The sequence below is a fragment of the Marmota flaviventris genome, chromosome 15, assembly GCF_047511675.1.
Source record: "Marmota flaviventris isolate mMarFla1 chromosome 15, mMarFla1.hap1, whole genome shotgun sequence".
NCBI classification, from domain to species: Eukaryota; Metazoa; Chordata; class Mammalia; order Rodentia; family Sciuridae; genus Marmota; species Marmota flaviventris.
The window spans coordinates 16,554,414-16,675,895 of record NC_092512.1 but is presented as its reverse complement, the minus strand read 5'-3'; the positions used below and the strand labels follow the sequence as shown (position 1 = coordinate 16,675,895).

General features: G+C 39.6%; 1 protein-coding gene across 2 annotated transcripts; it reads left to right on the top strand.

Annotated features, from left to right (window-relative positions):
• Window positions 1-33,639: 33,639 nt before the first annotated feature.
• Fam91a1 (family with sequence similarity 91 member A1) lies at window positions 33,640-73,371 on the top strand. Of its 2 annotated transcripts, none has more exons than XM_027952317.2 (24): window positions 33,640-33,936; window positions 38,852-38,936; window positions 40,055-40,206; window positions 40,810-40,867; window positions 41,535-41,602; window positions 42,134-42,247; window positions 43,497-43,587; window positions 43,980-44,042; window positions 48,019-48,125; window positions 49,187-49,225; window positions 49,752-49,864; window positions 50,292-50,407; window positions 51,221-51,333; window positions 51,671-51,757; window positions 53,721-53,853; window positions 55,866-56,014; window positions 56,899-57,033; window positions 57,162-57,275; window positions 61,515-61,587; window positions 63,916-64,065; window positions 66,374-66,478; window positions 66,972-67,095; window positions 68,188-68,257; window positions 70,409-73,371. In XM_027952317.2, exons 1-24 carry the CDS (start codon window positions 33,865-33,867, stop codon window positions 70,592-70,594), a joined length of 2,517 nt encoding a protein of 838 aa, XP_027808118.1. In that variant the 5' UTR covers window positions 33,640-33,864; the 3' UTR covers window positions 70,595-73,371. The 2 variants fall into 2 exon arrangements, with proteins under 2 accessions (XP_027808118.1, XP_071458242.1); XM_071602141.1 differs by lacking the exon at window positions 33,640-33,936 and adding an exon at window positions 34,104-34,297.
• Window positions 73,372-121,482: the final 48,111 nt, after the last annotated feature.

Genomic DNA, 121,482 nt, shown 5'->3' with positions numbered 1-121,482 from the left:
ACTACACTAAGGGAATAATCAATCAAAGGAGAAACTAATTCAAATTAAAAACCAGAAATAAATAAAATGACCAGGACTTCATAATATATATCAATAATAACCTTGAACATTAATGGCCTAAACTCATCAATCAAAAGATACAGACTGGCAGAATGGATTAAAAAACAAGACCCAATAATATGCTATTTCCAAGAGGCTCACCTAATAGGCAAAGACATCCACAGACCCAAGGGGAAAGGATGGGAAAAAAACCATATCACTCACATGGACATTGTAAATAAGCAGGGGTTTCCATCCTCATGTCAAAAAAAGTGGACTTCAATCCAAAGTTAATCAGAAGGGACAAAGAAGGACATTTCATACTGCTCAATACAACAACAAGACATAGCAATCATAAATATTTATGCCCCAAATAATGGAGCATCTATGTACATCAAACAAACCCTTCTCAATTTCAAGAACCAAATAGACCACAACACAATAATACTGGGTGACTTTAGCATACCTCTCTCACTACTCTATAGATATGTGAACAAAAATTAAACAAAGAAACTATAGAACTAAAAATCAATCAATAATTTAGACTTAACAGACATATACAGAATATATTACCCATCAATAAGCAAATACACTTTCTTCTCAGCAGCATACGGATCCTTCTCTAAAATGGACCATATTTTATGCTACAGAGCAACTCTTAGCAAATACAAAAAATAGATATAATACCCTGCATTCTATTAGATCATAATGGAATTAAATTTGAAAAAAAGAAGCTAATTTAACACCTGGAAACTAAATAATATTGAAAGACGAATGGATAGCAGAAGAAATAAGAGATGAAATAAAAAATAGAGGTGAACGAGAATAGAGATGGAACATATCAAAACCTCTGGGACACTAGGAAGGCAGTGCTAAGAGGATTGTGCATTGCACTGAGCTCTTTCATTAAAAGACTAGAAAGTAAATGAATAAATGACCTAACATTACATCTCAAAGCCCTAGACAAAGAACAAATCAACACTAAAAGCAGAAGACAGGAAATAATTAAAATGAGAGCTGAAATCAATGAAATTGAAACAATTGACAAAAGAATAAATTGGTTCTTTGAAAAAATAAAATTGATAAACCCCTAGCCACATGAATGAAGAGAAAGAGCGAGAAAACTCAAATTACTAAATTTCATAATGCAAAAGGAAATATTTGAAGTTTTCTTCCCTTGATGTGTCTTATCTGGTTTTGGTATCAGGGTATCAGGGTGATACTAGCTTCATAGAATGAGTTTGGAAGGGTTCCCTCTTTGTCTATTTCATGGAATAATTTGGGGCATATTGATGTTAATTCTTCTTTGTCTTGAAGACATCAACAAATTTCTAGAGACATATGACCTACGCAAACTGAATCAGGACATACACAATTTAAACAGATCAGTTTCAAGCAGTGAAATAGAAGACAACCTCAAAAACCTACTGATTAAGAAAAATCCAGGACCAGAGGGATTCTCAGCTGAGTTCTACAAGACCTTCAAAGAAGAATGATGTACCTGGGGCTCCTTCAGCTTCTGGAGAGAGTAAAGAATGTCACTCAATCAGCTGGCTTCCAACTGTAAAAGGCAGAGTCACCTCAACACTCAGGATACTGATTAGTGAGAATAAAATTAAACAACAAACAAACATAAATGCACTCATTCACACACATTCATATTTCCTGGAAATGTTTTGCAGTGCTAACATGATCATCTTTACTGATAGGCCATGGATATTTTTTCTTCTTTGCATTTCTCTTATTTATAGTTTCCTTTAATTTTTTTAAAATCATGTGTTGCTTTTAAAATTGGAAAATAAATAAAACTTCAAGAAAAAAATTACTGATAAATAAAATATAGGCTTTCTAAGTTGTATAATTATTCACAACTAAAAGGCTAAAATTGACTCACTTCTGAATTGTTAGAATGATTCATTCAAGTTCTTTTAAAAATTTAGACCTTTTAATAATAAAAACATTAACCAAGTAGAATGAAAAATCTTACTATTTTACTATTTACTACTTTATCACTGTCATTGTTAGAGAATTTTATGATGGCTATACTAGGTTCTGCTAGGTCATCATTTTTACAGCCTAGCTAGTTTTTAAATTTAAAGAATAATATGTGAAGATGGTAATTTTTTTCTAATCGTATAAGAAGTGCAGTGAAAATGAAGCCCACTGACCTCCCAGAGTCTTTCCCAGGGAGATTCCTGCAAATCCTTCCAGAATTGAACTATCCACAAATAGCCATGTCTGTCTGTTTACCTCTCTTCCTCTTTCTCTATTTATCTCTGGTCTCTTCTTTTTCTCAATAAATAGGTTTGTACCATACATTTGACTGGTTTCAGGCCTTGTATGTTCCTATATCAGGAAATGCATGACATTGGCACATTTCTGTTTTGGTGGCAGGATGGAAATCCATTATGGTTGTGAACCAAGCCTGAGTCCATCATTACAGTTCACTTAGGTTGTTTTTGGTTTTTTGCATGAATATTTTTCATATATACTTCAAATTCTGATTGATGTTTCCAAGTTGCTCCCCACATGAAAGTATAGATGCTGGGCTGCTGTCAGAGATCAGCTGGCCCAGGAGGCTTACTTCCCAAAGACAAAATGTACACCCCCTAAAATAATTTGCCAGAGCTCATTTCCCCACTTACTGGCTAACACTAATATTAAACTTTCCATTTCTGTCAATTTCAAAGATGAAAACTCATTATTTTATTGTTTAATTTTTATGTCCTTTATTTAATAGCGTTAGACTTCTACATTCCATTCCTTTGGAGCTATTTTTATGGATATTTCTGTGGTTTACTTGTTTCTGTCCTCAGTTTTCCTTCTTAGTTATTAGTCTTTTCATTTATATTTATGAAACGTTTTATTTATAGTGGAACCTAGGCCTTTGTCAAGTGTGACGATTATTTCTCCCCAGTTTCTTTGTTTGCCTTTTGTCTCTGTTTATGTTTTGAGTGTGTATATGTGTTTGTGTGAAACGTTAGTTTTTTTTTCTTTCTTTCTTTCTTTTTTTTTGCGGGGATAGATACCCAGAGCCCTTGACCACTTGACCACTGAGCTACATTCCTAGCCCTTTTTATATTTTATCTAGAGATATCTCACTGAGTTGCTTAGTGCCTCACTTTTGCTGAGGCTGGCTTTGAACTCCTGCCTCACCCTCCTGAGTCACTAGGATTACGGGTGTGCACCACTGCGCCCCCCTGAAAGTGTTAGTTTTTATGTAGTCAAATATCAGTCTTTTCTTTCAATTGCTTAGAAAAACCTTTTCTACATGATGATACTTAAATCTTCTTATACACTGTCTTCAAGTTATTTTATTGTTTTAAGACTTACATCTTTGATCCATTAGGAATTGATTTTGATATAGATTAAGAAAGAAAAGGATTTGACTTAGTATTGGTTAGACAGTCAATCCTAGAGTTATTAAATAATTCATTTTTCTTCTATTGGTTTACCTTTATTTTATGATAAATTCCCTTATAAAACAGAATTAGAATTCTATATAGGTTTATTAAGTCCTTATTGTATATAGTCACTTTTGTTCTTTCAATTTCCGTCAGTTGAGAACTTTGGATGTACTAATTGCTGCAACTACCAAAGCAAACAAGACTGATATGGATTTTCTGTTCCTAGAATTTATATTTGAATTTCTATATAAAACACAAGCAAATAACAAGAAATGGTTATGTGTGCTCTAAAGAAGATAAACAGGATGCAATAACAGAGACTATGTGTGTCTGTGTCCATGTGATTTCCCTGAATTGGGGACGAGGAGCTAACATTTAAACCATGAATTAAAGGATAAGAAGCAGGAGTTATCATTTGAAGACAGAGTGTTCCAGTGTGGATGTTATTATCTTGTGCAAAGGCTCAAAATAGGAAAGAGCTTTACAAATTGGAGGAAAGAAGGAACCGCCAAAAGAGACTGAAGACTATGAGATGCCAGGCAAGTGCTGAGTACTGAGGATACATGATGAACAGGAGCTTTTCTATCTTTCTATCTTGTCCAGGAGCTCACAGTGGAATGTGGTAGAAAATGAGAGGATGTAAGTTAGCAATCAATGCTTTGGCCATTTGCTATTATTATTTTTTTCTTTAGGATCTGATTTCTGCTTTATAGTTACTAGCCCCAGATTTCTTCTCAGGGCACGTCCTCCCTGTCCCATCCCTATGCTGGCTTTAGAATCCCAGTCTATGCCATTAACCCTCCTAGGAACACTCCCCCTCCCACATCAGTGATTCCCCCTTCCTCCCTCCCCCACCCCTGGCTTTTGAAGCTCAAAGGTCAGGAGGAGGAGCAGGGCACTGCTTACTGGTGCTGGCTGTGGAGATAAGATCCTTCAGGGTGCTGACTTATTGAGCACAGGAAATGCCTCCTTAAAAGAAGAGAAAGAGTTTATGGCTCCAGGGAGGTGAGAGATAGGAAGCTGCAAGGCCAACTAGGAAGCCCACGGGGTTCTGACTGAGTTGATCTCCAACACTAGGACACCCCTAGGTGGTTAGATGAGCCCATAGTTAGGACTGTTCTGAAAGGGAGCTATCCCAGGGGTCATCTCCTCCTCTCTCCTTCCCCAGCTGAATGGGTTCTTAGCAAGGAGACTGGGATAGCTCCCAGCAAGGGCAGCCTCGGGGAAGGAAGGGGCATTCCTTCAACCTTCCTGGTAGGATGTGGTAATTGAAAGTTCAATGGGGAGAAGGAGAAGAACTGTCCTGGGAAGAAAGACTGGGGTGGGGGTGTGATCTGGGGGAATAGAGAGGGCACAAGAAGAGTGATGGGAAAATGGGCTTTCTTTCTTTCTTTCTGCCTGGGCACGTTTATCTGCATCTCCTTGATTTTGCTGGTTCTCAAAGTGGTGAAGCTGCCCACCAAGAGGGTTGTTGGCAGTTTGTATGGGAGTGTTTGGGTTCCTGTAATGACTGGCAGAGTGGGGATTGGGACCCAGCCCAGGGATAGTAAATATCCTGCACTGCCTGGGACAGTTCCACATAATGAAGAATTGTCCAACCCAAAGTCAACAGTGCTCCCCTTCCAGTAAGAAACACCTGTTGGAGGCTCTGGTCTCCCCCCGTTCCTTGTCTGCAGGGCTCTTTCTGCAGCCTGAGATATGTACTTCTGCAGGGCCCCTGGGCTTTTGCAATCTGTAGAATCTGACAGGTGCAATGTTATGAGCTTATTTCTGACCCAGGAAAGGTATGGGATATGGGTGACATGTAAAAGAGCAGGTAGGATTGGAAGGGACAAATCACTTAGGCCAACTCCCTCATTCCACAGATTAGAAAACTCACGTCCTGAGAAGCTTTATGGGCTTTCGCAACTTCAGTCAGCTAAGTAGTAGAAAAACCAGTGAGATGAGAATATATAGGATATATAGTATAATTCTCAATTTTTTTCCTTCCAGGTACCTTCTGAAGTACACCAAGTTGACCTGAGGTAATAAAAACATATGAGTAACTGCTTCAAATTATTTTCACATTTTGGCTTATCAAAAATGTACTGCAGGCTTTTCTTAATTGGGATTCAGCAGAAAACGTGTTAGGTGCTGCTCATGTAACAATAATGAGGTATGTTTATGCTGTCAGGGAGATCCTGGCTAGCGGTGGTGCTTGGACCACTAGGTCATTTCCATGCACCATGTCCTTTCCCACAGTGTCCCCTCTCAGCCACACGAGCTTGTCTTCTGTTCCCCCAACATGCCAAGGTCTTTCTTCCTGAGGGTCTTTCTCAAGCTCTCCTACCTGCCTGGAAGAGTCCTACCTCCTCACCCCCATGGGCCTTCTTCCTTTTAGGAAACTCAGCCTCTCTCACTCTTCATGTCTCAATCTTGCCCTTCCTACTTCAGGGCCATTCTATGGACAGTCTAAGAAAGACTTACTCTCCAAGGGAGTCCTACCCAGTGTCCCTCCCTCAGGGCAGCATGCCAATTTCTTCATACGGATGCATAATACTTCATTATGTTTGTATCATGCCTACATCCTCTATTCCAGGACTGTTCAACAGAAATATAAATCGGGCCATGTATGGAATTTACCAATTTATAGCAACCACATAAAATAGAAATAGGTAAAATGAACAATGTAATTGATATGTTAATAACATGTCACATAACCCAATATCTAAACACAGAACTCCAAACATTGTCTTTGCAACACACAGCCCAGCCCACATAGGAAGACACGTTACATTCTTATTCTTTGGCACCAAGTCTTCAGAATGTGGAATATGTTTCCACTTTTAGCACATCTCTTGCCATGTTTCAAGTGCTCAATGTCTACCTGGGGCTAGTGGCTGCCAGCCGGAGCACGGCTCTCGATTATAAATGTCACATCTGAAGGGACAGTTTGCTGATTTCTCAGTAAGCTAAGTTCTTTGCACAGGGTTAGGCTGATATTTGCTGAATGAATGAATGAAAGAGATGGGTGCGATGGTAGCTGTGATGGAGCACGGAGCTGGGCACTTGGGGAGACTTTGGGTTTGAGGAAAAATGTACAGTTCAACTTATTCATACTATTTATTCCTTTATAAAAGGCAAGATTTCAGGTATAAGCTTCTAGATGCATGCATAATGTAGAGGCTAATATTTTCTGGCAGTCCTTGGTTCCTGAAAGTTAAACTTCATCAGACATATTTTAAACTTTGTCAAAATAGGCATGAAGGATATGTTATTTTTGCATAATGAGGTAATATCTCAAGGGTGGGCACTCATCATCATAAGACAGTATAAATCCACTTGTCTCAACTTGCATGAGGCTGTGTGCATTGTAAAATGCCACAAAGAGTTTTGGGTCAGTGAACATTTGCTGAAGGAGTAACATATTTAACTGAGCACTTGTCTGTAATAAATACCAAAGTAGGTTTTTGTAGCTGTAAACTGTGTACACAGATAACTACAGGCTGGTCTGTCATGGAGCTAACTAGAAGTTTCACCTGGAGAACAGAACCCACCTCTTTGCTAATGCTGCATTTTCAGTAACAAGGTTGAGAATACTGCACTGTAAGGAGCAGAGTCGACTCTAGGCCCTTCAATGGCTGCTGAACAGAAACCACTCTACTTTTAAAGCCAGCAATTCCTACACTCCTGGTTTTTTGTTGTAGTTGGTTTAATTTTAATTTTAATTTTTTTATTTTTGCTTGCTTGTAAAACAGCACAGATAGAGAGAGATGTAAGTGCTAGGTGCCAAGGATGGCTTTGGCAAACCAGCAAGGCGCACCGGGCCCCGAGGCTACCCTCATACTGGCAAAGGCAGAAGACCACAGGATATTTACAATACATACTCTGTTCCCCTCCCGAGGTGGCCCTCGAGGAGTTTCCTATTCTGTAACAGCAGCTATACACACACTGTGCACAGGGTGGCATGGAAGCAGAAGTCTGGCATGGAGGATGGAGACAACCATAAGGTTCTGCTTTCTGCTAGTCGGACAGGATGTGAACAAAGGACACTGGAAAGACCCCCTTCCTTTCAGGCTGGTGGGAACATTGGGGAAAGTTGCCTGGAGTTGATCCCTGAGCTGAGGCTGAGGTGAATGGGGTCACCCTGGCAGGACAGGTGTGACAAAGGGCATTTCAGTCCCAGGCAACAACGGCATAAAACAGCGACCTTGTGAGTGGCAACCGCCTTTGACTGGAGACTCAGAATGAAACGTGGGAGTCATCCTTGACTCTGCCCCACACCCAGTTGGTCAACAAATTCTGTCATCTTTATTTAAAAACTGTAAAAACCTGACCACTTTTCTCCACCCCTGCAATCCAAGCACCATGACGGTTTGCATGGGTCACTGCACCCCGGGATCTGCCTGCTTCTGTCTTCATACCTTGTCGTCTCTTTTTAATGCAGCAGCACAAAAAATCCTGTTGACACTCTAGGTTATATCATTCCTCTGTCATTTACCCCAGTGGCTTCCCATTGCACCCAGTGAAAGCAGTCTTTGCCATGACCGTGTATAAAGTCCATAAGGTCTATGTCTCTTCCGTTCCCCCTCCCTCTCTAACCTCTTCCTCTTCTTCTCCTCTTATGCCCTGTGCTCCAGGCACACTGGCCTCCTTTATGTTCCACAAACAGAGTAGTCATGCTCTGACCACAGGGCCTTTGCAGCTTTGGGTTATCTGCATGGCTTTCTCCTCATTTCCTCCAGCCTTCTCAGATTTGCCTTCACTGAATAACCCTTTTCAAACTTGCAAGCTCCCTGCCTCTCTCCACCCTCCTCTCTGAACCTCCTAGTCCTTCCTTGATGAATTTGTCTTCCTTGCACATGGCACCACTTGACTCAGTACTTGTTGTTGAGATGCTGTTTTTCTTCTTTGTGCATCTCTATTCACCTCACTGGTGTAGAATCCTCCAGCAAGGATTTTCGTTTTGTCCCCTGTGCTTGGGTGAATGAGTGGACTGAGTTTTAGGGACCTGCTAACAGATTCATTAGATGCTGGGGATGAGCGAGAAGAGGAAGGGCAAGATGACTTCTGGGTGACTAACCATAGGTGTCTGTATAGTAAGTTTGTTTCAGACCAAAAGTCGATTTTCACTTCATCCTTTTCAACCTTGGGTAAGGTGGGTCAGCCAAAGCCTCACTCTTCTGATCACCCTGGGTGTCTCAAAACCAGCGATAGATCAGTCTGGCCCAGGAGAGTCTGTCCTTCTGCATCATCTGCCAAGGTTAAGTTTCTAACACTTTTTTTTAATAAAAAGATGGTTCATGTATTTGGTATGGGTTAAATTGTATCCCCTAAAATGATATGTTGAGGCCTTGCACCTGAGAATACCACTTAATTTGGAAATAGGATCTTTGTAGATATAACCAAGTAAAGCTGAGGTTTTTCATGTAGGCCTGAATCCCATATGGCTGGTGACCTTAGAAGATGGGGAACTGCTCTGTGGAGACAGACTCTCAGGGACAGGGATGACAGAGGCAGAGACTGGAGTGACTTGTCTATAAGCCAGGGAGCTCCAGGTCTGACGGCCTCCATCAGAAAACAGGATGGAGTGATTCAGGATGTTCTTTCAGGTTTCAGAGGGAGCACGGCCCAGCAGACACCTGGATGTTGGGCTTCCAGCCGTCAGCAGTCAGAGACGATAGGTTTCTGTCCTTTAAAATTTGTGTTGCTTTATATGGCAGCCCTAAGAAACAAATAAACAACAAAAAAGAATCCATCAGTGGTTTTAATTCTCACAGCAAATACATTATGTTGTACGATTTGTATTCATTTAGAAAATCTTTGGGGAAATGTAATTGATGTGGTGTGAATATGGTTTGTCCCCTCCCAAACTCCTTGGGATTTGGTGCCATTGTGACCGTCATTGGGTGGCAGGGCCTTTCAGGGGTGATCTGGTTGGTAAAAGAGATGGATGTCTCTCATGGGAGTGGGCTCGTCTCTGTAAGATCAGTTCCTTATGAAACAAAGCTGCCCCTAGTGTTTGCACTTCCCCTTCTGTTTTTCTGCCATGAGTTGAGTGCATGTGCCCCTCACAGCCACCCAACCTTGAACCTCCAGCCTCCGGAACCATGAGTTAAAATTTATATTTCTTTATAAATTACCCAGACCTAGGTATTCTGTCATAGCAACAAATAATGACCTGAGACAATCATATTCATATGATATTAAGATCATAAATATTTCAGGTTCTTTTATAGCCACATAATATTGATTAAAATAACAAAAGTGCATAAATACTAATTTCGAAGCCTGAACACTTGCCTCATCTTCTGTTGTGCAGACAGAATTAACAGTGTTTCTTTATGTAGTGTAACTTAGATAGAATCCCCAAATTCTAGTTTAACTTTGTACCAATACTTTCCTCCACATAAACAAAAGCAAAAATGTTAGTATTTCTGTCATGTTTGCTTATAGTTATTTTCCTGGGTGTCTAACCATAGGTGTCTGTATAGTAAGTTTGTTTCAGACCAAAAGTCGATTTCCACTTCATCCTCTTCAACCTTGGGTAAGGTGGGTCAGCCAAAGCCTCACTCTTCTGATCACCCTGGGTGTCTCAAAACCAGCCATAGATCAGTCTGGCCCAGGAGAGTCTGTCCTTCTGCATCATCTGCCAAGGTTAGTTGATAAATTCCTAAGAGCAAAGACAGGCCTGTTACTTGCCATCCCCACAGCATCTTCATACAATGGCTACTTCCTAAAGTTGTTGCTTCACTAGGACAAAAATTCCTAACTTTACAGGATAGGATTATAATTGGTGAAAGCAGCTACATTTCTATACTTCTATACTTTTCCAGTAACAAAAAACACTGAAAGTGACACATTCATCTTGAGGTTTAAAAGCAAAAATCTCACAGAACAAAATGCCTTCTTCAACTCGTGGATGTGTGAACAAGTACTTCTTGTCTCTTTGTCACATGCAAGACCGTGCTGAGCTACAGGGCATATGGCACTCCAGCCCTCTCTGCCACTTATGCTCCAGAAGAGGAAATAAAACATCTACATCAGGAAACACACCTTCATTTAATTTGCCTTTTGTGGTAGAAAAATCACTGAGAGAGCAAAGCCCTGGGAGTTAGGCTGGTTTCTGCTACAAGTTAGGGGTATATCAGAGTCATTTACTCTCTCCACTTCTTTGTCTCTACTTTACTCCCAGACCTCAAATACTACGAACAATTTGACTTTAGGAAGGTATGTCAGGTATATCTCTTCTGAACACAAGTAACTTAGAACCTGACTCACAAATTGGGGGAACTAGGGATTTTTTTTTTTGGGGGGGGGGGACGCTCAAAAAATTTGAAAAGGTAGCTAGCTTCAGGCATGGCTGGATTCAGCTACTTAACATACATCCCTCAAGATGCACTGTCTCTCTCCAGTTCTCAGGGCTTGTGTCTCTCTTCTTTAAGGGATTTTCTGATCCACCTGTGGGTCACTGCAAGGGCACATTCAACAGCACCCATGTGACACCTGGCATCCACTTCTGGTTTGCTCCACCCTGAGCTTTGCTTCATCTCTGGCTGGTGATCTGTGCTGTGCCGCCACCACTTCCGGCCTGCACTGCAGAATTTCATCGCTAATACAAAAGCATTGATGAGTAGAAGTGAGACACTAAAGCACTGTGTTAGGCACTATGGGTCAGAAGAAAAGGAGGTTAAAATGGAGTGCTTGCCCCCCAGGACCTCCAGACTCGTTTGCAGAGTAGAGCATATTGAAATGTGCAATTGGAAGCCAGGATATGATTGAAGGACCAAATAGCTACTGTTGATAAGGTGTGTCACAGAGGTTGGGGAGGGAGAGGTCGTTGCCATAAGGAATGAGGCAGAATTCACAGCAGTTCTGGCTCTTGCTGGGGTGTGGGTGTGTGTGGGGGGGAGTTTCTCTGTTGAGTGGCAGGGATTTGAGAGGGGAGTGAGAAGGACATCGAGGGGTCAGCACTGGGAGTGGTGAGTGCCCTTGAGATGATGGGAGGTGGTCAGGAGGGTGGTGCTTAGGGGAGAGGAAAGTTGAGGAGACTCAAGACTGCAAAGTTAATCTACGTGAGATACCTTGACTTGGATGGCAGCAAAGGGGCAACCGTCAAGAGAAGCCAAGGGAAATCAAGGTGTCTCCCCCAGATTTGGGCTCAGCCACCTGAGTGGAAGGTGGTGCCATTTATGGAGGGGAGGAAGGCTTGTTGCGGGGGAGAGATTGTGGAGCAGGGGCATGAAGATGTGGGCTTTGATCCTGTTAAGTTTAGGACTTTTTTAGACCTTGGGGGAGATGTCCAAGTGACAGCTGGGTAGGGACAATGCCTGGTTGCAGGTACATTTGGGATTCATTGGCATTTCCATGAGTCAGAAGTCAGGTTAATATTACTGCTGGAAAGTGTGGAGCAAGCAGAGAGGAGAGGAGGGAAGCAGAAGGGAGGGGACGCAAGAAGAGAGAAGGTAGGGGAGGAAGCAGGGAAGAGGGCCCTGCAGCAAGCCTCAGGTGGGCCTGAGAAGCTGGCGGAGAGAGGAAGGGGGGTAGAGAAGGCAGTGTCTGGAGGGCGAGATCAGAGCCCTTCAAGAGGGAAAGAGGGAGCTATGTTGGATATTCCCAGGAGTCATATAAAGAGAGTAAAGCATCCAAAATACATTTAATTTTTAAAAACCAACCTCACAGGTTTTCAGGAGCATATGTTTCATGTGAACAGAAACATCTTTTCTCAGATAATTAACTTATTTGATTTAATAGAAAATCAATTTATTTTGATTTGTGCAAAGAGGTTTGGAGAGAATCAGCGTCGGTCTGATGGGATGAGCAAGAGCAGGTAGCTGCTCATGAGGTCACTGGGGACCTTGGGTCTGGCTGGCTGCCTTGTCACATGGTGCTGCTTTTCTGTAACTAGCTGCGCTGTTGTGAGTCAGCTCCTCCTTCTTTGCAGCTTCCATGTTCATAATCCTAAAGTGAGGAGGTAGACCAGATGGCCTGCAAATCCTCATCTATCTCAAGAATACTTGATTCCACAACCCCTTTGGAGCATCAATCTAGCCCTTATTAAAATGCACCCATGTCAATAAAAATCTCTTTGTTTTTGGTTCCAAAATTTGCCAAACGTAAGCATTGCCTGCGGGGATGGGCAAAGGAATATTTTTACTGCCAACTTTTCATTTCATAATCTTAGGAAAGCAGTTCCAATTGCAAGATGTGAGATCCCCATATTCAGACTTCCATCGTTTTTATGGCAGCTTAAAGCCTGTTCTAAGTTAGAAATTAAAATTTTACTTTACTAGGGGATACTGTGACTAAGTTGCCTATGATAAGAGTTCCTTGTCTTTTGAAATTTACCATATTTTGGCTTTGTGTTACTGGCTGAGTCTGAGCTCTGAATTTCTAAAGAAAGCCCATGTTGAAGGCTATTTGTAGTGAGGCCAGTTGCTGTCCCCAGGACCACACCAATTATGGGCTCCACTCAGGAGCCTGACCAGGTTTTCATTGTCTACACCTGGGAAAAGGTAAAGCCCAAGCAATACAGCTCCATAAAAATATTTTTACAGCCTGCTAGCTCTCATGAGTACTCCCAAGTGATTTTTAAATGAAGGCTGTAGAAATTTGTAATATTAGTCATGTAGAGTGACAGTGGATTAATGATTACTAGAATAGGAACTAATACATTACCTGCTGACTAATGTTCCCATGGAAAATGTAGCTGCCAGGGTTACACATCATTTGTTAACAGAGACCCAAGTCTTCCCAACCTTTCCTAATAGTCCAGTCTACTTTTAGAGACAGAGTTCTTCAAGTAACAAATGGAATACACCATTACTGGGCATTTAATTAATCTAGATACAGTGACTTCTTTTGGTTCCCAGAATTAATTTTTAACACCCCCTTTTTTTGGTACCAAAGATTGAACTCAGGGGTGCTTAATCACTGAGCCACATCCCCAGCCCTTTTTCATTTTTTATTTTGAGACAGAGTCTCAGTATGTTGCTTTGAGTCTTGCTGAGTTGCTGAGGCTGGTTTTGAACTTGGGATCTTTTTGCCTCACCTCCAGAGACACTGGGATGATAGGCATGCACCATCACATCTGGCAGGAACATTCTTGCTTGGTTGAAAAGATACACAAAACCCTTCTTGTAGAAAATTCAATGGCATTGTGTAGGCAGGTGAACATTTGTCAATATCAACAATATCAAAAACCTAGATGACAATTATAGGTATTATATACACAGCTAGATTTTTAATTTGGTGAAATTTTGTTTAGAGCAACCACCTAGGGTAAGGTTTTCCTCTGATACCGAAAGAGGATCCAGGTACTTGAGATGCCAGAGGGAAATTGGAACAGAGATCAAGGCCAGAAGCAATGGACTTTGGGTTGCAAAGGTTCGTTAAAGGTGTGGCATTGATTTGAAAGATAGGCTTGATATTTTAAAGTTATTATAACCCAACTTTGCGTTTCATTCCATTAAGCATTTGTTGCTTAACCCAACTAAGTGCTGGGGTTTAAAAATTATATAAATGCTAAAGATGGAAGTGATGCAGATGTTGCTGGCGTCACTGATTGAATAATTATCATTGAAAGCATCGTCTCATACCATGTGGCAGGTGCTATGGTGGAGGCAGCCCTGCTGGTAGGCCTGTGGGCACCTCGATACTCATTCTGGTAAAAGGCAGTTGCTATTCCATGGCTCAAATTTTGACCAATGGAAGGCTGAAGACAGGAAGGAGCCAACAGATAGAGCCAACAGGAGGAGCCCCACTCCTCCTTCCTCCCAGGGACCATCTTGGGGTATAGTGGTCTTACACACCCTCTTGAGAGGGGCCGCACAGCACTGAGCAGCTACTTTAGTAGAGAGGTCATGGCCTCCCTGGTAACACACCATCTTGTATTTGCTTCTTGCCTTTCCTGCCTCATGTTGCTTCTCCCCACCGTCTGCCCAGGCTTTGTACCCCTTGACAATGTGCTAACATCTAGGGGTACCCATCTATCTCCTAGAGGATTGAGGCCGCCAGCTGCTCTTTAAATACTTGGAATATTATTCCTCAGTGCTGAGGTGGTACCCTACCTAAGGGGGAGTGTGTTGAGGGCTGGGGAAGGGAGATGAAGTCAGGAATGGCTTCCAGAAGGAGGTGACTCTTCTAGAAGGAAACATATGCTAGCCAGGCAAAGGGGGGCTGATGAAAGGTGAAATAAAGTAAGCCAAAAAACAGGGCCAGTAAATCGTGCTGCGTTCAGAGAGCAAACTTCCATTTGGAAAGCCGGAGGAGATGGGAGTTTTGAGGTCTTCCTAACACTACCACTGGGGTGGATAGAAGGCTGCTTCATCTTCTCTCAAATGAACCTTCCAGTGAGAAGGAGGTGAGTAAAGAGAGGGTTTAACAGTATCCTGGAATTGGTTCATATGTGGCCTGAGGACTGACTGGCTCACAGGCATGTGCCCATAAGTATTGGCCCACTCAGTGGATTTTTTGTTTATTTTTCTTGGTTTTCCATCAGTTTTATATGAAAATCAGAACTCTAGTTTCCCTTGTGCAGTCAGATCTGGATTTTTTATTTCCATCTGGAAACAGACAGAGTGGGGCTGAGCGGCAGCTGCCCAATGCACAAAGCAGAGGGGCTCAAGTGTGTGCAGACCCCGCCACTCCGTCATCTTGCCCCTATCACCCTTTGGCTTTACCTTGTCCCTCTGGCATTTCGGTTTGTCATTCTGGGAATTATCCTGAGGTTATCCTGAGCTGTAAGAAAACTGTCTACACATGTTACCACATTTAGTTTACTTGGCCAATAAAGCAATCTACAAATATTTTTGAAGAGCCACCTTATTTTATTCCCCCCCAAACCAACATCAGCAAAGTTTGTCTAGCATCTAGAAATACACTATGCTATGGTTGGGAAGCCCTAGCCTGGCTCCTAATCTTGACTTTGCCACAGCTGTGCAGTGCAGAACACAACTTCTGCAGGTCTCGGTTTCCTCATCTGAAACTGAGAAGGTATCACTCAGGGCTTTATTTGCACACAACGAGAACTGAGAACCGACACCAGTGAGCCTAAGGATTTGTTTTAAAGGTCCTGTCAAACAATATTGGATAATTCATAGACGTTCTGAGAAGGTTGTTGAACTAGGTTGGAAAACAAGATCACCAAAAAAATCATGCAGCAAAATCGAATCAGTGAAAAACCATTGCTCCCCTTGGACGTCTCTCTCTGCAGCCCCAGGAGATCACTCTTGTGACCTCAAGATTCACACTGTCTGCTTCTTTTGGTCACCAGCTCCTGATTCGGTTTTTTTCTTAGTTTTCCATCAATTTTATATGAAAATCAGAACTCTAGTGGGCAGGGACCAGAGCAGAAACCTAAATTCTGAGACCAAATGCAAAAGTCAGATTTGGTGGTTCTCAGTGACAATGGGGAACTTCCAAGGGGTGGGACTGGGAGGAGTGGGGTGGTCAGAGACGGTTTCTCTTCGGGTGCCAGCCCATTTGATGAGTGAAGCCTAGACAGAAAGGAAAGTAGGAAAGAGGACATTTGCATTTACAGGTTTCTTTTCGTTTCTTTTTAAATTTGGGTTTGTTTTATATAAGTTTAATGTTGATTACATGCTGTGTTTCAGTAAGAACAATACAGATTCTGTATCTGTGGCTCCAGTCAGATATCCAGTAGTACAAAATAGCTTCAAGTTACACATACTGAACAAAAGAGGTTGAGCAAGCAAAGGAGAGTAGGGGAGGCAGGGGAAAAGAGAAGGAGAAGAATTGAACACGCATGCAGGCTTCTCATACCACCTTCAATGCTTCAGAGGGAGGGTAAAAGTAGGCAAGAATGAGTGGCCCCGGATTGTTGAACTGTTACCGGCACCACGCTTTTCAGCAACATTTCAGCACAATTAGAAACACTTTTTACAGCAAAACCATAGCAAAAAACCTCCCCACAAAGGACCTTTAACCACCTCAAGCTAACATCCAATTAAGTTTAAACATTGGTATAAAATTCAAACGATTAGAAAAAGGAAAAAAATGATACCATATATTCCTCTAAAGTGTGATCAATCTCTCTCTCAGGTGCATCACCTAGAAGTCTAATGGCTTTCAAATATAATTTCCATTTCTAATGGTGATATTCTGGCACGGAGACCATACAGTAATGCTGAAAAAGCCTCTATGCAGTCCTGTTAGTGTCTTAAAGAACCTAAAAGCTGGGACTAGTAAATCCACAGAAATTCACTCTTGCCTTTAAGAACTTTTGGAAATGGTTAAAAAAAAAAAACCCAAAACAAACAAACAACAACAACAACAACAACAAACAATGAGAGGGTGGGAAGGGACCAGGGCAGAAACCTAAATTCTGAGACCAAATATAAAAGTCAGATTTGGTGGTTCTCAGTGACAATGGGGAACTTCCAAGGGGTGGGACAGGGAGGAGTGGGGTGGTCAGAGACGGTTTCTTTTGTTGGCTTTTATGTCTCATTGATTTCATCTTCACATCCTGCAGCTCTTCTTTATTCTGCTCTTCACCATTGCCTTTACACCAATCTTAATAAACAGACTGCAACAATTTAAAGAAGGATCTTAAGTAAGTGGCAGTGAGATTTTGGAAATTGGTCTTGATAATGCAAATCTCTGAGTTTATTTTTGTGCTAAGTAATATTATAGATAAAAATAAACTTACCCTTTTTGTTGCTGGAGGCCAGACTCTCTGGTAAGCACTTTGGACGAGTCTGTTTACTTAAACATGGCATAGCCCAAAGGAAAGAGATAGGAACTGTTATCAATTTACAGATTAGGACCCTGAGGCACAAAGTGGTTAAATGCCCAGGGTTTAGGGTAAATAGCCAAATGAGGGCTTGATGTCAGGCCACTACCCTGTTCTGAGAGCTACAGGATGAGCCGGGAAGTGGATGACTCTGCAGTGATGGCACCTGCTACCTTCATGACTGATTTGGGATTAGGCATCAGATATGGGGGTGAATGCTTTTGGATACTTATTGTCATGCCAAGCAGTCATGCTGTGTAGTTCAGAGCAGGGTTCTTCCTCGGCACTGTTGGCATTTGGAGCTGTCCCATGTATTGTAGGATGGCATCTCTGGCCTCCACCTACTAGATGCCAGTAGCATCTTCTCTGGTGGTAACAACTGAAAGTGTCTCCAGACATTGCCAAACGTCCCCTGGTCACACACCACTGCCCATGTGTAGAGCAACTGGTATAGAGAATTACAAAGTAGCTCAGTGAAAGGCCCATTAATAATTGCCAGTGTGATGAAATGATGTGACTCATCAGCTCTGGCTTGTTTCTGTGGGTATTCTCTCGCAGTATGGAGTCATTGATTGTTAATAGCGGGTGTGCCTTGCTTCTCATATCAGCAATAAATACACAGTACCATCTGGTACCAGCTACAGGATTTGAATTCAATATGTGGTAAATCTTTAACTTTGTGGCTTACTTATAAACTGAACAACCAGCCCCTTATTTTCTAGAATTCAGTGGCCACCCTAGGAACAAGAATATTTGGCATTTTAGCTCAGCAGGAAATTATAATCATTTTGAATTTCTGTAAGTATTTAAGCCAGTCCACATTTCTTTCTTGACTTGGTGTTTGATCATAATGGGAATTTTTCTTGGTTCTATGTAAAACTAGAACAGATTATAAACTAGGTTCTTTCTCTACATTTAAATATGTTTTGAGGACTTTACAGACAAAAATTAATAATTATGACTATGATATATTAATACACCATAAAACATTGAAGAACAAAAATTGGACAAGTTCTCTTTCAGGAGGGGCTTCTGGTCCTTATATCACTGACCTCAGAGTCTAGCAGGAGTATCATTCTAATTTAGTGCACCCTTGTCCTCTGTGACATCTCCCAAATAATTCTGTAGCAGCCAAAATATCCTACACTTACTTAGGATATATCACAATATTCAAACTTAGTAGAAAATTCTTTTCTTCTCATTGTTTCCAGAATCTTTTTTTTTTTTTTTAAATTTTTTATTGTTGGCTGTTCAAAACATTACATAGTTCTTGATATATCATATTTCACAATTTGATTCAAGTGGGTTATGAGCTCCCATTTTTACCCCATATACAGATTGCAGAATCACGTCAGTTACACATCCATTGATTTACATATTGCCATACTAGTGTCTGTTGTATTCTGCTGCCTTTCCTATCCTCTAGTATCACCCCTCCCCTCCCCTCCCCTCCCCTCTTCTCTCTCTGCCCCCTCTACTGACATTCGTTTGTCCCCCTTGTATTATTTTTCCCCTTCCCCTCACTTCCTCTTGTATGTACTTTTGTATAACTCTGAGGGTCTCCTTCCGTTTCCATGCTTTTTCCCTTCTCTCTCCCTTTCCCTCCCACCTCTCATCCCTGTTTAATGTTAATCTTCTTCTCATGCTCTTCGACCCTACTCTGTTCTTAGTTACTCTCCTTATATCAAAGAAGACATTTGGCATTTGTTTTTTAGGGATTGGCTAGCTTCACTTAGCATAATCTGCTCTAATGCCATCCATTTCCCTGTAAATTCTATGATTTTGTCATTTTTTAATGCAGAGTAATACTCCATTGTGTATAAATGCCACATTTTTTTTATCCATTCATCCATTGAAGGGCATCTAGGTTGGTTCCACAGTCTAGCTATTGTGAATTGTGCTGCTATGAACATCGATGTAGCAGTGTCCCTGTAGCATGCTCTTTTTAGGTCTTTAGGGAATAGACCGAGAAGGGGAATAGCTGGGTCAAATGGTGGCTCCATTCCCAGCTTTCCAAGAAATCTCCATACTGCTTTCCAAATTGGCTGCACCAATTTGCAGTCCCACCAGCAATGTACAAGTGTACCCTTTTCCCCACATCCTCGCCAGCACTTGTTGTTGTTTGACTTCATAATGGCTGCCAATCTAACTGGAGTGAGATGGTATCTTAGGGTGGTTTTGATTTGCATTTCTCTGACTGCTAAAGATGGTGAGCATTTTTTCATGTACTTGTTGATTGATTGTATGTCCTCCTCTGAGAAGTGTCTGTTCAGGTCCTTGGCCCATTTGTTGATTGGGTTGTTTGTTCTCTTATTGTCTAATTTTTTGAGTTCTTTGTATACTCTGGATATTAGGGCTCTATCTGAAGTGTGAGGAGTAAAGATTTGTTCCCAGGATGTAGGCTCTCTATTTACCTCTCTTATTGTATCTTTTGCTGAGAAAAAACTTTTTAGTTTGAGTAAGTCCCATTTGTTGATTCTAGTTATTAACTTTTGTGCTATGGGTGTCCTATTGAGGAATTTGGAGCCCGACCCCACCGTATGTAGATCGTAGCCAACTTTTTCTTCTATCAGACGGCGTGTCTCTGATTTGATATCAAGCTCCTTGATCCATTTTGAATTAACTTTTGTGCATGGCGAGAGAAAGGGATTCAGTTTCATTTTGTTGCATATGGATTTCCAGTTTTCCCAGCACCATTTGTTGAAGATGCTATCCTTCCTCCATTGCATGCTTTTAGACCCTTTATCAAATATAAGATAGTTGTAGTTTTGTGGATTGGTTTCTGTGTCCTCTATTCTGTACCATTGGTCCACCCGCCTGTTTTGGTACCAGTACCATGCTGTTTTTGTTACTATTGCTCTGTAATATAGTTTGAAGTCTGGTATCGCTATACCGCCTGATTCACATTTCCTGCTTAGCATTGTTTTTGCTATTCTGGGTCTTTTATTTTTCCATATGAATTTCATGATTGCTTTCTCTATTTCTACAAGAAATGCCGTTGGGATTTTGATTGGCATTGCATTAAACCTATAGAGAACTTTTGGTAATATCGCCATTTTGATGATGTTAGTTCTGCCTATCCATGAACAGGGTATATTTTTCCATCTTCTAAGATCTTCTTCTATTTCTCTCTTTAGGGTTCTGTAGTTTTCATTGTATAAGTCTTTCACCTCTTTTGTTAGGTTGATTCCCAAGTATTTTATTTTTTTTGAAGATATTGTGAATGGAGTGGTTGTCCTCATTTCCATTTCAGAGGATTTGTCGCTGATATACAGGAATGCCTTTGATTTATGCGTGTTGATTTTATATCCTGCCACTTTGCTGAATTCATTTATTAGCTCTAATAGTTTCTTTGTAGAGCCTTTTGGGTCTGCTAGGTATAGAATCATATCATCTGCAAATAGTGATAATTTAAGTTCTTCTTTTCCTATTTTGATGCCTTTAATTTCTTTCGTCTGTCTAATTGCTCTGGCCAGTGTTTCGAGAACTATGTTGAACAGAAGTGGTGAGAGAGGGCATCCCTGTCTTGTTCCAGATTTTAGAGGGAATGCCTTCGATTTTTCTCCATTCAGAATGATGCTAGCCTGAGGCTTAGCATAGATTGCTTTTACAATATTGAGGTATGTTCCTGTTATCCCTAGTTTTTCTAGAGTTTTGAACATAAAGGGATGCTGTACTTTGTCGAATGCTTTTTCCGCATCTATCGAGATGATCATATGGTTCTTATTTTTAAGTCTATTGATGTGGTGAATAACATTTATTGATTTCCGTATATTGAACCAGCCTTGCATCCCAGGGATGAATCCTACTTGATCATGGTGCACAATTTTTTTGATATGTTTTTGTATCCGATTCGCCAGAATTTTATTGAGGATTTTTGCATCTAGGTTCATTAGAGATATTGGTCTGTAGTTTTCTTTCTTTGAAGTGTCTTTGTCTGGTTTAGGTATCAGGGTGATGTTGGCCTCGTAGAATGAATTTGGAAGTTCTCCCTCTTTTTCTATTTCCCGAAGTAGCTTGAAAAGTATTGGTATTAGTTCCTCTTTAAAGGTTTTGTAAAACTCTGCTGTATACCCATCCGGTCCTGGGCTTTTCTTAGTTGGTAGTCTTTTGATGGTTTCTTCTATTTCCTCAATTGATATTGGTCTGTTTAGGTTGTCTATATCCTCCTGACTCAATCTGGGCAGATCATATGACTTAAGAAATTTATCTATGCCTTCACTATCTTCTAATTTATTGGAGTATAAGGATTCAAAATAATTTTTGATTATCTTCTGTATTTCTGAAGTGTCTGTTGTGATATTGCCTCTTTCATCCCGTATGTTAGTGATTTGAGTTCTCTCTCTTCTTCTCTTCGCTAGCATGGCTAAGGGTCTGTCGATTTTGTTTATTTTTTCAAAGAACCAACTTTTAGTTTTGTCAATTTTTTCAATTGTTTCTTTTGTTTCGATTTCATTAATTTCAGCTCTGATTTTAATTATTTCTTGCCTTCTACTTCTTTTGCTGTTGTTTTGCTCTTCTTTTTCTAGGATTTTGAGATGAAGTATGAGATCATTTATTTGTTGGTTTTTTCTTTTTTTAAGGAATGAACTCCAAGCAATGAATTTTCCTCTTAGAACTGCTTTCAATGTGTCCCATAGATTCCGATATGTTGTGTCTGTGTTTTCATTAATCTCTAAGAATTTTTTAATTTCCTCCTTGATGTCTTCTATAACCCATTGATCATTCAGTAACCTATTGTTCATTCTCCAAGTGATGTATTCTTTTTCCTTCCTGCTTTTATTGTTGATTTTCAGTTCCATTCCATTATGATCAGATAGGATGCATGGTATTATCTCTACTCCTTTGTATTGTCTAAGAGTTTCCCTGTGACATAATATATGATCTATTTTTGAGAAGGATCCATGTGCTGCTGAGAAAAAAGTGTAACTGCTTGATGTTGGGTGGTATATTCTATATATGTCAATTAAGTCTAGGTTATTAATTGTGTTATTGAGTTCTATAGTTTCCTTATTCAACTTTTGTTTGGAAGATCTGTCCAGTGGTGATAGAGGTGTGTTGAAGTCTCCCATGATTATTGTATGGTGGTCTATTAGACTCTTGAACTTGAGAAGAGTTTGTTTGATGAACATAGCTGCACCATTGTTTGGGGCATATATATTTATGATTGTTATGTCTTGTTGGTGTATGGTTCCCTTGAGCAGTATGTAGTGTCCCTCTTTATCCCTTTTGATTAACTTTGGCTTAAAATCTATTTTATTTGATATGAGTATGGATACTCCTGCTTGTTTCCGAAGTCCATATGAGTGATATGATTTTTCCCAACCTTTCACCTTCAGCCTATGTATGTCTTTTCCTATCAAATGCGTCTCCTGTAGGCAGCATATTGTTGGGTCTTGTTTTGTGATCCATTCTACTAGCCTGTGTCTCTTGATTGGTGAGTTTAAGCCATTAACATTTAGGGTTATTATTGAGATATGGGTTGTTCTTCCAGCCATATTTGTTTATTTATGTTACTAAACATGGTTTGTTTTCCACTTTGATTATTTTCCCCCCTTTAGTGTCCTACCTCCCACTGTTGGTTTTCATTGTTATTTTCCATTTCCTCTTCCTGTAATGTTTTGCCAAGGATGTTTTGAAGAGATGGGTTTCTAGCTGCAAATTCTTTTAACTTTTGTTTATCGTGGAAGGTTTTAATTTCATCTTCCATCCTGAAGCTTAATTTCGCTGGAAACACAATTCTTGGTTGGAACCCATTTTCTTTCAGTGTTTGAAATATGTTATTCCAGGATCTTCTAGCTTTCAGAGTCTGTGTTGAAAGGTCAGCTGTTATCCTGATTGGCTTACCCCTAAATGTGATCTGCTTCCTTTCTCTTGTAGCTTTTAAAATTCTCTCCTTATTCTGTATGTTGGGCATCTTCATTATAATGTGTCTAGGTGTGGGTCTCTTATGATTTTGCACATTCGGCGTCCTGTAGGCTTCTAGGATTTGGGGTTCTGTCTCATTCTTCAAGTCTGGGAAGTTTTCTCGAATTATTTCATTGAATAGATTGCTCATTCCTTTGGTTTGAAACTCTGTTCCTTCCTGTATCCCAATGACTCTTAAATTTGGTCTCTTGATGTTATCCCATATTTCTTGGATGTTCTGCTCATGGTTTCTTAACAGTCTTGCTGAGGTGTCTATGTTCTTTTCAAGTTGAAATACTTTATCTTCATTGTCTGATGTTCTGTCTTCTAAGTGTTCTACTCTGCTGGTAGTATTCTCAATTGAGTTTTTAAGTTGGCTTATTGCTTCCTGCATTTCTAGGATTTCTGTTTGTTTGTTTTTTATAACCTCTATTTCCCTGTATAGTTGATCTTTTGCTTCTTGGATTTGTTTATGTAATTCATTGTTGAAGTGATCTTTCATTGTCTGATTTTGCTGTCTGATGTCTTCCTTGAGACTCCAGATCATCTGAAGCATGTATATCCTGAATTCTTTATCTGACATTCCATCAGCTGCAGCTATTACCTCTTCTAACGTTGAGTTGACCTGCAATGCTTGTGGTCCTTTCTTTCCTTGTCTCTTCATACTGTTCGCGTTCCTTTCTTCTTGGTGAAACTGTTGTGCTATTGAATTTTCCCCCTATATATTTATATTGGTCTTGTATAGTTGCAAAGTCTCCCTCGCAGGCGCGGGCGGCGGCTCTGCCCCTCCTCCAATTGGGGCAATGTGCCTACCACGCCGGCAGGCCGCTGGGCCTGCTCTGCCAGTCGGTAGCAGGTCCGCCGACCTTGCAGGCGCGGGCGGCGGCTCTGTCCCTCTGCGGGCCGCTAGGCTTGTTCTGTCGGTGGTCGCAGTTCTGCCTACTTTGCAGGCGCAGGCAGCGGCACTGCTCCTCTGCAGGCCTCTGGGGCTGGAGTGCCAGTGGGTCGCAGGTCCGCCTACTTTGCAGGCGTGGGGGGGGGGCGGCTCTACCCTTCCTCAGGCCACTGGGCCTGTTCTGTCTCTCGGTTGCAGGTCTGACCTGTTCTGATGGTGGTCTCAGTTCCGACTACTTTGCAGGCGCGGGGGGGAGTGGGCGGCTCTGCCTCTCAGCAGGCCGCTGCTCCTCTTCTGCCGGTGGGTCGCAGGCCCGCCTACCTTGCAGGCGTGATTGGAAGCTCTGTCCCACCGCGGGCCACTGGGCCTTTTCTGTCGGTGGTCACAGTTCCCCTACCTGGCAGGCGCGGGGGGTGGGGGGCAGCTCTGCTCCTCAGCAGGCCGCTGGGCCTGCTCTGTGTTTGGTCCCAGTTCCCTCTACTATGCCGGCGCAGGGGGAGGGGGCGGCTCAGCCTCTCAGCAGGCGGCTGCTCCTCTTCTGCCGGTGGGTCGCAGGCCCGCCTACCTTGCAGGAGTGATTGGAAGCTCTGTCCCACCGCGGGCCACTGGGCCTTTTCTGTCGGTGGTCACCCTTCCCCTACCTGGCAGGCGAGGGGGGTGGGGGGCGGCTCTGCCCCTCAGCAGGCCGCTGGGCCTGCTCTGTGTTTGGTCCCAGTTCCCTCTACTATGCCGGCGCAGGGGGAGGGGGCGGCTCAGCCTCTCAGCAGGCGGCTGCTCCTCTTCTGCCGGTGGGTCGCAGGCCCGCCTACCTTGCAGGAGTGTGTTTCCAGAATCTTCACTGAGAAGATCCATTTCCTCTCCTAGCATCTTATACCGTCTCTGCATTCTACTTTACATTCCATTGAACTATCTCAACCCTACCAGTCTGTAAATCACTGAAAAGTAGGATCATGCTTATTCAACAGTGTGTTCCCAAATACTTAGCATGGTGCCTTGCACATAGCAACCCTTAGTCTATGTTTTCCTTAAATCAGTTCTTCCCAGATTAATTTCAGACTTCTAGACTCAATAATTCAGTCATTTACTAACACTATTTTTGCTGCTGGGCCCTGAGGATCAACTTTGGTGGTGGGATCTTAGTATGGAATGTTTCCATTCTCTTCCACTATTTATAGAGTGAGAGATTTTCCTCTGCAATTTTCGTTAGCACACTTAGGAATCAATCGTGATCTCTCATGTATTTGACTGGTGGAGTCCAGGAAGCTATCTTGATTCCTAGGCTGTAGGTAGGCTGGGTCAGGATTATGTCCCTTTCACACACAAAGAAAATCCAGCTGTTTGATTTCCAGGTGCTTGAATTCCACAGAAGTTTTTGGCCTTCAAAAGCTTTGCAGTTTCACATCAGATATGGGCTCTTTGGGTTTTCCTCCTGAGTGGTCTGGAAAATGTGCCTTGACAACCTGCCTCATGCCCACTCCTGACAAGCCCTGCTGCTAGCTCCTGAGGATCCCAGTGTGGACACTGATGCTGTCTCAGCAGGCAGATAGTGAGGGACTGTTACTGCAGTTCAGTTTCACTCCCTATCTCCTGTGTGTCGAAAATAGGTCTTAGTTCAGATTAAAGCTGGTGGCTGTTTGGGGGGTTGAATATATTCATATGTGAATATTCACACACACACAAAAATCCAGCTGCTTGATTTCCTTAGGTAGGCATAAGCCTTGTGTGCGCGCCGGTGCACGTGCGCCTTGTTAAGCCTCCCACCTCCCAAGTAAAAGACTCTGCATTTGGCCGTTTTCTGTTTAGAGGCAGTCATCTGGGGGCAGTGGCTTCTCCTGGGAAATGTTCCCTCCTGAAGGTTTCATCCTCCCCTGTTTCACATCAAGATCTGCGAGTGGGAGCTACAAGGACTCCAAAAACTCTTTCTTCACATAGCCTGGCTTTCAAAACTTGCTTGCTAGGACTTGAAAATCCAATTTTGTATTCAATCTTGACTTTCTTCTTGCCTTTCTTTGTAATAATTCTTATTTTTTTCAAAGGTAAATAGATGTCTTTGGTTTCTTGATTTTTTTCACCTGGCTTTTGCTTCCTGGGCCCTAACTTTTCTAGGTATATGATTCAATTAGCTATATATGGATGAAAGTATGCATGTACGGTATGTACATGAAGGAAGGGAAAATGAATAAAAAATTACTATATAATTTCTTAAAAGGTGTAGTCATTAATTAAATCTAAAAGGAACAGAATTCCAGTTTCTGTACATGAAGGAACACATGCTTCCATGGACGTGAGTTGCCCAAGTAGCCAATTGACATTTTCCTGGAATCAGTTATGGTTGTAGCCAAGAAAGTAACCTATCTCTCACTTATATCTTGTTTATAGACGTCACAAAACATTCCTACTATACTTGAACCTAATCCATGATCATAGTTAATACTAGTAGACAAACTTGTATTTCTTGTTAGACACTTGAGAAATTACGTGTTGCTAAAGGTGTTATGTTTGAATGACATAATGTAGAAGGAAATAAAAAGCAATTTCATTTCAGCCAAGTTCTAAGCCACTGTAACAATATACCTAAATAAGCTAAAAGGATCTGAGGTGGACCAATGCCATATGAATTACATAAGCTCAGATAATTTCCACATTGGCCCAATAGTGTGTAATTCTTTGTATCACGACTGTCTTGATTGTAAACACGAGATGGAGAAATTAATTTTCTTGGTCTATATGCATGTTTAAGAGCTGCCGTTTATTTCTTGTACTAAAGGGCCTAAGTTGGGGAAGTTATTCAGCATCTGCAAGAGAATTATTATATTTTGTCAGAAATTATTCACTTATAGAGATAGAATTAGACACTAGAAATTATCTTTGTTCAAACTCCTAAGTTTTCAAATGCATCTCAACATATGTTTATTGAGTCCCTGAGGCTCCAAGATGCCTGATAGAATTACCTGGAGATATTTCATAAATATGCAGACCTGGGTTCCAACACCAGGAACTTTGATAGAGCTGATCTGCTATGAGGCTTGGACATGGTGATTTAATGCTGTTTTTTTTTTTTTTTTTTTTTAACAGTGGCACTGGAAATTTTTATTCTGTTTTATCCCTTGAAGATTACCTATGTATTTAAATTAATTTCATGAAGAAATGAAAAGAAAAAATGAGAGGAACTCTCCAGGGGACTCTTCACTTTCATGGACTTTTTTTCTGTTCATTTTTTTGCCTCTGTTTTTTCTACTGGTCCAACCTCTTGAAAAATAAAACTGAATTCCAACATGGACCATTCTCATTCAGTCACAATGTGATTTTACTCCTCCTCATGGATACTGTGAAAATATTTTCAATTAAGGATAAAGACAACTTTGTAGCTACACAACTTAAGCAGTGGCCTGGACCTATCAAGAGGCACAAATGATGACCTTGAGATTGTACAAACCTCAGCTGGACCACTGCCCAGAACGCCTAAGTGAAACAATTTCAAAGAAGAAGCAACAGTGTTTGGTCCACTAGCTGCTGAGATAAATGAGAGAAAGAATTTCAAGGACTGTAAAGCCTGAGAAAATGGTTTGGATGAAAGTCAACAGTTAGAAACAGAACAACTTAAAGGTTTTAAATATAGAAATGTTGTGTGAGATCAGCCCCTGGTGGTCACCTTGACTACTACAGTTGCCAGAGTTTGCAGGGGAGGTGGCTTGATAGTGGAGTGTTCATGACACATCAGACTCACGAATGTTCCAAACGTAAGCTGACTCCAGATGGCAGACATACACCATTCTCTCTATGCAGGTCATATGATATTAATCTTTGTCTTCAGTTGCTTTCCTCCTTTGAAGAAAAAAAATACCAGAAACTTCTTAAAAGGAAAATAATCCCACGTTATCTTGCCTTTTCCCTCACTCTATCCTCACCTTGGGATTCTTCAGAACCCCTCCCACAGTGTCAGGATGCAAAGCTTTCCAGGTAGAGAAGCAGGGATGAGCACTGCAGAAATGGGTGTTCTGTTTGCAAAGATCCGAAGGGATTCAACGGGAGGCAAGTGGAAGGATTTGCAAGTGTGAATTTATGAAGTGTGAGAGGCAGGGCAAGATGGACAGGGCTTTTCTGTCTAGCTCACATTTCCTTCATATTCAGCATAGACTAGGGTATAGACATGTTTCTCCACTTCAAAATAAACACATTGCAAGTGTGACAATGTTCACAATGCACCTCCGAAGCAGGAAGGCAGCAGGGAGGAGTGGGGACTATGGCCTGTGGGAAGGTCTGTGTCCTGACTCAGTGAGGCAGGCTCTCCCCAGCTCCATTGACTAGTGTGGGAAACGAGGGCCAAGAGGGCAGGACTTTCCAGAGTTTCCAGAGAATCCCCATATCTGGATTTTAATGAGAATTCTGCTCTTTATATCTCGTTTGTTCATCCACTCTGTTTACTGAACGCCTATTATGTGCCGACCTAAACTTGAGAACAAAACAAAAACACCTGCTTTATGGGAGCCTTTAATCTAATGGGGGATTAATTAAAATGACTAGATCACTTATTAAATATTTTAGATGGCAATATGTGCCATCTCCATTTTATGGAGAAAAACAATGCAGGGAAGGGGGAGGCAGAAGGTTGTAGATGTACTACAACTTTGTTGTTTTTTTTTTTTTTAATTTTTTATTGTTGGCTGTTCAAAACATTACATAGTTCTTGATATATCATATTTCACAATTTGATTCAAGTGGGTTATGAGCTCCCATTTTTACCCCATATACAGATTGCAGAATCACATCAGTTACACATCCATTGATTTACATATTGCCATACTAGTGTCTGTTGTATTCTGCTGCCTTTCCTATCCTCTACTATCACCCCTCCCCTCCCCTCCCCTCCCCTCTTCTCTCTCTGCCCCCTCTACTGACATTCGTTTGTCCCCCTTGTATTATTTTTCCCCTTCCCCTCACTTCCTCTTGTATGTACTTTTGTATAACTCTGAGGGTCTCCTTCCGTTTCCATGCATTTTCCCTTCTCTCTCCCTTTCCCTCCCACCTCTCATCCCTGTTTAATGTTAATCTTCTTCTCATGCTCTTCGACCCTACTCTGTTCTTAGTTACTCTCCTTATATCAAAGAAGACATTTGGCATTTGTTTTTTAGGGATTGGCTAGCTTCACTTAGCATAATCTGCTCTAATGCCATCCATTTCCCTGTAAATTCTATGATTTTGTCATTTTTTAATGCAGAGTAATACTCCATTGTGTATAAATGCCACATTTTTTTTATCCATTCATCCATTGAAGGGCATCTAGGTTGGTTCCACAGTCTAGCTATTGTGAATTGTGCTGCTATGAACATCGATGTAGCAGTGTCCCTGTAGCATGCTCTTTTTAGGTCTTTAGGGAATAGACCGAGAAGGGGAATAGCTGGGTCAAATGGTGGCTCCATTCCCAGCTTTCCAAGAAATCTCCATACTGCTTTCCAAATTGGCTGCACCAATTTGCAGTCCCACCAGCAATGTACAAGTGTACCCTTTTCCCCACATCCTCGCCAGCACTTGTTGTTGTTTGACTTCATAATGGCTGCCAATCTAACTGGAGTGAGATGATATCAAATCAGAGACACGCCGTCTGATAGAAGAAAAAGTTGGCTACGATCTACATACTGTGGGGTCGGGCTCCAAATTCCTCAATAGGACACCCATAGCACAAAAGTTAATAACTAGAATCAACAAATGGGACTTACTCAAACTAAAAAGTTTTTTCTCAGCAAAAGATACAATAAGAGAGGTAAATAGAGAGCCTACATCCTGGGAACAAATCTTTACTCCTCACACTTCAGATAGAGCCCTAATATCCAGAGTATACAAAGAACTCAAAAAATTAGACAATAAGAGAACAAACAACCCAATCAACAAATGGGCCAAGGACCTGAACAGACACTTCTCAGAGGAGGACATACAATCAATCAACAAGTACATGAAAAAATGCTCACCATCTCTAGCAGTCAGAGAAATGCAAATCAAAACCACCCTAAGATACCATCTCACTCCAGTTAGATTGTACTACAACTTTGAATGAGGTGGACAGGGAAGGTTTAACTAACAAGGTGACATTTGTGAGCTCACATAACACATAACTCGTTCATTCATTACATTCAAATACTGAGCACTTATGATGTGTGATACCTGATTCAAGGTAGTGGAAATAGACGGATGAATGAGACAGACAAATCCTTCCCTCCAGGGAAAGACCAATGACAAACAAGAAACCAAAGAGGATGTCAGATAGTATTCCTTGCAATGACGGGCATAAACCAAAGTAGTGTTGCAGAGGGTGAGTGGCTATCTGGACAAGGTAGTGGGAGAAGAGAAGGCTCAGTGATAAGGAGCCTGTCATTCAAGGGTCTGGGGAAAGGCATCAAGGTGAAGGAGTAGCAAGGGCAAGAACTCTGAGATGGGACCAAGCTAGGCCAAGATGTCAAGCAACCATGGAGGTGACCTGGTTCATGGGAACAGAGCAGAGCACTTCTGGTATGGAAACCCATGACCAAGTCAGGCCCAGCAAAATTGTGAAGTAGAAAATGTTTACAGTGACTTTCTCCTTTTTTGTTCTAGAAACCATTTTCTGATCTCATTTAATCCCTTAGTTCTTTATCTTTCAAACTTAACTGTTGAAAAAAGATGTGATAACTCACATAGACCCCAAGATACGAAGGCTAAAAAGGAATTATTCCTTCTCAGTGTATTTACATTTAAATTACAAAATGAATTTAATTATAAAATTTGATGGATCAGATTATTGGAGTATTTTATAGTTGGGGGAGTATATAATTTCCTACTGCTTCCATAACAAATTACCACAAACGTAGTGACTTAAGTCAATACAAATTTATTACTTTCTAGTTCAGGAGATCAGAAGTACAAACAGGGCTATGCCAAGAATCCATTTCCTTTTTCTGCTTCTAGAAGAGAAATTCCTTGGCTTGTAGTCTCCCGTCACTCTAACCTCTGCTTCTACCATCCTATCCTGTTCTCTGACTCTGACCCTCCTGCCTCCTCTTATGAGGACCCTGTGGTTAGGTTGAGCCCATTTAGATAATCCCAGATAATCTTCCCATTTTAAGATCCTCAATTTAATTTTAGTTGCAAAGCCTCTTTTGCCATGAAGGTAACATTCACAGGTTGTAGGGATTAGATGTGGAGCCATTATTCTTTCTACCATAGCACATGACATTCTGGGGTCTGTGAGTAAGGTCTTCAGACCCTACTAGTTTCAAGTTGCTTCTGCTCATTATTTCTGTTGAAAAAATGAGAATAAAAATATAAAAATGAGATATGTAGTCTTACTAAAGGGTATATTACTCAAGCCAGTTGGGTAATTTCTCTTAAGCCAATCTGATAAAGCCAGATAAGAAGACATCTCATTGCACTTGTGTATTTGAACACATTGCTGGGCTACACAGCTTCTGGGATGGGGTTTCTAACACTCTGAAGTTTCTGACCTCTCTAGAGTTTGAAAGACAAAGATATAGTGAAGCAGAAATAGCAGAAACCTGAATCATGGACCTAAAAGGATGAACATTATTATTTACCAAAAAGGTTTAATGATGTAATGACTGAGTATATGAAGCCCAGTGAACAGCTGATTTTGGTTTTCTGATGTTTGGGGAGCAGTCCTGGTTCTGAACTTCCCACCGAAAAGGACACTTAGCCTTGTGGGTTAATTTATGAACTATATAAACTTCTGTATTTCCAAATTCTCAAAGACTGGTCACTTTGTGGGAAAAGGAGGTAGCTCAGTAGTTTAATAAAAATGCAGCACTCTGCGTTTTTGTAAACCAAACTCTGTTACCAGTTCCTGCTCTGAAGGAATTGTTATTTGTGTTATTCCTGTTTATATAGCTTTGACCCATTACCATTTCCTCTTTCAAATTTCTGATTTTTTCAGCTACTTAGTTAGAATCTTTTCTATTCCCCAAGGTCACATTTTCAAAGGTCTGTGCCTTCTCGATTTAGCAGGCATTAAGTTTAACTCTACTATCAGCTGGTTACTTTTCTGTTGTAATATGTCCACATTATATTCAATATTTGTTAAGCAAAAAAGATAAGTTTAAGATAAGTTTAACAGGCACACTCTTGCTTAATTGCTAAGATAATGGTTTACAGAGATTTAAAAACTAATTTGTCTTAATATTCATTGTTACTTACATTAGATCCAAGACTTTGGAAGGATATGGGCTCTTCCACACTTAGAATTGTATAAAAGTTATTTTCTTGCAGATTTGTGTTGTTGGCTTTACATGAACATTATCTAAACTGGACTAGAAGGCAGTAAAATGAGAGGTGGACTTGGGAAATCAAAGGATGGCTTTAGAGTAAGACAGCTCTGTCACTCCTGCCTGAGTGGTTTTGTGAGCAAGCCATATAGCCCTGCCAAGCCTCACTTTACTCTTGTATTACATTGGGATAGTAATCAGGATAGTAATTTCACACCGTTGTGAGGAATGAAAATCTCCTGCAAGTTAAGGGCTTAACACTTAGAAGCAAGGCAAACAATAGTCATTGAACTTATGTCTCATGGTTGGCATTCAGTTAACTTTAGTTATGCTGATGCAGGTCTGTAAACACAGGAGTCAAAGTTTCTATGTATAGTTGGCTAAAATGAGACCAATATACCTATGCAAAAGTAGTGTGTAGTGTGTACCATGTTTGTTTTGATTAATCAGATATTATGGAGTCTATGTATCTGATTCTCCAACTGTTTAGGTTTGAGTTAGGCATTTTATATAACAAGTTCTGAGTTTATATATGTTAGTGTATAATAAAACGTTTAAAACTATTGTTTAAAACTGAAAATAATTGCAAAAATACAGAACTTGTCTCTAGTTGCTTCAAGTAACCAAAGTCCTGAGATCGCTTAGGCAGTGTAACAAATTCTAGAAGAAACTATTCTCAAAGACTGTCTTACTGGAGATAAAGGGAGATGTGCTGGATTTCTGCCTTTAAAAAGAGGCATTGGAGGCATTTTTTTGAGCAGAAGACACCCAGAAGCTGCATGCCAAAGGTTGGCAATGGTCGTTGTCTTATCGATTCTCTTGGGCAGCCAGACTTGTCAGTACCAGTTTAAAATGTCTGCTCCCCGAATCTCTACATTCAAAGAATTTAAATTTTGAAGCTCAACATTATTCTTCCACAAGATACAGCTTTGATGTATCATGGCTTCTCCCTCAGTCAGGGGAAAGTATTGATTTAAATATTCTCTGCTCCTGAGCCTGGACTCTGTTCACCTGGCCCTTCTTGGGGTGCAGGCGGTGGAGAGTCCCCATGGTGCTCACTACTCTTCCACTATTTGAAGCCAGCTATGGTCCTTTCCCAGGGTGCTTTTTCTTAGACAACTGACCCCAGTGCCTGTAACCATCTGATTTTTGGGCCACCCCCATTTCGGGGAAAGTGAGTCATCCAACAATGGCAACGCAGGCCCAAGCGACCATCATAATTCATCCAGGGACTGAAAGGCCAACACCAAGCCTGCAGACAGGAGGCGACCTCCCGAGCATCTCCTGCTACCACCTCGTTGCCCCGCCCACCAGAGTTTAGGGGGCGGAACGGGCCAATCTGGAACCCCGCCCCTCCAGCTTTGCGTCACGGGCGGAAGTGACGCAATCCCAGAGCTATTTCCGGCGGGCAGAAACTAGGAAGAAACTTGGAGCCGCCAAGGCGCTACAGCAGCCCCCGCTGCTGCTGTGCCCCGTGGCCCGGGCCGCGCTGAGCTGTCGGGAGGCCTGACCATGGGGCAGCGCGGGCCCTCCGCAGTGTGAGGCGCGGAGCCTCCCGCGGGCTCCCCTGACAGGCCGGGGACTGGCAGGCGGGAGGCGTCGTTCGGCCGCGGTCGCGGCTCCGGCTTGGGCATCATGAACATAGACGTGGAGTTCCACATTCGGCACAACTACCCCTGGAGCAAGTTGCCCGCCAACGTGAGACAGGTACGGCGGGGACCTGGGGCCGTCCCCGACCGCCTCGGCTCCGCCCCACTGTCACCTGCTCGTCCCTCCCCCGGGGCCCGCGCTGGCTTCTCTTCGGCTGACTCCTGCCCTTTCCCCTGCCAGATTCTCTGGAAAACCGACTCTCGGCTCAGGAGGGGGCCATCGCTAAATGGGACGGAATAGTGTTCAAAGAACTCGCCTTGTGCCTTTGCGCTGAGCCACCAGGCGCCAGGGATACCCACATTTAAAACACGGTCCTTGACCTCCAGAACTTGAGGAAGATGCAGAAGGGACAGACAGAAATGAATACGATACAGGGGATTGCAGCTCAAACGTGCCTCCATCGTAGTGTAGATTGGAAGTAAGCAATATAGTCCATGGAGCATTGCGATGATGTGTAGAGGAGGCATTCAAATTGGGCCTCGAGAGGACCAAGAACAGTAAAAGAAGAAGGAATAAAATTTATTCTAGGTAGACGGAACATCATTTTCAAAGGCTTGTATCAGTGAAAAAACAAGTCTTGAGAGTAGGGAGCAACTGAATGTCACCACAATTTGGAGTTGTGTGTATATTAATATATTTGGAGGTGGAGTTTGATAAGAGAGTGGCAGTAGTAGCAAATGAGGCTGAAAAAAAAGTCAGGGACTGGTTTTGAAGGAAATTGCATGCACTGTTTTGTTGCACTTTATAGGTTAGAAGTGATGTATCAATAAGATCGACGTGCGATGTTTGAGAGGCAGTGCTCAAATTTTTGAGTGGCAGTTTTACTCAGTTGTTTAACAGGTATTTATTGAGCAACTACTAGGTGTCATTCCCTGCTCTTACACAGGTAGTTTGCACCAGTAAACAAGACAAAGACCCTGCTTTAATGGAGCTTGTATTTTAGCAAAGATTAAGTAAATAAATGAGTAAATACATAACACAGAAGTTGGTGTTAAATCTTATGAAGGTTGTGATAATGTGCTACCCACCTATAAGGTACTGTTTTTCTGGTTACTGTTTCTCTGATCTTCAGTTCCTCCCATTATACTTAGTTGACAGTGACATTTTTGTTTTCTGTGGATGCTGGGCAAAAGTATTTTTGGAAAGCTTGGAATGCTGGTGGTGATAGTGAAAAAATTATTGTAGTTTACTTGCCTCCCTTCCTCTTTGGATCTAGGAAATGAGTAATTTCCTAAATCTGGGTCTGGTGATTCATCATTTGACCAATGATGAATCTTTTTACTTTAAGACACCCAAACCTAAGAAAGTTGGAAAGAGAACTTTCAGGGACTTACAAGGACAGTGGTTGACCTTTGTGGCATTCATTATCTACAAGTAGAAAAACAAAGCTCTAATTCTGAAGGAATACGTTTCTCTTGTTAAATTTGTTTGAGGGCTTTAGTGGACAGTTTTGTTCTTTAGGGTTTTGTGGCATATCTGAGGATGAGTACAAGAACCAATAGTCCTTGTTTTTCTTTTCTTTATTTCCATCTTTTCTCTGTTCCTGTTTTTATCAAAATAAGTATAACATTATTAAAGATACATGATTAGATTATGACTAGCATGAATAATTGATTTTAATTAGTATTGGCAGAAGGTTTTTGAAACCTTACTTATGTTTATTAAAAAACAATCACAGGACAGTGTTAAAATTAGGCCCAAATCTGAAATTACACTGTGGTCTGTCCTTGTCCCTGCACTGCCCCCCCCCCCCCCCCCCATGAAATTACTTAAAACATGTAAGCTGTTTTAGCTTAGTATAAGTTTGGCCATTTGTAGATGTTGCAAAATCCATCTGTACAGGTTTGCTTCCTTAGACTTTCTCTATTCTTACCACTGTTTCATAGGTCAAACTCTATCTGTATCAGCTGTATGGTCTCCTGCCCACAGACTTCTCATCCATTCTTCATTCTTCATTCTACACTGGGGGTGGGGCTTCTAAAGTGCAAACCCAGTTCTATCACCAAATATCTCCTTTATATTATAGTTTCTTTTTGAATCTCACTCAGATACTCCTCTGGAGTCTGGGTAGTTGCTCCTTGGATATGTTTTCATTGTATTTTATTTCTCATCCATCTAGGTGTTCACACCAATATGGTGTATTTTGTGGTTACTTTACTTGTTATGCTTTTTTTTTTTTTTTAAACCATGAGTACCTCTACAGAGTTAACTTTTAGTAAACATTTGTTCAGTTGAATGATGCCATCAGTCTGAGATTTTTTCCTGGGGAGCTAAAGCTCAGTCATTTTAAAAGCAGGAAATATTCTTTGTAAGGGAAGAATATATTTTGGCATTATACAAATGGAATATTCTGATGATTTCCAGTAAGTTTTGATGAGTTTAATTTGGATATGAGTCACATTTCATAGTTCTGAAAGTTGGGGGGAGGAAATTCATATTTTTAAAAATGTATTTCAAGCCATTTTTTTCATGTGGATGGGGTGAAACTTTTTCTTTTTTAAAATATGGTCACCCTGGAGTTTAAAAAAATGCCTTAAAAAGTTGTGACTAGGACCATTTGTTTCAGGATTTTTTCTGTAGTTTATCAATTGCTTGTATTTATTGTTCAAAACAATTCATAGTCCTTTTATTTTTAAGAGAAATCTTATGATGAGGTTCTGTGTAATCCACAGAGGGTCAATTGAAAAAAGAAGTGTGCATTTTTATGGGAGAGAAGTATGCATCGGGATGGTATACATTGAGATTGGGGTTTGTAGGAATAACAGCTTTAGAAGGTCTTTGTGCTTTTAGAATAATCTGTACAATGAATGCTTTATAGCTAGTACCTTATTCCTATGTCCCTCTTGCCTCTGTTATAGCTCCTTTTATATGCAGACTGACTTCATTTGTCAGGCCCTATCAGTATTTCTATAAGACCAGCATTGTTTCAGAGTAAAATGAGTTTTTAAAAAACTATCTGTGGTGGCAACAATGTTTTAAAATGTTAATGGTGGGAGATTTGGGGTAGAAATGGAGGAGAGCCAAAGAATCTCTGTACAAAGATATTTTATTGTACATTTTTTTTGTCTAGAAAGGAATTAAGTTAACTTTTATTGTGGTTTTTGGGTATTTGTGTACACATCTGTATATTGATTGATTGGGGCCAGTCAATGCTTAATGTCTAGTGCAAAACTTAACATGTTAATAGATTTTATATTTTGTTATGAGACTTATAAATAATGGGTCCATATATTTTGTGTGAGTGGTTTGATTTATGCTTTTAATTGTGGACTTACTAGGAATAGAGTTTGAAAGGGAGAAAATGGTTGTTAAATTAAAAGACTTATTTTGAAACAGAAGAACAAAGATTGGAACTTGTTAAAGTTTTAGCAAAATTCATGCTTGTGTGAGTATGCATGAGTATGTTTTGTGTTTCTTGAGAAAGAGACTTTTATTTGGTGGTAGAGCTACAGGAAACCTTTAAAAGTTCCACAGAAAGCTTAACATTTTGAATCCCCTAAATATCTTCATTACTGACTCTGACTTTGTGCTACATAGAGGATGGTGGAATAGTTTCTCCATAATGAATTCTACTCCTAATCTTACAAATCTTTTAATGTTACAAACAGACGAAAATAGTATAAGCACATATATTCTGGCAGTAGTATGAGTTCTGTTTAACTTGTGGTAATCTAATCTAGATGCAGAAAGAAAGATACTTAATTTTCTCACATTATGTTCCACCAGTGTGTTCAGTTATGGGTCAGTTTATTTAGATGTGAGTTTCATCTCTCTTGTTATGAAGAGTGCCTTAAGCAAAAGATTTATGGAGGTTTGCTTTGCTTTCAGAAACCTATGGTAAGAAATATGATGAACTGAATCCTCTGATCTGTCATTAAAGATGTCTAGTTTCACTTTATAGTGTGTTGGGAAGACATACCTAGTAATTAGAAGGGAGAGAGCCCATGTATATTAAGTTAAGTTTAGGGACACACAGTAAATATAATGTTGACTGTAGTCAAGCAAACTTGTTCTTTCCTTTCATGAAGACTCCCATCTTTGAACTGAAAATACTGAAATGCATAGCTAGAAAGTATTTTACTTATTAAATACAGTTTACCCTCTGTAACTATGGGATATTCATCTGCAGATTAAACCAGCTGCTAATCAAAAATACTGAAAAAAATTATGTCTGTACTGAACATGTACAAATTTTTTCCCCTTTTATTCCCTAGGTGATACAGTATAAGAACTATGTACATAGCATTTGTGTTGTATTACGTATTATAAATAATCTAGAGATGATTTAAAGCATACAGAACGTTATGTGTAGGTTGTATGCAAATACTGTACCATTTTGGGTAAGAGACTTGAGCATCCCTATTATCCTCAGGATAGTGGAAGCAATGCCTCCAAGATTCCAAGGATGGCTGGATGCCAGAATTCTAAAACAGTTTTCTAATGAAGCCACAAGGAAATGGCATTTTAAAGAAGCATTCTTAAGTACATTTGAAACACACATTATCTAGAAATTTTAACCTTTAATAATCTTAGTTCTCTGTTGTAAGTGACTACGAGTCAGGAATCTGTGTATCCATAGTTGCTGTTCTTCAATTTGAAAAAATGTAGGTGTAAGACACCATCCATCCATTCATTTAACACACACAAATTGGGAGTGTTCAAGAAGGAAATCTCTATATGTAGAACTTTGTTAAGTGAAGTTATGCTCACACTGCTCTTTGATATTCAATATTTTGGGCAATTTTAGTAAATAATTTTAGAAAGGCAGATTAAAAAGAAACATTGAACTTTTGCTTTAATACCAAAGTGGGAAAGTTAATATAGCAAAACTTAAGAAAGTATTTCTTATTTAGTTCTGGAAATTAGAGAAGCCGGGATAAAGTTAGGAGTCATAGTTTTGACATTTTCTGGGAGAAAAAAGTAGTAGTATTCATTTTGCAAGCTGTGTAATATTTATCTGAAATTTCTTTAGAGTCTTGGAAATTCACAGAGGGAATATGAAAAGCAGGTTGTCCTGTACAGTATCCGCAATCAGCTACGATACAGAAATAACTTAGGTGAGTAGAGATGTTTTTATATTGGGGTGGAAATGATGGTTGCTGATTTATTGTTTTCATAAATTCACCCTATTTTTCAATATATATTTCATGGTATTGAAATTATTCCATGTACAAACCTTTAAGGAACGCTGTACTGATCCATTCAAAATGAAACATTTGTATTAGCAAGTACAATTTTCTTTCCAATTCTGATGAAAATTATTTTTTAGATTATTGTTTATAGGTTCATTTTTCCTGTAGAATATTAATCCTAATTCAGTGTTCTCTTTTTGCCTGGGGCGATAAAAGGAAAAGTCTAGTTTTTAATAATTTTTAACTTTGAGTTTTTTTTTGCTGCTATAAATTTTCTAAATAATAAAACTTTAATGAAAAACTTACTATAATAATTGGAAAATTTTTAAACATAGTTGGTTTCATCATTTTTTAAACTCCAATTTTAAAATATTTGCTTTTTATTTGTTAGATTGATTTGGTAATTAATTTGGTATATTAACTCTTATATTTAATTTTTATTTTTGTAGTGCTGGAAATTGACCCCTGGGCCTTGCACATGCTAGGCAAGTGCTCTACCACTGAAATATACCTCTAGTCCTGAGACACTTTTTCTATATAAACCTTTTCCAGATGATTTTTAAAAATATACTTGAGTTCATTGAAAGCTAGCATGCAATTTGTCTATTTTGAAAAGCGATATCTAAGCTGGGTACAGTGAGTGGTGTGTGCCTATAATCCCAGCTACTTTGTGAGGCTGAGGAAGGTGGATTTCAAGTTTGATCTTATCCTGGTCAACATAGTGAGCCCTGTTTCATGTATAGGAAGAAAAGTAACACAGTAAGGGATTTGAGACTCTGGCCTTTGTTTCCTACCTTTTTGTGTTTTCCAATTTAAGATTTATTTCTCTACTTAAATGTACCATTATACATTTTACTTTTATGCTCAGGTCTATTTCTTGGGGTATAATTGTTCTTTTTTTCCAACTTAGAATATTTTATTTTCTTTTAACTTACATACTTTAAAAAATTGATATTGGTTTGTAAAGTATTTCTTACTACGTTTATAGTGACTATGTAACTAAAAGACACCTGAAAAAAAAACTGGAAAATTTCCTTCTACAGTTAAACATGTCAAGAAAGATGAACGCAAATACTATGAGGAGCTGCTAAAGTACAGTCGAGATCACCTCATGCTGTATCCTTACCACTTATCAGATATTATGGTGAAGGGTCTGCGGATAACACCATTTTCCTACTATACTGGGATTATGGAGGTAAGTTTATAGTGTGAGTGAACCGTTAAGAATGGGGTGGGACTGCATATCAGGGATACTTTGCGGCTGATGGCCAGCTCTTCAGTTCAGCCCATAGCTACACAAAGAGATAGGGGATGGAAAAAGCTACATTCTGAGTTAAGTTCTGCAGCTAATTGGAACTCACAGGAGCAAAAGCTTCCTAAGTGACTAGAATCTCTTTTGGTAGTATGTATTTAAATGCATGTTGGTAGAACTGTGACCTTTTCTTAGGATAAAATCTAGGATCAGGATGAAGTATGGAGATATTAGAACCTTGAGCTCTAACGAGGCATTCTTGTATGGCTTCCATAGGGCAGAGGGTACAGGGCAAATGTCTGGGATTCATAGATTCATTTAGAGTGTTGTGAGAAACCCAGACTTGAAAGTCTGTTCTTCTGTTACTAGGAGGGGACCATAGAGTAAGCCCTATAGTGTGGCATGCTTGCTTTAGGTGACTAAACTAAGATCTCACCACTTGCTGTAATAACTGATGTTGTTTGTCAATATAAATGTATATTTATACACATGATTTCATGAAAGGCAGTTTTGCATTTCAAATTTTAAATTTCTTCTTTTTAAAAGGACATTATGAACAGTGAGAAAAGTTATGATTCATTGCCCAATTTTACTGCTGCTGACTGTAAGTATTTAATTGTACCCAGGGAGGTATGTTGAGATTTTGTCTTTGTGCATGCATGGTGTTGTCTGTCAGTATTGCGATGTGATTTAGTCTGAGACTGAAAAATGAGAACAGCTAGAACATTGTTAATGGAAATTTTATTGTATAATACATATCAAGTGTAAGATTTAATCTAAATGTCTAAAAGAGGAACATTTTGGAGTGGTAGAATCAGGAAAATAGAACTAATCATGTTTTTAGAGAAAGAATTTTTGTTTTGGTCTATTTACCAAATGAAGGAAGAAAATGTTCAGTATTTTTACAACACGATATGTATGGTTTCTACTAACATAATTTGTTGGTGTTTTATTATGTTTATTTTAATGAAGTATGTATTTGAAATGTGACAGTTCTGTTGTATAAGAAGCTTTGCTGAGAAGTACACTTTTACTTCTTAAAATTGGGAGCAGTTCTGCTTTTTAAAAATGTTCTCTTTCAACATTATTCAAGTTTTAGCTTGAGTTCCTCTCTCCGACAGTTTTTTAGTTTAATTTGATACTGATGAACTGTGTCAGTAATTAAAAGATGAATATAAGCTGAGGGTTTTTACTAAAGTCACTTGAGAGTATGTGATATTTCAAGATATTAAATGTTTTTAAAGGAAAGGTTTTTTTTTTTTTTTTTAAAGGTCTGAGGCTTCTTGGCATAGGAAGGAACCAGTATATTGATCTTATGAATCAGTGTAGATCATCAAAAGTAAGTCATTTCCCTTTCTTTTCCCTTGTTTGGCATCTTTATCACAGTCTTTTTTTTTTTTTTTTTAATGGTAGAAGTAATGAATTATAATTTCTTTGAGCAAATACCATATAAAAATAATTCCTGAGTATTCTCTAGGTTACAGTTTAAGTGATTATTAAATTTAAAATCAGCATAAAATATTGAGTTTTTAAAATTAATTTTGCTCTGCTTTCCCATCCTGGACTTGAAGCTCAATTAATGGGTGAATAAGTACATATTTTCAAGTACACTTTTCACCTCTTGGCTTTCATTTCTGGATTTTGATTCAGGTTTAATGATTAATGATTTAAGATAATTTACTTGAAACAATTTAAGAATGACTTTCTCCATTCAAGTTTATTTAGAATAGTAAGATTTTAAAACATGAGAATTTAAAAGATGTTTATTTTTCCTGGTAGAAGCAAACTTACATGATTGGATAAAAGAAGAAGGTGGTCATTTTAGGTTGTCTGCTTGTCTGCAAATTCTCAAGTGTTTGTATTATTGCAGAAATTCTTCAGAAGGAAAACGGCTCGTGATCTTCTGCCCATAAAGCCAGTAGAAATCACCATAGAGGCGTGGTGGGTGGTACAGTCTGGATACATCACAGAAGATGACATCAAGGTAGAGATCTTTAAAATTAAAAACAGAATTTTTTAAACTTACTTTTACAATTTTTAATTGCTGTTATATAATATTTAAAAAAATAACAATATTTGGTTTCTTACAGAAAATTAAACTCATTCAAAATCTGAAATAATCTTAGTAGGCTAGGCTATTGGTAGTTTCCAAGATGCTTTTTAACAGTGAGGGAGACTTGACATAGTTCAGGTACAGTATCTGGGCATGTTCATTAGGCAGTAAGTGATATATGATACCATAGCTACCAACAGCAATGATATGGCTGCCATTGCTTTTGAAAACTTGTTGTGTACTTGTGTGACATGTACTCTTGTTATATTTGCTGCTTATATTGTTTCATGTAGTTCTTATAGCAACCCCAAGGGAGAGTATTGTTTGTATCCCATTTCACAGATGAGGAAAGTGAGCACAGAGCAATTAATTAATGACTCAAATTATGATAGTAGAGGTCAAGGATTTTTACCTAGACGGTTTGCTATGGAACTTGTGTCATTTTGTTGAATTACTATACTGAAAAGATAGGTGCTTCAGTATTATGATAGTGTCAAGGTCATGGAAATGGTATTCCTGTTGGTCTGACCACATTTAATATAAGTTTTATATATTTTGGAGGGGGTGTTGATTTAGAGGAATGTGTGGGGGAGGAGTATTGAGGGGACCTCGAGACCAGGTCATATCTATGTGTAGTTGAATATAAGTGAGTAGATGGCCTTTTTTGGGAGTGGTCTGTATTTAATTTTTTCTGAAAGGTATATTAAAGCCAGTAAATACAAGGTTTAGAAATTTGGCTTCAGAATAAGTACTTTCTAATGGAGTTATCAAACTGCGTCATAAGTTAATGAACCTTCTTGTCTCTGATAATGAATATGTGAATATCTGGAATTTGAATCAATTTCTGTTTTGAGAGATTCAGAATCAGCAAATGGATCTAATTCCAGTTCAAAGAAGAGGAGAAGATATTGGTATTTATTAGCAAGACTTATTACTAACCAATAAATATGGTATTTATATAGTGACTTCATTCTCTAAATTCTATTGGTATTATAGATTTTGGCAATTTAAGTAATTTATTTCTGTAGATCTTTGAATTCTAGAGTGATAAATGAAGAGTGTAGAAGTTCATTCAACTAATGACATGGAATTATTGATTTCAATAATGAGTAGATTTCAGGAGACTAAAGAATTAGTTAATTTGGACAGAACTTAATTGAAAATATTTTGCTTTTCTTAGATATGCACTTTGCCTGAGAAATGCGCTATTGATAAGATCATCGATTCAGGCCCTCAACTCTCTGGATCACTAGATTACAATGTAGTACATAGTAAGTGGTTAGTAGAAATGGTCTTTTGTCAATATAAAAGCTTGTTTTAAACCATTGAAAACTAATAGCAATTACTTACCAGTTAGGCACAAATACTACTGTTTCCTAAGGGATGTTAATATTTGAAGTGTGACTCTAGTCTGTTGTTTTCCACTTAGTGATATACACTAGAAATTTATACAAATGAATGGTAAGAAAAATTTTAATAGTTCTGAATATATATAGGAAACCAAGATTTTAAAACTTTAATTCTTTTTCTCTTCTGTTTTACTTTTTTCATCTTCACATAGCATTACTTTAAGAATTTTTATGGAAATTAGGAGTCATTTTTTTAAAATTAACTGTTATTAATTTAATAAATGAGATAAAACAAGATGCTTTTGCTTCTGTAGGTTTATATAACAAAGGATTTATTTATCTGGATGTACCGATATCTGATGACAGTTGTATAGCAGGTAAGTCTGGGCTAATATTCTCACTGGTTTTTGAATAGCTACTAGGTGTGGGGCACTATATATCATCCCAATAAATTAGACAAAGATCATTCTAGAATCTTAGGTGTTAAGATTTTTCAAGGAAAAACATTTATTATTATATTGTAATCATTATAATAGTTTACTTAAACTTTTAATTTTCATTTTTATGTTATATTTATCCTGTATTAACCTTGAAGCAGAGTTCTCAGAATCTCAGATCAGATCAGTGTTTTTATAAATTTCATTGTCACCATGTGTAAGCATTTCTTATATATATTCAGCAGTATCATAGAACTGTATATTTTCCTCTTGATGCATCTTATTTTTATATGTTATTGCAGTCTTTTTTGTTTTTATTTCCTTCACCCTCCCTCCATCTGCTTAAGTGAGACCAATATTAAGAGGCTGTGTATTTATTTCCTTCTGTACCTAATGAGTATATCAATTTATTAAACCCTTTCCCTGTTGCTGGTTATTGAGGTCATTTTTAGTTTTTTGCCCCTACAATAGTGCTAAGGTTATTAATATCCTTTTTCTGTAGTTTAAATTTCTTGCCACTTTGTAGAATCACTTATAATATTCAGCACTTGTGTGTTACAAGTATGTTTTCTAGTGTGTTTTAATTGTTGTTTTTGCTTATGGTATTTTAAAATTCATACTAAGATATCTAATATTTATGTAATCATATATAAAGTGTCAAATTCCAGTATTCCATACTGTTAACAAATAAGTGGTGACGGGGATTATTTGGTGATGTGAAGGAAATATTCCCTCATGTCAGTGTTGAATCTTGACAGATTATCTTGCTGTAGTGTATTTTGACCTTTATTTGGGCTAACATGTATTTCCAATTCTTTAATAATGCATTTTTAATCATGTGCATACATGAGTTCTATTTTAAACTTGAAAAGACAGCTAAAAAGGTAAACGAAATACTAATTTGGGTTTCTATAGTTGATGGTGTAAAGAATAGAATACTAGTTTAAAAATTTAAAAACCTTTTTAATAAAGAAATGATTTCTGGAAGACAAGTAATAGTGGTTTCCTGTTGCAGTTGGAATATATGAAAGCATTATTCTAGTTCCTGTTCTTATCTGATAAACTGACACTGACTAATTTGAGATCCACCTAAAAAGATTAGTCTTTGTTTCATTTTGACTGACAGTTTGAACACTGACTCACATTAGCTCTAAGTTCTTTTGAAAGAAGCATTCAAATGCTTCTTTACTGCTTCAATACATCACTGTAATGGAGCACACTGCTCCATTACAGTGATGTATTCTGCCACATTTAGTACTTGATAGTTTTTGGTGATACAGACAAATCCATGAAATTATAACTGCTTAATTCACCCTACTTTTCACCATGTTACCTCTCTAGCTGGGCCCTAAGTTGGAATAAACCTGTGAGAGAAAAGCAGGTTGGCAACATGGAAACCATGAAGTTCAACACAAAAGACACCTGAAGGTGATTTCAGAGGAGGCATTTCAGAAATGTTTCAATAAAAGTACAAACAGTATGGGTGATAAAACAAACACAGATGAGGGGGGACAAATACTTTGAAGGAAATATTCTTTTTTTAAAAAATTAAAATAATTTTTTTTAGTTATAGATGGACACAATACCTTTATTTTGTTTATTTTTATGTGGTACTGAGGATTGAACCCAGTGCCTCACATGTGCAAGGCAAGCGCTCTAGTGGCTGAGCCACAACCCTAGTCCTAGGAAAAATCTTTATAAAGTCTCTGTTATTGAATTAAATATATTTCATCATTGATCATACTTTCTAGCTGAGTATTTTATGTCTGCCCTTTTATTGCTTCTAGATTTCTGTTATGCTTGAGTGGAATGGGCTTTCAGGATATATAACTAGTCTAAGAATCTTGGAAACTTTAGCTATCCATGTATTTAAATCTGTAGTTTGTTTGGAACTTTAATATTTGATGTGAAATAAGGGTCCAGCTTGGTTTTTTTCTATTTGAATAGCCAGTAGCATTTGGGAAAATTTTAGCTGTTTTTTCATTAACTCATTTATGTTGAGTGGAAGTATGACTTTTGTCACATACTGAATTCCCCTCTATATTGGATCTAATTCTGATATCCTTTTATCTCCCAATGAGACCATGTTTTCTTGATTATGGTGACTTAGAGTAACTTTTAGTATTTGTTGTGACCAGGTTTTCCTTGTGACTATTCCAAGATACTTTTTCTTTTATTTACTCATTTATATAACATTTTTGAGTAGGGAATACTTATGATGCAAAATTCTAAATTTACAAATGAGTGTAAGAGTCTGTCTCCCACTTTTGTGCTTAAGCTACCCAGTTTCTTGTATCCTTTTAGGAGTAAATCTGTGCACATGGGCTTGTACATATACATGCCTATATGCATGTCTGTATATATACTTTTTGATGTGTTTTTATTTTTTCACAGATGAGGTGTGTATTCTAGTTCATACTTTCAGTTTTAACAATATATTAGAGACTGTCTCACTTTTTTTAATATAGAGATGCTATAATTGTAGCTTAGGAAAATTTCTATACTCTTAATGGCTTGGTTTCTTTATCTCTAAAATAGGGGTAATTAGACTAACTGTATAACTCACAGGGTTAAGAGGGGTAAGTGAAATTGTATATGTAAAGTACTTGGGAATACTCCAGTGCTTAGTAAGTGTTTCATAATTGTTCAGTATTATTTTCACACAGCTTATAGTGTAGGAAAAGAAGTAATGCCATTAAATATGGGATTTCCAAAATATTTCTAAAAAGAAGACTCTCATCCTTGAAGTCCCTAGATAACTGGAAATCATAGCACTAAGTTAGAAAAGGACAGGAACCAGATCTATAAAGTATATAACCTGCCCTGAAATGTACATTGTAGTTATATAGTATTTTAATTTAATCACTTGTATTGTGTCTTAAGTTTTGTGTACAATGAGATGGCATTAGGGCCAGGGGACACAGGAATACCCAAATGCTGCTATGCCTAGACACTCCTTTCCCAGGATATTTTCATGGGAAGCGTACATACGGGAGAATGGCAAAGGAAAGCATAGTGCTTCTTTATCACTGGCTGGCAAAGCTCTCTGGTAAATGAGATTTAGAGCATTTGGACCAAATGAGTATGAGTGAAGCTTCAGGTGGACAGCAGTGGTTGGGCCACATGTGTAGAGGGAGGTCTTAACCTTCTCAGTATTGTGGAAGAGAGAGAGTACAAAGTCCCAAAGAGCAAATTATACCGGTGACTGCTGATAATTGTGGCAGTCATGCAGATTAAATTCCCCCTCTTCTCAGGATACAGTGAGGTGACAGGGAGAAAGGCAGAGAGCCAGTACTTTCCATCCGTCTGGTCTCTTCTTGAAGTCCTTTTCTGCTTTGGCCTAGTCAGTCCTGCTGCCTGTGAGGCATGGCACATACATCAGAAACCCTTTGCACACTTCCCCTTTCTGAAGCAGCCTCCATACACCTCTACCTTTTGACCAGGTCCATGTCTTTCAACAGTTTCTCTGCCTCAGTAACCCTGAGAGTTCTGTAGAGAATTAAATAATTCTTTGCAAATTTTTGTGGTCTCCCTTCCTAGTTCTTTCTATGTAGGTATTGTTGTATGTGACCTAAACTTTGGGAGTTTATGAAACTTTCTGTGGGGTAGATAAAATAAATCAAAAGTTATATTCAGTTCCTAAGGAGGAGGATTCTCTTTTTTGAATACATGTTTTCTTTCTTTCTTTCTTTTTTTTTTTTTTTTAGAGAGAGAGAGAGAGAATTTTTTAATATTTATTTTTTAGTTTTCGGCGGATACACACCTTTGTTTGTATGTGGTTCTGAAGATCGAACCTGGGCCACATGCATGCCAGGCAAGCGCGCTACCGCTTGAGCCACATCCCCAGCCCAAATGAATAGATGTTTTCTTTTAAAAAAATCATGTAACTGAGAAAAGTCTATTTTGTTTATTTTAGTTCCTCCTCTTGAAGGTTTTGTAATGAATCGAGTACAGGGTGATTATTTTGAAACTCTACTCTATAAAATATTTGTTTCAATAGATGAGCACACTAATGTTGCAGAGGTAAGTGTGTTAACATTTTGTGAAAAAAAATCTTAAGAAATAAGTTTATGTAGAGTATGTGTAAAATTTTTAATAATATGGTTAAGATGTGTTCAAATTCTATTCATTGGGAAATTTAGAGACCTTTAATGTATTTAAATGTCACCATTCTTAATTCATGTAAATGCCTAATAAAATTTTTACATCAATAATTTATAATTTGGTTAAATAACTTTGTATGCCTCTTCTTAGTAAAGGATTATATACTGTATTTTCTTTTATTAGAGCATTACATTCATACATAGTATTTGGGTTCCCTTTGACATAATTATACATATACAGAATTTGATTTCAATCCCCATTCCCTCTCCCTTTTTTTCTTCCCTTCCCCTTATCTTTCCTGTACTCCATCAATTTTCTTTCCAGTCATTTATTTATTTATTGGTTCTGGGGATTGAACCCAGGGGCACTCAACCACTGAGCCACATCTCCAGCCCTTTTTAATATTTTATTTAGAGACAGGCTCTTGCTGAGTCTCTTAGTCCCTCTCTGAGTTCTTGAGACTGACCTTAAACTCATGATCCTTCTGCTTCAGCCTTTCTTTATTTATTTTTGATTGGTACTTTCTAAATATATGTAAAGGAGATATTCCCCTTGGTATATATATATATATATATATACACACACACACATATATATATATATATATATACACACACACACACACACTATAACATGATTCTGTTAATTCATTCTGTATTTTTTTCCCTTCGTTCCTTCCTTTCTGTAATTTTCCTGCTTTTACTGACTATATATTTTTTTTATTTAGGAATTTTTTAATTTAAATGAGACAAAATTAAAGAGTAAGGAATCTTAAATTGTTATGGTCACTACCTAGATTTATATTACTCTTAGTATCTTAGTGATAAGGAAAGAGAAAAAACCTCTGAATTAAAAATTTATTCAGTCTTTCAATTATTGATAATTAATTTTTTTTCTGATAATGATTACATTTATCTATTATTGCTGTATGGTGGCTAATAATTCTAAGAAGAAAAAATAAATTTTAATTTAATTTTCAGCTTGCCAATGTCCTGGAGATAGACTTATCTCTGGTTAAGGTATGTTATATTTATACTCTTTGTTTGTAATGTGGCCAATACATTTTACTAGTTGATTTTTATTTTAATACACTACTGAGAAACAAAGGTATGAGAAATTGTTATTAGCTGCTTTGGGAGAATGCACAGTACAGGCATGTTTGCAGAGAGACAAAAGGGCAAGATGAGGTGCCCTGAATTAGTTTTTTACTGATGAAATGAAAGAGCACTAGCACAAATGTGTGCAGCAAGGGAGGCCTGATTGAGATCTTGTAGGGAGCCCAGTCAGTGCCACAATTTTGCCTCATTGGAGTAGATGTAGGAGGGCGAGGCCAGAGAGCGGGGAGCAGGCCTCCCTCAGCCCCCACCACACAGTTGTACATATGAAGACCTGAATAGGCCTACTAAAGAGGCTGTTTTTATTCTAACTGTAGTGTGAAGTGTTTGAGGATCACTAGAGGCGTGTCTTTTATAGTTTTTTTTTTCTTTACAGATATTTTGATGTGTAGTTTATTTTAAATGCTAATTTTCTACATATTCCTTTCAGAATGCTGTTTCAATGTATTGCCGATTAGGCTTTGCCCATAAGAAGGGACAAGTAATAAATTTGGATCAACTTCATTCATCGTGGAAGAATGTTCCATCCGTAAACAGATTAAAGTAACTCATTTAGTGTGACATATGAAAGTTTTCTTTTGGAAAAAAAATTGTATACAAAGAAATTTTATTTATTCAATTTGTCATTTGTGGTATAAACCTTATATATTAGTAATTTCAAATATTTTGTATAAAATGTATCTTTTTTAGAATCTGGTAAAAATTAAGAACCTTCACTATAGAAAAAAGCATATACAATATTGTACACACAATTTTGAAAGATTCTTGAATTCCCTTAAGCCTATCCATGGGTCTTGGTTAGAAGATTTTATTGTATGTGGGCAGAGCATTTTTTGGCCTACAATCTTAACTTCAGACTTGAGTATAAGACTGAAATTAGATTGTTCATAATTTAAGTACTGACTTCAGTGGTTGTTTTTATGTAAGATCATTTTTATGATTTTTAAGTGAATATATTCTCCATTAATAGGAGTACTTTAGATCCACAAAAGATGCTCTTATCATGGGATGGTGGGGAAAGTCGGAGTCCTGTGCAAGAAGCTTCTTCGGCTACTGACACAGACACAAATAGTCAAGAAGATCCAGGTTAGCAATAACTCCATTTATTTAGAGGTTGTTTGTAGGTACAGTATCTGTCTAAACATATACTCTTAATAGTTATTTTATAGTTTTTTCTTTTAAATTTTCTTCACTCAATATGCAGTTTTTGAATATTTACCCCCATATTGGGCATTATACCAAGTCTTAGGGGTATAAAATTGACAAAATATGGCACATTCCTTCTGAGAATTAAATCTAGGGAGAAGAGAGTGCAACTAAAAAAAAAAAAATCACAAAATTGAAAGCACCAATTATGGTGCTTGTGGGGTACAAAGAAGAGACCCTTTATTGTCTGGAGAGGTGTGGGAAGCCTTCATGGCAAAGATGTTACTTGGGCTGACAGTGAATGCTAGCCTGCTGGTCAGTGAGGGAAGGCCATTTCAGCCCAAGAGAACAGTATGGGCTAAGCCCAAAGGGAGGTAAAGAGTAATGCGTGAGGGGACTGCTCAGGATTTAATGCTGCTGGGGAGGAGGAACGCAACATGGACTTTCTTTCAAGACTTTTGTTACTTGACTCAGGTGACTGGTCTGAAAGGGTTAGGCCAGTTAGTCTTGTTCATCTGACAGTTATACCAAGTGTTTATTATTAGTTTTCAAGAAACTTGTTACAAAAGTAAATGCTTTTAAAAAATATTTTTAAAAAAGTCTTTGTGCTTTGAGATAGGTATGCTTGGAATCTCTTATGACTCTAATATTGCTTATATTTGATTTATGTATTTTCATAAATACATTCTAAGTGATAGGCAAAGAATAATTTTTATTTGCCTAAAATTTTTAAATTATGATTTTTTTTTTCAGCTGACACAGCTAGTTTAAGCAGTTTGAGTCTGTCTACAGGATATACGAAGCGTATTGCCTTCCTATTTGATTCAACTCTTACTGCCTTTTTAATGATGGGAAATCTTTCACCAGTAAGTCAAATGTTTGTTTAAATATAAAGATGTGTACAAATTAAAATAATTCAGTTGCTCTTATAACTTTGTGTAAGTATTGGATTTATTTCTGAAAACATGTTTGATTTTTTTTATATTCCTTAGAGGATGTAATAATTTTTAGTAAGGGTTGCTTTTGTAATTGGAAGAATCAGCTCCTTATCTCACCTATTTTCAAATTTGACTGTATTGGAAAGTGTAATTAGAAATTACAAGGCTTAATTTCTACAAGTCCTAGAAATATAAGACTTAATATTAGAAATATAAGATATTATGTTTATCTTTTAACTTTATTATTTTTGTTTCTTTTTTGCAGAACTTGAAAAGTCATGCAGTCACAATGTTTGAAGTAGGCAAACTCTCAGATGAATCTCTGGACAGCTTTCTTATAGAACTAGAAAAGGTAAGTTTAGATATCATTTTAGGGGATGGCAGAGCATTTGAAATATTTCCTAGCTTGATGAAATATCATTTATATTGGCTGTTGATTATCATGGATTTTTGGCATATTCTTGCTTATTCTTAGTCATTCCCCACCTTAGTATTATGGCAATCATTTAGACTTAAACACTGAGTGGGTGAATTAATTTTATGATTTTTTTTTAAGGTGGTTTGTCTACCTCATCTATCTATTAATATGTTATAATGAGAAATGGGGAATAGAAATCTTCATCTGTATGTAATTTTTTAAATTGAATTTTTTCTAAAATAACCTTTTTTTTTCTGGTGTTACTCTTAAGTTTACCTTTTAAGCCATTTTATTTGAAGTTTTTGTTCCTGTTATCTTGAACCTAGAACAGTGTCCCTGGTATCATATTTATGTCCACACTCACTATCCCTTTTAGCATCTTGAAGACTTCAGCCATATTTGCTCTTAGCCACCTTTTCCACTGTGAGTACAGCCCTAGTTTTTCTTAGCTCTAAATTTTGATGGCCTTTATTGGTGTTTTTTATACCCTGGATATTTTATTCTGTTTTCTGCTCATCTTTATATATGACAGTTGGTGTGCCTAACCTGTTCCTTGGCTAATTTAATAATGAACTCTAAATGAACTCTGTATATTAAATGTGCTATTTAGAGAATTTTTGATGATCCTGTAATTCGTTTATATTTTAAGTATTTTTTATTGCTTCTCCTTCATAGGAGTTTTACTTTAATTAATGCAAAATACATATGAGATAATCCTTGCAATTAAGTGGTCTGTTTTACTTTGATCTATATGCTTCATTATTCCTTCAGTGCTTTTTTAAATCACATGTTAACCCTATTTCTTATAGTGTATCATCTTTTGCTAATTACATTTTACCATGTTCCTGCAATTTTAAGTTCTGGTTTCCTGATTTTTATATTTTTTATATTCAGCTAGTCTTTTTTATCATTTATAGTTTCGAGATCACATCTGCTCTTTTACTTGTTATATATCTGTATTGTTTTTTAACGACATAGTCATTCTTGGGAAAATGTTTTTGGCTGAAGTTTAGTTCTAAAAGTGTTTCTTAGCTATTTTTTAAGTACACTGATTGTCATTAAGCTTAATTAGTTGATCTTGTTAATTTAATACCAGTTAAATTTAATTATATCTTCCCTTTAGACCTCTCTTTCCATTTTTTGTGTTTTTTCCTGGGATATATGTAAATAAAACTATTTTATTTATATATATGTAGGTAAATAAAAACAGGTGACAGACTCATTGTCCAAAGAGCATGCATTAGATATAAGGCCAGTGAAGTCAAGACTTTTGTCTGTTTAGTCTTTATCTCCCAGACTGGTCACGTTATGTAGGAAATACTAGGTAAATCTTGGTGAATGAATTTGAGCTGCGTGTCCATCAGTGACCAACATCCATGTTCACTCACATATTCCAGTGTGCCTCGTAACTGATGATACAAAATTGTGAGCAAAGTGATGAGAATTAGAGGGGTCGTGGATTGGAGTACTTATTGGGTGAAGCAGAATATGGGTTTTAGAGTTTTTAAGCACCCTATTTGAATGATATATGGACCTATAACTTATATAATGGTCTAAGTTAGTATTCTCTTGCTAAAATTATTAGTTTTACTTGTTGGAGTAATTTCTATTATTTTTTTCAGCATTGCCTGAGCAAGTTTTTTTTTTTTTAATATTTATTTTTTTGTAGCTGTACAAAATAACTTTTTATTTATTTTTATTGTGGTGCTGAGGATTGAACCCAAGGCCTTGCACATGTGAGGCGAGCACTCTACCACTGAGCCATAACCCCAGCCCCCTGGGCAAGTTTTTGATCTGTTGCTTTTAAATAATGTCCTAATATCTTTATTACATGATTATTGAAATTAATGGCATGAGAGTGGTATTTATTGCAAAAATATGTTTTCTTTTGATTTAGGTTCAGAGCACTGGTGAAGGAGAAGCACAGAGATATTTTGATCATGCACTTACTCTGAGAAACACAATACTATTTCTGAGACATAATAAAGACCTAGTTGCGCAAACTGTTCAGCCAGACCAACCCAATTATGGTATGTTAAATATATGTAATTTTGAAGACATGATCATAAGCAATGTATTCCTAAGACGTTGAAAAGATCCTGCTCATTTATTTAATCATCACTTAAGAGTGTTGTTTAATATAATATATAATTAGTATCGTAGTAATATATAGTTAGTATTGTATAGATACTGAATTTATAACTTGAGGTCTGCTTTATGAATTTCCTTGCCAACTGTTTTCTACTTTATTTTACATTTTCTCCTGTCTTCTTATTTGTTGTATTTAAATCTTATTACCTACAAATAGAGTTGGAATATGTACTTAACTCACTGAATGGAATTTAGAATAGGCATCAATCAGCTCTTGAGGGATAAACAAAAGCTCAAATTTAGTTAATGTAGGAGGATAATGAGAGAAGGATAGATTCTATCATTTGAACCTCTTGTTCAAATGCTTCTACAATATTCAGTAAAGTATTTTACTTTGAAATATGAAAATGAAAACAAATAAAAAGAAGTAGTAGCACTTTTAGTGTGTTGATGAACTCTGAAGTAGCTGTTGCTCTGTCACTAAGTTACTATGAGAGACATCAGTTGCACTGATGGTACCAGAATCTCTACCCAGAGTTGGTGATTCAGAAGATTTTAAGTTGGAGAAAGACACCCAGGAATGCGTGTTTTAAAAAAGGTGATTCTTGGATTCAGCTTCAGTTGGGCACTCCTGGAACAGTATTTGGCTTAAGTCCTTGGACATTCACAAGAATTCATCTTGGGAATTTGTAAATCCTCATTTGTAAATCCTCATTTTTTAGGTAAATGAAATTAAATTTACCTAAAAATTCTATTTTTTTCTGGCCAAGAAGCATCATTTTCTTAGTTATGTCCATTTTCATTTTATTTCTCTCTCTAGCATCTGGCTCTCTCTTCAGCTCAGTTTAAAAATTTAAGGAAGGAATCAAGTAGCACTTTAACATGAGTTGTCAAATAGGTGAGAACAAAGTAGGCAGGTAGTTTAGCTGAATAGGCTGGACTCAATATCTAGTGACTTACTATTATACTCTTATTGTGTCTTAGCAGAATCATAAATTGTCATTTGCTGGGGGCTCTTTTTTTGTGATTATTCATAAATAGTTAAATAGTTAAAACTGAGAATACTAAAACACCAAATGCCAAGAGTCTGAAGATCTTACATTTATTGATAAGTAACCTTTTTTGCTACCAAATTTTAGATTATGCAATCAGGCATAACGTTGAAAGATGTCTTTGTATATAAGTTTCCTTACTTTCTGTCAAAACAAGATTTGATCTGATCTTGTACTTATTCTGCTCAACCCTGAAATTGGTTGTTTCTCTTAAGAGCACAGTTTTTTTTCCCCGGGGAGTGGTGTTAAAGACCAAGATCCTGGTGATGGTTATGCTCAGTTGCCCTTTTCACTAGGTTGTATTTTTTTAAGATGCATTCTTGCTTGAGGGAGGAGATAGTGCACTGTTTTGTACATTTCAACGTTAAACATCTCATTTTAGACAGCAGTAGGATTTGGTGTTTTCCTAAAAGATTAAGAACAGGGACCCGGAGTCCATGCTTTATGGACCAGTGGTCTGTGGCACAGATTTCTAAATGAGGAGTGCTTGTCCCTGTGCTAAAATCAGAATTGACTGTGATTCTTTTTGTAGCGCTTAGAAGCTGAGGGAGAGGGGGACACAGCTTCCCTTGGTACTTAGGTTATTATAATATGCCATATAGTGGCTGGGTATTAAGGGAAAACAAGCTTGTTTTGTTAAAGTAGAAGATAGACTGAAGAAACAGCATTAGACAGGTTTCATTCTAGACCACAGAATAAAAACTTTGTATCTCAAAGTGTCTTAATGGTCTCCTTGGAAATTTGGTACTTCTTAAAATAGAGGTATTCAATCTTTATTTATTTATTTTTTGTACTAGAATTGAACTCAGGGGTGCTTAAAGTCAATTATCAATAATATATCTTCAGTATTTCTGTTTCACATGGTTGTTTCATTCTCTGTGTGCTTAATCATAATTCAGGTTTTCCCTTGGATCTCTTACGCTGTGAAAGCCTCCTTGGTTTGGACCCTGCCACTTGCAGCAGAGTTCTAAACAAAAATTATACACTGCTTGTTTCCATGGCTCCTCTCACCAATGAAATCCGGCCAATCAGCAGCTGTACCCCTCAGGTAAAGCCCCACTTGGAAGATGCACTTGGTGTAGTACCATCATTTCAATATGGGGCTGGGGTTATAGCTCAGCGGTAGAGCACTCGCCTTACACGTGCAAGGCCCTGGGTTCGATCCTCAGCACCACATAAAAAATAAATAAATAAATAAAAATAAAGTTATTAAAAAAGAAAAGAAAATGATTTTATTTTCCTAATGTTCAATTTGCAGATACCAAATGTTAAAGGAACTGACTTAGAAAGCACTTGTATATTTTATGCTATTATGTTTAATTTATGAAGTCTAATTTGTATATTTAATTGATGCATCATCTAGTGACTTGTGACACATTAGATTAAAATTTATTCATGTGCAAAATATTTTCAAGAGAATGTTCTGGGGTGCTCCAAGAAGAAAGTTTGGATCATTTTGAAGGGTATGATAAATTTAATCAGAAAAATCAAATGTTTTAAAAGGGGATTGTGGTACTGAATTAGCCAGAGATGGTACTTGAAAGCTAGAACTCTCGTTAACTCTAGAATTTATATGTGAAAACTACTTCTGGTCTTTTACTTTTTAAAAATAAATCAATTGCATCTATTGTATACTTAGCTAGGAAGTAGTTGTATTTTCAAAGAGTGGAGATATGGTGAAGGGGCGAAGCCCAGATTCAGACTTATACAGTCTGGTCTCTTAACTGCAGGGATAGGATGTGCCTTCTTAATTACAGTATAAAGCAAAATTATTTTAGTCAAACACTTAACATTTACTTTTATAAGGACAATGGCAATTAAAATTTATATGAGGCATTTGTTGTTTATAAGACTATTATTCTTGATCACTTGTGAAATTTGTTTTCTTTATATAAGTATTACAACTTGAGCTTACCTCTTTTATGATTGTAGCATATTGGACCAGCTATCCCAGAAGTCAGTTCTGTCTGGTTTAAACTGTACATTTACTTTATCACTGGGCAAGGACCACCATCTCTCTTACTGTCCAAAGGTACAAGACTTCGAAAACTCCCAGATATATTCCAGGTGTGTATGTGGGGTTTTTCTTAAAAATTTTAAGGGTAGAAATTGGTAAGCAGTATTATAGTTAACTTTAATTTTTTTTTTCTTATTTTTAACTGCCATTCTATCTTTTATTCATTTCTTTCCAATAGGGTTATGATCGATTACTCATAACATCTTGGGGTCACGATCCTGGGGTAGTTCCTACGTCAAATGTACTCACGATGTTGAATGATGCTTTAACACATTCTGCGGTTTTAATTCAGGTACACTTACATCATTTCAGAAAATTAATTTGGGATTTTTATTGTAAAGATCATAGTTTGCCTAGCTTTCTACTGAGTTTCAATCAGATATCAGTAATTCAGATTTATAAAGTTGAAACAGGGAATCAGATCTGGGTTTTAGTCCTGGTCCTTTGACATTATGGGGATGGAAGAAACGACATATGCTTTGAAGTTAGAGTCGGGTTTGAATTTTGACCTCACTTTTGCTAGCTCTGTGGCCAGCATCCTTTTTTAAATAATAGTTTTATGGAGATATAATTCATATACTATACAGTTTATGAATTTGAATTATACAATTCAGTGGTTTTTAGTATATTTACAGATATATGCAGTTGTTAATATATTCAGTTTTGGACATGTCCATTATCTCAGAAGTAAACTCTGTACCATTTAGTTATCATTCTCATATGTTCTTTTCCCCCTTACCCCTAAGTATAGCACAAATGTCTCTACAGATTGCCTACTCTTGAGTGTACATGTACATAGAATCGTAAATTTGTTTTGTGTGAGAAAGACACTGACTTTGATTTAGCATAATGTTTTCAAAGTTCATCATATTAAAGAATGTATCAGTACTTTGTTCCTCTTTATGACTAAATTAATATTTCATTGTATGGATATACCACATTGATGGATAATTGGGTTTCCATCTTTTGGCTGTTGTGAGTAGTGCTGTTATACTAACTTGTGTACACATTTTATATGGACGTGTGTTTTGTTTCTCTTGGGTATATACCTTGGAGTGGAATTGCTGGGTCATGTGTTAATTCTGTGCTTAACCATTTAAGGAACTGCCTGCCAGAACAGACTGACCAAAGTATCTGTTCCAGTTTGCATTCCTACCACCACTTGATATTTATCTGGCTGTTTGGTCATAGCCACTATAGGGAGTGTGAAGTGGAGTATCATTACAATTTTGTTTTGTCATATCCTGATGACTAATAATGTCAAATCTCCTTTCATGTACTTCTTGGGCTATGTGACATTTTGGTAATACTCCTATATTTTATTTCCTTTCTATAAAATAAGAGATGGCAGTGTGTACTATATAATAACAAATAATAATAATAGCAGCCAGTGATGAGATGGGAAATGTACGCACATAGAGTTGTTGAGAGAATGAAATGAGAGTATGCATATGAAGTATGTAGTGTACTTTTTCATAACTGAAATCTCTAATTGAGATTTCACTAATTAGTTCAACTAGCAGTGGAATGTGCTAAATTCTGTGCTACTTAATATGGATATGCAAACGAGACATCTTTTCCATCTTCAGCAATTTAAGTCTGGTGGGAAAAGTTGAATGATAAGTTTCAATTTATGCTTTGTGCTGAATAGAATTATCTCCATTGTTTAAAGGGAAGTACCTAATCCAGCCTTGGGAATTGGGGGCTAAGCTCCTTAGAGAAGCGAGAGACAGGTAAGTATAAGAGGAGGATTTAAGAGAGCCAGGCTGGGCAGAGGGGTCAGCATGAATAAATCTCTCAGCAGGGAGGTTTCTTTTCCCCCCTTTATTAATGTTTCACTAAGAACTAACATAGCACTGACTCCTCGTAGTTGCTCAATTAATGTTTGATGAATAAATGAATAGGGATATGAAGTGGCATAACTTATTCTGGGGTCTGCAAGTTGTTTGGTACTTTTGAGAGGTGGATTGGAGCATTTTAGGATCATAGTCAGAAATGAGTCTGGAGAAGCAGGCAAACCCTGGAGTATATCATGAATGTCCTGCTGTCGAGCTTAGGGTTTAGCCTATAGATTTGTGGCAGCACTTAAGAAGCAAGGAATTAACATCGTCAAGTGTATTTTAGGATTCAGCCTGGGAACCATACTGAGAATGGATGGACAGGGTGAAGACACCTGAAGCAAGAGGATAGATTAGGGTGGTGTGTAGCAGTTTAGTTAAGGGGTTAAGTCAGGGAAATGGTAAGAAACGAAAAGAAATAATGGGTTTAAGAACTACTACAAACAAATAGAAATGAGCAGATGTCTGAGAAGGCTGTGGGAAGAGGTGGAATGGTTCCCGGTTGGTAGGCTTGTGAAGGTACAAGGGTGCTGCTGATGCCACCACTCAAGAGAATACTGGAGGAAGAGCTGGTTTGTCGAAATTTAAAACATGTTACAAATTAATATTTTGATGGAAATTGTGATTTTATTTTTGGGCATGTTGTATGTAAAGTGCCTGTTCAGGTGATAGAGGGGCAATTGGGGATAATCTGAAATTCAAACAAGGTTGGACGGGGAGGATGTCCTAGTGTCCATGTCTGCACATAGGTGGTGGTTAAACATCTGAGAGGATGAAATTAGCCAGAGAAAACATTTGGTAGGGGTGCTAGGGAGAGAGAACATAATGGAACTGGCTGGATGTGATCAGGGCAGACAGCCTGAATTCATATCTTGGTTCTACCACTTATTAGTCATGTGAGCAAGTTACATAACTTCCCTGAACTTTAGTGTCTTTACTTGTTGCCTGGAGATAACAAAGTCCATATCTTTATCAGATTGTTGAAAGAAATGGCTGAGATGGATAATTGACTAAATGCTTAGCGTGGTGCTTAGCTCACCGATGTGACTGCGGTGATAATGACAGTGGAAGTAGAGTGAGGGGGCAGTGGTGACCCATTACTCTTTTCTGTCACTTTTGATCAGCCATTCACTTTTTTGAGCCTTAGTTTTCCTTACCTGTAAAACAAGGGGTGAGATTGCCCAGATCTATTCTATAGGCAGTAAGTTTTCAATAAGTCAAACTAAATTAATTCTTTGGCATGGAAAAACATGGATAGAAAAATATAACCAAATAAGTAAATGGCACCTGTTTTTAAAGCGTTCGTTAAACAATTGTGCTTTTGCTAAAAGAAAAAAAAAGAATGCCTCCTTTATTATATTTTACCGAAAATTTTCACCTTTTTGGAATTTTTAAAAAATTACAAATTAAGTTTTTTTAAATTAAAATCATTGCAATCACCCAGTTTAGGATTAAGTCATATATTTTATCAATAGAATACAAAAGAGCTGTTAAATATATTCATACTGCTAAAATGAGTGTGCTTTCTCTTGGATATATCAGAGATTCCTCAGTTTTGAGGAATTGCATATAAGCAAAACTTTAAAACAAAATAACAAAATTCATATGAATAGTAATTGAATGTGATGGATGAAACTAAATTATAACATTGGAGTGGCATGGGTGGACAGATTTTTTTTAAGATAATTTTTTAATTTATAATTCACATGCTTCAGAATAAAATACTAGATGGGCATGGTGGTACACACCTGTATTCCCAGCTACTCAGGAGGCTGAGGCAAGAGGATCACAAGTTCAAAGCCAGTCTCAGCAATTTATTGAGGCCCTAAGCAACTTAGTGAGACCCTGACTTAAAATAAAAAATAAAAAGGGCTAGGGATATGACTTAGTGGTTAACTGCCCCTGGGTTTAATACCTGGCATGCATAAACAAACAAACAAATACATACATACATACATATATACATAAATGCAAGCAAGCAACTAAAATGGGTACAAAGAAAGCCCCTTCTAATCCTGTCTACCCATTTTGCACTCATGTATCATTCATATAAGATAATCACATTTATTAGTTTCTATTGTGTCCTTCTTTTTGTAAATGTGAGTAATTATACACCAGTGTTCTCCTTGCTTTTTCCATTTGCCATTAGATTTTCCCATTTTTAGTTCATAAAGGGCTTCCTCCTTTTTTTAAACAGCTGCATGAAAATATGTGCCATAATTTATTTAAACAGTTGGTGACCATTTTGTTCTTAATTATATGTAGTTATATTGTTGTATCAAGTGTCTTTGGCTGTATGCCATTTCAGGGTAAGTTTTTGAGGTTTTTGTTCCTGTCTCTGGTATGCCATGTGACTGGGGATTCTTGCATTTCTTTCAGAACAACAGCTAACCTTGTGCTCATGCACTTTACCTCATTCATTCTTCATTTGATTCACACCTACCCGATTTATCTGTTAATTAGCCTCTGTTTTTTTCATGTGCTCAATTTGAGAAACATCGCCCTATATGTTCACATACACATAAGATTGTCATTGTTGGATGTAGAAAAATAAAAAATCATTGAAAGCATTCTGATGGAGTATTTATGTGGAAAATAGCATCATAGGACACAATCTTATTTATTGTTGTGTATCAGTGATTAGAAACGTAGGTTTCTTGTATACCTTTCAACTCTTGTTTCTTTATGTTTAGGGACATGGTTTGCATGGGATAGGAGAAACTGTCCATATACCGTTTCCATTTGATGAAACAGAACTGCAAGGAGGTACTCTTTGAATTGTATCCATTTGATTTTATCATTAATCATGTCAACTGTTTGATGGAAAACATGATGGAAAGTGAATTCTTAACATTTTTAAGTTCTAGATTTTTACCATTCTGCTCTTTAAGCATATTGGAAAAGGTAGCTTTTTTGTCATGTGCTTTTTCCCTCGGAATTCATAGATGAAGATCCATTTAGTAGCTTTGAAAGAATATTAGGGTGTCTTGGAAGTGAAGAGAGTAAGTAGATATTTGCCTGGATGGAAGATTTTCTGTATGTTTTGCCTTTGAGGTTCCTTGAAAGGTTGTTTGAAGGTTGAGGGAGAAGCCAGAATTGGGGAATATTTTGTGCCTAAGAAGTTTATATTTTTTACCATGTGTTTGATACATTCTTTTTCAGAGACTCCTCAAAGTATTCAAAGCAGTTTTCAATGTCATTGGAAATCCAAACAATATACACTTATGGAGTGCTGCTAGAATTTTAATGCTTTTGTATTTTAATTTTAATCATTTAAAAATTTTAGATAGTTTTAAAATGGATGCTAATGAACATTTGTATAAATTTTATGGTATGCAGAGCACATGCATATATTTCTTTTAATTTTAGTATTTTTTTTTTGCTATTAAATTTCATTTTTGGTACTAGAAGGGATTTGAGTGGATGCTGAGTTTGTGCTGAGTCAAGCTAGTGAGAAATAGAGGAGGAGACTTTGTTTATTATCCCCAGAATCGGATATAAGCTATAGTACATTTGATGGAAGATGCTCAGAAAATTTCTGTGAAAACAAATTCATCTGTCCTTTTGTAATATAGAAGATAACTTTTCTCTTTTGAATATTAAGAAATGATATGCAGATGTCCTCTGGTATCCGTGAAAGATTGGTTCCAAGAATCTACCCCCGCCACCCGCAGTCTCCAGATCCTCAAGTCCCTTATAGAAGATGTTTATAACTGGCACACATCTCCCAGCATATTCTAGATTATTTATAATATCTACTGCATTGTAGATGCTATGTAAATAGTTGTTATAGTGTTTTTGTTTTTTTTTTTTTAAAGAATAGTGACCAAAAAAGTCGGTTCAATACAGCTGCAGCTTATTTTTCCCCAAATATTTTTGATCTTGGCTTGTTGAATTTGAGGATGCAGAATTCTCATATTCAGAGGATCAACTGTAATCAAAAGAAAAGTTCTATATGATTAAACCTTACACTTATATAGCACTTCTCTTTCCTGCTTCATGTAAAACTGTTGCATTGTAATCTGTTTTTCAGATTTTTAGAGCCATATTGCATGGATTTTAGAGAATAGTGAATAGTTCAAATAACTGAACTTATATTCCTAGAAGAACTTAATGTTCTTCTACAAAGTTAGTCATCACTTACTTTCCCCTCTTCTCCAAAGTAGGGGAAAGGAAGGAGAATTGTGTTAATATTGCCTTCCTTTTTATATGTTACCATGTTTGAAATTAAGATGCTTTCTTCTGCTTGTTGTGAATAAATGTGTATAAAATCTGGAGAATAGAGATTTCTTTCTCAAAATAGTCTCTATTCAGAAATGAATACTTCTCTGCATCTACCTTTTCTACTTAATCCTATAATACTTCATAAATTCTAAGGAAAAAATAATTGTTTACCTGGAGCTACAGGATAGTGACATATGGAAGGGACAGTAACAATAGGATCTTAAGTTTTATAAAATCTTAAGAACTGCTGGGGCTATAGCTCAGGGTAGAGTGCTTGCTTAGCATGTACAAGGCCTTGGGTTCAAACCCCACCACTAAAATATAAATGAATAGAAATAAATGGAAATTTAAAATTTCAAGAACTGATTAATGGGAATTTAAAGAAGAATATCTTTACACTTGGATATAGAGCATCTTTCTCATTTATTCATTCACATATTAATGAAAACTCAAGCTAATATCTAAATAATTTACCAGACATGATTTCAAATATAAATTTTTAAAAGAATATTCATATTTTTTAAAACCATAACTAATACTTAATATATTTCCTGATAAAAGCCCTCCAAATAAGTATTTGAAGCATAATAGAACTAAAAAGAGAAGACTAGCAAATTTGCCAGATTTCCTATTTTGCTTGCTTATTAGCAGGTAAATTGTTTTGCTATAGTAAATGTCTTTAAAAGATTGTAAACAATATGAAAAAGGTTTTTATTTTCTTACATTGAATTTTTAAAAATTGGATTCAGTCTTGATTGATTAAAGAATAAAAGTACTTCAAAAATTATTTAGGAAAGAAAAGTATCTTTAAGTGTTTGGTGTTATGTAATAGAACTGTTTACTAATGCAACGTCATCTTTTTGTTCTTAGAATTTACTCGTGTCAATATGGGTGTTCATAAAGCATTACAAATATTAAGGAACAAAGTGGACTTGCAGCATTTCTGTGGATATATCACCATGTTGAATTCTTCTAGCCAACTTGCAAGTAGAAAACTCAGTGATGCTTCTGATGAGAGAGGTTAGCTAAGAATTGAGTTCTTTGAATTAAGATAACTGGTTTTAACACAATCTTAATATATAAAAAGCAACAGACCTTTATGTGAATGTTGAATTGGTTAATAATATTCTGGATCATTATTTGGACAAACTTCAGTTGTTTAAGTGGAGAAAACACCAAGGTGCATAATTAAAGAAGTGATGCTCTCAGGTTGGAATACAGGGTGGCTGTTGGGCTTTAGCCCCTTACTGTCAGATCTGTGTTTATAGGCTTTGAATTAAGTTAGCCTCAGTGGGTAATGTTTCGAAATTCAAGTTATTTTGTAAAAACATTTTTAAAATTGACTTCGTAGTTAGTTTCCAAGTTCTGTGATTTGGATTTTAGAAGTATCTCTTATATTTATTTCTTTCCCTCTCTCTTCTTTTTTAATTCTCTGTAATTGCCAATCTAGTCTGGTTCTTGATACCATAAACCTGTATTGCACCATTTCCTGCTTAGCCTTCCTGTCCTATTTATATCTCCAATCCGTCTTGCATATTAACACCAGCTTATTATGCTATATTCTTTCTTTTTAATCTAAAAATCCATTTTCAAATCACCTTCTCCTGCTTACTGTTGTTTTTATGCTTTTATAATATTGGCTTGTATCTGGCTTTGGTTGCCATGGTGCCAGCTCTAGTCCATTCACTCTACAAGACCTTTCAATTCAAGTGTCTCTTATGGTTGAATCTATTTAATTTAGTTTGAAATTTTGAGAAAATGTGATTGATTGCTACCCATCCAGATGTCTCCCCTTGAGTTAGATATCTACTCCTGGTCTATTATCTTTTGCCAAAGGAGTTGAAATGCTTTCGACAACTGATCGCCAAATATTGCAGGGGCATTTTCCAGAGAAGAGGGCTTAGTCATTTCAGAGCTGTCATTTTTTATGTCATTCATTTCACAAAACAATGTAAGCAATAAATAACTTGTTTAAGAGCTAGAGATCTTATTTTAAGTGGTAAGTGAGAAGTTAAAAGACTGATGGGGGGACTGCTTAGAGGGCTGGCAGGAGTCAGAGAAGGTGTATCTCAGCCCAAGGTGCATTTTGAGCCATCAGGGAAGGTCTGTTAGAGTAGGGATAGTTGGAACTGAACTTTGAATTTTTTTTTTGGAGGTGGCAGCCTTTCAGGCAGAGGGAATTAGAAAACAACAGTACCTTATTTTGGCCAAAAGAAAAGATTTGTTGGAGAAGAATAGAGAAGTAGGTCAGATGTAGGAGGATCTTATAAGCTAAAAGATGCAGGGAGTCTTAAAAAGAATTTTGAAGATGACTAATGTAATCAGATAACTCCACAGGTATGAAAATGACTTTAATAGTGACCTATGTGAAAATCTTGTGTTCTGCTTTTTGAATTTTGGTTTCTTTAGGCCAGGGTTTCTTACCCTTGGCATGGATTGCATTTTAAGCTGGATAATTCTTTGTGGTGGGGGTTATATATGGTAGGATGTTTAACATCCATGGGTATCTACAGCATTGCTCCCATTGGGGATGGCCATGCTTGGCTTCAGACATGTTTTACAGGTTCAGAACCCCGACTTTAGACTAGTGATTCTTCATTCTTTCTCATCACCATGTCTATTGCCTGACGTCTTCTTCTTCTTCTTTTTTTTTTTTTTTTAGAGAGAGAGAGAATTTTTTTTTTTTTTTTTTTTTTAATTTTTTTATTTTTATTTTTTTTTTTTTTATAATTTTTTATTGTTGGCTGTTCAAAACATTACATAGTTCTTGATATATCATATTTCACAATTTGATTCAAGTGGGTTATGAGCTCCCATTTTTACCCCATATACAGATTGCAGAATCACGTCAGTTACACATCCATTGATTTACATATTGCCATACTAGTGTCTGTTGTATTCTGCTGTCTTTCCTATCCTCTACTATCCCCCCTCCCCTCCCCTCCCCTCCCCTCCCCTCTTCTCTCTCTGCCCCCTTTACTGACATTCGTTTGTCCCCCTTGTATTATTTTTCCCCTTCCCCTCACTTCCTCTTGTATGTACTTTTGTATACCTCTGAGGGTCTCCTTCCATTTCCATGCATTTTCCCTTCTGAGAGAGAATTTTTTTAATATTTATTTTTCAGTTTTCGGTGGACACAACATCTTTATTTTATTTTATGTGGTGTTGAGGATCGAACCCAGCGCCCCACGCATGCTAGGCAAGCGCGTTACTGCTTGAGCCACATCCTCAGCCCTTGCCTGAAGTCTTCTTTATGTTAGGACTGACTTATTGACAACTTCTGTTGACTACTAGAATCCTAATATTGTATATGGCCTTTAATTATAAGGAGATCCTGATTTGGCTTCTGGCTCAGATGTAAATGGCAGTACAGAATCATTTGAAATGGTCATTGAGGAAGCAACTGTAGATTCAGCAGTGAAACAAAACTCTGGTATGTCAAAAAAATTCTTTGCAATTTTATTAAACTAATTTCTGAGGCTTAATTTTTCTGTTGAGTCACTTGTATACTATTTGTTTTATTATCCACAATGGACTTTTAAACATGAATCTTCTAAAAAACATTTTTAAATTCAAGTAATTTTAAAATTATGACCTGAGAATAGTGACTTCAGTTTCATTATTCTTGCTGTAAATATTTTGATTCATTCTCTCATGCAGATATCTTTATGAGGCAAAAGACTGCTTTGAACATTTGATGAAAGTGTTGTGCCTTTCATCCCTAGACACATTTACATACTCAAAAGGCATACTTTTCTGTTTCAGATATTACTTGAGTCTCTTTGAGTCCCCCTCCCTTGCCAAGCCCTTGGTGCATATCACTGGGTGGAAGAAACCTAGGAACCTCAGATTAAAGAGCTACTGTTGCTCATACAGTATATATCAGTATTCATGGTGTTAAGGATAAGTTTTGTATCTTTTTTAAGGTGCCACAACAGAAGCAGAGTGGGTTCCTCTTGAGTTGTGCTTTGGCATTCCACTGTTCAGTTCTGAATTAAACCGGAAAGTTTGTAAGAAAATTGCCACACATGGCCTCTGTAGAAAAGAAAGGTGAGGACATGTATTCACTGTCATCCTTTCATCTACTTGATTTGAAGCTGTTCTTCTACATGAATGTAGTAATTGCTCTATGTATTTATTGATTGAATAAAGATTGCTAGTTTAAAGATTTTGTTATACTTTTCAAAATTAGGTTTCATTATATCACAAATTCGTTAAAAGCAAACCTGTCATGTTTAGGTTAACTATATTTAGTTACCTGGATTTGGTGAGGGAGTGGTAAAAAGGGCATACTTATAGTGGAATATGAACTTATTTAAAATATATAGATGTCTTTAGAAAATTTATCTTGTGCTTTTTTAACACATACATGCTCAAATTATATTAATAATGATTGTCTTTTGTGGTGAAATTATGATGACTATCCCAAAATTTTTTGCTTTCTACCATTTTTTTGAAGTGAACATGTATTTTTTTTTTCCTCTTTCCAAGAGACCACACAGGTTTTATTTCATTAAACTCTGATTCTTTGGGAGTGGTTGCTAGGTGGCAGTGCTGGAAGGGATAGCAGGAAAGAATACCACCGAGACCTATTGTCACAATGGATGACTTGGAAGGTGATAGCCACAGATCTCCCTGTTTTATTTAGGAAAACAAAATTTGATAACAGTTAATTTATTTAGATGGCTTAATGTAGCTTATATCAGAAAATTGAAAGTGCTCACCTGATAATTTCAACAGCGGTCTTCTGAAAATAACATACATGAATAAAAAGTGGAAATATTGTAAGATTTTTAAGATTTTCACCAATTTACAGATTTGAAGAATATTTCATGTGGGTAGCTTACTGTGTTAAATCATCAGGCTTTTCCCCAGGTCATCCTTTAATGTTTGGAAATTTGAAGTGTGTGTCAGAGTTGGAAGTCCCTCAGAGTGCCTGCATCTTTATATAAAGATTACCCTATTACTGTCCTAATAGGCAAAAATATTATTGATGAAAATCACTGAAATTGTGTTTAAAAATTTTTAATAATTAATTAGAATGTATGTATATACATAAATGCATTTAAATTGCTGAATTATCTTGTGAAATTAGTTTGCCATTATATTTGCTTTGAACTTTTCTTTCCCTTTTTTTTTCAGCCTTCAAAATCTTTTGCATTCCAGTAGGAAACTCTCTCTACAAGTCCTTAACTTTGTTCACTCATTCCAGGTAACAAAAGCAATTTCTAAATGTTATCTATAGCCAGATGTGGTGGTGCACACCTGTAATCCCAGTGACCCAGGAGGCTGAGGCAGGAAGATTGCAAGTTTGAGACTAGCCTGGGAAATTTAGTGAGACCCTCTTCCCAATTAGAAAGGTCTGGTGTTGTAGTCTAGTCATAAACCACTCTTGAGTTCAGTCCCCAGCACCAAAATGAAAACCAAAATAACAGCCAAACAAATGGTATTTGTGAAAACTTTATAGTATTCATAGGACTTCCATATTTGTTTTTGAGTCTTCACAGCAGCAAGACATGAAATAAGTACTGATTCACTAATTTTACTTTTTAAACGAAGAGCCTTATATTCATGAAGTTCATTGACTTGCATATTTTATTGACCAGGTCTTTGTAAACTAAATCTTGCAGTGCTACATTTTGCAGCAGTGTTTTAAGCATCTGCTGGGGCCTGCACACTGTGCCATATGCTGGGTGGGGTGAAATGCCTCTGTTTGTTGCAGCATTGGAGGCCAGTGCTGTGGATCTTGAGTCTTTCCTTAGGAAGGAAAGGTCATTCTAAACTTGATTTACAGACAGATTTTTAGAGTAAAATATTTCTGTTCATAACATGTGATCTAGCTTAGGAAATCAATATTTTTGGAATTTTATTTCATTCATTCATTTAGTCAATACTTGAATTTACCTTATGCCAGAGCCTTTTTCAGTGGTAGGCAAAAGTGATGTATAAGACTAATGATGAATGTAGTGTTGTGTGAGACAACAGTCAAGTAAACATTGAAATATGTAAGTAATTACAGATTCAATAAGTACTTTGAAGGAATCAGCCTATGATGGATGGTAAAGGAAGGCCTATTTTAAAGGGTGATAAGTAATATGTAAAATGAAATCTGTAGGACGGAAAAGAGTATTCCAGTCAGAGCCTAGGAGACAGAGAGGTCCCATATCAGGAAAGTACTCAGTGCACAAGGAACAAAAGAAGGTCAGGGTGGCAGACACTTCATGAAGGAGGGCAAGTGGCAAGAGGTGAGGTGGAAGAGGAGAGCAGGGAGAGTGTGTTAAAGGATTTGTATTTTATGCAAAGTGCAAAGAGAAGTGATTAAGGGCTTTTATTCAGGGGAGAGACGTTATTTCTGATTCAGCGTTGTAAAATGTGAGTTATCATTGGAAAGGCACAAGGGTAGAAGCAAGTTCAGTTCAGAGACTATGGTAATCTCCCAAGAGATGCTGACAGCTGAACATTCTTTTCACTGAACCAAACCAAACCAATTTTAGATGTAACTCTAATAAGGGATTGTTTATTATGTGTGTATACTATTTTACCAATAAACCAAGTATATTATAAGAACACACAGAAGAGAAATTTTATAAGGATATAATAAATAGATGGAGAAATTCTGAAATTCTCTCAGTACTGTACTCCACTCCAGAGACCACTGGCCTTGGATGTGATGAATGAATAAAGTAAACTAATTTAGGATATATTCTGGAGATAGACTGGCAAAACTTGATGATGAATTTAATTTGAGAAAAAGTTTGAGGATGTGGAGGAAGGGAGCAATCAAGAACAATTCCCATATTTCTTGATTAGCTAAATGTGTAAAGAAGACTGGGAAAGAAGAGGTGGGAGACATATGGAGAGTTCAGTTAGAGACATGGTCCGTGTGGAATGCATGGGAGATAGCTGAGAACACAGGTCAGATAGATGGAGGATTGAGCCTGGAGTTTGGGGGGAAGGTGGGTGAGAATATATCACTCTAAGAAACCTGGGAGTGCATGGATTGTGCTTAGTGCTGTAATGGGTTTTAGTGGTGATCTCCTACTAGGTTATACCTTGAGGTAGATCCAGTGTTCCCAAAATTAACCTCTTCTTATCCCAGTCTAATAACATGTTATTTCTGTTTATTTCAAAGCATTCATTACAGTCTGACTTGTACTTTCATTTTTGTATAGATTAATTCCTGCCATGGATTATTTTGAGCTTGTAACATGATAGATCTTTCCATCTCCTGTCGTGGTTTATATTCCATGAATAGTTCTCAGCTAATCAAGATCCTTATTTCTCATTAGTTATAATTAAGTGCTTTTAATTTGGTTAAGTGATTTTGGTAAAACTGAATTAATCTTGTTACTTGGTCTTTTAGGAAGGTGCTTCAACACTGGATATTCACACAGAGCCCAATTTTTCAAGTTTGCTTTCACCGTCATCCTATGTGGATATGGGAGTTCCACTTCCTGCAAAGAACTTAATATTTAAAGATGGCATCTTATCAGAATGGAGTGGACGGTCACCTTCCTCACTTCTTATTGCTAATCTTCATTTGCAATAATTTGATTACACCATATGTTGCTCTCACACTTCCAGCCTTTTTTCTTTCTTACTGTTAGCTTTATAGTGTCAGCTACTAAAAAGCATCCTGCTGCTGCAGTGCAATTCTTGCTTAACTAATATTAAAATTGGGGGAACATGTTCATGTTTTCTGACATGTTGTTCATTATTGCACATTTTATTGCAACAAAGTGCTTTTTAGCAGCCAGCACTGTATTTTTTACCTTGAGACAATCTGCATTTCTTTTATAATACTAATTATATACTTTATAGGCTTTATAATGACTGTTAAGTTTATAAACAGTCACTATGAATATTGCAACGGTAATTTTATATGTTAGTTTATCGGACATAAATCTTGTTTAATTTTATATTTTGTTACTGATACTTTAGGGGATCAAGGGAAGAGACATAACTCTTTCTCTGAAAAGCTTCTTGGTACTTAAAGTAGTGAAACTGTAAAACAGTAAACATCTGGTATTGAGAGGTGATATGATGGGGCATTAAGAATTCCTGTGGATGTTTGTAAATTATGTATATCAATTGGATATTGTTGAAGGTATGTAAACAGCGGCTATGTATAACTTAACCTTGATTCATAAGGTCTTAGGCTATGACTATTCATTGACATCTCATTAGAAGCTTTGGAAAACATTCTATTTTTAAACAGTGTTTATATGTGGACTTCTGTTGTCACTCACTTTGGGCTTTATATTTTCATAGAGTCTTTATGGAAAAATGGAATTTATTTTCCACTCATAGCTGAGACTGCTGCATGTTTTCACCTGATTTTTTGTTTTGTTTTGTAGCTTTACCAATGAATATTTTTGGAAATTGAATTTGATGTTTTCAAACTGAGGATTGTGAGTTTAGATTAGAATTACATACAAGAAGCTTTAAGGCTATGTCTTTGGATCAAAACACTTCATGATAAATCTATTGTGAAGGCATATTCTTAAGCAATCTGGATTTTTAAATTTCTGTTAGTAGTTTTGGAAGAAATGATAAGGAAAATTGAATAATTTCAAAGTGTTTCTTGAGTCATTGATTGTTTTAGCATCTCAAATGTTAATTAGAATAATTGGAATCACTTTTTAAAGACTTTTCAAGTTACCTTCCTTGGGAAGTTTGTGCAGTGTTATAGTTTAGCTTAGGCTCCTCTTATAGGATAATGGTTTTGCTAGTTTAAAACTGTAACCAAACTAACTGGTCAAATAACATATATCTAAAACACTTAAAATATTAGACAATTTTGGAATGTTAAAACCAAACTTTTTGCTGATGATTTTTGTTATTTATGGAACTAATATTTGTGTATTTAACATACTTCTGGAAATATATGCCTTTCTTAAAATTGTTAACCATGCATTTAATACCATGGCCTATCTATAGAATTAAATATTTTGGACCAGGTTACCTGTGGCACAGTCTTGCTGTGTTTGGGGTAAATACCATAATGTTTAATTTTCTACTTTGACTTCTAGAAGATAGAAACCATGTCTGTGTTTTGTGCGTCTATAAAAGGAGAACTACATACTAATATTAAAATAATTTCTTATGACTGTGAATCACTCATTTATTTTTCCAGTAATTGATATTGTACATTCCTAGTGCTATTAGTTAAGTATGTATGTATGTATGTAACTTTTACAGTTTCAACTGAAAGTTGTAAGTATTTCTTTTGATCAGGGCTCCTTAATCTCATTTTAATGTGTTTGAATTAACTGTAGTTATTTATTTTCGTGTTAACCATCTAAACCAACTGTAATGACATGTACACTAATAAAGAATTGAAAATTTGTAGTTGTTGACATTGAACCCAGTTGTTGCTGAATTGAAAGCTTAAAATATGGGAGTGATTTGCTGCAGTACTTCCTTTGAGAGAGAATGGAGGGAGAAGTAGAACCTAATAATGATCATGAACTTCAGGGAAAGTACTTGAGAGGACACGGGGTCCACTCTGGTTTCTTGTGTTCAGTGAGGACGGTGATCATCTGATTCCCAGCTGAAGACGTCTCATACTGTTTCAGAGAGAGAATTTGCATTTTTAGAGCTGTTAGCAAAATGTGAAATGCTGATGTTCCTGCTTAGCTGTATGAATGTAGCTTTGTTTCATTTATACATTGACTCATGTAAAGATACATCTCCTAAGTCTTATAAATGTTGATCCAGTTCAACAAAAAAGTAAACTTAAAATAATATAGACTTTGTTATTTGCCAAAGAAGATTCTTGAAAAATTTGTATCCTTTTTTTTTTTTTTGCAAATGTTTAAAGTAATTTCATTTGGCTTCATGCCACCTCCCCTCCTTTTCTCCCCTGCCCTTTACTGCTTCATGAACCATGGCAAACATTCTTTAGAAATGACAACGAAAATAGGGACTATCAAAAAGGGAATAGAACTTACTAGGGGAACAGTTTCACCTCTCCAGTGGGTCTAAAGAAATGCAACTTTATGTCACTTAAAAAATGCTATTGTCTGATTTCCTTATCTTCTTTCCTTTTTAAAGTCTGTATCAGATGATTTTTTTCATTTGTTTTCTGGGGAAATACTGGTTTCGTTTATTTTATGTTTGTTTTCTCTGCCATTCACGTTCCTTTTTTTATGTTTAGTGTTTCAGAAACAGTTTGTATTAAAAGATTTTAAAGTACCAAAACTGTAATAGTACAGTGGATTGTTTTCTGTTATGTTAATCTTATACAATGAAATGTATAAAGTGTTGTCAATTTGATTATTGACATATATAACATGTTTACAAATAAACTGTGGTGTTGATCAACTTGCTGTGAAGATGTATATAATCTTATGTAAGTTCCTTTCTTAAATATAGCCAAGCTGCCTATATCTTAATAACTTTTTATTTTGTAACAATTTCAGTAGTTTTTTGTATCCTTCCCTGAGCTTCCTCTAACATTAACACCTTATGTAAACAACAGCACAATTGGCAAAACTCAAAAGTTAACATGGCATTGAGTAAGCTACAGGCTTTACTGGCTCCTACCAGTTTCTCCACTGATGTCAGTCTCCTGTTCCAAGGTCCAGGCCAGGATGCCTTGTTGGACCTCCTTTCTCCTAACATGACAGTTCCTGGGAAGAGTACTGATGAGCTGCCTGGGCTTGTTCCTCAGTGTGATTTCTCAGTGTGTTTTCTCAGGATGAGCTTGATGTTTTACCAGAGGTGATGCGCCCATCTCTGTATGTTATGTCAAGGGAGCAGTGATATTAATATGTGTTACTGGTGATGTTCCTTCATTGGTTAAAATGGTGGCTGCTAGCTTTTTACCACCGAAAGTTAACTGTTTTCCCCCTGTTCATACTCTGTTCTTTGGAAGATGGTCATTAAGTCAAGCCCACACTGAAATGAAGGAAATTTAGCTCCACTTCCTAGAGGGGAAATATTTATATATATTATTTAGAATACTTAAAAAATATATATATTTATTTTTTAGTTGTAGTTGGACACAATGCCTTTATTTTATCAACTTGCTGTGAAGATGTGTATAATCTTTACTTATTTTTATGTGGTGCTAAGGTTTGAACCCAGGGCCTCGCACATGCTAGGCAAGTGCTCTTCCACTGAGCCACAGTCCCAGTCCCTAGAATATTTCTTTAAAGAAAATATATTTCTTCTGTTTTAAAATTTATTTGATCATATTTAATTTGTATGAGCTTATGGCTATTTTTTTTTTTTTGTCCTTGGGTTAAAATGCAGTACTATTGTCATTCTATTTGTTATGCATATTGTTTCTGTTTTGACCATAAGAGCTCTTGGAGGTTGGCTCCTAAATTTTTTAAACATAACTCTCCCTGCCCCCTGGTGTGTTTTTTTTTTTTTTTTTTAATAACCATTTTCTTTCTGGTACCAGCCCTAGAATTAGCTGTGTCTTTGGAGATCTTTGGTTCCTTTTATTGGAAACTTATTTAGGAAGGAAGATCGGAGTAATGGGTGCACTTAGTGCTGTTGCCCTGTTATTGCTTCTAGGCCTTCTCAGTGAGTTTAACTAGGAAATAACAATATATATTCACTAGCCAGTATATTGGCACACATCTCTGTAATTATAAGTTCAAGATATACTTATTAGTATCTAAATTAAACACAAGATTATGCTGACCATAATCCAGTACCTCAAGTTTCATTCTAGCTTTACCTCTTTTCTTATTTCTTTGTCCAAGAGTAAAAAACTTGGCTCCTTTTAGCTACAATTTCTATACTTTAGAATACTTAAATTGTACCTCTGTGAGAAAGATGATGATCAAATACAGCATTTAATTTTTTTTTTTTAAATCAGGAGTGCAGGGTTCATTAACCTTATAGTATCTGGCCCAGACACCATTTTCCCAAGTAACTCGGTTTGGTTCCTTTTATTCCCCACTCCCTCCATTTAGGTTTGTCCCACATTCATGAAACAGATTCATTGGTTACAATATGTGTTCCATTTGGGATCCCCTGACAGTTGATCTTATTTATTCATATGGTAAAATTCATTCTTTATGGGCTTTGACAACTGCTGAGTTGTGTCTTAACACCCAAGTGCAGTACCATACAATTTTTATACAGTTACTGAACAGATTCATCATCCTAGAAAGTCCCCTTTGTACACAAGCTCTCCCCCAACCCCTGGCAACTACTTACTTGTTTTCCTATGCTACAGTTTTGCCTTTCCAGAATGTTTAGCCTCTTGTATATATAGCAAGATACATTTTAAATTTATCTCTTTTATGAATCAATTGCTTATCCTCTGTTGCTGAGTACTCCAACCTACAGATATATTAAGGTTTATCACTTGATATTCATGATGGGACTTTAACTTTTTTTAGATAAATACCTAGGAGTGGGATTGCTGAGTCATTTGGTAAGTGTATATTTAACTGTATAGAAAACTGCCAAACCATTCTCAAAGCGACTATCATTAGCAGTGAATGAGTGTTCCTGTTGCAGTAGTATCTCATTGTGGTTGAAATGATGTTGCGTATCTTTTTTATACTTATTTGCCATCCATGTATCTTCTTTCATGAATTGTCTATATGGATTGTTTGTTTATATTTTTTAAGTTGTGTTGTTGCCAGGTGCAGTGGTACACATCTGTAATCCTGGCTACTCAGGAAAATGAGGCAGGAGGATCACCAAGTTTAAGACCAGTTGGGGCAACTTAGATTCTATCTCAAAATAAAACAAAATGAGGTAGGCATGTAGCTCAATGGTAGAACACTTGCTTAGAATTATCAAAGCCTGGGCTTAATGTCCAGTACCACCACCACCACTAAAAAAAAAAAAAAGGGTTGTTAAATTGTTGACTATTAGGAATTCAATATATGTTGTGAATAAGAGTCCTTAATAGGTATGTGTTTTTCAAATATTTACGTCCAGTCTAGATTGCCTTTAAATTCACTTAATAGTCCTATAGTCATATATAGTTAGTGTCTTTTGAAGAACAAATATTACTCATCACCATACCCAAGGCCATATGGATTTCCCCCATGTTTTCTTCTAAAAGTCTTTAGGTCTTAGATCATTTTACACTAATTTTTGTAAATGCTGTGAAGTGTGTATTGAGGTTTATTTATTTATTTATTTATTTTGCATAGGGACATCTAGTTGATACAGCATCATTTCTCAAAGGGGCGCTCTTCTTCATTGAATCTCTTTTGTCAAAGGTCACTGGACAAGTCTGTGAAGACAAAGTAGATTGGTGGTTGCCTGGGGGTTGGAATAGGGAAATGGTGACTGTAAATGGGGCATAAAACATCTTTTTTGGAGTGACAGTATTCTGTAGTATTCTTTAGCATTCTGTAGTTTTTGTTGTAGAGGTCTTTCACCTCTTGTGTTAGATTGATTCCCAAGTGTTTTATTTTATTTTATTTTATTTTTGAGACTATTGTGATGAGATAGTTTTCCTAATTTCTCTTTCAGCTGACTCATCATTGGTGTATAGGAATTCAATTGATTAACGGGTATTGATTTTATATTCTGCTACTTTGCTGAATTTATGAGTTCTAGAAGTTTTCTGGTGGATTTTTTTTTTTTTTTTTTTTTTTGCTTTCTAAATCTAGGATCATGTTCAGTAGATTAGATGTATTCAGCGCATTTTTAACATAGAGTATTTTTAATTTATGGTGAGTTTTTTGGGACATAACCCCATTGTAATGGCAAAGATATACTGAGAAATTGGTACCAAATACATGCTATATTAATACAAGACAAAGTAGACCTGAAGACAAACAGGGGTGAACAATCTTCCAAGTATAACAAAACCTGTTTTTTCGTTTATTTATTTATTTTAACTGTTGGGTGTTGGGTTTTCTAGGAGGTAGAAGCTGAGAGGGAGTGTAGGAAGCCTTATGATGCCTGGGAGTGGGATTGGTGGGGAGCTGTCAGTCCACGATGTGCACCTGCCAGGCCAGTGAGCGTGGTGCCTAGTGGAGGATTCCTGGGGCTGGGGCGGTGGGCAGAATGGCCAGACTCCTCATTGGCTGCCTTTCTTTCCTCCTCTTTCCTCAGGAGACAACCACCGTGGTGGTGGGTATTCTGGGTGGGACATTGTGGGCAAGTCAGTGTGCACGTGGACACACCCTTGTCTATCTGCCTTCCACTTGGTTTGAGTGGCCATCTTGATCTTGTCTCTTTTGGATATTCTTTTTTCTTGCCTGGCCATTGGCTAGGGACTGCCCTGAGAAGACTGTGGCCCAGGCTAGAAAACTGAGGCCAGCCCTGAAGGAACTGACAGCAGGAGCCTGCCAGAGAGTCACCCTTTTTGCAGTTGGACAGCACATCCATTTTTGAAGGGCGACTCAGGGGTATGTCTCTGTGCCTGCTGCACTTTCTGTAGGAAAACCCCTGTCGAGAAGAAAAGACTGTGGAAAGGTGGACGAATGTATGAATAGACAGTTCATAGAAAAAGAAGTGTAATGGCCAACTGAAAAATCAGTTCATCATTCAGTGGTGAGTAGAAGTAATGGTGTCATTTCTGGGCGAAAGATTGAATTGCCAGTGCAGGATCCTCTAGACCTCTCCTTTCCCTCTAGCGAGGTAGCTGGTAACATTCAAGATGACAGTGCTCCATCTGGGGCCACAATGAGTGGCCACCCCTCCCATTGGCCTGGGCTGGACATGCCAAGTGTAGGGGACCTGTGATGGCCTACTGGAAAGAAATACCCTGGGTCACCTGAAGTGGTTATTCAACTACTCCTCCTTTTTCCACAGACACATTTATTGTGAGGCTAGCTATTCTTCATTTACATCAACAAAATAATGTATCACAGCAGATGGAATGCAGAAGTAGAGGAGAATCCAGTGGTCAAACATGAAAAAATTTGCAAAGATTGAGAACAATGCCATTCTTTTCATTAAGTTATTTTTGCTTTGGGAAATATTCTTATTTTTCATAATATATGTTAATATTTAATGAGTTTTTAAAATAACTAAATAATTAATTTTCTTCAGTTTTAATTTCTAATATAGCAGACACAATGGATATAATCCACTCAAACTAAAGCTCTTTGGGATCCTTGATAATTTTTCGAACTTGTAAAGGATTCCTGAGATCGAAAAGTTTGAGGACTGCTGACCTACACTTCTGTTTCAGAAATTACAGATGTACACATATTTAAATCGCTACTAGTCATGGCTAAATTTTATTTTTAGAAAGCTTTTTAAGTTTTTTTTTCTGACTGTGAAATAATTCACATTCAATATAGACAGGTTGGAAAATGCAGAAAAGAATGAGGAGGACAATGTCCCCCCAATTTCACAGCTCAGAGATAAACAGCAGGGCTGTTTCTTTGCAGCACTTTACCCACTAACTCCCCAAACACATCTTCACAAAAGCACAGACCGCAGACACACAAATGCCTGGAAGAGTTTGGAACCACAGTCCATGTGAAGCCTGGTCTCTTATTTTTTCCACTTCACAGAATTAAAGTTAAGATTTAGTTAGAAAAATTAAGACTATTTTTTTTCACATATTAAATATCCCCTGAAAATGTACTTTTAACGTCAGTGGACAATTTCATCACTGCCCTGCGTGCTCTATGAGCCCCAAGAAATAAACCATCTTCAGACATCCTGAAGATCAAAAACTTGCCTGGTTCTTGAAGGCTAACCAATGAGAAGCAAGTTTATTTATTTATTTATTTCTAATTTGTAATACATGAGAGCAGAATGCATTCCAATTCATAGTACACACGGAGCACTATTTTTCATGTCTCTCGTAGAGACACACCATTAGTGTCTTCATTGTACTTTGGGTAATGATGTCCATATCATTCCACCATCTTTCCTACCCCCCTGCCCCACCCTTCCCTTTGCCCTATCCAAAGCTCCTCCATTCCTCCCATGCTCTCCCCTACCACCCCTACTATGGATCAGCATCCTCATATCAAAGAAAACATTCAGTCTTTGGTTTTTGGGGATTGGCTTACTTCACTTAGCATAATATTCTCCAACTCCATTTACCTGCAAATGCCATGATTTTATTCTCTTTTAATGCTGAGTAATATTCCATTGTATGTGTGTGTGTGTGTGTGTGTGTGTGTGTGTATATATATATATATATACACACACACACACACCACAGTTTCTTTATCCATTCATCTACTGAAGGGCATTTAGGTTGGATCCACAATTTAGCTATTATGAATTGTGCTGCTGAAAACATTGATGTGGCTGTGTTCCTGTAGTATGCTGTTTTCAAGTTCTTTGGGTACAAACCGAGGAGTGGAATAGCAGGGTCAAATAGTGGTTCCATTCCCAGTTTTCCAAGGAATCTCCATACTGTTTTCCATATGACATGCCCAAACTGAATCAGGATGATATACACAAGTTAAACAGATCAATTTCAAGCAATGAAATAGAAGACACCATCAGAAGCCTACCAACCAAGAGAAGCCCAGGACCAGATGGATACACAGCTGAGTTCTACAAGACCTTCAAAGAAGAACTAATACCAATACTCCTCAAATTATTTCATGAAATAGAAAAAGAGGGAATGCTTCCAAACATATTCTATGAGGCCAATATCACCCTGATTCCAAAACCAGACAAAAACACATCAAAGAAAACTTCAGACCAACATCTCTAAAGAACATAGATGCAAAAATTCTCAATAAAATTCTGGCAAATTAAATACAAAAACATATCAAAAAGATAGTTCATCACAGTCAAGTGGAGTTCATCCCAGGGATGCCAGGTTGGTTCACCATATGGAAATCAATAAATATAATTTATCACACCAACAGACTTAAAGATAGGAATCATATGATCATCTCAATAGATGGAGAAAAAGCATTAGACAAAATACAGTACCCCTCATGTTCAAAATACTAGACAAACTAGGGATAACAGGAACATATCTCAACATTGTAGAAGTTTTTGTTTTAGAATAAAGTCCACAGCTGACTGGCTCATTTTCTCAATCCAAAGCCTCCAAATGAAAGTCTATTGAGCGTTAGTTAAATACCCCTTGAGAGGCCCAGGTTCAGGCCTACATCTCCCAATATATCATTTTTTTTTCCATGTACAAGACAAGGACAGAGCTTTATCAAATCAACTCTCCTTTGGAAGGTTTTCTTGCTTTTGTATGTTTTCCACATGAGGAAAAACAATGAATAGTCTTCATTTTCTAAGCAGGCATCTACTTAAACCCAAGCAGAATTGTCAAATAGAAATTCATCTTCGTGCCACTCTTGCTCTGTTCTTTGAACAACACCATTCTGCAGTAAATCCAGAACACCCCCAGGGCACGGATGCCTCATTAAACTTCTTTTAGTTTTATTGCTCAACATTCTTGTTGCTGGTGTTGAAAAGCCGTGGTCCAACTCGCTGAGAGGGTGGGCGGAGCTCCGGGTGGGCTGCTGAGGCCGGAGCAGCCCCCGAGCCTCCAGGTTTGGTTTTCTTTGCAGGCTTTTCTCGTCCCGTGGGTGGCAGTATTTCACCTTCAAATCCTCATTTCTACTAGGGACTTCTCAACTTGCATGAGGGTGGCAGATTTTTCTTTTCAAAAGATAGAGCTCTATATGTGTAATAAGGATTGTAATAATAATAAAAAAGAGCAGAGTTCACATATCCTCTCCTTCATCCCAACCTTAGTCTCTGCCATAAAGGTTGAGGTTGTTTTCAGAACTATTTTGAGAACATTGGGACTTAATACTGCAGGTTAATTGTGAATTCATTTCCAGGGGAAAGGGTCTCACCTGGACCTGTTGGTGTGGAGGACTACACAGAAGCACTCTTAGAAAGAAAAAGGTGACTTAAATTCATTCCGGTGGCAGTGATGGTGATGAGCCACACTGCTACCCTGCCGGGCACCCCCAGCCTCCTCCTCCTATCTGGTTTGTTCCAGAAGTCACTCTTCTCTCCTGCCATGGGCCATAGGAGCCTCTGACTCAGCGCTGACATTAGAAGGCAAGGGCAGAAGTGACCTGGGAGAGGAGACAGAAGGAGTCAGTTGGCCGCCAGGGGATGGGGTGGGGTGGGGGGTGGAGGTGGATTTTGGAGGCTTAAGGGTTAACATATATGCTCTCATTCACTTATTTGTGAAAATATTTGAGATTTATTAAGTTTCTATTGTTATGTAGTAAAGTATCACGAGTTTAGTGGACTAGAAAACATCCTTTTTTCACAGTTTGGAAGGTCTTATGTCTGGGCATGGTGTGGCTTTATTCTCTGCTCTGGACCCCACAGGACAACATCAAGGCATCTGGACATGTTGCATTGTCCTTCAGAACTTGGGGTCCTCTTCCAAGCTCACAGGCTGTGGCAGGACTCAGTTCCTTAGGTCTCATAGGACTGAGGTCCCTTCTCATCTGTTGTTCATCTGTCTGCTAGGGGCTGCTGTTAGTTCTTAGATATCACCTGCATTCTTTGACACATGTCCCCTGCTATCTCCAAAGCAACAGATAATTTCTCTTGTTGGATCCTCAACTTTGACCCTCTCTGACTTCTCAGTCTTACCTCCAGGCCCACCACACAGTCTCCTGATTTGGGGTCTTATCTCCATCTGCTCAGTCCCTTCATAGAACCACTTAAATGACTGTCCAGTTGGACAATTAGAAGCATGGAATCTTGTAGGCAGCTGTAGACTGAATGGTTGTGTCCACCCAAATTCCACCCATCACAGCCCCGCTGTGATGGAATTAGGAGGTGCAGCCTTTGGGAGGTAATTTAGGTCATGAGAAAAGAGCCCTCATGAATGTCCTTATAAAAGAAACCCCAGAGAGCTAAATCCCTTGTACCCTTCCATCCTGTGAAGTTACAATGAGAAGATGGCTGTCTCTGAACCAGGAGGCAGTTCACCAGATGCTGAATCTGCCCAAGCTTTGACCTAGGACTTTTTGACTTCTAGAACTGTGAGAAATAGATTTCTGTTGTTCATAAGCTGCCCAGCCCATGGTATTTTGTTATAGAAACCTGAATGAACTAAGTAAGACAGTGCTGTCTTGGAACCCCACCACAAGAGGGCTGAGCTCCCTGTCTTGTGGAGTTACATTCTCAAGAAGTTGGGCTGGGGGACATACAATAAATGAAGAGATGAATAGACAAGACACTTCCAGATAAAGTGTTCATGAAGAAGATAAACAGGGAGGTACTGAATGGCTGTTGGTAGCCCTCGCTGTCCATGGGTTCTCTAGAAAAGGCCTCTGAAGAGGTGGCATTGAGCTGATGACTGAAGGACCAACAATGGGAAGAGCTGGAGAAGCTTCCCAGGTAATAAGTGCAGAGGCAGAAGGAGCTCAGGGCTGCTGAGGAATGGAAAGGAAGACAAAGGAGCCTGCATAGCTCATTTTCTCTCTGCTCTCTGCAGGTGGGCAGGACTGGCCTCCTGAGGCCATCCCAGGTGAGCGTCTTTTGTCTCCCACTTCAGCACTGTCCTGATATACTTGAGGGTCAGTGCTGTACCTAGGGTCAGTTTAGTTTCTTGGGAAAAGCAGAGGCTTTCCTGAAGCCCTTATGCCTCAGTGACAGTTTTTAACTTGACTTGACCAGAAACTCTTGTGCCCAGTGAGGGGACAGAACGAGGGCTAAGAAAGTGTGCATGCCCGGAAATCAATAGGTGAGAGCACGGTAAGCACATTTATTATTTGTCTCAAAGTACTTTTTGAAAATACCCTAAGAACAGTACCTTAGAAAAATTTTAAAGGAGTTTGGAGTCATGAGCAATGCCTGGCAATAATTAATAGAGGAAAGAGACCTTGACATTTACTCTGCACCTGGTACTCAACAGGCCCGCGGGCTGTTTCAGCAGGTGCATGCCAGCTCTGGCTCAGCACCAAGCACAGAGTTGCCCCTTAGTTTGGCATTTAGGCAGTGTATGGATGTAAGGTGAAGTGGTTGTGACATCTCTATTTGGTGTTTGCTTTTTAGTTACAACTTAAAGATGTGCTCTTTTGGGGAGAGAGGAGTAATCTCCAAAGGAGACACAGATGACAAAGACTTGGTACAAATAGCTCATAGATTCCAAGAAGCACAGTTGAGTGGGGGAAGGGAGAGGAGAAAAGTCATTTCAGGGTTGATTAGTGAGAGGGTTAATGCTTTGAGCAATCAGGACTCAGTTTCAAAAGGACCCTTTGGAGACTGTAATTGACCCACCTGAGAGTTGTCCCAACGAGGAAAAAGGAGTAGAGAATTGCCTCTCTACCCCTCCCTGGTCCTCACTGGCTGAGGCTTGCTCCTGTTGACTCTGGCACTTTTGACCTATCCTGCAGAGGACTGAGCACATGTCCTGGCCAGGGGACACTATGAGGTAGAGTAACAGGGGCTGGGGACAGGAAGCACCAGCATATACAGGAACTGAAGCTGCAGGTGGTCTTTGGGGAAGACCAGGGAACTATCAGTGGGGCTGGTGTCACAGGTATATGGAAGCCACCCGTTGGCCTCTGCACAGAGTCCCCTTGGGAACTCCATGGGTGGACAGCATTCTGGGCTGTGGCTGCAGGCTGGCTCTCTTCTGACACATACACCCGCTGCCTAGCCCTGGGGACCTGGTAACTTTCAGGGGCAAGTGACGGAAACACAAGTCTTTCTCTGTACGTGTTTTGTTCTCTGTCTATGTTGCTTTCACCTCCCAAAAGCAAAATCTGTTTCCCCATAAGCTCCAGAGAAAAAGTCACGAAGAGAAAGGTGCTTAGCTCAGTTTGGATCCCTGCACCCATCGCTGTGGTGAAGGAATCGGGTGATCTGATTGGCTACCTGAGGTCATGTGATTCTGCAATTGACAGCTGCATCAGGGCCAGTGGAATCAGGGATGGATCTGGGGGTTGAGGGGTGGGAAGCACATCCACTATAATTTCTGTTTGCAGTGATTGAAGACCTGGGCCCTGAGAGATCCTCTGATGTCTGATAAAGAAACGGAAGCCCAGGTAGGCTGGGCAGAGGTCATACAGATTTCAGTGCTGGAGAACATTTACCAGAGTGAGGCCAGCCACGTCAGGAGACTGTGGGCAGCTGTGGAGGGACTAGGAACTGCTATTCTGCAGACATGGGGATTCTGGCTCACTGCTGAGGCTGTCCTGCAGAAGTAGCTGCCTGTAGTCCAGCCAGAGATGCCTGGAATATCTGCCATCCTGGACCTGGTCAAGGCAGCAAAGCTTTCTGCAGAAGTCACTCTTCAGAGACTCCAAGGAATGGCTTCTCTTAAGGGTCGACTCTAGGTACCATGTTTTCTTTTGCTTCAGGGTGCTGCTACATCCCAGGCCTGATGGTACCCAACAATTCCTGGAGGCAGAGGTGGAAGATGATAGTGGGTGCTTCATTATCACCTTACAGTCATCCACAAACCTTCCCTGGTGTGGACAGAGGTGGGTGGGGCTGCCTGGTGAGCCTTGGATCTTTCCTACCATTTTGCATTTTACCTCATTCAAGGCTACCCTTGCTCTCGATGATGGTTGAACTTGATTCCTCCTGGATAACCGCAGAGCAATAAAAGCAATTGCCTTCATTCACTCGGCTTTTCCAATGGGTCAGGCCCTGCTCCAATCACCTTGCAAGCATAACTGTCTGAATTATGGGGGTTGGCAAATTGATGGCAGACAGGAGGTCCCACACTGTGATCTGTCTCTGAGAGGGGTAACAGGAGGACCCACACTGTGATCTGTCTCTGGGAGGGGTAACTCAGGGAGGAGGTATTCTGCAAGAGACTCAGAAGAATAAGTCATTATGAGGCAGAGAGAGAGGGGGTGGGGAGGAAGGGAGAGCGATATTGATTCAGTCTCCATTCAGACAGTTCAGTTCAATACAATCTTCTGGAGCCTCTGGGGCCCCCTTCCTAGTGATTGCCGAGGACTTGGTGACTTAAAGGGGCTTTCACAGTACTCTTGGAGCAGTGCTGTACAGATAGAGCAACCCAGGATGAGTCCACAGTGCAGGGGACCCTGAAGGTGGAGGCTACACAGCTCTCCAGGTGTCATCCCTGGCAGTGTCCCTCAGGCTGCCTGGTCTCTGCCAATATGTGGCTCAGCCATGCAGGTTGTCATGGGTGTGGGAGTCACATATGGGTTCTGTGATGTTGGTGTCAATTTCCACATCTACAAAGTGGAAAGTATTGCTTACCTCCACATGGATATGAAAGTGTATGCCTGTCAAGGACTTTTAGTGGCATTTAAAACATGAAACCAATCCTTCACTCTTCCCGCTGCCCAGGTCTAGACACTGGTGCTGGGGTGGCCAATCTTCTCAAGGGCAGATAAGACCAGCTCCAAGTCCCCTCTTTCTGGTCTACCACTGGGAGGCAGTTGAGTTTTCTCTAATTATGTTGGGGCTGGTGTCACAGGTATATGGAAGCCACCCATTGGCCTCTAATTATGTTGGCTCCTAAATATATTGGTCTTTATATTTTATGAGGTCTCAGAAGTACAGCTGAGGTCTAGAACCATCCCAAGGATTCTACAGGGCTCCCAAGCCACCTTCCCTGCAGATCCTGGCTGCTTCTGGCCTCAGGCTTACAGGGGATTCTGTTTCTTAGAGCTTCTGCCCATTCTGGAGAGATGCTGTTTGGTCTTCTGTATCTGAAGGAAGCTAGCTCCTACCTGCAAGAGGCTCAGGGTCTCATGAGAAAATTCTCAAGGATGGAGTAAGGGGGGACAAGGTGCCATGAGGGCACCATCAGTAATAAAACAGCTTAAGTTTATCAAGCAGACTGTGACCAGCTTCTTTGCATATTTAATCAGCGAAGAATTGGGACATGTTTTAAACTGACCTTAACTTCAGGGCTCAGGTTGCCCAACTTTTTACTAGATTCCATCACCTCTCCCCTGTGGCATCGCCCCAGTGAGGAGCAATAGCCAAATGGGAAACAAGATACCATGCTGCCTTGAGCTGCAAGGCCAGTCAGGCTTCCTTCACCACAGCCCCACGGCTGGCTGGAGGACATGGCTTATGTAAGAGGCTAACTGGTGTCCCTAATCCAAATCTTCTTATAAAGCCCAAAATAATGAGACAAGGAGAGTAAAGAGAGAGAAATATGGCTACACCCACCCTGGGGAGGCAGGCCACGGACAAATTCACCAACCTGGAAAATGGCAGCCGGATGGTGTTGGGTTGTTCCAGAGGCAGAGGTTAAGTACGGGCCCCTCTGACGTTGGGCATCCTGTGGTCAGTCGCTGTGGTTGTTCCCTCATCTTGGAGAATGAGGTAGGGGGTTCTGCAGTGCTTCTTGGTGGAACCTAGAGGAGGAGTCTACTTTACGAGCTTCCTTGGCAGGGGAATGTCCAGGCACTCACCCTCTCAGGGCCTTTCTTCCCTCTCTAGAGCACTCTCTCGGCTGATGTGAAGACACCTGTTTCCTTACTTCTTTATTAAAAGAAATATAACTGCATTGGGTTGAATAGTGTCACCCTTACCCCAAACCCCCTCCACTGAAACTTCAGAACATGACTTTATTTGGAAATAGGATCCCTGCAGATGTGATTAACCATGATGAGGTCCTAATGAAGTAAAGTGAGGCCCCAATCCCATGACTGGATATTAAAAAAGGAGAGGAGACTCATGGGGAGAGGGCCAGGTGACCACAGAGGCGGAGTCTGGAGTGTGTTGCACAAGGCGGGAACACCAGGATTCCAGCACCACAGGAGGACAGGAGAGGGCCATGGAATTAGTCCCCACAGACCTCCAGAAAGAACCAACCTGCTCATGCTTGATTTTGGACTTCTGGCCTCCTGAACTCTAAGAGAATACATTTTTGTTGTTTTCGGTCCCTCAGCTTATGATGTTTTGTTGCAGCAACCCTGGGGAACTAGGAGAGCTGCCCCCTGGCTGAAACTGTCCCTGAAATCAAATGGCAATGGCCCTGCCACCCCTCCTCCTCATCACTGTCACCACCAGGCTCAGCACGTGCTTTCCTTCTTTATCCTCTTTATCGTCTGTCCTCATCTCCTTAGGAGGTAGGCTCTGGGGGTCAGGGATTCCTTTCTGCTCTGTTTACGGCTGCATCTCCATCTTCTGGAGTGGAAAAATAGAAGCCCTCAGCAAACATTTGTGAATGAAGGAATGTGTGAATGAATGAGTGAATGAATGAACGAGGGATCTAAGCTTCTTAAGATTATGTGGAGCTACTTAGTTCTTTTTATGGTATTATGGGATGCAAAAGAAATAACCTAACTCCCTCCCCCTTGAGCAGGAGTAAACAAAGAGTTGTTTGCTAAACTAGCAGAGGTCCCTTATTTTCCAGTGGCCTTGGCAGACTGGCAAGGTCTTAACCGTGTGTCCCCATTGTGCAGGGTTTGATGGTCTCCAGCTCCAAATTGCAGCCAAGAAAGGAAACTCAGGCTAGTTCTTTAGTGGTTGGCCTTTGGTCCTAATCTCTTGAGTCCTACCAGCTTCTTTACTTAAATTGCTCTGTGGCTTCTGCTGAACTGGTTGACAGTCACTAAAAATGGCCCTAGTTATATATTCACTGGAGAAGCACACAATTGTTTCTCCAAGTGGTAACAGTGGAGGAAAGGGCAGTCATGTCAGCCATTGCTGGGGCTGCAGGGAGCATCAAGTGCCTGCGATGGGCAGTTGGCATCAAAACAATAACTGGCATCACAAATAGGCATGGAGACTGATAGGCAAGGGGTGCTGACATGTGGGGGTCCTGAGACTTTGCCAGAGGAAAGGACCATTGACTTGAGGTCATCCCTCAAAACTTACAGGCAAGGGGATGCAAGTCCAGAGAGTGAGCATGGACCCCAGCAGAGGAGACATTCGAAGTGGAGAGGAGAGAAGGGAGGGAGAGGAGAGGGGAGAAAGGTGTGCACTCTGACATCCTGGCTGATTATGGTTACTGGTTCCTAAGGTTGCTGGATTGCCCTCCCGGTTCCTGTAACTCTTTTTCATTTCTCTGAGATACTCTAGCATCCTACCAATGAAGCTTCATGTTGACCTAAGATTTTTGAATTGGGCCTAAATCCCTTGTAACTGAGAAGGTCTTGATGAATACCGTGTAGGTGCAGAAAGGAACAAAGAAAAGACACTTCCTGGGCCATCAGTCCCCTGTCCCTAGAACCATCTCAATCCAGCCTTCTTTTCCTTGAACTCAGCTGGGTTATCAGAAACCTTACCACAGTGCTCCAGATGATTGGAGTTGGCAATAACTGAAACTTGTTTGTCACCCCTGGTGTGGGGACTCTATTTATGTTATCAAATTGAACCCTTGCATTAACCTTATGAGGTGCGCTTTCATTCCACGAAGGGGAACACTGATGTCAAAGGGGGTCAGCCTAAATCGACACAGCTAGCCCTTGCTCCAGCCCAGGCTGCTCCTGACAGCCCCCTGAAGTCATGTGCCTCAAGCTGGGACTTTAAGCTATAATCGTGGTGGGGTTTGATTTCTTCTGTGAGGCCATAGCACATAATTGTCTCAAAGTCCCAGTCTGAAGATGCTGAGAAAGACAATTTGGGATTGGTCCATAAAAAGAATACGTGCTATAGGAAACTTAGTCACGATGTAATCTGCTGCCTGCAGATATCTGTAATGGATAAGAGGGTTATTAAAGGATTTTCAGTTCCCTACAGGAACACAGCGAGATAAATCTAAGATGTATATATCCCGGAAGTTGTTTATCTCACATATCTTTAACTATACTTGGTTATTTTTGTCATTGAAATTAAGATGTTCTTTTTTCTTTCCCCTCAAATAGAATTAGCTCATGATTATTTAAATGGATGATGATGGCTTTTTCCTTGGAAAATGCAATCATGCAAAATAAATGTATTCCACACGGCCATTATTTCTTTTAAAAATCTAATGAAAATCCAAACTAATGAATAGCTTCAAAGCAAAACAGACCTAAGAGGACTTTTTATGTTTTGGAGGATTTGGGGCTCATTTTACGAAGGTTTATGCAACATATCTTTTTCATTTTGAAAAATAGCCTATAGCAGAACCAGAGTTTGAGTGATGGTTAGGTATCCTGAGCAATATATCTATGATCCTCAACACCAGTCTAAGAACAAATTTGCACTTCATTTAGTTAGGCAAATTTGCATATAGTCTGTAATGGAGGACCCAGGAATAGAATTTCCTTATTTTCTATTTCTTTTGTCTCCAAAGGGTTAAATGACAAAGAGAAGTGGAAAGAGAAAAAGACCAGAGAAAAAGAGAGAGACAGACAGACAGAGACAGCTGGGGAGAAGAAAGGGTCTCAGTGGCTGCCTGGGTTCAAACTGTGGCTCTATCAAAGTGGCAGCCATTATGGCAGCCCATGAAGAACCCATTTCTCCTCTCCTGGGACCCGATCCCCTATTTTCCACTCCTTTAAGTCAGGCGTGGTCACATGACTTGCTTTGGCCAATGAGGTGTGAACAGCAGTGATGACATCATTTTCCCAGAGAAGTCTCTGGAAGCCAGTGCAGTTCGCTCATTCCCTTCCCTCTGTCACTCTCACGGAGGATGGATCAGCCTGGGTACCCTGGAGAGGGTGGTATGAAGCGGAGCCCCCTGTCCACTTGTCATGGGTCCGAGGTGACTTGGGGAGTGTTTGTTTCCACGGTAAATAGTAGCCTACCCTGACTTACTCCTGGCGTGACCTTGGGCAAAGCGCTCGACCTCTCATTGGTCAGTTTCTCCTTTTGGCGAATGGGGATCTTGACACCTCTAGACTGTTTTCAGAATGGGATGGGGTAATATATGGAAAGGGTGTGTCTGGCGTGCAGCAAGGTCCCCGTAAGCCTTAGCTTGTAGTCAGGGAGGAGATTTCTCTGTGTGTAAAGCAGTGGTTCCTGTAACTGCTCAGGGTTTGTGTTCAGGTATTGATGTCTGGCTCCAGCCTGAGTCATGACGGAAGCTGAGAGGATGGGGGAAGGGGCGCTTCTCCCCTCTGACTGGATTTCTTGGGGCAGGTATTTGGTAAGGGTGGATGTGCCTCGAGTGTGGGGTGGAACCTAGCACAGTCAGCGCCCAGTTTAGGAACCTCTGGCCCCAGGTCACCCATGCATTTGAGTGGCTGGGTTGCCCCCACCTCACCTTCCACTGTGGGGCCTTCTGCACCTGTTGCCATGGAAACTCATTGGGGTGGATGTCATGGATCCGTCTGGATTTTTTAATTACAAAGGAGCAGAAACCAAGTCTGGCTAAATTAAGCAGCAAAAGGCACTCAGAAAAAGCAAAACATCCAAAACATTGCAAAGCTCTCTGAACCCCAGGGAAGATGGAGCCAGGCTTGAAGGTCTGGTAGTCAGTCTGAAGTGCACGTGCCCAGCAGAGATGGCTCATGCCATGGACCTGACTTGCAAAATCATCTCTGCGGGGCACGTGCACTTCAGACTGTCCACTGACGCCATCGGGGCCACAGGCAGAACCCCTGCGGTGGTCTCCACTGGAACTTGGTGCAGCTCCTGCCTGAGCCACCCCCTCATCAAAAGGACTCTGTGCGGTGCCTGCTTTTTCCTGTCATCCGTTTTGGTATAGAGAGAGGACTCTGCCTCACATTGTGGGGAATTCTCTCCCTGCCTTTCAAACTCCTTAACCCACTTGTAAAGCTCCGACTTTTCCAGAGCTGAGATCTAGTGCAGGGATTCTGCCACCTGCAAATGCTTTCAAATGGGTCCTATAGACACAGAGTGCACAGTTGCTTCTCTTCCCAAAGGAAAAGACAAAAGACAAGTTCTTCTTCTTTTTAAAAAATTATTTTTAGTTATACATGACAGTAGAATCCATTTTGATAAAATCATACAAGCTTGGAATATATCTTATTCTGATTCGGGCCCCAGACTTGTGGACATACACAATGGAGGGATTCACTGTGGTGTATTCATATATGTACATAGGAAAGCTTTGTCAGATTCCTTCCACTGTCTTTCCTGTTCCTCTCCCTGATCCCTTCCCTTCATTCCCCTTTGTCTAATACTCTGAACTTCTATTCTTATCCATCACCCCCTTATTGTGGGTCAGCTTCCACATATAAGAGAAAACATTCGTCCTTTGGATTTTGGGATTGGCTTATTTCACTTAGCATGATAGTTTCCCAACCCGTCTATTTACCGGCAAAAGTTATGAAGTCATTCTTTTTTATGTCTGAGTAATATTCCATTGTGTACACATACCACATTTTTTTATTCCATTCATCAGTTGAAGGGCACCTAGGTTGGTACCATAGATTAGCTATTATGAATTGAGCTGCTATAAACATTGATGTGGCTATGTATGCTGGCTTTAAGTCCTTTGGGCATATACCCAACGATGGAATAGCTGGGTCAAATGGTGGTTCCATTCCAAGTTTTCTGAGGAATTTCCATAGAGCTTTCCAGAGTGGTTGCACCAATTTAATTTTAATTTTTTTGTTTTTATTTTAGTGACAATCTGAAAAATGAATACCAGCTCTTTCCCTTATAGTCAACTTTGTGGGCACTTAATTTCACTGCTAAGTTCGTGTTTACTATCTTGTTGAGATCAGCTAAAGCTCCTTTAAGTTCTGGGGACAACTGGGAAAAGAAGAGAAGCGAGGTGATACTGGGGATGACGTGTGTGCATGAGGCAGGGGCCAGGTCATCTCAGAGTCAGCTCTGTGTATGAAGGGCTGGTGGAGTCCAGGCAGGAACCGGTTGAGGCACCACCCCTGCAGTGCAGGCAGTGTTCATGGAGCACGTGGCAATCAGGTCTCTACCCAGCAGCACCTCTGCCCCGTCCAATTAATGCTGTTGATTTGGATTTCATTGGTTATATAGATTTGCTTGTGTTGAATTGTAAATATGACGGTTTTAAAATTGCATGACATTTATAAGGGTGAGGATTTTATGCTCACATGTTTCAAGATCTTCATTTAAAAAAGTAACCTTGATTAATACCCAGGGTCAATCAAAGAGACATTTTCCCTGTTGAGAAGGGATGTGGGGAGACACCGCTGCTGTGCCTGGAGGTCTCTTCCCTGGGCACAGCCCGTTTCCTCCAACGCGAAGTCTGTGGTAGCTGCAGCTGAACCTGAAGTTCAAAGGCAGCCTCAGCAATAGCGGGGCACGGAGCAACTCAGTGAGACTCTGTCTCTACATAAAATATAAAAAAGGGCTAGGGATGTGGCTCAGTGGTTAAACACTCCTGGGTTCAAAAAGGGGGGAAAATCATGTGGAAATAACTCAAATGTGAGAAACAGCTATGGGCTAGTGGAGAAGGGTGGGGAGGGGGTAGGAGGAATGATTTAGGGAGAGAAAAAGCTTAGCAAAGAGAGGCACGGCTTGTGGGAGAGAATAGGTGGCCATGCTGGGTGCAGCGTTGTGTGGGGAAGTTGGAAGCAATATGAATTTAATGCCAACTTATTGTGCAGTGAAAGTGCAGCCCTGCCTGGCACACAGTAAATGCTTACATTTGCATGAATGAACCAGTGGGTGGCTTCATGGAGTTGATGAAGAGTGCTGGGACCTGCTTAGCCACCCCAAAAGCCACTGATGATTGAGGGTCTGGGAGCATTAGGACACTTACTTACCCAAGAAAAGAAAATCAATGATGACACGAGACACACATCAAAGGGACGCGATTTGAATATTAAAGAATTATGAGATGCTATGGGGAAAGAGGATAAAGCTCTTCGTCTTAGTCAGCTAGGGCTGCCATAGCAAGAAGCGCAGGCTGTGGAGCTAAAACAACAGGTGTTTGTTTTCTCACTGTTCTGGAGCCAAGATCAAGGTGGTGGCAAATTTGAATTCTCTTCCTGGCTTGCAGATGGCCGCCTTCTTGGTGCATCCTCATATGACCTTTCCAAGCGCGCGTGTGTGTGTGTGTGTGTGTGTGTGTGTGTGTGTGAACAAAAGAGCTGTAGCTACCCTTATAAGGACACCAATCCCATCAGATTAGAGTCCTATCCTTTTTGCTTCAATTCAACCTTAATTACCTCCCCAGGAGGCCAGCCCCAGGTGCAGTCACGTTGGGGATGGGGCTAGAACACATGAATCTGGGGGCACACGAGTCAGGCCATAACTTTCTCCAGTAAATATTTCTGCAAGATGGGAAAAAAGACCCAGATCCATTGTGTGATAGTCACAAATTAAACAAGAGATACTCTCATTAGCTGGGTGCTTTCATTATCTCATAACTTTTTTCCAGGAAAACTATACCCAAAACAACAACCAACACTAGTTCATTGCTTTTTTTATTCCAGGAGTTATTGAACAATTACATTTATAACTCCTGTTTTGTTTAAGATTAGATAAAATGAGTCTGTTTTTATTATTGAGATGAATTCACATAACATGAAATTAACCCTCGCTGGTGGTGTTTGTTCCCATTGCAGTGTTGTGTGACACCAGCTCTGTCTAGTTCCGAATCATTCTCATCACCGCCAGAAGAGACCCTGTACCCCTTAAGCAGTCAGTCCCTATTTCCCTCTGCCCAGGTCCCTTGCCACCACTGATCTGCTTTCTGTCCCTCTGGCTGCCTTTCCTGGATGTTTCATACAAATAGAATCATATGATGTGACCCTTGGTGTCTGGCTTCTTGCACTTAGCTTGTTTTCACCTGTGTCGCAGCATGTTTTATTTCTTCACTCCTTTTTTTTTTTATGGTGGGATCATGTTATACAGGCACAATGGCACATTTTGTTTCTCCATTCGTCTGGTGATGGATCCTTTTTTATTCTAGGAGTTATTGAATAATTACATTTATAACTCCTGTTTTGTTAAACCAACATTTAACCATCGTGAACAGGACCATCCTTTTTTTTTTTTTTAAGCTTGTACTTTTGAAGGCAACATTTCAGTTTACACGTTGTTAGCACTAGGAAGTGAACATTTTGTTTCCTGTTTGAGTGGATTTACTTCAGGGGATTTTCCATCCACCTGGCTTATCCCCGGCTAACCACCACATCATTTCCTGGCCATGGAGTTAGGACTATGTCTCCCGTCAGGGTTCGTCCTGTGCAGTCAGGCTGACCCCCTTCCTGCTCTGCCTCAGGAAAATCCAATTTACTGGAAGCCAATGTTCCTTGGGCGACTGAAATGCTCGGGGTTTACCATCAAAGAAAACAGAAAACAGAACAAACTAGTTCTCAGAAAATGCATGGAGTTCATTACCTTTGGGTGGAAATGCAACAATATTCCTCAAGGCGGGGCGGGGGGCGGGAAGCAGATCCCTTTCTTTTTAGGAAAGAGTTTTTCTATATTTTCAACTTTCAAATGCCAAGGAATATTAGCTTTTTGGTGCTTATGCCTCAACCTCTACTAGTTAAAAATTCCAGTAAAGTCGATTATTCCCATGTTGCATCCTGGAAAAATAACAGCGAAATGAACATGATAAAAATTAAAACACAACAACAACCCACATATCTTTTTGGATTGTGAAAATAATTGGAAACAATTTGGAAGCTACAAGGAAGCAGAAAGCCGAGGCAATCACCCATAATTCCAAAGAATAAAAGACCCAGAACAGCCCAAACAATTCTAAGCCAAAACAGCAATGCTGGAGGCATCACGACCCCTGACTTCAAATTATGCTACAGAGCTATAGTAACACAAACTGCATGGTGCTGGCATGAAAACAGACACATGGACCAATGGTGCAGAGCAGAAGACACAGACACAACCCACACATCCACAGTTGTCTGATCCTTGATAAAGATGTCAAAAACATACATTGGAGAAAAGACAGACTTTTAAAATATTTATTTCTTTTTCAGTTGTAGTTGGACATAATACCTTTATTTATTTTTATGTGGTGCTGAGGATTGAACCCAGGGCCTCACATGCACTAGGTGAGCGCTCCACCACTGAGCCACAACCCCAGCCCCACAGTCTTTTTAATAATGGTGCTGGGAAAACTGGTGATCCATATGTAGAAGAATGAGACTAGACCATATCTCTCATCCTCCACAAAAATCAACTCAAAATAGATCAAAGATCTCGGAATCAAACCAGAAACTATGTAACTTCTAGAAGAAAATGTCTAGTCAACTCTCCAGCTATAGGCACAGGCAATGACTTTCTCAATAGAACCCCTAAAGCTCAGGAAATAATGCCAAGAGTTAATAAATAGGAAGACATCAAATTAAAAAGCTTCTGCACAGCCAAGAAAACAATTAGAAAGGTGAAGAGAGAATTCACAGAATGGGAGAACATCTTTGCTAGCTACTCTCTGACAGAGATCAATATCAAGAGTATATAAAGAACTCAAAAAACTTTGCACCCGAAATCCCAAATAACCCAATTAATAAATGGGCAAATAAATTAAACAGACACTTCTTAAAAGAAGAAATACAAATGGGAAACAAATATATGAAAAAATGTTCAACATCATTAGCAATTAGGGGAGTGCAAATCAAAACTACATTGAGATTTCATCTCACATCAGTCAGAATGGTAGTCATCAAGAATACAAATAATAATAAATGCTGAAAAGGGTGTGGAGAGAAACACCTTTGCAATACTGTAGATTAGTACCAGCATTATGGACATCAGTACAGAAGTTCTTCAAAAGGCTAGGCATTGAACCACCCTATGACCTAGCTACACCACGCCCCAGTAGGTATCCTGAAGAATCCAAGGCATCTTACTACAGTGATGCATGCACACCTATGTTTATAGCAACACAATTCACAATAGCCAAAGTGTGCAACCAGCCTAGGTGTCCATCCACAGATGAATGGAAAAAGAAAATGTGGTATGTATACATGACGGAGTTTTACTTAGACATAAAGAAAAATAAAATTATGTTATTTTTAGGCAAATAGAACTAGAGACCATTATGTTAGGTGAAATAAGTCAAACTCAAAAGGTTAAGGGACATCTGTTTTCTCTCATATGTGGAAGCTAGAGAGGAAAAAGGAAAAGAAAGGTGGGAGTGGACCTCATGGAAACCAAAGGGAGATCGGTAGAGAAGAGGGAACAGTGGGTAGGAGGGAGGGAGGGAGGGGGAAGAGCTGGGGCACAATATTGGCCAAATTATATTGCTATAGTGTGTATTGTGTGCATGCAGAAATATATATAACAACAAATCCCATCAATATATACAGCTATAATGCACCAATAAAAATGTGGGAAAAAAACAAACAGCCATAAACCCGGAAGAGAGTGCTGATCATCACAGTTCTCGTGTCTGCTGCTGGAGGCAGATTCTGGGATGCTCTCTAGGACCCATCCTGCTGCAGCCTCCAGACACTGACTGCCATCTGCAAGGCCAGCAGTTTTCTCCTTTCAAAGAAAGCCTTGCAGAAACTGCTAATCAGCGGGATGTGCAGGACTTTGCAAGGAGTCTAACAATAGCAAAAAGAGATGCTTTGAGGTCTCAGTGAAGACTGCTAACACTTTGGAGCCCTGTAAAAATGTCTCCATCTTTACTTCTGAAATGGCTCTTAAAGACACAGCAATGGAAAGGAGGTCAAGGTCAAACCTCACTGTATAAGTAACCCCGGGCGATTGTGTTCCTGTCTTGTCCACTTCCTTTGGGGTTCTTTATTATGTGGTAGTTTGTTCACTTGATAATGCAGCATCCATCACTTGCTTGTGTTTATAAATAAGGCTTAAAGAAACAAGAAAAGAATAGATGTGTTTTTAGATATGTAATCAGAATGTTCGGATCCTAAATTTACAGCTATTCTCTAGCTTGAATTAAAAACTTCAATTAATCAACCAATCAATCAGGTTGCCAATCGATCATTTAAGTTCTCTTGAGCAGAAGGCATTTAAAAACAAAAAAAGAGGAGTTAGTGATCGTGGGGAAGGAAGGATTGAGTTTCTACTCTTCAGTCTTGGGCTTACTCAGTCTCCCCCATCTTCTCTGCAGCCTGCATCATCAACTTGAGGCTCAGGGAACCCTGCAGAGCTTTGGGAAAACACATTTACCCCAAGTCCAACCTGGCAGTAGTGACTATTATTCTTCCACTAAACTTTTATTGAGCACCTATGTGAAAAGACGTTCAATATCATTAGCTGTTAGGGAGACACAAATCAAACCCAGAAGGAGAAAGCACGGCACATCTTTCAGAAATTAAAAGTAGAGACAAGACCAAATGCTGGTAAGGATCAGGAAATATGATCACTCATAAATTATTGGTGAGAATTTAGAGTGGTAGAGCCACTCTGAAAAGAACATGGCAGAGTCCGCCCAAACTGAAGACACTGTTGCCACATGAGCCCTCTGCTGCACTCTTCAGCACGGATCCTGGGAGATGAAAACTTATGCCTATGCAGGACTCTATGCAGCTGTGCAGAGCAGCTTTGTTCATAATAGGCCCAAACTGGAAACAACCCAATGTCCTTCAGCGGACTGATGGTTAAACAGACTGTGGTATGCCCATAAAATGGAAAACTACACAGTCTCATTGGTGTAGCATTCTTTAAATGACAACATTTTAGAAATGGAGAACAGATGAGTGGTTTTCAGGGGCAAAGGGAGCAGGAAAGAAGAAGAGAGGGAAGTGGAGGCCACAGAAAGTAGCATGGGATGGTGAAGATGTGAACTGGAGCAGTGGCCGTGGGGACGAAGAAGAGGGTGTGATTGGGGATGAATTAGAGGGTAAAACTGGTTGGGTGCTCAGGACGAAGGAAAGGTGAATCTGGCAGTACACCCTGACCCTAAAGGACCATCACACCCCACCAGCCCATGCTGCCTCACACGGGGCCTCCTTCTGTCCTCAGGAGCAGGTGTCCCACCCACATGGCTGACCCTCCACTCTCCTCAGAGCCTCCTGCCTCCCCTGCTCTGCTGTACCAAGGGTGTTCTCTGGGCTCAGGAGTGAGTGATGACTGTGCTTCTTCAGAAACCTCTTAGGCCTTAATTTTGAACCTTGAAGCTAAATGAATAATAAAAATAGTCTGCAGCCATTGAGAGAAGAGTCACCTTTCACTGCCACAGAATCACAGTCCAGGGAAGGGATCTAGGTGAGATGCCACTGGTAATGCCCCAGGTCCACTGGGCTGGTGAGGTGGCTCACCAGATGGCCCATCTGGTCAACAGCTTCTCAGCTTCCTCCAGGGGCCAGGCCATACTCTCTTTGATTTAGCATCACACATGCTGTCCCCCTGCTGCCACTCCCTGAAAGCAATGCACATGTATCCCTGAGGACTACACAAGAAGAGAGGAAAGTCCCCACTAGACACCCAGCCCGCTGCCCAGACTTGCCTTGTTGGGTGCTGTGTGTCTCTTCTGGACTTGGGCTGGACACATGTAGTCCCCTTTTCTTGGTTTGTTTACACATACTAATGTGCTACTCAGGTTTGGCTTTTTTTTCTCTCGAGATCATATTATGAACATCCATTTCTGCACAGTGTGTGGTTCAACGTCATGCTCCCTCTGACTTGTCACCTGGCTCTGCACTCCTGCTTGTCCATCAGGACATGGCACAGAGGCTCCTCAGCCGCATCCATAATTACTAGAACTCTCGGTTGGTTGTGAGTGAGAGAACAAATTTGGTTCAGTTTTCTTAGAAAGAGGGCCCATTTATTAGAGGGGTCCTGGGGTTGGTGGAACTCAAGGACAGAGGTTGAATCAGGTCAGAGACAACCTAATAAGGACCAGGACTCTCAGCCCTCCTCTTTGCAAGCACACTCCATTCTTCTTTTGCCCAAGCTTGTTTCCTCTGCTTCTCTAGTCTGGGCTGAGGAAAACATGGCCTCCAACAGCTCCTGAGGTTTACATGCTACAGCTCAGCTTCCCAGAGGGAGCCTGATCTCACTTTATCCAAGTTCCTATATTTGGAAAGGGGATTGTGCTTACTCCACCCCTGAGTCCAGAACATTTGTGGCTGGTCAAGTTATAAAAACTGGATATTCCTGCAATAAACACATAGGTGAGAGGTAAGGGAAATCCCCCTACAATGGGTGGGACCAGGTAGACCGGTGTTCAGCACATCTTCCTTAACCACCCACTGAGTCAGCCCCAGAGCATTCTGTGTTTACACCATCAGAGCACTTCCCACAGTGAATTGCAAGTTCTCATTTGCTTGTCTGTACTTCAAGGTAGAGATAATATCCACAAAAATAGGAGTGCCAATATGTAGTAGGCACTCAATAAATGTTCATGAAATGAATGAATGAGCCCCAATCGCTGTGATTTTCCTCACAATTCTTTCTCCAAGAAACACAGAGATGTTCCTACACAAAGTTCTATGGCTTTATACCCTTTTGCCAAACCCATGAGTTCATTTTTTTGTGGTTATGTTAAAAGCAACTCAGATCTTCTTTGGCAGAGACTCCCTAAATGCTCCCTAAACCCTGTTCTCACTGGTAAAATTGCGAGACTAAATTTCTCAGCCCTCTTGCACCTGGGTAGGGCCATGTTGCCCATGAAATGTGAGCAGAAGAGATGCTTGGCTCCAGCCAAGGCAAGTAAGGGCAGGAAAACTTCTCTGTGTTTTCTCCCTTCCCCAAATATCAGCTGGATCTGCAAGAACTCCAAGATGCTAAGGCATCCTGGATCCCTGGATGACTGTGGAGCTGACTCTTTTCATCACCTGCCTTGGGCTGTGACAGAGCCACAGCTTAAGATTGTTTGGCATAGCAGGTGGCCTGCCCTAATCAAATATCCCCTCCCAGGTAATCACCCTATTTCACCTCCCAAGAGAAACCTGCTCTGAATCACTCTCACCTTGTTTGTTTATGATTTAGTACCAGAGGATTATGAATATCTATATCCAATTGACTTTTACTTCCTGTTGAGGCATCAGAGAACTGTAGATAAATTTAGACCTACATGATTCTTATTTTAAGATGTTAGCTGTTTGCTCATCTTGTCTTACAGGGTTCTGGTTGCTTTGAGTCTAATCCTCATCTCTTTTCTTTTTTTTGCTGGGCTGCTTCAGTCCAAACCATCTGAGCTCCTAGGGTAAGGAGTAGTATTGCGAAGGGATAAACCAATGAACACTGGGCCAGAGCTAGATCCTCTGAGAGGAGCTTCCAAGATGGCCCAGGCCATTCTCCACTTTTTTTTTTTTTTGTAGGGCTGGGGATTGAACCCAGGGCCTTGTGCATGCAATGCAAGCACTCTACCAACTGAGCTCTATCCCCAGCCCTCTCTTTCCACTTTTAAAGTGTGTGCTTCAGTTATGCTCAAGCATCAAGTTTTCCTTCCTTCCTTTTGCCCTTCTTTCCTTTCACAAACATACTGTCCTCTATTGAACTGCAAACTCAACAACAATAAGAATTAAGGCTTTTATTTATTATTGCATCCCAGCACCCAGCTTGGTACTTAGCACAGTAGAAGCTTAATATATGAGGCAGCATAGCACAGGCTATGGGTCCTGAACACATTAGGTGCTGAGTAGGCAGAAATGAAAGAGGACTCAATTCCTGCCCTCATGAGGCTTGGTCACAGCCCCAGGTAGGTGATGAAAAGAGTCAGCTCCACACAGTCATCCCGGGATCCAGGATGCCTTAGCAGGTATTCTTGCAGATCTAGTATTCAGGGAAGGGAGAAAACACAGAGAAGTCTTCCTGCCCTTACTTGCCTTGGCTGGAGCCAAGCATCTCTTCTGCTCACATTTTATGGGCAACATGGCCCTACCCAGGTGCAAGAGGGCTGAGAAATTTAGTCTAGCAATTTTATGAGTGAGAACAGGGTTTAAGGAGGATTTAAGGAGTCTCTGCCAAAGAAGATCTGAGTTGCTTTTAACATAACCACAAAAAAATGAACTCATAGGTTTGGCAAAAGGGTATAAAACAAACTCAAAGCATTCTTCAGGAAGCCGTCATAATAATAACAGCTAGAACTTATATTTATAGGTTACTTACCATGTGTCTGGCATGGTTTAGGCCTGATTAATTTTGGGAGCAGGGCCTGGAGAGTGTGGCACCAGGGTGTTCATCATAGCTGACATGGTCTCTGCAGGGGTTCAGGGACCTGGTATAGTGGCTGTGACTGTTAGGTTGGTGGTGCGGGGGCTTCATGGTGTTCAGTGTACTTCAGAGAATCCCATGCTGGGTCACACCCCACCAGAGCAGAAGTCAGCAAGAACATGAGTCCAGCCCTTCCAGACTTTTCCTGTGACCAGTCTACTGAAAACCAGGCATGTTCTGCCTTGAGTCTGAGAATCCAAAACTATTTTCTACCTCAGAGGAATTATGGAATGCTCCTCCATCTAAGGACAGGACTGGGATTAAGTGACATTTTGGATGGTCTATTTAGAGTAAGAAACATTCAAAAAATTTTTTTTCAGTTGTAGATGGACACATACCTTTATTTTATTTGTTTATTTATATGTGGTGCTGAGGATGGAACCCAGGGGCTCTCGTGTGCGAGGCAAGTGCTCTGCTGCTGAGCCACAACCCCAGTCCCTAGAGGAAGAAACATTTTGACATGGCCTAAAAGTTTATTGCTGGGAGCCATCCATGAATTGTGCATGGGCCAAAATGATATGGAAGCCATTAGGCAGGAAAAGTCTGGTATTGAGAACTCCCAGTGGCGATCCTGCTGGTTTGAGAATGCCCAATTTGTGTGGCTTCCCACCTGGTCCATCTAAGTTCAGCACTGCACTGGGGATGGGAAGACCTGCTGGAGCCGCCCAGCCTCTCAGAGATGGGTGAGGCTTGCAGAGATGCCAATCAACCTGTTTGCTGCAACACTTTTGCTGAAATCTTATCCCTGTCTTTGATGTACCCCCCTTAAGTAAAGAATTGGAGGCATTTTTCAGTTGTTCAGTTCCAGCTCCTACCAGGACTGGAAGATCTATCAGGCACTCCCTTTTATATCTAATTTCTGGCTCTGTCTCTATTTCTTTCTAATTATTTCAGACTTTCTATTTCTCAGGTGCCTCTCACCTCCTGAGTAGGAAATTGCCTGTCAGGGTGCTGACCACCCCACAATAGTTTATACTACTAAATCTTCCTGTTTTAAAAAAATGAGCAGGTGGCTGGGCATGGTGGTGCATAACTGTAATTCCAGCAGCTCAGGAGGTTGGAGCAAGATGATTTGTGAGTTCAAAGCCAGCCTTAGCAACTTGGCAAGGCCCTAAGCAACTTAATGAGAACCTGTCTCAAAATAAAGAAAAAAAAGGGACTGGGGACATGGCTCAGTGATTTAGCACCCTGGATCCAATCCCCAGTACCCAAAACAAAAAGCAAGTGATACATGATGAAGCCTCACTCCTTACTCCTGACCTGTGAGGGTACCATATTTTGCTGGGAGTTGGAGATGTGCACCTTCCTCCTTCCTAGAGGAACGGAAGAGTTAACAGTGCCTTAGGGTCATGTACCTGGGGGCAGGCATTTTCTGAAAACATTTTGCCTGCAGTATGTTTGCATCTTCTCCTTTCCCAAACCCTACCCTATGCCTTTCCTTGTGTGACAGAGATTGAGGTTTGTCCATCAGTATCTGCTCTTCCTTGCATTCATGGTTATTTAGTTTTAAGCTGTGCACATGACTGCCAGGAATAAAGTACACATGTCCCCCAGCCACCCCTAGAGACCCGTGTGGGAGGTGACTAAATTCTGGTTAATGGGAGCAAGCAGAATTTATCTGTGCAACCTGTGGGTTATGTCCTCAAAAGGAGTCATTGACTCTATTCTTCCATTTTCCTTCTCCTGTCAGTTGGGGTGAGAATGTCAGGGTGACATTCTGGACCGTGTGGCTGCGGGTGGTGGTGCAGGAAAGTGCAAGGAACCATAATCCCTGATAACTGCCTAGCAGCCTTGGGTTGCTTTCATCCAGACAGTTATGTGAAGCAGAGGAAGAAAACACTATCAGGGGAAAGTCACTATGGTTTTAAGTTTCAGCGACAGCCGCTGAACCCAGGAGGCCCTGGCTGATACACTCAGCCAGGCATGGTGCTGGGTAGAGGCAGGGGGCTTGGAGATGATGTGAAAGGTGGGGCTGGGTGGGGTGCAAAGTAAAGCCACTCCCACTTTCTGGGGCAGTGTTTTGGTGGCTGGTTCTGATCAGTCCAGCTGCAGGGTCAGTCTGCAGCCAAGTTCGTGAAGGTTGTAGGAGAGAAAAACTGTCTTCTAGAAAAGGTCTTGGTGTGAGAGATCTAAGTGTCAGCCTCCTGCTGGCCTGGATGAGAAACCCAAGAAATGAGGACTGGCCATGTCAATCAACCCTCTTGAAATTTCTCCTTCCTTCCCAAATGAATTATTCTTTCATATCTTATTGCACAAGAAATTATATAGTAGCAATAACAGCAATAACTGGAACACAGAAATCAATAATATTGACAGTCTATTAAATTATACAATATGCAAAGTTGTTAATTTTATTGAATCTTTAGAACAATTCTTTGAGGTATTGTCTCCATTTTAGAGTGGATTCAGAGAGGTTAATGGACTTGGGAAAGGTCACACAGTTACAAAGTTGTCAGGCTGGAATTGAAATCCAATACACCATGACTTTGAAGTTTAATCTCTTTGCAATGCTAGTTTACTTCAGTGATTGTTATTATAACTTATTAATATAATACTTATAATATCTAATACTTAACTAAATAGTAGGGGTAGTAGGTATCTTGAAGGCTTAAGTGACTCAAAGCACTAATATTAAAGGACAGATCACTGAGCACCCAAGAGGTGAGGTGCTCAAGTTCACACAGTGACTATCAGAACTTGAACCCAGAACTTGTGGCTTTTGGGTCCGTGTTCTTTTCTCCTAACCAACATTCAGGATGGACTCTGGATTTGAAATAAATGTTTGCTGCCATTGAGTTCTACTGTCAAGGAGGGCAGGGGCTACTTGAGTTAGACACACCTGCTTGGACCCCACCTGGAAGAACCAAATAGACTGTCACAGGGACCAGGCATCTGTGCTTTGATAGCTCCCCAGGTGACTCAAATGAGCATCCAGGGTTGAAAACCACTGAGTCAAGTTTTTGGCTGAGTCTATTCAAATATTTATTATTCTTTCCTTGGATTTCCTTTGTTAAGACAGAGGGGAAAGTGAAAAATTCGTGTGGTGATATTTTCAATGTTGCTTGGTATTTGCTTGCCTTTCTGACTCACCTACTGCTTTCTCAATTACATATAATATCAAATACTACCTTATGAATTTTAAATGATAAAATATGTGGAGTATGAATAGTCCTTATTTATAGTGAATGAAAAGCCAAGTTCATTGTACTCTCCATTGTTTCCCTCTGCTTTTGTTGTGGTGCTGGAGATTGAAGCCAGAGCCTTGTGTGTGCTGGGCAGGAACTATCATTGAGCTCCACCCCCAGCCCAGTGTTTTCCCTTTTTTGACGTTAGTTCTTGAAGTCTCAGAGACAGTTAAACTTACCAAACAAAAATTCCGCCAAGATGACTATGAGTTACAGCGTTTGTGTAGACCATGCTGAGGGTAATATGCAGAATTATGCTCCTTTTATTCCCCTCATAACCTTCTTGTATTCTTACTTAGTGTTCCTCATTCTTTCTGTTGGTAATCATCCATCCATTAGGGCACAGATGAAACAGTACATGGCTAAGAATAAAGGCTATTTAAAACTGCATTATGATCACCATATGGTGGCTAGTAGCATTGGGTTGAGTAACAATGTTGAGTCATGAGCACACTCTTCTAATCTCTGAGTTGCTTACTCACTTGATTCTCTTATAGAAGCACTCCAGTATTGCTTGTATTAAATGGAAGGAGCTTTTTTTTCAGGAGATAATATTTATTATCACAGTTTTGTAGATAGCAAAATGAAGACTCTAGTCACTTAATTTAGAAAAGAACAATAAGATAAAAACAGTAAAATTTGTGTCCAGATGCATCAACTTGTGAGTCTTTTTTAATCTAGCATTTTTTTTCTAACTAGTTAAACTTGACAGCAGAATACATTTTGATTCATTATACACAAATGGAGCACAACTTTTCACTTCTATGGTTGTACACAATGTAGAGTCACACCATTCATTTGATCATACATGTACCTAGGGTAATGATGTCCATCTCATTCCACCATCTTTCCTATTCCCATGCCCCCCTACCATTATGGATCAGCATCCACATATCAGAGAAAACATTTGGCCTTTGTTTTTGGGGATTGGCTTACTTCACTTAGCATAATATTCTCCAACTCCATTCATTTACCTGCAGATGCCATAATTTTATTCTCTTTTAATGCTGAGTAATATTAATTGGATGGGGTTTGATAATTATTTTATTGATTAAAATTTTAAAGAAAAATGTGGTATTTTTACCTTTAAGAAACTTCTGTAAAAACTCTGAATCTTTGGAAATCTCGAAACAAGCAATTAGGTAGACTCTGGTGTGGTGAGCAGAGAAAAAGACTCAGACATTGGGTGGAAACAGAACTGCAATCAAATTCTAAGAAGTCTGTTATACTTCCTGTGTTGGCGAACTAAGTGACCTAAAAACATGCTGTGTATCTACTCTGTTGTAGGAATTGTGTCAGGCACTAGGGGATAGAGTACAGAGAAAGGCAGTCTCTACACTCAATGGACAGGTAGTCTTATTGGGAAAATACACATTAATCAATCATTACACAAAGAAGAGTAAAATTGAAACTGTAAAGAGCTATGAAAAAGAGGTTTACAGTGCTATATGGGCTCATAATTCAGGTCAGCTGACTTAAAGATGGGACAACCGAGGCCCAGAAAGTAGCAGTGATTTGCTAATGTCATATAGTATCTTAGTACCACTGGATTTATATTTACTATTGAATCATCTAAACAAAACAAAGCAAACAACATAAATGAAAAACTCAAACCTCAACAAACAGATTAAAAAATGGTGTAAAGAGACAGTTTACCTGGAAATAAACCTAATGAAAGATATAATTTGACAACTACAAGATAATTTTTGGGTAAAAGTAAAGAAAACTTAATTAAATGGAGAGATATACCATTTTTATGGATTAGAAGATTTAATATAATAAGTATCCTTAAATTGTTTTTAGGAGAAAGTCTAATCATTATCCCAAAAGTTGTTTCCTAGTGTTTTTAGGGGGAAGTTGTAGAAACTTCCAAGCTGATTCTAAAAATGTATATGGAAAATTAAAGGACAAATAATACAAAAGGTATCTACTCTGTTGTAGGAATTGTGTCAGGCACTGGGGGATAGAGTACAGGGGTGATCTTGCATTAAAAACAAATTTAAGTTAGTAGAGAACAAGACTTGTAAAAAAAAAAGTAATTTTGGTAGTTTGGAAAGAGTTGTAAAATTAGACCCACAGAACAGAACAGAGTGCAAACATTATTATTAGTCCAGGTCAACTTTATTTAAATTCCATGTGTAAGAAAGTAAAAATCTTTTAGAATAAAACATAAGGTAACCCTTTGTGGACTTGAAGTAGGCAAATGTTTTATAATAGATACAAAAGCATTAATTTAAAAAGAAAATTTTATAAAGATGATCTTAAAATTAAGAATTTCTTTAAATAAAAATATAGCAGTAAGAGAGTAAAAGGGCAGGCAACAGGCAGGAAAAGGTTTGTGTGTGTGTGTGTGTGTGTGTGTGTACCCCTTCTTTAAAGTTATTAGTTTTTTCTTTAAATAAGCTCTTTGTCCCTTTTCTCCTTTTTGAACTTCCATAATGCTTTCCTTAGTTTGCTTGATGAGTCCCATAAATCTCTCTTTTTTTAAATTTTTAAAATCCCTTTTCATTCTTAATTGCTTTTGCTCTTCTGACTGGATAATTTTTAAAAACCTGCTTTTGACTTCACTTATTATTTTTTCTGCTTGATAAAGACTGCTGTTAAGATCCTCTAGTAAATATTTTTCAGTTTAGTTACTTTATTCTTCCGCTTCAGATTTTTTTTCATTTTTTTTAGTTTACATTTCTATTTTTCTTCTTTCTTTCTTTCTCTTTTCTCTCTCTCTTTTGGTGGTGGTAGGGAGCTGTAAATTGAACTCAGGGTCTTGAACATACTAAGTAAGTACTCTAAACACTGTGCTATATCCCCAGCCCAATATCCTCATTTTGATCACATATTGTTTTCCTGATTTTATTTATTTGTCTGTTTACTTATAACTCACTGAGCTTTCTTAAGACAATTATGTTTCATTCTTTGTCAGAAAATTCATAGATCTCCATTCCTTTAAGTTCAATTACTAGAGAGTTGTTTTATTCCTTTGATTGTGTCTTGTTTCCATGATTGTTTGTGTTCCCTGTAACTGTCATTATTCCTTGTTGATATCTGTATATTTGAATAGCCACTTTTTCTAATCTTTATGGACTGACTTTGACATAGAAAGTCCTTCATCAATCATCCCAGCTTGATTTTCTGAAGGTCTCTAAAACCTTTTCTATGGTTGAATCTTCTCTGGTCTTGGGCATTTAGATATCCAATTAGAGTGATTTACTGGTTTCTTTTTCTTTTTCTCCAGGAGCCCATAATATCTTGCTCTCCTTCATGTCTGATTTCTGTATCATGGGTCAAAACTTAGAAAGTGTGCTCCTTTCTCCTTCCTCTTTTCCTGCAGTGAAGTCTTGAGTTCTGTATCTTTCCTAATCTTGCAGAGCCATGCTGGGTGCAGCAAGCCACCTTCCTCCTTTCCTTGGTTCTTAGCTGCCCCTACTGAACTATGCTAGCTTTGTCAGTGGTCCAGGTTTGACAAGCCAGAAACGTCCCACCCAGGAGGAAGTTGCAGGTTACATTTGCTGTTTGGTGCTGAGCCTGCTGAGGGAAGGGTGGGGTGTGCTGATGTGGATGTAGTGAAATTGCTCTTCTTAACTTGTTTCAATGTAGCTGTTCTCAGTTTTGAGCTCATCTGGGGCAGCGAAACTCCTTGCCTGGATTCTGATCTTCTTGTAAAGATATTTTGTTTTGTATATCATGCTCAAATTGGTGTTTTGTGGAAGAACAAGAACTGGGACTTCCTATTCCATCATCTTTCTGGTACTTTTGCTAATCTTTTCTCCCAAAGGGAAAATATGAAATCAGAAATTTGAGTTTCTTAAAGAAGGCAATCATCTTTAATTATAGGGAAAATGAAGCAAACCACTTGAATCTAAAAATACTTTGTTTCCCCACTATGTGTGACTCCCTACTCAGCTCTGTTGTATGCCAGTTCTCTGGAATAGCTGAAAGAACACAGGAAGTAAAACAAAAAACCTACTTGATAATTAATGAGGTTGAGACAATGGTCTTGTAATTAAACTCAAGAATGGTTTATTTGCATCATTTTTTTCTTTTATGTTTGCATAAAGATAAGGATTCTCTTGATATCAAATTGTTTTCTTTTACACTAATCTCTTATCACCTTGATATGTTAACTTCTATGCTTGATGAATGCCAAAATTCAAAGGAGATAATTTAGATGTTAAAAATTCAAACAAGACATGCTTAGTGTAAGAGATAATCTAATACAATGTGAGACTTATCTGACATGAGATACATAGTACTTGCTACCCATTGTCAATCACTTTAGCTATATTCTAAGCATAAATTAATTTTCAAAAACATTTTTTTCTGCTTAGAAGGAAGTCTTTTATATGCTTAATACAACTTACAGAGATATTTAAAATTGTTCTCTTTTTCTGCAGGATTTTTTAAAACAAGTTTAAATTAAATTATAAAAAAGTGTTTTGGAGGGTTTCTAAGTTTAAACATATTTCCAAATGTGATCTGTCTACAGTACTAAAAAATTTTTTTTTGCTTGATTTTTGGTCTGGATTCTATCACAGAAGTCATAAGGAAGAAAACAAAGGATGTGATATTTGTAGTTCAACCATAGGAGCTGACGAGAATGACGTGCATAAGCCAATGAAAAAGAAAGCCAGAATTTCAGTGTTTCATGAGACTCAGTTTTTCTCATGAAGAAAACAAGAACAAAAGGCAGTGCTGACCCTGCTTGTCATGGTGGATAATCTGCATAATTTTTCTAAATCTAAAACATAAAGGAGAATAAGAAATGCTTCCCCTGATGGATGATCCAAGCTGTCTGAAGTGGTAAAATTCCATGTTTAAAAATTTGGTATCAGGTGTTGGACAAGTCTTGTTTCTGGTCTCAGCTCCATCACTGAAGTCTGGGACGCTTTAGACATGTTACCTTACCTCAGTGAGCCTTGCGCGTGTGTAAAATAGAGATATTAATACCTAATTTGTTCAGTTATTTCAAGAATAAAATTAGACAACATGTTCATAGTGTTACACAGCTGAGGCTTTCTGAGAAAATGAGGCAGCCCAAAGACCCACCCTTCAAGCCCCTATTCTTGCCCTCAAGTCAAAAAGATTTCAGACATGTCACTCAGAGTAACAGGCATGAGTTGTGTTCCCCCCCCTCCCACAGGCATGAGTTTTATTGAAAGGATAAGAAAAAGGAAGGGGGACACTCTCAAGGGAGAGAGTGGGTCCTCAGAGAGGAGAGAGACAATGTGCCTCTCCTGCACTCCAGTTTTATTGAGGATCCCAGAGAAGTTTCCAGAGAGTCCTGCCTAGGTCTACCTCTTGACTTTTGAGTGACAGCAGGGTGACATCAGGCTTTTAAGTACCTATAGCCATACAATTCTAAGTTCCCTTGGTCAATGCTGAGCAGTTCTAATTGGATTGTTAATCATTTTTTACAAGTTTTATGGTTAGGAGGAATTAGAGTTAGGAGGAATCTAGTCTGTGAAAAGGGTCACAGGAGTCTCTCCCTTCAATGTAACTTGGGTTTCTCTTATCAGTGTTATTATTCAGCCTTCATTTCCTTGCAGATCACAGGTAGCTTGCTGAGGGATGTGACAGCCTGTTCACTCAGGCCAGGCAGGGTAAATGCTGGGAGCCATCCGTGAACTGTGCATAAACCAAATCAACATGGTAGCCATTGGGTAGGGAAGTCTGGATCTGGGAACCCCCAGCGGCACTCCTGCTGGTTTGAGACTGCCCACTACATGTGACTCCTACTCAGCTCTGTCAGGTTCAGCGCTACACTGGAGATGGGGTGACCGCTGGAGAGACACAGCCACACAGACTCTCAGAGATGGGTGTGATTTGCCAAGATGCCAAACAACCTGTTTGCAACAAGACTCCTCTCACCAAAACCTTATCCCTGCCTTTGATGTATCTCCTTTAAATAAAGAACCGGAGCCATTTTCTACTTGTTCCAACCCAGCTCCTGTGTGGACTGGAGAATCTATCAGTTGCTTCTCTATGACCCTAATTTCTGTCTCTGTCTCTTACAATTATTTCAGATTTTCTATTTCTCAGGTGGCTCACAACCTTCTGAGTAGGAAACTTCCCTGCTCTGGGGGGTGCCGGCCACCTTCACGGTAGGTAAATTGCTTTTTGACAAAGTATGGGGGTCAGTACAGGGGACCCATTTGATAGAATTATTTTCTTAACTTCATGTTCCACCATCCTCATCTGTGTGTCCCCTTAAAATAGTCTCTAGCATTTTGCAAGACATATAGTAAATGCTCAAAAATATTAGTTAATATTATTTTCTGAAATTTGAAAATATTAAACTTGGAGATAAGTAAAAATATATATTCCTACATCAGAAAATTTTAAGGATAGAGTTCTCCTTTGACCCTAATCTGACAATTAAGCATGTCAGGTCATGTTGAGTAAGCTGGAAGCGCAGGTGTAGATGAGTTAATGTGTACATGGGGGAAAGATTCTTTTTCTTTTTCTCTTTTTTAGAAAGAGAAAGAAATAGTTAATTGAGCTGGCCCTGGCAGGCAGAGATGTGGAGTGGGAACTAGATGCTTGGTTACCCATGGACGATCATTCTCAGGATGGGCGGAAGGGAAGTGGTGGTGTGAGACTCTTCGGCTCTGCTCATTGTGGAGGGAGGTTGGGGAGGAGGAATGTGGTAGTGAATGTAGAATGTAGTTTGCACACTGATGTCCCCAGGGCATGATTTTTAATTGAGAAAAATCATTGTACTGTTGACCACCCTGTAAGATTAGAACATAGCATTTTTCTTTCCTTAGCTTCTTCAGGCTTAATTTGCTTTTTTTTTTTTTAGAGTTTCCTAAGATGAAAACTGTTTTTGTTTTTTTTTTTTAAAAGTCTTTCTTCTCTTCTAATATATCACCCAAGAGGACATGCAACTTTCTTCACCATTGTGCATTAAAGATTTGAAGAAATGCCAGATAAAAAGCTCAGCAGGAAGATGCCTGGTCAGTTTCTTCTTTCTCGCCCTCTTTCTGCTTTTATTTTTAGGAATCTTTACTTTCTCCTTATTTTGAAAGATAATGAATGGTTCTCTCATTTTAAGAATGGCTACATACTTTCAGGGTTTATGTAGTAAAAGCTAAGTCTCCAGATATATAAGGTATATCTTCGCACTAGAGATACAGTTATCTCTCATGTTGTTATGTAGTGGCACCTCCTCCTCCACAGAAAATCTTAATTAAGATTCTCCAGAAATCTTTACCATAATTGATTTTAGGACTATCAGTCAAAGAGCCTCTACAAAAGAGTTCAATGTAATTAAACTGCCTGTTTTCCTGTTGCTCTATTTTACTTGGCCACTGGCCTAGAATAGATCAGCACTCCAGGTGCTGGACACCCCTTTTCCTAGTTTCTCACAAACCTGTGTCCAGTACAGTAGTTTTTAGAAGTGTGTTTGCAAGTGCAAAAGGTGATAAAAAGACAGATCCTTTATCAAGGCCTCTGGCCTTGAGCTGGGGCTTCACAGAGATGTCTACATTTCTAGGATAAGAGAAGTTACCAGTTGGGCTCCCTGGTAACAGCTGGCAGGGGAGGAAAGTAAGGGGAGAAGAAGCTCCCCCCTTCTCAGGTGTTGTCCTTGAAGGGTTAACTTGCCCTGAACAGTGAAAGGAAAAGCTGCTTTTGTGTAAACTTCTGAGCCCCTCCCCTTACATGCTGGGTGTAAAGTTCTGAAACTGCCTAAACTTGGGGCTCAGGGGATGGACTGATTACAGTGAAAGCCGTGTCCTCTGAACCTGGCTGCAGCCAAATAAAACTATTTGCTGCTATCTTGGGTGCCCTGCCTTGTCTGTCCCCTATAACAGTTATAGTGCTTGATGCTCCTCTCATGTCACCCATCTGTAGTTTTCACACTGTGGGTGACAGTCGCACCAGGGGAATGGCCCTCAAAAGCAGCACAGAAGAGCCAGTACTTGGAGCCATGTTGTCACTGATGCAGGCAGGGGCTTGGCTTGGGAGGAGCCTGGCTGAACGGCCTCGGACAGGTTGCTTTCATCATTTTGTGCTTTACTTTCTCCACCAGGAAAATGAAAGGGGATAAAAAAGGGAGAATCAGATGTGCCTTCCCGGTTGATGCAAGGATTAAGAAAGATGGAATGAGAGCTTCTGGTGAACAGAACGGTTTTGCTTTCAGACGGTGCTACCAAAAACCACAGCTCAGTCTCTGGTTAATACCACCTCTGCAGCTGCAGAGTCACCTACCAAAATGTTCCCTTCAAAAAATAAAGTAAAACGGACTCATGAATAAGGGATGCAGGTGTTCAGTCACGCATCATTTCTCTTTAGAGATTGAGCAGTAATCAAACTTCCAGACCTGATGTGTCCTGCAGGGGACATGAATCGGTGACAGCTTAATCAGATCTTTGCCAGAATTTCCAACTGACTATAAGCAGGAAAGCCTGGGGGACTCTTAGGAGATCGTGTTTGGGTACTGAGGAACTTGAAACCTGGGTAGATAATTACATTCCCTCCAATCTAGCCCTTGAAATCACCTTGTGCAGATCAAGCTCACTCAATCCATTCAAAGGTTAAGAAAAAAAAATCATGAAATAAATTGAGTTTGTCTTAAAATCAAGATAAAATGTATTTTAAATAAAGATTTACAGACAGTATAGTCTAAAAGGATCCTGGCTGGTCATCTAGTCCGTATTTTCCCATCCTTACATTCTTGCTCTAGCTGGGCTGTATTTATGGAAGAACCCTCAACCCTTTCCATTTTCAGATCTCTTCCTGAAACTGGAAGACTCAGATATGTGTGTGTGCACTCATGTGCATGCATGTGTGAGAACTCGTGTGGCGTGTTTGCACATACTTGAAATAAACATTTCTAGCACCTCAGGAAACCCACTTGTGCTCCTTCCCAATTAATGTCCTTCTCAGAGGTAGCCACTTTGGCTAGCCAACATGTCTGTGACATCGATCTAGCTTGTTGCTTGTGGTCTTAGTTTGCTTCTTATATCTATTTAGCATTCCGTTGTGTGTATACACAACAATTTAGTTACTCTATTTCTGATGAACATTTAAGCTGTCTTTAATTTTTGTGTATTATGATTATAGCTGCTGTGAACACTCTTGTATAGTTGGCCTTAGAATTTATCTTTACTTGTTTGCTAAGGTATCCCTAGAGGTATGAGCTAGAAAAAAAGTTATGGGAGAATTTATTTTGGGGCATAACAATTCTTAAGAAGAACATTCAAGAAATGTCTGATTATTTCACCTGGGGTCAGAAGGGGAGTGAGGACAATAATATGCTACTGTACACTGGGCGGTGGAACCCCCTGACCAATCTTCAGTGAATTTCTGGAGCTGTGGAATGCTCCCCTTGAAGCAATCTGCATACACACACTTAAACATTCCTTACAAAATAAGGAAGAAGTGTTCATGACAGTTACGGTCCTCATTTCTTCACTGGTCACACCGTCGTCTTGAGTACTTATGACCTTCTTTACCCATTCTGCATCCCTTTGCACTCAGCACGCAGCTCAGATGGCGGAGGTTTCTCATTTGGTGGGATGATTAAACCTTCATTCCTGAAGGCTCTGGGCCATTGGTCCTGCCTGACTTGGGTGGTTGTGGTTTTTCCGTTGACTTTAATCTCGAGGCATGAAATATTGAGAGGATCCTGAAGGGCCTCTTGTACTCCAGACATAGCCTTCCTTATCTCATGGTGGAGTGGTCATCCAGTTTCTCCTTGGTGTCAGGATCTGTCACACCAGCAGCAAAGTAACTCCCTTCTTTGCTCGTTGATTCAGTGGCAGGAGGATCCCAAAGTGGCCAGCAGTACTCTTGACCTTCAGTTCAGTGGGACCGTTATGTATCAGTGGCTGGAAGAAGTCTTCCCTTTGGATCTAGGATCCTTTGGAACCAGGATCTCTAGGCCAGCAGAGCATAAGTTTGCAGGAACAAGAAGAAAAATTTTGCTGGTGGTGACAGTGAGTCGTGCCCCTCTCATTTCTATCTCTTGATTTCTGGACCTCTGAATACTGGTGGCGGGAAAAACCGCCCTGTGTGTTGGCCCTGATTCAGAGCCCTTACAGTAGCCTGCTGGAGGACTTTGCCTCAGCCGTGTGAGGTAGTGCCACCTCGCTGGCCTTGTAACAGTGACTTCAAAAGGCTGTGCTACTGTTCTTTCAAGCTAGCTCCTTCGGGATGGTGGACCATGTGATAAGAACAGTGGGATCCACAAGCAAGAGCTCCTTGCTGCCCTTCTTTGGCTGTGCAGCGAGTTCCCTGGTCAGAAGCAATGGTGTTCAGAACACCAGGAGCGTGGAAGGGGCATTCCGCCAGTGGCCAGGGTGGGGCTCTTACAGGAGCATTGTGTTCAGAAGGCAAATCCCAGCCAGAGAAAGTGTCTGTTCCATCAGGATGAAACACTGCCTGCCCTCCATGATGGAAGGGGGCCAATGCAATCAACCTGCCACCAGGTAGCTGGCTGGCCAACCCCTGGGAATGGTGCCATATCAGGATTCGCTGCTGGGCTCCGCTGCTGGCAGATGGGGCTCTCAGTGGTGGCCACAGCCAGGTCAGCCTTGGAGAGTGGAAGCTCATGTTGCTGGGAGTGTGTGTGAGTGCATTTGTGTGTGTGTGTGTGTGTGTGTGTGTGTGTGAAGGTGGGGGTGAGGGGGTGAGGGGAAGGAGAGAGACACACAGAGAGAGAAAGAGAGGGAGAGTCTTGTAGAAGGGTAACGGATTATGGAGGCCAAAAGCAGCATGGAGTGGGTTGCCCCAGGAACTCACAGAATATTTGGGCAGCTCACAAAACTGATTTTTAAAAACAAATTATTATTTTCCAGGAAAGTTGCAGAGATAGCAGGGTTCTCACGTATCCCCACCCAGTTTCCTCCCGTGGCAACACCTTACTTCACTATGGTACAGTCGTCAGCACTAAGGAACCAACACTGGCACGTTACTACGAATTAAACGTCTCACTTCGTTTAATTTTCACAACTTTCCTACTAATGTCTTTTCTGTTAAAAACCCAATTTAGCCAGGCACGGTAGAGCACGCCTATGACCCCAGTGGCTCTGGAGGATCGCAAATTCAAAGCCAGCCTCAGCAACAGCAAGGCGCCAAGCAACTCTATGAGACCCTGTCTCTAAATAAAATACAGAATAGGGCTGGGGATGTGGCTCAGTGGTCGAGTGCCCCTGAGTTCAATCCCCAGAAAAAACAAAACAAAAACAAAAACCAAAAACAGAAACAAAAACAAAAACAAACCCGGTCCAGGATAGCACACTATTTTGTGGAACTAGATTCTTAGGCAAATGCAACCACTTCCTTAATATTACACGTACAGATAGGTCTATATGCCATACTCTCTATTTCTATATCTACTTAGCTATTAGACAGATTTTAAGATACAGGAAATAGTTTTTATTCATTCCTAGAGAGCCCTCAATAAGGAAATGATACAAGAGATTATTTGAGCTCCAGGCTGCTGAGATGTTTAGTTAATTATGATGAAGTGAGGGGAAATTCTACAGGTGAATGGGTTAGAAGAAGGGGAGCAGATGGGCTTCGACATGGGCAGGTGTGGGGTGATGCACTTTGAGAGACCTGTCCACATTAAGATACTGTAATGTGTACATTTATTTTTATGTTTGGAGAATCTGATTGAAAGAGGTCATGGGTGGCCAAAAACAATTTTCTACTAAAAACTGAGCCCCTAGAGGAGAGGGGGCCCATGCTGTCCTTCACTGTGTCTCCCACTAGCCTGGTGTGGACTTGTCTTAATTTCAGTAGATAGAGGTTGGTGTCATGGAGGGCAGGGGCAGAGTGGTTGGTTGGTTGCACCCTCGGTTTGACTCTATTGATGGTAGAGTTTTCATGCAGGGACTGAGCTTGAGATGGTGACAGGGAATGGGCTATGGATCTGGGCTTTGGAGTCATGTCCCAACTCTGCCATGAACTGAAAATATGGTTTTGGTTCAGCTGTCTTCCTCTGGACCCCACAGAGCTGTTAGGAGTGCCAATCAAAAGAAAGGGGGAAAATGAGCTTTTCAAAATCACAACTCATACTTACAAGTCACACAGTCTGTAAAGCTGCAGAATTTTCTGTAAGCATACCAACCTGCAAGAGAAGGGGGAACCTGGATGCAATCCTAGGCTCTTCCACAGTCTTGGGGGCTATGGTATTAAGTAAGTTATTTAGTCACTTATCCTCATCTTCAGCGCTAATTACTTCACAGGGCTGTTGTGAAGATCACGTCTTCACCGCACAAAGTGCTTAGCAAAGCACATGGCATGTCACCTTAGCTGGTGCTTATTCTTGCTGTCACTGTTATTATTTCTATTGAAAGATTTCCATAGAGATTTCAGAGACACCTTCTCCTTGTGTTCTGGCCACTGGGCTTGCCTGTGTGTGAATCATCTGCTGATATGAAGAGGGGCAAGTTAGCTCAATAAATTATTCACTCTTGGCAGTGTACATAGGTCTGTTCACAGGATCATACCCCCATTTCTGTTGCTTTTCTCTTACTCCAGCAAAGCAGATTCATGGTTAGAAACAGATGCTCCCCCAGGGTGTGTGATGCTTCAGTCGGGGAGCTGTCAGACAGTGGTGGTGACAGACCAGCTCTGTGTGTCGATGTCAACAGCCACTCAGATCAGATGCCTTGGAAGACAGTGGGTTCATTCATGCTGAGTTCTTCATAGACATCTTCCATGGTTTGAATGTGATCTGTCTGCACCAAAACTCATGTTCAAATTTAATTGTCAGCATAACATTTTTGAGCGTGGTAGGTCCTGTAAGAGGTATTTAGGTCATGGGGGTTCTGTCCTCATGAAGGGATTAATATAGCTCCTATGAGAGAGTGTTAGTTATTTAAGAAACCATTATCATAAGGCATCAGTTCCTTTTGTCCCTTCTCTTTTTGCATGTGCCATTCCTACTTTTCTGCCATGCATAGAGCAACACAAAACCCTTACGAGAAGAAGCTAAGCTCATACAGCTGCCCAATTTGGCCTTCTAGAGCTGTTACCAAAGAAAACCTCTTTCCTTTATAAATTACCCAGTCTCAGGTGGTTTGTTGTAGAAACAGACAATGGACTAAGAAAACACATTATTATGCTTGGGTTATTGAAACAGAGTACCATGGGAGGAACATGTAACAAGTGTATTTATGTTTTCCAACCATTGCCTCCCCGTGCTCTGAGAGAATTTTCTTCCCTGCCCCCTGATGATATCTCAGAAAGATTCCCATAGTTATCTTTAGTTTTAATCATAAAAACATGTTCCATTTTGGTGATCATAATTTGCATATCAGTATGGAAAAGTCCAGTCCAGTGTAAATCAAAATTTTGACATCACATCAGTTCAAAAATTTCCCCTTCTCCCCAGTTCAGCACTAAATGTTAGGAGAGGCCTATTCTTTCTCTCTTCTTATTACTCTCCTGCTTCTGGCTCTTTCTGGGTGTCAGATGTGACAGTCTCATGTGACAGTAGCTGGTTTCTTGGTTAGGGTACCATCTGCCCTAGCCTGGTGGTTCTTCCATCCATGGAGATTCTTGGAGGCTAAACCTTAGTGCCTTAAAGTGTCAGATAACATTTCTTGCTGACTTACAGTTCATCCACCAGTGGAGTGAGGTTGAGAGTGGAGTGAGGTTGAGTCCCAGATTTGATGGGGACTCTACCATTTCAACACTTGCTGGCACATGAGGAGAGAGAGAAAGTGGGAGATCAAGTGTGCAGTTGTACAGTGTGGGCCCAGAGCTGGCATGTGTCACTTCCCTTGGTGTACCTCGGCCACAGCTCAGTGCCAGGATCACAACTGCAAAGGAGTCTGGGAAATGCAACCCAGTGTACGTCTAGGAAGAAGGAGGATGGCCTTGGGGAAGCTGGTCAGTTTCCATCACATTCTTTCAGTGGTAAACTTTCCATGGTAGGGCAGAGATAGCCTGGGAGGGATGGTACAGGTCAGGTAGGCCAAGGGTTTGCAACCAGGGCAGTTTCCCCCCATGCCTCCCCTCCCCCCACAGGGAACACACTGGGATGTAGCAGTTTTTAACTATGACAATCACTGGGTCACTACTGACATTGGTGGCCAGGGGCCAGGGATGCTAAACTCCTTGCAATGGGCAGCTCAGTCCCACGTGGAGAATAACTAGCCCTGCCTGTGGGTTTTACAGGGAGTGGAAGTGCAGGGTGGGAAACATCCTTGTCTGCAGTCACACACGGGACCTGGGACAGGAACTGAGGTACCCAGTACTGCTCCAGTCCTCTTACTCGGCCATAACACGGCGAGGAGTGCTGGGGCCTAGTCAGGAAGCCTGGGCACTAGCTCTAACTCCAGGATGCTCTCTCTGTGTGGCGCTGGGCAGGTTGCTTAGGAAGCTTCAGTTTCCTCATCTGCAACATGAGGAAGCTTATTCATGCTCACCTGGCAGAGCTGTTTGAGAGTAGCAGTGAGTTAATTTGCTTGCAAAACACACAGAACGGGGCCCCTTATGTGAGGGCTGCACCTTTATGTCTCTGGATATGGTTGTTTTCAATTCTCCTTAGTTTTGAAGGTTTCATTGAGCTGTAACATACGTATAGAAAAAGTCACAGAATGTGAACGTGTAGCTCCATGCATGTCTACCAGTAGGGCCCATCCTTGTACCAGCATCCAAATCAAGGTGCGGAATGTTGCTAGTATCTAGGAAGCCCCCTTCCGCCCCCTGCCAATCACTGTCTCACCAAAAGTAGACCATTATTCTAAATTCCAACAGCAGGGTTCTTTTTTGCACATTTTTATACTTATATAACTGGAATTATATACCATGTACATTTTTTGCAGTCCTGGGGAATGAACCTAGGGGTGCTTTAACACCGGGTTCAACCACCCCATTTATATTTTGAGAGAGGGTTTCTCCAAGTTGCCCAGGCTGGCCTCAATCTTGTGGTCCTCCTGCCTCAGACTCCTGCGTTGCTGAGACTGCAGGCCTGGGCCACTGTGCCTGGTGTCTTTCACTCAGCACTGTATTTGCATGCTCTCTCCCTATTCCTCTTCTTCCCTCTGTGCCTGATTTTGTGGAAGAGAATAAAGTGCAAGTACAGAGAGAAAATATTGAGGTGAGTGACTTAATAGGAATTTTTTAAAAAGGGAAATATACAACTTAGACTAATTAAAAAGATTTGGGAAACTTTTGCTTTTTAAATTAAATTCCTGACACTTAAGAATCCAGTGTGGTAGGAAGTTTTGAATCCGTGATTTGGGCTTTGAAGAAGGGATCAAAGAAAGCAAGTAATGATAAATAAAAACATAAGACCATCGCATCTTTTCTAGGGCAAACACTGACAGCAGGCCTGTTGCTGGCTGGGCCATCAGTTCAACAGAGCGTTTCATCTCCTTGCAATTTCCCCCTGATCATTTTATTTATCATAACCAAGGCTCATTTCTTCATATAATGAAAACACCCTCTAAAGTACAAGTTGTTCTCCATTCCCAGAAAAATGATTCTCTGCGGCCTCTGCACACTTAGTGAGGTAGCCTCCGTGACTCCACTGCTTGCTCCGCCCCCGCCCCCCACCTCCCTGCAGACCCCTTAGCATGCCTGTGAGAAAAATAAGTAAAAGTCTGCTGACTTGAAATGATATTCATCTTTATACTTATGCTCCAGTGGGAGTCATTGTCTGCTTAATTTCAGGACATACAGGTAATAATTTTTCTTTTGCTTCCACCATAGCGGCAAAACAATTCTGAGCTAAAGGACCAAACCGGTGGGAAGTCACCAAAGAGTTTCCGACAGTTTAAGGGAGGTATGATATAAAGAAAGTAAAAGAGCACAGCTCCACAGACAGATACATAAATGATTTAATCAGCAGCCCAGAGAGTGGGGTGGACTAGTGGGCTGTCACCTATCAGGTTTGCCCAAGTGATGCATTGGGATCCAATGCGTGGCTGAGTTTAGGGTGACACCATGCAAGGCCACATGCTTGCTAGAGGTGACTCAGATAAAGTAATGGATGTATTTTTCTCATACACAGTGGGGTAAGTGCTTTTGGTTCAGGTCTGAAGGTAGAAAAAGCAAAGGATTAGTTTCTTTCTTGCCTTGATAAGAGTTAAGTTTTGACTATCGAGACTCATTGTAGTTAGGCATTTTCAGTGTCATTGTTATGATCAGATATGGTCTTTGTTTCCTTGCACTTGCCCAGGGCTTCAACCATCACTTTGCAGAAAAATCGTGTCCCAAGCACATCCCTTCCCTGGTGCTCTGTACCTGCATATCCAGATGCTGGCTAGTATCATCTGTATGTCCTGCTACCAACTCTCGGTTAATATGTCCAACACTGAGCTCATCATTTCTGCCTCTTTCCTGCCAAATCCATTTCATTCTGCATTATCTGACTTGACCAACGGTGCTGTCCATTCACACAAGCTCAAGTTACAGATATGGAGGCCCCTGTCCCTCTTCTCTCTCTCTTTTTTTGCACATATCCTGTTATTGCCAAATCCAGACAATTCTACCTTCTAAGTGCAACTTAAATCCTACCCTTTATCCTTTAGTTATCATTACCACTGGAGAATTCTGGTTCCTTTCTATTCCTTAACAAAATTACTTCAGTGGTCTTCCAAATAGCCACCTGGCCTCTGGTCTCTCATCAGCCAACTCCAAACGCTGATGCCATAGTGATCAATATCAAAAGGGCATTGGGGTCTCATGATGTATAAAAAGAATTATATGCAGTGACCAAGTGGTATTTATTCCAGATATGAAAAACTAGTTCAGCGCTGAAACATCAATCAATGTAACATATCAATGGAGTAACAAGAAAAAACATATGATTATATCAATTGTTTCAGGAAAAATATTGGTAAAATCCAATATCCATTCATGATAAAATTCCCAGAAAACTAATGAGTGGAGGGGAACATCCTCAACATCATATAAAATTTCTATAGAAACTTCTAGCTGACATCACATGAATGATGAAAGTCTGCTTCCTCCTAAGATTGATGGCAAGATGAAAACGTCCCTCTCACCACTCCTATTCAACATCCTGCAGTATGGCGGGCTTGCCAGCGCCTCACCAGGGAATTCTTGCCTGCTCAGAGGGATAAGCCTCCTGAGAAATTGAAGTCTAGGATAAAATTAGTAAAGAACAAAAGACAAAGTCAGAAAGGATAGTTTTAAAGATGGAGCCCACACAGGAGCTGGAGGTAGACAATTAGAAAATGGCTCCCATGGTTTATTTAAGGGGGTACATCAAAGGCAGGGAAAGGTTTCAAGGGCGGAGTCTTGCTTTGTGATGTCTTGCAGTCAACAGGTTGATTGGCATTTGGCAGGTCATACCCATCTCAGAGGGGCTGTGTGGCTACAGCAAGTCACCCTATCTCTGGTGCTGTGTGGGACCTGGGGCAGAACTGGAATAAAGATCACAATGTCTCTGGGCAGTCAACCAGAGGAAATGTCCACTGGATGTTCCCAGACACCAGATTTCCCTATTCAATTAGGCTGCCATGCGTGACAGTCCACACACAACCCACAGATGGCT

Excerpts from the sequence above, each read along its gene's own strand:
- Fam91a1 (XM_027952317.2), top strand. The coding sequence starts at position 33,865 with ATGAACATAGACGTGGAGTTCCACATTCGGCACAACTACCCCTGGAGC. Across the intron at positions 51,334-51,670 it reads TGATGGGAAATCTTTCACCA|AACTTGAAAAGTCATGCAGT; the intron begins GTAAGTCAAATG and ends TCTTTTTTGCAG. Across the intron at positions 64,066-66,373 it reads TGATGCTTCTGATGAGAGAG|GAGATCCTGATTTGGCTTCT; the intron begins GTTAGCTAAGAA and ends TTTAATTATAAG.